At 41.3% G+C, this 109415-nt stretch overlaps 3 protein-coding genes across 8 annotated transcripts in view; all 3 read left to right on the top strand.

Annotated features, from left to right (window-relative positions):
* Positions 1-7380, top strand: part of MMAA (metabolism of cobalamin associated A) — a 36395-nt gene extending 29015 nt beyond the window's left edge. For all 3 annotated transcript variants that reach the window (XM_058436789.1, XM_032147869.2, XM_032147877.2), the window contains 3 exons: positions 2911-2996; positions 5840-5989; positions 7033-7380. In XM_058436789.1, coding sequence (XP_058292772.1) covers positions 2911-2996; positions 5840-5989; positions 7033-7320 — 524 coding nt within the window. In that variant the 3' untranslated portion in view covers positions 7321-7380. The remainder of the gene's footprint in view (positions 1-2910; positions 2997-5839; positions 5990-7032) is intronic.
* A 13742-nt stretch (positions 7381-21122) lies between these two features.
* LOC116480144 (ubiquitin-like protein 5) lies at positions 21123-21528 on the top strand. The gene has a single exon (XM_032172085.2). It carries the CDS (start codon positions 21196-21198, stop codon positions 21415-21417), a length of 222 nt encoding a protein of 73 aa, XP_032027976.1. The 5' UTR covers positions 21123-21195; the 3' UTR covers positions 21418-21528.
* An 11452-nt stretch (positions 21529-32980) lies between these two features.
* Positions 32981-108776, top strand: CUNH4orf51 (chromosome unknown C4orf51 homolog). 4 transcript variants are annotated; one of them, XR_009212611.1, is made up of 5 exons: positions 32991-33356; positions 53670-53743; positions 83017-83090; positions 85564-85730; positions 108669-108776. XR_009212611.1 is itself a non-coding variant. In XM_058435833.1 (4 exons), the coding sequence occupies exons 1-4, from the start codon at positions 33127-33129 to the stop codon at positions 85627-85629; spliced, it is 444 nt and encodes a 147-aa protein (XP_058291816.1). In that variant the 5' UTR covers positions 32991-33126; the 3' UTR covers positions 85630-85748. The 4 variants fall into 4 exon arrangements, 1 of the variants encoding a protein (XP_058291816.1); XR_009212612.1 differs by lacking the exon at positions 108669-108776 and adding an exon at positions 107311-107383; XM_058435833.1 differs by lacking the exon at positions 108669-108776 and having other exon boundaries at positions 85564-85748.
* The last annotated feature ends 639 nt before the right edge of the window (positions 108777-109415 follow it).

The following is a 109415-nucleotide window of genomic DNA, read 5'->3' on the forward strand; positions in this document are numbered from 1 at the left end:
TTTTTTTTTTTTTTTTTTTAAAGACAGAGTCTCGCTCTGTGGTCCAGGCTGGAGTGCAGTGGTGCAATCTTGGCTCACTGCAACCTCCGCCTCCTGGGTTCAAATGATTCTCCTGCCTCAGCCCCCCGAGTAGCTGGGAATACAGGTGCACGCCACCACACCCAGCTAATTTTTGTATTTTTAGTAGAGATGGGGTTTCACCATATTGGCCAGGCTGGTCTCTAATGCCTGACCTTGTGATCCGCCCGCCTCGGCCTGCCAAAGTGTTGGGATTACAGGCATGAGCCACCGCGCCCGGCCTAACATAGGAATGTTTCTAGATGAGGGGAACACAACTTAGTTTATAACAATAGCCATGACAGGGCTTTAGAAGCTCCACCATTAAAAAGTAGATGAATGAAGAGTTAGTTGCCTGAGTGGTAGTAGGAAAATCAAAGGAGAAGAGCACCTGAAAAACCAAATATATTACCTGGAAATTGTATTTAGCTACCTTTCCCAGAAACTCAAAATAACAGTGACTCAAACAAGAAAGAGGTTGTTTTCTATATAAAAGAGACCTAGAGCGGGCGATGTGGCCCCAGCCTATAACCCCAGTACTTTGGGAGTCCAAGGCAGGCAGACTGCTTGAACCCAGGAGTTCCAAACCTCCCTGGGCAAGATGGTAAAACCTCGTCTCTACAGAAAAATAAAAAAATTAGCTGGGCATGGTGGCACGCACCTGTAGTCCGAGCTACTTGGCAGGCTGAGGTGGGAGGATCACCTGAGCCTGGGGAGTTTGAGGCTGCAGTGAGCTGTGATGGCACCACTGCATTCCAGCCGGGGTGACAGAGTGAGACTCTGTCTCAAAAAATAAAAGAACCCTGAGGCCAGGCATGGTGGCTTACACCTGTAGTCCCAGCAGTTCAGGAGGCCAAAGCGGAAGGATTGCTTGAGCCCAGGAGTTTGAGACCAGCCTGGGCAACATAGCAAGACCTTGGTTCTACCAAAAAAAAAAAAAATTAGCCAGGCATTGTGTTACACACCTGCAGTTCCATCTACTCAGGAGGCTGAGGTGAAAGGATGGCTTGAGCCCAGGAGTTCAAGGCTGCAGTGAGCCATGATCATGCCATTGCACTCTAGCCTGGGCAACAGAACAAGACCCAGTCTCTCTTTAAAATAAAAAGGAGCCTGAGGCAGGCAGTCCAGAGCAGATATGGTGCTTTGACAGTGCCCTTGGTGTCACAGGTTTCTTTTGTCTGCCTGCTTACCATTCTTAGCACTCAGTTTCCATCCTCCACTTTGCTCATGGTTAAAAGATGGCTAATGAAGCTCTGACTGACACTTCCATATTCCACATAGATGGAAGAAGGAAAGGGAAATAAGGAAGCAGAGCGGGGTGGCATAAGAGGTATAGCTGGATTAGCCATCTTTAAAAAACTCTTCTGGAAACCCTATCTAATGACTGTTGCTTTGACTCATTCATCATATTTAGCTGAAAGGGGATCTTGTGAATGTGGTCTTTGATCTGATACATTGATATTCCTAATAACATTGGGATAAGAAAATAGGGAAGAATAAATATTAAATAGGCAACTAGAAGTCCATCACACTGAGAAAGGGAGTGGGTTTCCAGAGTTTTGGTGGAAGAAGATTTTTTTTTTTTGAGATGGGGTATCACCATGTTGCCCAGGTGGGAAGCACAGCAGTACAATCACAGCTCACTGCAACCTCGACCTCCCAGGCTCAGGTTCAAGCTGTCCTTCCACCTCAGCTTCCCAAGTAGCTGGGACTACAGGTACACCAACATGCCCAGCGAATTTTTGTATTTTTTATAGAGACAGGGTCTCAGCACATCACCCAGGCTGGAAGGCGGTTTTAAGTGGGGCGAGATGAACATGAAGTAAAGTGGAAGGAGTCAGCATAAATTACCTTTTTCCAGAAACGAGTATTTTTTAAAAAGTGAGAAACATGGTGATAGTTGGAGGAGTTTGTTTTTGTCTTGTTATTTTGTTGTTGTTGTTTTCGTTTTATGTGGTTTTAAGATGAGAAAGATTTGAGCACAATTTATGTATTGTTCTGGGGGGCAAGAGCCTGTAGATAAATGAGAGGTTAAAGATAAAAATCAGCAAGGACCCAGAGGAAGTGGAAGGAATGAGAGATTCCTTTTCAGTCAAATAGTTCTTATTACACTGAGACTGAAGAGGAGGCAGTAAGGCTGAGTTTATATTCGTGTCTTGTTACCTGTGGAGGACGGGAGAGGGAGAAGCCTAGGAAGTTCTTGCCTTTATTTCCTCTGTGAAGTAGGTGCTGTGGTCCTCATCAAGCGGGGAGATTATGGGACAGTGAATGTTCATAATAGCTGCTGTGGGAAATGGAACGGAAGCCAACTGAGGGCGTTTAGGGAGATTGCTTCTGCCAGGCCATAAGGAAGATGTAGCAGAGGCTGCCTGTCGTGGCTCTTGTCCACAGAGTTGAGTGATTTCTCTCACGTGCCTATGGAGGAGAGAACACACATAGTTGGATTGATCCATACATAATTGGGCGTTTGCAGGCAAGTATGAGGACAAGAAGACAAAAAAGATGAAAGTATTTGCAGGCATGATTCAAGATTAGAGTCACAGTGTTCAAGCTGCTCGCTGATGAAAGGGAAGCCAAGAAAGAGCTGTGAGAGTGAGGAGAGGATGGAAGCCTTTAGGTTCTCCATTCAATCCAAGAACGGAGTGGGAGAGCTAGGAAGGATAACTGGTTTGCTTAGAGGGTAAGATATGACATTTAATACATTCTTCAGAAGTGAGATGTTTAAAGGAGTGACCAGGTTGACTGTGTGACCATGAGTATGAGTGAATGACGTAGAATGAAAATGGTCAATGTAGTTGAGAAAGTCTAATAATGGTGAGTATTTTAGGATATAGTTGTGATTTAAAATTTCAGGTGTGGGTCAGTCGGAGTTTGCTGTTGCTGACATGGTTGACATGTTTGTTTTACTACTGCCACCAGCAGGAGGAGATGAGTTGCAGGTAATTTTTATTTTTTTCCCCAAAAATATAAAATGTATATCTCTGAAAATAAAAATTTCCAATGTTGTGTTTTTGTAAACTAAGTTGATAATGGTTTAGAAAATGAAACATCATTCATGTTGGCTAAAGTACCTGAATCAAAGGCAGATTCTCTATATTTTTTCCTAACTTACAGGAATAGAATATATGTCCTTGAGAATGTAAAATTATGCAACATAAATTTTTCCATCTGTAACATGACTGAAATACATGGATCGCTCGAGCCAGAAGAGACCATTGTTGCATAGATGTTGTTAGTACACTTGATTCAAAAGTTCTGGGGAGAGTGGGATCCCACTATCATAGTTTATATGTTGTACAATGGGATTCTTACTCTCCTCCTGCACTGCAGTTCTCGCACAACTACCCAAAGTTAGTGCAGACTTCATAGGGTGAGGGCAGAGTCCTCCACAAGCCGCCTCTCACTTCAGACACTACTAGCTGCAAGCTTCAGGGTTCCCAGGCCACCCATACCTCTGACCAACTGGCTATAAATTTGAGGGTTCCCATTATCCCTTAGGTTTAGTAATTCACTAGAGCAGTGGTCCCCAACCTTTTTGGCACCAGGAACTGGTTTCATGGAAGACAGTTTTCCACAGACTGGGGGTAAGGGGGGATGGTTTCAGGATGAAACTGTTCCACCTCAGATCATCAGGCATCAATTAGATTCTCATAAGGAGTGCACAACCTAGATGCCTAGCATGCGTAGTTCACAATAGAGTTTGCGCTCCTATGAGAATCAAATGTTGTTGCTGATCTAACGGGGCAGAGCTCAGGCAGTAATGCTCGCCCCCCAGCTGCCCACCTGCTTTGAGGCCCAGTTCCTCCGTGGCCTGGAGGTTGGGGACCCTTGCACTAGACTGACTCAGAGAACTCAGGAAAGCACTATATTACAATTGCAGCGTGCTTATAAAGGAGACAAATCAGGACCATCCAAATGAAGAGACACATAAGAAGTCTGGGAGGGCCCAAATGCAAAGCTTCTGTGTCCTCAAGACACATTTCTCTCCTGGCATATTGATGTGTATCACCAACCAGAAGGTTCCCCTGAGCTTTAGTGTCCCAAGTTTTTCTTAGGGTTTCATTATGTAGGCATGATTGGTTGAATAATTGAACTTGATCTCTAGCCCCTGTCCGCTCCCTGGCGGTTGGATTGATATCACATGTCATAAAACCCCAGCCCTCTAATCACATGATAGGTCTTTCTGCCATGGTCAGTCTCCCATCCTGAGTGATCTCATTGCATAAACTCAGGTATAGGCCGGGCGCGGTGGCTCACACATGTAATCCCAGCACTTTGGGAGGCCGAGGTGGGCAGATCACGAGGTCAGGAGATAGAGACCATCCTGGCTAACACGGTGAAACCCCGTCTCTACTAAAAATACAAAAAAAATTAGCCGGGCGTGGTGGCGGGTGCCTGTAGTCCCAGCTACTCGGGAGGCTGAGGCAGGAGAATGGCTTGAACCTGGGAGGCAGAGTTTGCAGTGAGCCAAGATCGCACCACTGCACTCCAGCCTAGGCGACAGAGTGAGACTCTGTCTCAAAAAAAAAAAAAAATTCAGGTATAGCCCCAGGCACCTCCCATGAATAACAGACACTACTGTTACTCAGGAAATTCTGGGAATTTAGAACTTAAAAGATTACCTCCCAGAAACCCAAAGACCAGACAAATTTTTTCCTTTTTTTTTTTTTCAGAGACAAGGTCTCACTCTGTTTCCCAGGCTGGAGTGCAGTGGCATGATCATAGCTCACTGTAACCTTGAACTCCTGGGCTCAAGCTACCCTCCTGCCTCAGCCTCCCAAGTAGCTGGGACTACAGCCATGTGCAACCACTCTCGGCTAATTTTTTAATTTTTTTTTTTTTCTACAGATGAAGTCTTGCTTTGTTGCCCGAGTTGGTCTTGAACTCTTGACCTCAGGCGATCCTTCTGCCTTAGCCTCCTTAAGTGCTGGGATTACTGGTGTGAGCCACCACACTTAGCCCAGACAAACTATTTGTTATACAATGCTTCTGTTTCAATTTTGTAATTCTAAAACATAGTGATTGCAGACTATGGCTGCTTATTTAGAAACGTTAACTATTAATATTTCATAATTGAATGTTTTGTTTAAAAATATTTGAAAAGAAATTTTAATCTTATGTAGAAAAATCTGTATTTACTAAATAAGGTTTGGTTTTTGGATTTCATCCTTTATTTCTAATATTTTTATGTGACATAATTTGAATTAAGAGATTGAGGTTTGTCCACGCAAAGCTGAGAGAAGAAAAATACGAAGTATAAAAATAAATAATAATAAAAAAAGAGATTGACGTATTTTTAGACATCAGGTTATTTTTCTTCAAATGCAAATTGGAAATAAAATGCTATATATGTTTAAGGAGAATTTCAAAGACTTTTTTCTGGAAATGCAGATGTTAAGGATAGGTGTTTTCTTTTTAAGCACCTTAATGATGGATGGTTTTGCATCCTGCAGTGTTAGCTCAGGAGAAGCAGATTCCATCACGAGACAATGTGAACTGTCCTGCCACTCAATTATGTTGTGACTTGATGTATCTACCCTAATTCTGAATGTATTTCAACATGTTAGTCTCTAAATTTGGAAGAGATATTACAGATGACTTCTATAATTCCAACAGCCAATGCTTTTGAGTAATTTCTGTCAAGTAATAGTGATTCTTGGCATCCAGGGCTTAGGAGGATACAGATGAAAAGTTAATGAAATGTATGACTTTCAAAATCTTAGCATTAACTAGTTTTCCCATTTTTATGTTGGTTGTCATTAAATGTTTCTGATCTCTTTAGGGTATCAAAAGGGGTATAATCGAGATGGCAGATCTGGTAGCTGTAACTAAATCTGATGGAGACTTGATTGTGCCAGCTCGAAGGATACAAGCGGAGTATATGAGTGCACTGAAATTACTCCGCAAACGTTCACAAGTCTGGAAACCAAAGGTAAGCTTGCTTACATCTTGCATTCTGTATCTTTCACTCTGAATGGATTGTGTACATTAAAAGACAGGATGTAAGTCCCAAACTAAACATATAATCAATCTTGCTTCTATGTGAAGATGATAGTTTTAAAAATCATGACAAAGCCAGAGTGTGTAGTCATGATTTTAAATATAATCCTTTAACCACTAGATGTCAAAAACTAGATCAGAGATGATAGATGTGATTGTAATACTTGATTTGAGCCATTTGGAAGTGATAGCAAATCCATTCTGAAAGGAACCATCCTTAAGATTATGGAACAGTTAATGATTTGATTATCTATATTGGAATTTGAGTAAGAGAGAAAAGCCTTGTGATGCAATACCTCCATTCCCATTATGTTTGTTGGGTGCCATTTTCAGTAAGGAAAAAAATTTTAATCCTGTAATAAGTGATGCAGTAATATTGACGTGGGCATCTTTATCTGTAGACAGACACTATGTTATTAAAGAATAAGCTGTAATCATTATAATGAGAACAATGATGACTTATCTTACTGTCATATCCCAGTTTTTCCCAATCATGTTGTCTGTATTGAGTCTGGAGCCACCTTATATATACATGCAGATGTCAGATACCCAGCTCTTCCAGTTGCTAAATCAGGCAAATTTGACAGAGGGGATTAGGCTATTTCTCAACCTAGCTTCATTTTCTGGCACTCAGGCCTCAGGGGAACCTACCTGGCATTGCCCTTGTCACAAGTCCTCTATGATGCCCCTGACCATCTGAGCAATTAAAATAAAATAAATTAAATTAAAATAAATCTCTGAGCTTAAAATTTGACCTTGAATCAGTGTTTTATTTCTGCTATGCACTTAGTAATCCTAGATATATTACCTCAGAATATATATTGGTATATTTACTTTGACACAGCAATAAAATCTCATTCTTGTCAATTGCCTATTTCTGTAGACCGTAAGAATTAACTGGCAGGTATCAGCGTCCCCATAAAAATTTTTTCTATCATTTTAAGTAAAATGGTCTGGTTCTTCCCTTTTCAATAGGTAATTCGTATTTCTGCCAGAAGTGGAGAGGGGATCTCTGAAATGTGGGATAAAATGAAAGATTTCCAGGACCTAATGCTTGCCAGTGGGGAGCTGACTGCCAAACGACGGAAGCAACAGAAAGTTTGGATGTGGAATCTCATTCAGGAAAGTGTGTTAGAGCATTTCAGGACCCATCCCACAGTCCGGGAACAGATTCCACTTCTGGAACAAAAGGTTCTCACTGGGGCCCTGTCCCCAGGACTAGCAGCAGACTTCTTGTTAAAAGCTTTTAAAAGCAGAGACTAATAAAATTCATCCTGTATAATAATTTTACATATCATTTCATAAAGTATTTTAATAGAAAAATCACTTGTATGCTTATATTTTCAGTAATTATTGTATGGTGCTCTTGTCTTCTTTGTTTGTGACCCATGCTTGAAAACTTGAAGGAAGTTAGATATGAATGGCAAAAGTTAGGCAGTATTTATAAGGTACCTGTTTTATGTTACTGATTTCTGTTTCCTTCTCTTCTTATACCCTGGCATGGTGGCCTGTAAGGTAGTTTCTTCTTATTAGTCAAGAACAGAGAAAGCTGAGGAGAGTAGAAAATATCTTGCACTTTAAAATGCTTACTTTGATTCCATATTATCTGAATTTCCAGAGAAGATGTAAACAAGAGTGACCATGTTTTTGGAGTCCTTCTTGAAGCCAGAACAACACACAGTGGGTTGCTAAGAGCTGAAAATCATAATTGACATTTAGTGTACCAGATTATTCTAAGAATTTCTGAAATCACCATGTACATGAGTAATGAAACAACTGGAATAATGTGATGATGTGAACACAATTTTAAGGTCCGCTTGTCTGGATTTGCAGGTACCCTTCCCCCAGCCCCCAACATGATAGGTAAGAGAGCAAAAGGGAACTGGGAAAATCAGCTACAAAAAAAATGGGTGACTAATCCCCAATTCTTGGATCCATTATATTTGTAGCTGATTGGAGTAAACCCCTAAAAGACGAAGTGAGGTCAGAATGATTCAAGGATTATTCAGTTTGAAGACTACCAAAGGCTTTTGCTTTTCTTCCTTGGCCATTTCACTTCATTTTAGTATTTTAAAAATCTTTTTTCTTGATGGTGAACAAGTTTTGTCCTATGCTATGGAGGAAGCATAGCACAGTGATTAAGAGCTTGGGCTCTGTAGTTGGACTATGTGGGTTTAAAGTTTAAACCCAGATCAATCATATATTAGCTATATGAGTTAATCTCTTTAAGCTTCCATTTCCTCCCTGGTAAAATGAAATTGGCAAATAACTTCCTAAGGTTAGTGAAGATTAAGTGAAATAACATAGGAGAATTATTTAACTGTCATGATGGTGTATAGGAAATACTCAAAGGCTGCTTACTATCATTATTACATTAAAGTTGTGGGTACCTGAAACTGTACAAACCTGATGTATAATTTCAGTTTTCTCTCATGGTCTTGTTACTACCATCATACTCTTGATATTTTAGGATATTTTAGGATTATCTTTGAAGAACCCTTTCTAGTTAATTCTTTGAATATATTTTATACTTATTTGATGGTAGTTGTAACTATGTACATTTGAATAAAATTTCTAACCATAAAATTTCTCCATTGCACAAAAAGCCTTTATAGAAGTTTCTAACATATTCTGTTCTGAACCCTGTAGAATATTTTATGTAGTATAGCAGCTTGCATTGTTACTTACTGTACTGATTCCTATGTAGAATCAAACCTCTTGAGCATTATTTTAACAAACATCCCTTTACATTTTTTGGAAAGATTTTTAGTACTCCATTGGCATAGCTATTTCATACAAGGATTAGGAGAAACTTTGAAAGGTTACCTACTTGACTTTTCTGATTTTAGAAAGGACTACCATTAAACCACCCTATCAGACAAAAAAAATGGTTTTTAGAAACCTGAGAGAAGGAATTTTGTAATTTCCCTGATTAAGCTGTTACAGGGAATAACAAATCTCCTGCCACATGTGGCACAGTGTAAGTAATGCTGGAGCACACATACTGTATTGTAAAGAAGGTAGGAAAGGTGGGGGGGGGGGGGACTTTTGTTAGCTTTAATTTTAAGGCTAAAAGCATTTCTTCTCAGTTTGAACTACTTTTAAATGTTATAAATGTCATCATAAAAGTCATTAGAAAACTCACTTCTCCTTATGTTGTCATTGTACCACTGGGTATTGTATAGAGACCAATTTCTAAGAGATTTTTCACCTCTGTTTCTGTTATTTGCTATACTGGAGGTAATATAATAATAATGAAATATAGCCTTTTTTTTCAACTCCAAAATCCTATTCCCTCTCCCCATCTGTGACTATATTGTACTGGACTTCTGACTTGGTCAAAAGCATAGGTTTTGACTTAGATACATGTGGGGGCAGATCTCAGCTCTATCACTAACTAGCTATATAATATTTGGCAAGTTTTTTCTCTATGTGCACTAGTTTCTTTTTCTGTAAAATTAAGATAATAGCTATTTTACAGGGTTGGAAGAATTTAGAAATTGTAGAGTGCTTAGCACTCAATAATTGGTAGATGGTGGTGTAAATATTTTACATAGATATTTGTGACAGTTCTTTGTTCTACAAAACAGACTAATATTAATTTCAGATTGGCCAAGCTACTTAATTTCTCTGTGCCTCAGTTTCCTCACTATTAAATGGGGATGACAATAGTGTCCACCCAGAGCAGGACTATTTTAGTATTACATATAATCCTTGGATATAAATGCTGATGAAGTTTGGATATTTGTCCCCACCCAAATCTCATGTTGAAATGTAATCCCCAATCTTGGAGGTGGAGCCTGGTGGGAGGTATATGGATTAGATCAGATCTCTCATGAATGACTTGGTCCATCCTTTGGGTGGTAAGTGAGCTCTTGCTCCGAGTTCACACGAGATCTGGATCTGGTCATGTAAAAGTGTGTGGCATCTCCCCATCCCCCACTCTATCCCTTGCTCCTACTTTCGTCATATGACATGCCTGCTCCCCTTTTACCTTCTGCTATGATTGTAAGCTTCCTGAGGCCTCCCTAGAAGCTGAGCAGATGCCAGCACCATGCTTCCTGTAGTCTATAGAACCATAAGCCAATTAAACATCTTTTCTTTATAAATTTATAAATTACCCAGTCACAGGTATTTATAGAAAGAACAGCCTAATACAAGTGCTAAATACATATCTGACAATAAATGGTAGTTATCTCTTAGAACTGTTATGAGGATTAAACGAGTTACAGTGTCCATCTTAAAAAGATAATTCTGAAAAAAATCTCATAGGTTCACTTTGCCTTGTCAAGAATATGATTACCATTAACTTCTGTAGATAGGTAAAAAATGTGCTGAGCTCCAAAACTGACAGACATTTTGCTAAAACAATATCAAATCTCATTACAATGATGACAGTTATTTCAATAGTTGACATTAGCTATCCCAATACAACCTAACAAGGCATTTTCTCTTCAGAATCACTCGATCATATGGCCATTTCCCTAAGCTTTTATAGCTATTGCCCAGTGTACACTGAAGACAACAGCTAACGAACAACATATGTATGATAATTTATGTAGTTGAACCTCTAACGCAAAAAAAAAAAAAAACAGGAAAAATGAGTGAAAATCATTCAAACATTGTGCTCACTAGGTAGGTAGACTGCCATCATAGAAGTTATAATGCTACTGCTAAAAACTAGTAAACTACCAGTAAACTGTGAAGACAGAAGTAACTCCTGTGATCTATATGTTTGTGCAGATGGTGGAGCTTTGCCGCTCCTAAAGCCTGAGAAATGCAAATGTGGCTTCGTTAATGCAAATGCTGCCTATGCCAGACTTTATGAAAAACTCCTCCTAAAGTTGAATTCTTATCCAAGTGGACATATGTTAAGGTGCCATTGTAATTCAGGTAGAGTGTCAGAGTGGTGGCTGGCACCAGCAGTAGATGTTTTCAACATTAGCATTACTCAGGTAAGACTACAATGATGAACATGTCAAAACTTTCCTTTAAAAGGAACAATCGGCCGGGCGCGGTGGCTCACGCCTGTAATCCCAGCACTTTGGGAGGCCAAGGCGGGCGGATCACGAGGTCAGGAGATCGAGACCATCCTGGCTAACACAGTGAAACCCCATCTCTACTAAAAATACAAAAAATTAGCCGGGCGAGGTGGCAGGCGCCTGTAGTCCCAGCTACGCGGGAGGCTGAGGCAGGAGAATGGCGGAACCCCGGGCGGTGGAGCCTGCAGTGAGCTGAGATCGCGCCACTGCACTCCAGCCTGGGTGAAAGAGCGAGACTCCGTCTCAAAAAATAAAAAAAATAAATAAATAAATAAATAAATAAAAGGAACAATCAGAAAAACTCTTTAACAAATGTTTTTCTTTCCGTAGTATTTTAATTAAAATTTTCTAAATTTTAAAACTTACTAAATTTATGAACGTTTTTATCCCACTTGAGATGAATACTTAGTGATAGTCCCTGTCCCATGAAGCTTCTGTGGATTTGCTTTGTCATTTGTGGTATGTTTGATAACAAAAATATTAGTGGCACAAAAGCAGTTATATTGAATGCTTTTGTTTTAGAGAAAATTTCACTCTGTACTAGAAAATGTAGATGATGTGAGTCAAAGTTCATTAATACTTACCTGAAAATTTGTGTATAAAGGTAATCTTGGGGCAGTTTATTTTGCTTAGCCCCCTCAGCTTCTTGATAGAATGAGGTGAGGGCATATGTAAGTCAGTAAACTATTCTGTTAGTAAGGTCAAAGGTTTAATCTAAATTAATTATGCTTTTAACTAACACAGAAGAAATCATGTGACCTCATTCTCAAAGCTCGTAACATCCACCTGGCCAGTCTTGAGATGTGGATAGAATTCTTTTTTTTCTATTTTCAATTTTCACAATAATTTTTGACACATTGAAGCTGTGCATGTCCATGGGGGCACACTTTGATGTTTCAATACATGTATATGTTATGTAATGATCAAATCGGAGTACTTAGCATATCTATCATCTCATGCATTTATCATTTCTTTGTGGTGAGAACATTTAAAAATCCTATTTTCTAGCTATTTTGTAATATACACTACCTTACTGTTGCGAACCATAGTCACCCTACTGTGCAAGAGAACACCAGAACTTATTCCTCCTGTCTAGTTGTAACTTTGTACCCATTGACCCCCCTTCCCTTCCTTCTGCTCGTCCCTCTCCAGTCTCTGGTAACCACTGTTCTGTTCCCTATGAGACAAAACTTTTTTTATCTTCCATATGAGTGGGATCATGCAGTATTTGTTTTTCTGTGTCTGGCTTACTGTCCTAATGTCCTCCAGGTTCATCCATGTTGTTGCATGGTGTTAATCTTAGCATGACAGTATAGCCATTTATAGGGCTCATACTTAAATGCCAAATCTTGTTATATATGGAACCCAGCTATTTCAAGGATCAATGTTCTCTTATAAAGTCACATTAGCATTTACACCCAGATTTTGCTGACTCAGAATTCCATCGCATGCAAGATCTCAGTCCCCTGAAAAGTCCTCTCCCCAAGTATTTTTGGAAGTCTCAGGGGTTTCCTCACTGATTCACAAACAAGTTCACACTCTTGGGTGCAGCCTACTCGTGCCAGGCTTCTGTTGGGCCTCCACTATTTCTACTGCTGCTGTTCCTGTAGGAGAATGCTGCCTTGCTTAGATGTTCCCAAACTGTGAAACACTTAAGTTGCCAAAATAGTGCTGTGTTTCCAGGGTACAGCTTCTTTGCCTCTCTTCCCATAGGGGCCAGTGCATTGTTCTGAGATAGGAACCAACTACTACCATCTCTTACTGTCCTCAGGTCTCCTGTCTTTTCCCCCAGCACCTAAGTACACACCTCTGCAGAAAGCTTTCCCCACACAAGCCCACTTTTCAAAATGCAAATCAACTCCTGCAAAGGATGCCTGAGTAGTTGGCTGGCCTTCCTTTTCTGGTAGTATCACCTTTGGTTGAATCGTGACCTCCCAGCTTCACATGTAGATATGATCGCTAATTCTGTCAACCCCTCAAAAAAGATATCGCCCCCATTTTACAGAAAACGAAATTGAGCATCAGGGTTACTAGGAAATTAATCAAAGTTCACCATTTCTAAATGTGATGCATTATATACATTAGATTCAAACATTACTATTTTCCAAGTTGCTCAAAGCACTCTATGAACCTCATTCTTTCTATAAGACAGTTCAGTGACAGATGTTATCTTCAATTATAGATACCTCTGTGATACAGAGTAATTAAGGAATCTGTACATAACTCAGATGGTAAGATCCTGCTCAGTGTTTTAACTTTAAGGCCTTTCTTCTGTAACCTAATATCCTTGATTTTGCTTTTGTGGAGAACACACCTCAAGGTATTTTTTTTCCAGTAGAGTTTTTTGCTTATGTTTAAGGATAATATTTTAGACATTCAGACCAAACCAAACAGAAACCCTTAATATCAGCTTCTGTATTCACCCAACTTTTGGCTAGAAATGACAGAAATCTATTAGCTTAGGAAAGAGAGTAATATACTGGATCATCTAATCATACAAGGAGAAGAGTAGGAGTACAGTAAACTTCACAGACACAAATGATGCTGGGGATTCTCCCTGCCTTTTCTCCTCTGTGTATTGACTTCATTCTCCTGGGTTCCTCCACATAGCTGGAAATATGGCAACAGCAGCACTTAGGTCCACAGGAAGGATTTCCCCTATCTCCATCAACCTAATTCTGAAAGTCTCAGGGGAGCATTCTCACTGGTCTGCCTGACAGGTCATAGGTCCATCTCCATGGCCAGGGATGTGGGTTCTATGATTGATTGGAGTTGAGGAAAGATCATTTCCCCAAAATAAGAGGTTTGATAGTCACAGAATCAAATAGGATGCCAGGCAGACAAAAAAGAGATCTATTACAGATACTTTAATCTGTTTTGGAATAAAGTGAGACATAAGTATTATTGATTGGTGTCTTATATTAAAAGATTCAATCTTCATGAAAAGGTTTAATTACCTAATTATTGGTAATACAGTTGACCCTTGAACAATATGAATTTGAATGGTGTGGGTCTATTTACATGCTGATTTTCTTCCACATCTGCCACCCCTGGGACAGCAAGACCAGCCACCCCTCTTTTTCCTCCTTCAGCCTACTCAGCGTGAAGATGACAAGGATGAAGACCTTCATGATGATCCACTACCACTTAATGAGTGATAAATATATTTTCTCTTATGATTTTCTTAACATTTTCTTTCCTCTAACTTTTTTATAACAATACAGTACATAATACACATAACATACAAAATATATGTTAATCAACTGTTGATATCATCAGTAAGGCCTCTGATCAACAGTAAGCTATTAGTAAACTTTTTGCAGAGTCAAAAGTTATACATGGATTTTTGACTGTGTGGGGTTTTGGCACCCCAACCTCCATGTTGTTCAAGGGTCAACTCTATACCCACTGAAACACACACAAGTGAGGTTCATATTGTCAGCTGTCATATAGTTGAACTTTTGTGGCAATAATACCGTTATTTATTAGAAATATCCTTCCCTGATGCAGTTTTACAAGTACAATATTTTTCTTTGATCGCCCCCATAGTAAATTACTATTTCCCCTTCCTAACAGTGAAGATGCATCTGCAAACAAAGGATCAGTAGCTTCAAGAGGACTGGTTAAAGCATGATATCTTTTTTGTATTATTTATTTTATGTCTAGCTGATTAATAGGGGATTTTAGAGTTATTTTAGCCTAACCAGCCCCTTTGAACAGTTGAAGAAGCTATGATGCATGGCAGGCAATAAGTTTTAGACACAGGTCTTTTGATTGTGTGGTTGACCTACTCAAGCCAACTCTAGAGAAAAAATGGTTTATTTTAGAGAATCTCATGAAAATCCAAGGACAGGAATCAAAATTTAGCCTCTAAGAATGGAGGCAATAAGGATTCCATTTTAAACTGACATATAAAGAACTTGAAAATCACCACTTCATCCTTACCACAAGAAAATGCTGGCAAAACTGAAAATCAAGGACTTTTGGACCCATAGGGAAGCACCACACCGAAATCTAGAGACAGGTGCACCCGGACAGTCGCAGCCAAGATCTGCTTATCTAGAGCAGAAACCACTGGAGCCATGAACTATTAGATTGTTTTGAAAAATTAAGTGATTATTTTGAAGAATTGCTGGAGGCTGAGTTTGGACTAGTGCAAAAGTGAGAAACTCCTGGACGTTGCAGTCTTAGGGGAATCCCCACAGTTTCACGGACTGTACTTCCAAGAACAGTGTTGTCACAGTGGAGATTCAACCAAAAAAAAAAAAAAAGTCCTCTCATGGCTCTGGCAGAAGGCGGAAAAGAGAAATCATTATGTAATAAGCCCAGAGCCTTCTCATAGGCCTACTCTCCAGGGGAAAAGACTGTCTGAGCTTTTTCCCAGCTGGGATAATGGCATTCCTTCCACTCCATTCCCAGCTGATGCTTTTTTTTCTCATCTAAAAGAGGGAGGGGAACATAGTCAATAGGAGTCAGGGCTTGGGGCAACTAGATTAAAAACTCAGTAGCCAGTGAATGCACAAGGGAGTGGGAGTAGGGGAAATCTATATCACTGGAAAAACACTTGTGAAGTCACAGCCCAGAAACACAGGACCAATTAAAAGACTGATATTTAATTTTAAGATTATAGGACCCTCCCCCATTAAACCTTGCCATCATACCACCAGGGCTTTAATATTGTAATAGTGGATTACAGTTATAAGAGATGCCAGACACAGACTCTCTCTCTGAGGAGTACTTAAGGAAGCCTCAAGTCAAGAGGAAAGACAAAAACAAGGACATGAGGAATTTGAAGCCTCTAGTACCTGTGCCTACTCCAAATATTAGATACAGCTCAACTCCTAGCCAGACTAATATGCATCCTCACACTAAAAGCCTGTTTATTTCAGTTTCTGTTACCCAATATCATGTATACATTTCAATAAAATTACAAGATATGCCAAGAAGCAAGAAAAGACATAATATGAAGAGACAAAGCAATAATCAGAACAAGACTCAGATATGGCATAGATGTTGGAATTATCAAACAGGGAATTTAAAATAACTGATTAATATACTAAGAGATCTAATGGAAAAATAGACAACATGCAACAACTGATCGGTAATGTAAACAGAGAGATGGAGACTCTATGAAGAAATCAAAAGGAAATGCTAGGAATTTCTGAAACTAGCAAAAATGAAAAAAGCCTTCAATGAGCTCCTCAGTGGACTCGACATGGCCAAGGAAAAAGATCAGTGAGCTTAAAACAAGCCATTAGAAATTCACAGACTCAAATGCAAGATAAAAAAGAATAAAAGCATGGAACAGAACATTCAAAAACTGTTGGAAAATTCCCGAAGATACACAATTATGGAATACTAAAAGGAGAAAAAAGAAGAAATGTTTGAAGTAATGATGCCTGAAAACTATCCAAAATTAATGACAGACACCAAACCACATATCCAGAAAACTCAGTGAACACTAAACAGGATAAATAAACAACAACATCAAACCCACACATAACCATATATTTGAACTGCAGAAAACCAGACAAAAAGAATGCAGGCCATTCTCACGTGAACCAGAAAGTCTCAGTCATGTACTTCTCTCCGTCTTGTTCCTGCACCATTCTAGATTTTAACTCTTTCATAACTGTTTTTTATATGGACTATCAAGGCCTTTCTAGCTTAAATTTTATCTCATTACTTTAGAGCTTTAGTTTACTTTAGCACTTTACAGTTTATTGGTTCCAAATTTTGGATTCCTGACAGAAATCTTCTGGTGGCAACAGGGGTCACTGAGGAATCTATGGGTAGGTTTCCCAGAATCAGGTGCTCACCTCAATCTGTGTTTCAGAAGGTGGGATAATAAAGCATAAATATGGTTCCTGCTTATTTATCAAGAACTGTTTGGAAGGCACTTTTTCTTAGGGTCGATGGGTAAAACAGGCTGTGATGTATACTTCCACCACAGAATAATAGGTAGATCAGTGAGTTCCAGAGGAGTGAACTAACTGATTTAAGCAGCCAGTATGAGTTACAGTCAAACCTACCTATCCTAACTAGCATTTACTCAGTGATCTCACTGTGACATGGCTTAGAAACAATTTGTTAAGAAAAATATTTGGCCTTTTGTTTTTTGAGACAGGGTCTTGCTCTGTTGAAGTACAATGGCACCATCACAGCTCATTGCAGCCTCAACCTCCTGGGCTCAAGCAATCCTCCCACCTCAACCTTCTGAGTAGCTGGGATTACAAGTGCATGCCACCACGCCTGGCTAAATTTTTGTATTTTTAGTAGAGACAGGATTTTGCCATGTTGGCCATGTTGGTCTTGAAATCCTATACTCAAGCAATCTACCTGCCTTGGCCTCCCAAAGTCCTAGTATCACAGGCATGAGCCACCGTGCCTGGCCTTTATTTTCAATTGTGGAAAAAAGACACAACATAGGCTGGGTGCAGTGGCTCACACCTGTAATCTTGGCACTTTGGGAGGCAAAGGTGGGAGAATCACTTGAGGCCACAGTTCAAGACCAGCCTGGGCAACATGGCAAGAGCCCATCTCTACACAAGATAAAGTAAAATTTAGTCCGGGTGTGGTGGCTCACGCCTGTAGTCCCAGCTACTTGGGAGGATGAAGTGGGGAGGATGGCTTGAGCCCAGGAGTTCAATTCTGCAGTGAAATATGATCTCTGGACTACACTGCAACCTGGACAACAAAGCAAGACTGTCTCTAGAAAACGAACACACAAACAACATAAAATTCACCCTTTCAATTTCCAAGTATACAAGACCATCAACCACATGCATATTGCTGTGCAACAGATGCCCAGAACCACCCCCACCCTGCATGACTGAAATGCTATAGCCACTGAACAAACTTCCCACTGTTTCTTCCCCCAGCCCTTGGCAACCACCATTCTATTTTCTATTTCTATGAGTTTGACTATTTTAGCCACCTCATATAAGTGGAATCATGCAGTATTTGTCTTTTCTGACTGGCTTATTTCACTTAGCATAACATCCTCTAGGTTCATCCATGTTGTAACCTATGACAGGATTTCATTTTTTAAGGCTGAATAATATTTCATTGTTTGTCCATACCACATTTTCTTTATCCCTTTATCTGTCAATAAACAGGTTGCTTTCCCCTCTTGACTGTCATGAATGGTGCTACAAATGTGAATAATGCGGGGTGTGCAAATACCTCTTTGAAACCTTATCTTTAACTCTTTTGGATATATACCTAGAAGTGGAATTGCTGGATGTATTACTTGTTCTCACGCTGCTATAAAGATCTGCCCAAGACTGGCTAATTTATAAAGGAAAGAGGTTTAGTTGACTCGCAGTTTCACATGGCTGGGGAGGCCTCAGGAAACTTACAATCGTGGCAGAAGGGAAACCAAACACATCCCTCTTCACATGATGGCAGCAAGGAGAAGTGCCAGGCAAAGAGCGAAAAGCCCCTTATAAAACGGTCAGATCTTGTGAGAACTCACTCACTATCACAAGAACAGCAGCACTGGGTAACCACTCCCATGATTCAATTACCTCCTACCAGGTCCCTCCCACGACATGTGGGGATTATGGGAACTACAATTCAAAATGAGATTTGAGAGGGGACACAGCCAAACCATGTCACTGGATCAATATGGTAGTTCTATTTTTAATTTTTGAGGAACCTCCATACTGTTTTGCATAATGGCTGCATCATTTTACATTCCCAACAGTGTACCAGGGTTCCAATTTCCTCACATCCTCACCAACAGTTTCTGTAACTCCTTTTTTTTTTTTTTTGAGATGGAGTTTTGCTCTTGTTGCCCAGGCTGGAATGCAGTGGCGTGATCGTGGCTCACTGCAACCTCTGCCTCCTGGGTTCAAGTGGTTCTCCTGCCTCAGCCTCCCAAGTAGCTGGGATTATAGACATGCGCCACCACATCCAGCTAATTTTGTATTTTTCATGGAGTTGGGGTTTCTCCATGTTGGTCAGGCTGGTCTCGAATTCCTGACCTCAGGTGATCTACCTGCCTCGGCCTCCCAAAGTGCTGGGATTACAGGCCTGAGCCACCGCACCTAGCCCACTTTCTGTAACTCTTACCGTTACTTTCTGTTTTGGTAGTGGCTATCCTAAAGGGTGTAAGGTGTTGGCTTTGACTTACATTTCCCTGATGATTAGTAATGTTGTGCATGTTTTTATATGCTTAATGCCCATTTGTATATCTTCTTTGGATAAATGTCTATTTAATTCCTTTGCTCATTTATTAATCAAGTTATCTTTTTTTGTTATAAAGTTGTAGAAGTTCTTTATATATTCTGAATATTAACCCCTTATCAGATATATGGTTTGCACATAGACCTTTAAATTACTATTATTATTCCTGCTCTTCCCTTATAAAGTTATCAGTCTATTTAATTCTAGAAATGTCATTGCTTCCTAGAGATTTGCTACACATACTACATCTTTATTTCAAATCAAGAATCTGAGAAATCACACCACCTCTTTTGCAAAACCAGTGGTGTTACTGGTGCCAGAAACTTTCTTCCCACTAGCTCCAGTCACTTGGGGCTCTTAAAATAATAGAGGACACAAAAACCATTTTTTCTCAATGACTCTCAGAACATTTTATTGCCTGTCACATATTATTACTGTTGTTATGGCTTGCTTGTGTCCCTCCTCCCAAAAAATATGTTGAATTCTAATCTCCAGTACCTCAGAGTATGATCTTATTTGGGAATAAGGTTGTTGCAGATGTAATTAGTTAAGATGCAATCATGCTAGAGTAGGGTGGGCCTCTAATCCAATAGGACTGGTGTCCTTGTAAGAAGGCAACACGTGGCAAAGACACACAGGGAAAATGTCATGTGATGATGAAGGCAGAGATTGGAGTGATGCAGCCAGCTGCCAGACAAAGAACACCAAAGGTTGCAGCAAACATCAGAAACTAGGAAGAGGCAAAGGAGGATTCCCCTACAGGTTTCAGAGGGAGCATGGCCCGGCCAGCACCTTGGTTTCAGACTTTCAGCCTCCACAACTGAGAGATAATAAATTTCTGTTGTTTTATGCCATCTAGTTTGTGGTACTTTTTAATGGCAGCCTTTTTGCTTCTGTTTATATTCTACAATTTATACCATGTCTTGGCCTTAAATTCAGTATTGGGCTTTGAATATTCCAAATACTTAAATAGACATTTTTCCAAAGAAGATATACAAATGGCCAGTAAGCATACAAAAAGATGTTCAACATTACTAATCATCAGAAAAATATAAGTCAAAGCCACAGTGAGATATTGAGATATCACCTCACACCCTTTGGGATAGCCACTACCAAAACAGAAAGTAATGGTAACAGTTACAGAAAGTGTTGGTAAGGATGTGAAGAAACTGGAACCCTGGGGAACTAATACAGCTGTCAAACTATCTGAGCCTGCCTCAGAGAGAGGAACGTCTACAAAGATTTTATAACTACCCCTGCCAATCCCCACTGCCCAAATAAGAATATATTCTTTCACCTCCCAATTCTGCTTCCCTGAGCACCTTGGAAACCCATAAAATGAAAGGAACACATGAGATTCCTGGTATTTGTCTTATCCGGGTACTTTGCTTCCTTTTATATCCCACGATTCATACCACATCTTGGCCTTAAATTCAGTATTGGGCTTTGAATATTCCAAATACCTAAAGTTCACAAGTCTGAGAGGTTGAGTTCCATTATAAGAGGGACTCAGAAAATTTTAGAGACGTTCTAAAAAAATTAGTGATGAGCAACAGAAAAGCCATTATGAAATGTTTGGCCACTCAAGCTATTCTGCCTTGAGGAGATAATGTCTGACACTCACCAGAGAGTGGGGAAAGGCATAGTATATAAAGTGTTCTGCTATTATAAAATGCATTTCCGTTCCATTCAACTTTTTATAACACGCATTCACCTTCTCTAGCATCAAACTCTATCGTATGGCATTTACATTACAAATTTTTAGCTCAAAATAATATCTTCATAATTTGCTCAAAAGTTGTACTACGTATTGGTGTCTCAAAACAACAGATACGACCGGGGTTCAGCGCTCGGGTGAGGAGCTGGTGGCGTTGGCAGGTTCCAGGCGATTCGAGGTCCAGCTAGGATGATCGAGGTTGTTTGCAACGACCGTCTGGGGAAGAAGGTCCGCGTTAAATGCAACACGGATGATACCATCGGGGACCTTAAGAAGCTGATTGCAGCCCAAACTGGCACCCGTTGGAACAAGATTGTCCTGAAGAAGTGGTACACGATTTTTAAGGACCACGTGTCTCTGGGGGACTATGAAATCCACGATGGGATGAACCTGGAGCTTTATTATCAATAGATGAGAATCCTCATCTTCCTGCCCCGCTTTGCTCTCCCATCCTCATCCCCCACACTGGGATAGATGCTTGTTTGTAAAAACTCACCTTAATAAACACTTAGATGTTAAAAAAAAAAAAAAAAAAAAAAACAGATACTTCACGACACATAATATACCTACTTTCCAACATCAAGAAAGTATACCCAGTGAAATTTGTATGCTGTTTATGCTGCCTTTTTGCCTTTTTACAGTTTTCTACTCAAATGGCTCTTGATTAGTGAATTAATCCTAAGCAGGGTGGCAGGAGGAAATGCCATGGGTATAGTGTATATTATTCAAATGTATTTGTAGAAAGAAGACCAGGCCAGGCGCTGTGGCTCACGCCTGTAATCCCAGCACTTTGAGAGGCCGAGGTGGGCAGATCACCTGAGGTCAGAAGTTCGAGACCAGCCTGGCCAACATGGTGAAACCCTGTCTCTACTAAAAATACAAAAATTAGCCAGGCATGGTGGCAGGCGTCTGTAATCCAAAGTACTCAGGAGGCTGAGGCAGGAAGGTTGCTTGAACCTGGGAGGCAGAGGTTGCAGTGAGTGGAGATCGTGCCACCTTACTCTGGCTTGAGCAACAGAGTGAGACTCCATCTCAAAAAAAGAGAAAGTAGATCAGCATGGCAGGAAATAATAAATGGTGCTGTTCAGTGGCCCAAGGTAGATGCATAATAAATATTTATTGAATGAATGGATGAATGAACAAATTCTGAGCAAAGTTAATATGTAGACACAGAGACAAAGAGACAAAGCCATAGATTAAACAGTCCCTTCACAGAGTGACAAATCAAAGGGCAGTAATATATTGAATTAATAAAATTTTCCAAATACCCTAAAATGGCATTTGTCAGGATACTCACATTTTTGTAGAAAACATTGCATGTCTTAGCTCAAAGCATCTCTCAGTGTACCTCTGAAAATTCGGAAACAGGTAGGTAAATACCAGTGCACATTATAAATCTGCCACCATGCAGACTAAATATCCAAAGGATATGGAGTGAAGTATTAACCTTGGTCATTCTAGGATTGTCTGTCCCAGGTCCTGGCACATTCTTTCTGTGCATCCTTAAACTTTTGGATCCCAAATTAGCACATAGTGAGAAAAGAGATAAGGAGAGTCAAACTTGGATATGTATTTGACTAAGCCACCAACATAGGCAAATAAGCTCCCTTGGTAAATAGGGAGGAAATGAAGGGTCTCTTTGTTAAACTTCAAGAAGATTTATCCTGTGGTCTCTGTTTACCAACATTCACACAATACCTATTTTAGCAACTTTATTTCATGGCTTTCTCCATCCTCTACCATGAGGTTCCGGGTAGGATTCAACTTATTTAAAGCCATGAGGAGTTCATCTATCTATTATTTGTCTTCAAGCATTAAGAAATTGTAATTCACTAGGATTAATTCCTCTTTAACAGAGAACTTTTTTGGACTTCAGTTAGCAAATATGCCATGGGTCATAGCCTTCTAGAATATTTCCTCTGAGTTTGAATAATTTCTGGGGTTGTGAGGGTTTTGCTTGTTAATATTTAATTGATAATATTTGATGTGTGGTTCTTAAACTCGGTTTCAGAATCTTCAAAGTATTTCAACGATGCATGTAACAAGAGACTGTACACTTCTTTCCCGTAAACAAGTGGGAACACAAGGCAATTTGCATTAAAAATAAATAAATAATGTCATTCTTTGGTCTTTCTCTGCAGGACTTATTAGGTCTATTAGGAGCTTCTTTGAATATGAAATCCAGTCATATATGGGTTGTCAGAGTTGCTTTTGGACTGTTCTAAGAAGAAGGGGAATAGTCAGCAAGTGTGGGACCAGAGAAAGCCAGGGCAGAGATAGGTGGAGGGTGAGAGACAGATGGAGTATTCACTAGGCAAGAGTCCAGACTCTGCAGCCATGTTGCCTGAGTTTCAACCCCAGTTCTACTGCTTCCTAGCAATGTGACTTTGGGTAAACTTTTTATGGATCAGTTTCTTCCTCTGCAAAATGAGGGCAATAATGGTGCCTTTCTCATAGGGTTGCTGTGAGGATTAAACGAATGTTAAAGTCTAAGAAATGGCCAGGCGCGGTGGCTCACGCCTGTAATCCCAGCACTTTGGGAGGCCGAGGCGGGCGGATCACGAGGTCAGGAGATCGAGACCATCCTGGCTAACACGGTGAAACCCCGTCTCTACTAAAAATACAAAAAATTAGCCGGGCGAGGTGGCGGGCGCCTGTTGTCCCAGCTACGCGGGAGGCTGAGGCAGGAGAATGGCGTGAACCCCGGGGGGCGGAGCCTGCAGTGAGCCGAGATCGCGCCACTGCACTCCAGCCTGGGTGACAGAGCGAGACTCCGCCTCAAAAAAAATAAAAAATAAAAATAAAGTCTTAAGAAATGTGCCTGGCAAGTGTAAGTAATTTGCTTCTATATCAATTATTATTATTATAATATACATGAGACTCAGGTTAAACAAGAATACTTTGAAATATCTTTTAAGACATCCTCCTAAATGACTTTTGCTTTTCCTAATAATGTTTTGCATATAAGAGACTGAGATTGGTGTACAAGCAGAATTGTATAGGACTGGCTTACTTTTATAGTACAGGAAAGATGGGTCAGCTCCACTTGTGAGTCAACTTCCCCCACTCCCTCCAGGGGTGACCTGACAAAATCAGCTATTACTATGTGCTGTTTATCCCAGGGTTACCACTAGAAAATCCATGAAGCCTTGACCATTATTATGAATCTTTTTTTTTTTTTTTGAGACAGGGTCTCACTCTGTCACCCAGACTGGAGTGCAGTGGCCTGATCTCAGCTCTCTGCAGCCTCGAGCTCCCAGGCTCAGGTGATCCTCCCACCTCAGTCCCCCGAGTAGCTGGGACTACAGGCATGTGCCACCATGCCCGGCTAATTTTTGTATTTTTTTGTAGAGAGGGGGCTTCGCCATGTTGCCCAGGCTGGTCTCCAACTCCCGGGCTCAAGCCATCCGCCCACCTCAGCCTCCCAAGGTGCTGGGATTACAGGCATGAGCCGTGTTCGGCTTCAATTATTTTTTAGCTTCAATTATTATGAGCCTTTTGGCTTATTCGCCTGAGTGTGTGGGGCACAATTTGTGGACTATTTCATCATAGGTATTTATGAATAGACAGGGTTTCCTTGAAAAAGAACAACCATTCAAGTTTCCTCACATGTATACCTTGGTCTTTTCCTCAGTGGATTGATATTCTTTCCACCCTATTTTCCTATTCTCTGTTCCCCACCCATTACACACACACACACACTCACTCACTAAAGAGCTGTATACCTTATTTTCTCCTACCTCTGATTACTGGACCCAGAACTAAAAGGAAAGAAAGTTTAAGAAGTATCATATTTGATTGAATTGGTTCCAATCTCTGTGCCTTAGAGGTTTTTTTTCTTAAGGCCTAGACTCTAGAAGGAAGTGGAAAAGTAAATGCAAACCCAAGAGATTTCTTGCAAGATGTGAGTGATTGATTATGATATGGCTTCAATATTTGTCCCCTCCAAATCTCATGTTGAAATGTGATCCCCAAAGTTGGAGGTCAGGCATCCTGGGAGGTGTTTGGGTCACAGGGGCAGATCCCTCATGAATGGCTTAGGGCCTGCCCTGCCATAATCAGTTCACAGGCTGTCTGGTTGTTGAAGAGTCTGGGACCTACCCCCGCTTCTTTCTCTTGCTCCTTGTCTCGTCGTGTGACGTGCTTGCTCTCCCTTCCACTTCCATGAGTGAAGCTTCATGAAGCCTCACCAGAAGCAGATGCCAGCACTATGCTTCTTGTGCAGTCTGCAGAACCATGAGCCAATTAAATCTCTTTTCTTTATAAATTACTCAGCCTCAGGTATTCCTTTATAGCAACATAAAATAGCCTAATACAGATTATATGTTGATATATTCAATTTGCTTTAACTTTTGTAAAATAACATAACATTTTGACTCCGATTATAAGTTACATATATTCATTGTAAATTTCTTTTAAAAAATAAAAGAATATATGATGTAAAAATCATGTGTATTTTTCCACTCAGCTAAAATAAGTATTAACATGTATATATAACCTTCTAGACCTTTTCTTCTAAAATACACACACACACACACACACACTTTTTGTTAAGCGAAATTGGGATCACAACATATACACTGTTGACAATCAGTTTCAGTTTTCGAATGGTAAACAGAACCAAAAATAAATTTCAGGAAAGCAATGAAAAAAGATCCTTCCTTTTGGTCTTTTCCTCACTAATTTTATCAATTTCCTTTTCCTGTTCCTTTGCAGTTTCCCCTTCTTTTATTTCCATCAAGTCTTATTATAACTGGTTCCTTGTATCCCGTGTCTTTTAGGCCATCTACTACTCAGTTTTTGATAAGTTACTAAAAATTTCCAAATCACACAATTGGTTGGTAAGTATGAAGAAACTATTCCAAGATCAAGGACTAATAATTAATACTATTGTAATTGCCAGACTCAAACAGTTATTAACTGTAACACATTATGTGTACTCATTAAGGTATGTAGCCACACTCATCCAAATATCAGAACTTAGCACCTTATGGGGAAGAGACGGATTCAGGCTGAGATGGAAATTGCAGCTTCATATGGGGTTTTTTTCTCAAGGGCATTCTGCTTTCTCTGGTCTTTTTTTTTTTTTTTTGAGATGGAGTCTGGCTCTGTCGCCCAGGCTGGAGTGCAGTGCAGTGGCATGATCTCAGCTCACTGCAAGCTCCGCCTCCCGGGTTCACGCCATCTCCTGCCTCAGCCTCCCGAGTAGCTGGGACTATAAGCGACTACCACCACGCCTGGCTAATTTTTGTTGTATTTTTTAGTAGAGACAGGGTTTTACCATGTTAGCCAGGATGGTCTCGATCTCCTGACCTCGTGATCCGCCCACCTCAGCCTCCCAAAGTGCTGGGATTACAGGCGTGAGCCACCACACCTGGCCTTCTCTGGTCTTTATCTGGTATCTTCCTAGGTTTCACCTTGTGATGGTATCAATAAGCTTCTGCCTTCACAGGATATAGCCTGACGTACCTAGTCTGTGGTGATAGAAATTGAATTAGTGGTTACCAGATGTTGTGTTTTGTGCGTGTGTGCACATGCGTGTGTGTGTGTGTGTGTGTTGTTTTGACTGGAAAGGGACACAGAACATTTAGCATGCTGAATGTGGGTCATAGTTACACGGGTAAGGATAAATGTAAAATATATGTGTGTACTTTACTGTTTGACGTTATCTCTAAATTTTTTTTTAACAAAATACGGCTTGATCCACCCTTTTGGCAGGCTATCAGTACTTTCAGCTGGTGATCTAGTCAAGATCTAGTAACTTTCAGAAACTGCAGACCAGCCATTGTGTCAGCTGTAGAGAGACCTCTGGCCTTTCCTGTTCCTGGGTTCTTCTATAGAATAGGAACCCTCAGAGATGCTTGTGACAAAAGGAGTTTTGTGGTCAAATAAGTTTAAGAAATGCTGCACAATCTAGGCCACTTTGCAAGACGCACAATGCAAACAGACATTAAAGGCTCTGAGAAGTCTTAAAACAAAAAAAAACATGTTTATCCCAAATTGTTCTAAACTTACTTACCATGAAACCCTTTTAATTAATGCCTATTGACGTCTCATTAGAATAATCAGCTTATGTTCAGAGAGAAGCCTAGTTAGTGCTAGGTCACCAAAGGCTCCCATGCACCAGGTGAAATGAACACCCCCTGCTGGTTTTATTTGGTATGAGGTCACTCAGTAAGCTCTTATTTTCACAAAATCATGCTCACAACCCAGAGTTTGTTCTCACAGTGCTCTCGATTTTTTTTGTCATACTTAACACACTGATGAATAAACAATACAACTTGCCATAAATCAGTTACAAAAGGGAAGTTTTTAGTGCGGATTTTCCAACCTGGAAGTCAGACCATACAAGTCAGTGTCCATGAGAAGGAAAGTATCTGATAAAATGTCAGAACAAAGAACGAGCATGAGGTCCTCTAGAATTATTATAGGTTAAACACTTATGATAATAAATTCAATTAGTCTGTTCACTTATTCTCTAATTGGAAATCTAATTTATTATTTTATTTTAATTTAATTTAGTTTTATTTTTTGAGACAGAGTATCGCTCTGTCGCCCAGGCTGGAGTGCAGAGGCACAATACTGCAACCTCCGCCTCCCAGGTTCAAGTGATTCTCCTGCCTCAGCCTCCCGAGTAGTTGGGATTACAGGTGCACACCGCCACGCCCGGCTAATTTTTTGTATTTTAGTAGAGACAAGGTTTCACCATGTTGCCCAGGCTGGTCATGAACTCCTGAGCTCAGGTAATCTGCCCGCCTCGGCCTCCCAAAGTGCTAGGATTACAGGCGTGAGCCACTGCGACCAGCCAGTCCAATTTATTTTTAACAGACTTGTTCAACATCGAGTGGACTGCTGAACTAAGTCATAATTCCATCTAAACCCAAGAGTAGATATTTTCCCTTAAGTTTCACTACTTTTGGTTTTTGAGGTTATAATTGTTAAATGATATCATAACTGATTATGGGAAAAGTAAAATATTAGAGAAGACAGGAAAGTGATAACAAAGCACACTGATACTATAATGTATTTTTAAAAGACCTTATTTTATTTCATGTTCATTTATATACTAACACATACTTTGAGAAGAAAATTTTAAAACGTTTTTTACCAATAATCTTTCACAAGTTTGTCTATTTATTTTCCTGTCTCAAAACAATACATATTGCTAGCAGAGTTTTCCTCAAGCAGCCACTACCTGATAATGAATGGGCTAAAAAGACCTGGACAGCCCAGTGTTCCTTTCTCTCCTTCACTCTTTATCTTCATCATCTTTTTTAAAAAAATAGAGATAGGGTCTTACTCTGTTGCCCAGGCTGGACTCGAACTCTTAGGCTCAGGTGATCCTCTCGTCTCAGCCTTTTAAGTAACTGGGACTACAGGTGTGTGCCACCACCCCTGGCTTCTGTCATCTTTTTATCTCATCTGGATTTCTCCAAAAAATCTTCAAATCCGTGATAAAAAGCAGCTAAGTCTGCCAACATCTGCCTGATTCTTTTTCTAGGGCAAAGGTGCTTATGTTCCAAATTTCAACATTTTAAGGAAGAAACCATAAGGAAACATACTAACAAGTATTTGCAAATAATCTCATTCTCAGAGAAACATACCGTATAGTGTGTCAGCCTGACTTGAAAAGACTTTAAATTCAATCCCTGGAGCAGCGTCACTTGTATTCAAAGACCAATTGCAGCAGAAGCATGTAACAATATAAAAATGCAGATCCCTGGGCTTTACCTCAGACCTGCAGTCTCTGAAGGTAGAGCTGAGAGTTCTGCCGGTTTAATGGGCTCTATTGGTGCTGATCAAATCATCTATCAAAATTCTTTTTTTCAGCACTTAATGATAGCTCCACTTGCAGAGTTGCTAATCGGTACTTCTGATTGGTGTGAAGCGGGAAAGGTACATGGCATCTGTGTTTATAAAGAATTCAGAGGGTTACTTGAATGAGCACTGGGGGTTGAGAACTACTGCCCCAACAGTTAATAAAAAAAAGAACAAACGCTGGGCACGGTGGCTGATGCCTGTAATCCCAGCACTTTGGGAGGCCGAAGCAGGCGGATTATGAGGTCAGGAGATCGAGACCATCATGGCTAACACGGTGAAACCCCGTCTCCACTGAAAATACAAAAAATTAGCCGGGCACAGTGGTGGGCGCCTGTAGTCCCAGCTACTCAGGAGGCTGAGGCAGGAGAATGGTGTGAACCCGGGAGGTGGAGCTTGCAGTGAGCCGAGATTGTTCCACTGTACTCTAGCCTGGGCGACAGAGAGAAACTGCCTCAAAAAAAAAAAAAAGAACAAACGTTGAAAGATTTATTTCATTTTGATTTGCCAATGAATTGCTTTTTAATCTGGAGAAATGAGGATTGGCAAACATAATAATCAGATTTACAGTAATTATTAGTGAAGGATAGAGGGATTCAAGTGAATAGAAGATCAAATGCTATGACTTCTCAACATAAAAAAGTTCACGGTGGCATTTCCATGACCTTAATTCTCTCTCTTTCTCTCTCTCTCTTTTTAAAGAGGAAATGTGCTTTTTAAACATTTCAATAGTTTTTGGGGGAGCAGGTGGGTTTTGGTTACGTGGATAAGTTCTTTACTGGTGATTTCTAAGATTTTGGTGCACCCATCACCTGAGCAGTATACACTGTACCCAATGTATCATCTTTTATCCCTCACCTGCCTCCCACCATTGCCCCAGAGTCCCCAAAGTCCATTATATAGTTCTTATGTTTTTGCGTCCTCATAGCTTAGTTCCCACTTATGAGTGAGAACATACGATGTTTGGTTTTCCATTCCTTAGTTACTTCAGTTAGAATAATGGCCTCCAACTCCATCCAGGTTGCTGTAAATGCCATTACTTCACTTTTTTTTATGGCTGGGTACTATTCCATGGTATCTATATACACCACATTTTCTTTATCCACTCATTGGTTGATGGGCATGTAGGCTGCTTCCATATTTTTGCAATTGCAAATTGTGCTTCTATAAACATGCATGTGCATGTGTCGTTTTCATATATAATGACTTCTTTTCCTCTGGGTAGATACCCAATAGTAGGATTTCTGGATCAAATGGTAGTTCTACTTTTAGTTAAGGTATCTCCATACTGTTTTCCATAGTGGTTGTACTACTTTACATTCCCACCAGCAGTATAAAAGTGTTCCCTTTTCACCACATCCATGCCAACATCTATTTTTTTTTTTATTTTTAAGTTATGGCCATTCTTGCAAGAGTAAGGTGATATCTCGTTTTGATTTGCATTTCCCTGATAATTAGTGATGTTGAGCATTTTTTCATGTTTGTTGACCATTTGTGTATCTTCTTTTGAGAACTGTATATTCGTATTCTTAGTCTACTTTTTGCTGGGATTATTTGTTTTTTTCTTGCTGATTTGAGTTCCTTGTCAATTCTGGATATTAGTCCTTTGTCTAGAACAAAGAACTTTGTTGCAAACTTTGCATGGTTTGCAAATATTTTCTCCCACTCTGTGGGTTGTCTGTTTACTCTGCTGATCATATCTTTTGCTGTGCAGCTTTTTAGTTTAATTAGGTCCCATCTTCTTATCTTTGTTTTTGTTGCATTTGCTTTTGAGTTCTTGGTCATGAGGTCTTTGCCTAAGCCAATGTCTAGAAGAGTTTTTCCTGTGTTATCTTCTAGAATTGTTATGGTTTCAGGTCTTAGATTCAAGTCTTTGATCCATCTTGAGTCGATTTTTTATAAGGTGAGAGATGAAGATCCAGTTTCATTCTTCTACATGTGTCTTGCCAATTACCCAGCACCATTTGTTGAATAGGGTGTCCTTTCCTCACTTTATGTTTTTGTTTGCTTTGTTGAAGATCAGTTGGCTGTAAGTATTTGGATTTATTTCTGGGTTCTCTATTCTGTTCCATTGGTCTATGTGGCTATTTTTATACCAGTACCATGCTGTTTTAGTAAGTACAGCCTTGTAGTATAGTTTGAAGATGGGCAATGTGATGATGCTTCCAGATTTGTTCTTTTTGCTTAGTCTTGCTTTGGTTACACACTTTCTTTTTTTATTCCATGTGAATTTTAGGATTGCTTTTTCTAGTTCAGTGAAGAACGATGATGGTATTTTGATGGAAATTGCATTGAATTTATAGATTGTTTTTGTCAATATGGTCATTTTCACAATATTAATTCCACCCATCCATGAGCAAGGTGATGTTTTTCCGTTTGTTTGTGTCATCTATGACTTCTTTCAACAGTGTTTTGTAGTTTCCCTTGTAGAGATCTTTTTTTTTTTTTTTGAGATGGAGTCTTGCTCTGTCACCCAGGCTGGAGTGCAGTGGTGCAATCTCCGCTCACTGCAAGCTCCACCTCCTGGGTTCATGCCATTCTCCTGCCTCAGCCTCCCGAGTAGCTGGGACTACAGGCACCCACTACCACACCTGGCTAATTTTTTTATTTTTTAGTAGAGACAGGGTTTCACCATGTTAGCCAGGATGGTCTCGATCTCCTGACCTCGTGATCCGCCTGCCTTGGCCTCCCAAAGTTCTGGGATTACAGGCGTGAGCCACCATGCCTGGCCTCCTTGTAGAGATCTTTTTTTATTTTTGTTTGAGACAGAGTCTCGCTCTGTCGCCCAGGCTGGAGTGCAGTGGCGCAATCTTAGCATCTCTGCAAGCTCCACCTCTGGATTCATGCCATTCTCCTGCCTCAGCCTCCTGAGTAGCTGAGACCACAGGCGTCCACCACCATGCCTGGCTAATTTTTTGTATTTTTAGTAGAGATGGGTTTTCACCGTGTCAGCCAGGATGGTCTCGATCTACTGACCTCGTGATCCGCCCGCCTCGGCCTCCCAAAGTGCTGGGATTACAGGCGTGAACCAGCGTGCCCAGCCTCCTTGTAGAGATCTTCCATCTCCTTTGTAAGGTGTATTCCTAAGTATTTTATTTATTTATTTATTTTGTAACTCTTATAAAAGGGGTTGAGTTCTTGATTTGATTCTCAACTTGGTCGCTGTTGGTGTATAACAGTGCTGATTTGTGTACATTGATTTTGTATCCTGAAACTTTACTGAATTCATTTATCAGATCTAGAAGCTTTTTGGACGAGTCTTTAGGATTTTCTAGGTATATGGTCATAACGTCGGTGAACAGCAACTGTTTGACTTCCTCTTTACTGATTTGGATGTCCTTTATTTCTTTCTCTTGTCTGATTGCTCTGGCTAGGACTTCCAGTACTATGTTGAATAGAAGTAGTGAAAGTAGACATCCTTGTCTTTTTCCAGTTCTTGGGAGGAATGCTTTCAACTCTTCCCCATTCAGTATAATGTTGGCTGTGGGTTTTACATAGATGGCTTTTAGTATTTTGAGGTATGTCCCTTCTATGCCAATTTTGCCTCAAGTTTTAATCCTAAAGGGATGCTGGATTTTGTCAAATGTTTTTTCCGTGTCCTTGACCTTAATTCTTAACCCTGGCTGCTCTTTAGAATCCTCCAGGATTAAGCTTTAAATAAATAGTGATGCCTGGGCCCTACTCCACATCAACTAAATCAGAATCTCTGTGGTGGGGGCCTGGACTCCTGCTTATTTTAACAGCTTCCAGGGTGACTCTAGTGTGCAGCCAACCAGAGCACCACTACTCTGTGACATATGAGAAGCTGTTGAGTCACCTGCTATTGTTGACATTACAAGCAGTTCATGTTCTCTTCCAGACACTTGGAGGTCTTTAGGAGAAGTGAATGCTTGGCACTGTTCTTTCATCTCGTTTCCACTTCTTGAACCACCATCATTAGGAATTACTGCTTTATTCATGATAGCAGTAAAATACAAATAATTTTGCCACCTGCTTTCTTGCCATAATTATGAAGCAGCATATTTTATATTTCTTACAGCAAAGTCCAGAAAGTTATATAACTTATAAATTTGTTAGTTAAAAATTTACCTCCCTTGGGATGCAAGGGGGTAGCATTTGTGGAATTTTGTGATCTGTTGCTTGGCAACTATATCTAAAACAGTTAAGCTTCTGCACTCTGTGAACTGTTGAGTCACAAAGTTTGGTGAGCCCAATCAATTGCTTCCTGCTACTAGAAGGAAATTAATTCTTCATTATGCAGAGGACTTGACAAGTTGTCATCCAGAGAGGCCATTCGTAGTTATGTCACACTTCTACTTGACTCCACAAATTCTTCTGCCCTTTAGCCCTCTTACTTCTCAAGAGTTTGATCTGATCAGACACAAGGCTGGAGCATCTTGGCAGGATGAAACACGATGGTCAGATTCTTCCGTGACAACATACACAGGCAGTTACCGGAAAAAACAACTGAACAAGTCCATGTGCAGCCAATTTTCTTTTAGAGCAGGACAACATGAGCCTGAGTGTAAACAGTAAGATTTCTTTGTAATTTGCACCTGGATATATCACTATAAATAGACAAGAGTGCTCTTAGAAGAAAGAGGTATTGTAGACCCTGAGAGACTTCATAGACTTTAACCCTCTATATTTCTTTTGTAAATGTCAGCAGGAAGAAGAACTTAAATGTCAGTGACCAGCTGAAATTATGATCCTATTCTCTATTTAGTATTCCTAAAATTACATATAACTACCTAGTCCTGAAAGGATATGGATATGAATATTTGACTAAATTTGGGGTATTTGGGGTTCTCTTTTCAGCAAAAAGGTGCTCCTGAGAATTTCGCTTTGTTTCTTGTTTGGTTTTCTGGCTTTCAGGAGCTTAAAACTTCCTTCAGAGGATGAAGAAATTGATGAAATCCTTCCCTACTCCCTACCTGTGGTTATTGCATTTTCTGAGTGTTTTCTGTAAGCCAGGCCCTGTGATAAGCCCATAATCAAAAAAATTAATTTCAGTTTATAAAGTGACAGAACTATGGAAATAAGTAATCAGCACAAAGTAAGGAGATTTTGTGGGTATCTGGTGAGGGAGGGAGTGTTGAGTGTCTGAAGAGAGCTCAGTAAAATAGGTTTCCTCCAAGCTGGTTTGAAAGGCAGGCGAGGTGGGGAATGGAAAAGCACACTGCATGGAGAAAGAACCATTTAGCCCCAAGCACTATCAAGGAGCTGCAAGGAGCTAAGTACATTTGAGAAAGTATAAGTGGGGATGTGGAAAAATTTCACGACTTGTTATGAAATCTATCCATCTGTATATATTAGTTGGTAAATATTTTATCCAAATTCTTGGAACATATTTTATAATCAGTTGAATTATTAACTTCAACTTCAGATAAGAGCAATAACCCACATAATACCCTGATAAATATTAGTTATATTTCCATCCAGACCTTTCCAAATCATCAAAACAAGCACTTAAAGCTAAAATGTCTCAGAAGTACTTCCCAATTGGGTGCATTATCTGGTTTAGTCCAACAAAGTATAATTTCTGCATTTTTAAAATAGCTCTCAAGTATATTGACACTTAATTAGCTTTGGACATCCCTTTGCTAATTCTGTGATACTTGAGGTTCATCTTGGCCAGGTAGTGGAGTTGTCTTAGTCCATTTTCTGCTTCTATAACACAATACCATAGACTGGGTAAATTATGAATAATAGAAGCTTATTTGCCTCAGGGTTATTGAAGGATGAGAAGTCCAAGAACATGGTGCCAGCATCTGGTGAGGATCATCTTATCGCAGAGGGTGAAAGGTGGAAGAGAGCACTTGAGACAGAGAGAGATACTAGAAACTGAACTTGGTTTATAACAGCCTCCTCTTGAGATAACTAACCTGCTCATATGATTAATCTATTTGTGAAGGTTCCACACTTATGACCTAGTCACCTCTTATTGGTCCTTACCTCCCAAAACTATTGCATTGGGGATTAAATTTCTAACACATGAACTTTTGAGTGACACACTCAAACCATAAGAGGAGTCTTTAAGCACTGCTGAGGTCCTGTCTGAAAATAGTGTTTGAAAGAAAGGTGGTATCCAAACAGATCCATTTACCAGAGTAGGAAAAAAGGTACTATATTTAATAACTCTGAAAAAAATGCAGGAATAGGACATCTGGTGAAAATGTATAGAACTTGGAATTTTTTCCTATTCAGAGAGTGATCATTACGTGAATCATTCCAACCAAGGCGGCCTGTGACATTCCAAACACAAAAGAGCATGAGCTTGTGAGGTTCATCTGTTTTTGGAACCTCAGAAATGTAAATATATTCTTTGCACAACTATTCCTTATTCTATTAGAAGCTAAGAAGCAAGTGTTATAAATGAAGATGAAGCACAACTCGAGCTCATTTTGAAAGTACTGATTATATTCTAAATTTGCTTTGTTTTTAATCTTTTTCATGGCTAATTTTAGCCCCAAGGACAAATGTCTTTTTAAGTTCTGAGCAAAAGCTATTTGATTAAAATTCCGTAAGGCTATAGAGAGACATTTTACATTGCTATAAAATCAGAATGTTCCAAGGAGAATTATTGCGACAAAACATAAAATGACTGATCATTTAAAGTGGGTTAAGTCAGGAAAGTATTAAAATACACAAAACATTTCACATTACACTTTTTATTCATCATATTTATTCACCACATACATTGAATATTCATATTGTGTGAGATAGAAGAAACTTGGTAAAAGTCTTGATCATTTGGTTCTGAACCAGTTTTAACCGCAGATGTGTAAATTTATAAACATAATCAAAAGGATTCTGAATTTGGAGAATGGAGATTAGTGTGATACAGACCTTAAGCTATTATGAAATATTAGTGTCAATCCCAGTTGTCTGCCAAGGTTAAAATAAGGGAAGGGTCACATTTTGGAATTCCTAAGACAGGAATGTGGCTCAAGTATAAATTATTAAGTCTTGATTCTTTCTGTGTTCAAGACAAGGAATGAAATGGCATACAAATTGGGAAGAAATAAAACTGTCTTTGTTCACAGATGACATTATCATCTACACAGAAAATCTGAATCAGCAAAAAAAAAAAAAAAAAAAAAAAAAAAAATCCTGGAACTAATAAGCTATTATAGCAAGATTGCAGAATACAAGGTTAACATACAAAAATCAATTATTTTCCTATGTATGAGCAATAAGCAAGTGGAATTTTAAATAAAAAATGTAATACCATATACATTAGCATCTCCAAAAGTTAAACACTTAGGTATAAATCTAACAAAATATGTACAAGGTCTATATAAGGAAAACTAAAAAATTCCAGTAAAAGAAATAAAAAAAAGAACTAAATAAATGGAGGAATTTTTCCATGTCCATGGATAGGAAGACTGAATATTATCAATTTGTCATCTCTTCCCAAACTCGTCTATAGATTAAATGCAATTCCAATCAAAATCCTAGCAGCTTAATTTCTGAATATCAACAAACTAATTCTAAAGTTTATACGGAGAGGCAAAAGACCAAGAATAACCAACACGATATTGAAGAAGAACAAAGAGTTGGAGGACTGACACTACCCAACTTTAGTGCTCACTATAAAGCCAAAGTAATCAAGATAGTATAGTATTGGTGAGAGAATAGATCAATGAAGTAGAATAGAGAGCCCAGAAATAGGTACACATAAATATAGTCAACTGGTCTTTGACAAAGAAGCAAAGGCAATACAATGGAGCAAATATTGTTCTTTTCAACAAATGCTGCTGGAACAACTAGACATCCACATGCCAAAAAATTAACTAAGACACAGACCTTATACCATTCACAAAAATTAACTCAAAATGGATCATAAACCTAAATGTAAAATGCAAAACTATAAAGCTCCTAGAAGATAACAGGAGAAACCTTAAATGACTTTGGACATGGCAATGGCAATGATATTTTAGATACAACACCAAAGGTATGATCCATCAAAGAAATAATTGATAAGCTGAATTTCATTAAAATTAAAAATATGTGTTCTGAGTAAGACAATGTCAAGAGATTGAGAAGACAAACCGCAGACTGGAAGGAAATATTTGCAAAGGACACATTTGAAAAAGAACTGTTATCCAAAATATACAAAGAACTCTTAAAATTAAATTAACAAACAATCCAATTAAAAAATGGGCCAAAGACTTTAAAAAACACCTCACCAAAGGGATATACAGTTGGCAAATAAGCATGTAAAAAGATGTCCCACTAGCTGGGCATGGTGGCTCACACCTGTAATCCCAGCAGTTTGGGAGGCTGAGGCAGGCAGATCACGAGGTCAGGAGATCGAGACCAACCTGGCTAACATGGTGAAACCCCGTCTCTACTAAAAATACAAAAAATTAGCTGGGCTTGGTGGCAGGTGCCTGTAGTCCCAGCTACTCGGGAGGCTGAGGCAGGAGAATGGCATGAACCCAGGAGGTGGAGCTTGCAGTGAGCCAAGATCATGCCACTGCACTCCAGCCTGGGTGACAGAGCGAGACTGTCTCAAAAAATAAAAATAAAAAAGATGTCCCACTACAACATATGTCATCAGGGAAATGCAAATTAAAATAATGAGATAACATTACACACCTATCAAGAGTGAACCCCTAAGGTAAACTATGGGCTTGGGCTGATAATTGATGTGTCTGTGTAGGTTCATCAGTTGTAACAAATGTACCACTCTGGTGGGGGATGTTGATAGTGGGGAGGCTATGAATTTGTAGGGACAGGAGGCTTATGGGAAATCTCTGTATGTTCATCTTAATTTTGCTGTGACTGAAAAACTGCTCTTAGAAAAAAAGTCTTTAAAAATTGAGGCAGGGGAAGCTGGGGAGTGGAGAGGAGGGCTGGCTTTAAATGGGATGGTCAGAAGGCAGGAAGTACTATTAGGGTTAAGGAGAGACATTTTCTAGCAACCAAATAGGATATAACAATCTTAAATTTGTCTGCATCTAGTAACATAGTCTCTAAGCTTATTAGGTAAAACTGAAAGAGCCAAAAGGAGAAATAAGTAAATACACAAGCATAGTTGAACATTTTAACATACCTCTCTGAGTAACTGATGGAAAAAAGCAAATAATAAAGGCAAACCAATTTGAAGAACTTGATTAAGATACTTGTCCTAATTGACATAGCTATAGTATTGAACCTATCAAGCACAGAATATACATGTGGTTGACCATTGTGTCAAGTTCTACCAAAACACCTATTGGAACTGTATAAAATCTATAAATCAATTTGGTAAGAACTGACATTTTTACAATATCCTTGTATTAGTCCATTTTCACACTGCTATAAAGACCATATTTTAGGCCATCAAAAAGCAACAATTTTCAAATAATTCAAATCATACAGACTATGTTTTCTGACTGTAGCAGGACAAGCCACAGACAAAACTCCTCAGACACCGAGTTAAAGAAGGAAGGGGTTTATTCGGCCAGGGGCATTGGCAAGACTCCTGTCTCAAGAGCCGAGCTCCCCGAGTGAGCAGTTCCTGTCCTTTTTAAGGGCTCACAGCTATAAGGGGGTGTGCATGAGAGGGTCGTGCTCAATTGAGCAAGCAGGGGGTAATGTGACAGAGGGCTGCATGCACCGGTAATTAGATCGGAACAAAACAGGATAGGGATTTTCACAGTGCTTTTCTATACAATGTCTGTAATCTATAGATAACATAACTGATTAGGTAAGGGGTCGATCTTTAACTATCAGGTCCAGGGTGTGGCGCCGGGCCGTCTGCTTGTGGATTTGATTTCTGCCTTTTAGTTTTTACTTTTTCTTTCTTTGGAGGCAGAAATTGGACATAAGACAATATGAGGGGTGGTCTCCTCCCTTATGACAAGTGTTATTAAGCTGGAAATCAATGACAAAAACAAAACTAGAAAATGTCTAAATATATAGAAATTTAACAATACACTCATATAACCCATGAGTAAAAATGAAATCACAACGAAAATTAGAAAACAATCTTTGAATTGAATAATACATAAGTGTGATAAATAAAAGACTTGTGAAAGCCATAGCCAAAAGGTGAAAACAACCCAAATATACATCAATAAAGAAATAAACAAAATGTGGTACATACATACCATGGAATATTATTCGGCTTTAAAAAGGAATGCAATTCTGACACATGCTACAACATGGATGCACCTTGAAAGCTTTATGCTAAGGGAATGAAGTCAGACATAAAAAGACAAATTTTGTATGACATACCTAGGCTAGGCAAATCATACAGACAAAAAGTAGAATACATGTTACCAGAGGCTAGGAAGAGGGGGAAATGGGGAGTTATTGTTTAATGAATATAGAGTTTTTGTTTGGGTTGGCTAAAAAGTTCTAGAGATGGATAGCAGTGATCATTGCACAACATTGTGAATGTTCTTACTTTCACTAAATGTACACTTAAAAATAACTAAAATAATAAATTTTCTCTTGTGTGCATTTTACAATAATCATAGTAATAATGAAAACTTGTGAAGGACAGAACTTGTAGAATGCAGAGAGGGGCCCCCTGTATATCCATCCCTCTGTATATAACTGCGTATACAGAGGGATGTATATTCTGTATATTCACTGCTTGCACAAATTGTCAAAGTCAACTTTTTCAAAACTCTAAAAATTAACCAAAGGTTTGCAACAATCTGAGGAGTGTATACTCAAGGAAAACTAAAAAACCCTGGAAACAACAGTGAGGTTTGCACCTTGTAACTTGATCACTCCCACCCCGTTGATAGTCCTTGAGAGCAATGCTGGTTACTACATTTGTTTGATTATGAAAATGATAAGTTCTTTTTAAAAATAAAAGTTCTCAAGTCACTCTCCTTAGAAATTATCATAATGAAGCACTGATGAATGTATGTTTAATAAGTGCTCCAGATGGATCTTTTTTTTTTTATTATTTTTAGTAGAGACAGGGTTTCACCGTGGTCTCGATCTCCTGACCTTGTGATCCGCCCGCCTCGGCCTCCCAAAGTGCTGGGATTACAAACGTGAGCCACCGCGCCCGGCCAGATGGATCTTATATGATCAGAAAACAATGGGAAATGCTGTTTGGAAGAGGGTGAAAAATCTATTCTAGCCACATGGCAGCCTGACACCAAACTTGATGTCACTTAAGGGGCTTCTGAGGAGTCACTCTTTCAGAAGACATTGGATTTTGTGCAGGGGTTTCCTTCTATCCCCTTTGAAAGAAAAATAAATCTTGGGGCCCCCAAATCACTAAGCTAAAGGGAAAAGTCAAGCTGGTAGCTGCTTAGGGCCACCTTGCCTCCCATTCTATTCAAAGTCACACCTCTGCTCAATGAGATAGATGGGTATCTGATTGCCTCCTTTGGAAAGGCTAATCAGAAACTCAAAAGAATGCAACTCTTCATCTCTTACCTATCTGTGACCTGGAAGCTCCCTCCCCTCTTTGAGTCTTCCTGCCTTTGCTTCAAGTTGTCCTGCCTTTCCAGACCAAACCAATGTACTTCTTACATATATTGATTGATGTCTCACGTTTTCCTAAAATGTATAAAACTAAGCTGTGCCCTGACCACCTTGGGCACATGTCCTCAGGACTTCCTGAGGCTGTGTCATAGGCGCACATCCTTAACCTTGGCAAAATAAACTTTCTAAATTAACTGAGACATATCTCAAATTTTCAGAGTTCACATCTCCTTTTCACTAAAGGACAAAATTTACTTTTCTATGTCAGTCTTGGACTCCTTCAATTAACCTCATTGTTGCTTAGGGGGAACACAAACCCAGAAAAGAGAAAAAGTTGTGATAACTGTGACTGAGCCTTTCAGAATAGTCCAAAATTGTTTGAAAAGCAATGGTTTTCCTTTCTGAATTGGCAGTTATAGAAACAAACCCCGGAGTGAAAAATCAGCAGCATGTCAGGTTATGCTTCTCAAATGAAGTAGCACTGTGCCAGGGCTCATGGAAAGCCACAGGACAAATAGGGAGCACTAGTTTGTTACAGCAGCAATACAAAAGTAACACACGTGGGAGGGAGAGCAGAAACATTTTTAAGTAAAGAAAAAGCATATATGATTTTTATAATAAAGGAAAACATAGCATGATATAAAATTTTAATAAATATTTAAATTAAAAGAGGAAATTAAAAAGTTAGTGCTTACCAGTAACAGTTAAAAATGATGTAAAAAATGCCACATACCAGCCTGGGGAACATAGTGAGACTTCATCTCTGCAAAAATCAAAAAAATAGCCAGGTGGTGGTGACTCACGTCTGTAGTTCCAGCTACTTGGGAGGCTGAGGTGGAAAGATTACTTAAGCCTGGGAGATGGAGGCTGAAGTGACCCATGATTGTACCACTGCACTCCAGCCTGGGTGACAGAGTGAGACCCTACCTCAAAAAAAAAAAAAAAAAAAAGGCACCTACAACATGGCTAAAATAAGTCACATCTCTAGGAAGAAATGTAATCAAAGATGTGCAAGATTTCCACTCAGAAAACTAGAAGACATTAGAGAAAATAGAGGCAATTTAAAAGGAGATACAAACCATGTTCATGAATTGAAAGATGATTGATGTGGTTTGGCTTTGTGTCCCACCCAAATCTCATATCCAATTGTAATTTTCACATGTCAAGGGAAGGTCCTGGTAGGAGGTGATTGGATCATGGGGGCAGTTCCCCCATGCTGCTTTTGTGGTAGTGGAAGTGTTCTCCTGATATCTGATAGTTTAAAACTGGTAGTTTCCCCTGCATGCTGTCTCTCTCCTGCCACCACGTAAGATGTGCCTTGCTTACCCTTTGTCTTCTGCCATGATTGTAAGTTTCCTGAGGTCTCTCCAGCCATGTGGAACTGTGAGTCAATTAAACCTCTTTTGTTTATAAATTACCCAGTCTCAGTATCTTTATAGCAGTGTGAAAATGGACTAATACAAGGATATTGTAAAAATGTCAGTTCTTCCCAAATTGATTTATAGATTTTATACAGTTCCAATAGGTGTTTTTGTAGAACTTGACACAATGATTCTAAAATTTATGTGGAACTACAAAGAGCCAGGCAATAGCTGAGATACTCTCAAAACAAACAAACAAAAACAACAACAACAACAAAAAGGTGAGGGTCTTGTTCTACCAACAACAAACATATTATAAAGCTTCAGTAATTAAGGCAGAGTGCTTTTATGAAACAAGAATAAACAAAGAGCCGGGCGCAGTGGCTCACGCTTGTAATCCCATCACTTTGGGAGGCCGAGGCGGGCGGATCACGAGGTCAGGAGATCGAGACCACGGTGAAACCCCGTCTCTACTAAAAATACAAAAAATTAGCCGGGCGCGGTGGCGGGCGCCTGTAGTCCCAGCTACTCGGAGAGGCTGAGGCAGGAGAATGGCGTGAACCCGGGAGGCGGAGCTTGCAGTGAGCCGAGATTGCGCCACTGCACTCTAGCCTGGGCGACAGAGCAAGACTCTGTCTCAAAAAAAAAAAAAAAAAAAAAAAGAATAAACAAAGAGCAGTGGAGCAGAATCAAGAGCCAGAAACAGACCCATGCGTATACAAGTACTTGATTCATAAAAAAAGACAGCAGAGCAGCAAAGAAAGGCGATGTTTTCAATTCCAAATAAATTAATTCAGATGAATTAAATATCAAAGTGTAAAAGGCAAATCAATGAAACCATTAGATGACAATATGGAGAATATCTTGATGATTTCAAGGTTGGCAAAGATTTCTTAAACAAAACACAGAAAGCACTAACCACAAGGAAAAAGTTAGATAAATTTTGAATTACCTTAAAATTAAGTAGTTCTATTCAACCAAATACAATATTAAGGGCATACAAAAAGGCAAGCGACAGAGAAGAATATATTTTCAACTTAGTGACTGATAAAAGGCTTGCATCTATGAGACATATATGTACCTATATACATATATGTGTATACATATGAATTTGTAAAAACTCTTACAAATTAATACCAAAAAAACACAACCCACTAGAAAAATAGGAGACTTCAAAATTAAATCAATAAACCAAGATATCCAAATAACCGACAAACATACCAAAGGTGCTCAACCACGTTAGCAATCATAAAACGCAAATTAAAACCACAAAGAGCTTATGCTAAACACCCTCCAGAAAAGTTAAAATTTAAAAGACCATTAAGTGTCAACATAGACCAATGGCACAGAATAAAGAACCCAGAAATTAAGCCACACACCTACAGCCAACTGATCTTTGAAAAAGTCAACAAAACTAAAAAAGGAGAAAGGACACACTATTCATTAAATGGTGCTAGGAAAACCGGCTAACCATATGCAGAAGAGGAAAACTGGACCCCTACCTTTCACCATGTAAAAAAAATTAACTCAAGATGGATTAAAGACTTAAATGTAAGACTTCAAACTATAAAAATCCTAGAAGAGGCTGGGTGTGGTGGCTCATGCCTGTAATCCCAGCACTTTGGGAGGCCTAGGTGGGCAAATCATCTGAGGTCAGGAGTTCAAGACCAGCCTTGCTAACATGGTGAAACCCCCTTTCTACTAAAAACACAAAAAAACTGGCTGGGCGTGGTAACAGGCACCTGTAATCCCAGCTACTCGGGAGGCGGAGGCAGGAGAATCACTTGAACCCGGGAGGTAGAGGTTGCAGTAAGCTGAGATCTCACCATTGCACCCCAGCTTGGGAAACAACAGCAAACCTCTGTAAAAAAATAAAATAAATAATATAGGCCGGGCGTGGTGGCTAACGTCTGTAATCCCAGCACTTTGCAAGGCCAAGGCAGGCGGATCACGAGGTCGGGAGATCAAGACTATCCTGGCTAATGTAGTGAAACCTCGTCTCTACTAAAAATACAAAAAATTAGCTGGGCGTGGTGGCAGGCACCTGTAGTCCCAGCTACTCGGGAGGCTGAGGCAGGAGAATGGCATGAACCCGGGAGGCAGAGCTTGCAGTGAGCGAGATCGTGCCACTGCACTCCAGCCTGGGCGACAGAGCGAGACTCCATCTCAAAATAATAATAATAATAATAATAATCCTAGAAGATAACACCTACATAACACTCTTCTGGACATTGCCATAGGCAAAGAATTCATGACTAAGTCATCAAAAGCAAACACAACAAAAACAAAAACTGACAATTGGGACCTCATTAAACCACAGAGCTTCTGCATAGCCAAAGAAACTATCAACAGAGTAAAGAGACAACCCACGGAATGAGAGAAAATATTTTTAATCTATGCATCCAACAAAGGACGACTATCCAGAATCCATAAGGTACTTAAATCAACAAGCAAAACCCAACAAACCCATCAAAAAGGGCAGAAAGGGCCAGGTGTGGTGGCTCACACCTGTAATCCCAGCATTTTAAAAGGCCGAGGCAGGAAGAAAGGATTGCTTGTCCCAGGAATCTGAGACCAGCCTGGGAACATAGGGCGACCCCATCTCCCCACTCCCCCACCTCACAAAAAAAGAATTAGCCAGATGTGGTGGCATGTGTCTGTGGTCCCAGCTACTCAGGAGGCTGAGGTGGGAGTATTCATTGAGCCTGGAAGGTCGAAGCTGTAGCAAGCTATGATCATGCCACTGCACTCCAGCCTGGGTGACAGAGTGAGACTTTGTCTCAAAAAAAAAAAATTGCACAAAGGACATGAATAGACACTTCTCAAGAGAAAACACAAGTGGCCAACAAACATGAAGAAAATGCTCAGCATCACTGATCATCAGAGAAATGCAAACCAAAAGCACAATGAGGTACCATCTCACACCAATCAGAATGGCTACTAATAAAAAGTCAAAAAATAACAGATGTTGATGAAGTTGAACAGAAAAGGGAACATTTATACACTGTTGGTGGGAACGTAAATTAGCTCAGCTCCTGTGGAAAGTAGTTTGGAGATTTCTCAAAGAACTAAATATAGAACTACCATTGACCCAGCAATCCTATTACTGGGTATATATCCCAAGGAAAGTATATCATTTCACCAAAAAGACACATGTGCTCATATGTTCATTGCAGCACTATTCACCATAGCAAAGACATGGAATCAACTTAGGTCCTCATCAATGGTGGATTGGATAAAGAAAATGTGGTATGTATACACCATGGAATACTACACAGCCATGAAAAAGAATGAAATAATGTCCTTTGTAGCAACATGGATGCAGCTGGTAAGTGAAGTAATGCAGAAACAGAAAATCAAACACAGCATGTTATCACTTATAAGTGGGAGCTAAACAGTGGGTACACATGGACATAAAAATGAAACAGTAGACACTGAGGGCAGAAAGGGAAGGGAGCAAGGGTTGAAAAACTACCTATTGGGGGCTCTCTTTTTGGACTCAGCCCACCTGCACCCAGGTGAAATAAACAGCCATTTTGCTCATACAAAGCCTGTTTGGTGGTCTCTTCACATGGATGTACATGAAATTTGGTGCCGTGACTCGGATTGGGGGACCTCCCTTGGGAGATCAATCCCCTGTCCTCCTGCTCTTTGCTCCGTGAGAAAGATCCACCTACGACCTCAGGTCCTCAGACCGACCAGCCCAAGAAACATCTCACCAACTTCAAATCCTGTAAGCGGCCCCTTTTTACTCTCTTCTCCAACTTCCCCCACTATCCCTCAACCTCTTTCTCCTTTCAATCTTGGCACCATGCTTCAATCTCTCTCTTCTCTTAATTTCAATTCCTTTCATTTTCTGGTAGAGACAAAGGAGACACATTTTATCCGTGGACCCAAAACCCCGGTGCCAGTCACGGACTGGGAAGGCAGCCTTCCCTTGGTGTTTAATCATTGCAGGTATGCCTCTCTGATTATTCACCCACGTTTCAAAGGTGTCAGACCACGCAGGGACGCCTGCCTTGGTCCTTCACCCTTAGTGGCAAGTCCCGCTTTTCTGGGGGAGGGGCACGTACCTCAACCCCTTCTCTCCATATCTCTACCCCTTCTCTGATTTTCTGGGGCAGGGGCAAGAACCCCTCAACCCCTTCTCCTTCACCGTTAGCGGCAAGTCCCGCTTTTCTGGGGGAGGAGCAAGTACCCCAACCTCGTATCTCTGCACCCCGATCCCTTATTTCCACACCCCGACTTCTTACATCTCTGTGCCCCAATCCCTTATTTCCATGCCCCAGCCTCTTATATCTCTGTGCCCCAACCCCTTCTCTGCTTTTCTGGAGGGCAAGAACCCCCCACCCCTTCTCCGTGTCTCTACTCTTTTCTCTGGGCTTGCCTCCATCGCTATGGGCAAGCTTCCACCTTCCATTCCTCCTTCTTCTCCCTTAGCCTGTGTTAAGAACTTAAAACTTCTTCAACTCTCACCTGACCTAAAATCTAAGCATCTTATTCTGCAATGCCACTTGACCCCAATACAAACTCGGCAGTAGTTCCAAATAGCCGGAAAATGGCACTTTCAATTTTTCCATCCTACAAGATCTAAATTCTTGTCGTAAAATGGGCAAACGGTCTGAGGTGCCTGATGTCCAGGCATTCTTTTACACAGCAGTCCCTTCCTAGTCTCTGTGACCAATGCAAGTCGTACCAAATCTTCCTTCTTTCCCTCCTGCCTGTCCCCTCAATCCCAACCCCAAGTGTCGATGAGTCTTTCTAATCTTCCTTTTCTGTAGACCCATCTGACCTCTCCCCTCCTCCCCAAGCTGCTCCTCGCCATGCCAAGCTAGGTCTGAATTCTTCCTCAGCCTCCACTCCTCCACCCTATAATCCTTTTATCACCTCCCCTCCTCACACCTGGTCCGGCTTACAGTTTTGATCCGTGACTAGCCCTCCCCCACCTGCCCAGCAATTTACTCTTAAAAAGGTGGCTAGAGCTAAAGGCATAGTCAAGGTTAATGCTCTTTTTTCTTTATCCCAAATCAGATAGCGTTTAGGCTCTTTTTCATCAAATATAAAAATCCAGCCCAGTTCATGACTCTTTTGGCATCAACCCTGAGACACTTTACAGCCCTAGACCCTAAAAGGTCAAAAGGCCGTCTTATTCTCAAAATACATTTTATTACCCAATCTGCTCCTGACATTAAATAAAACTCCAAAAACTAAATTCCGGCCCTCAAACCCCACAACAGGATTTAATTAACCTCACCTTCAAGGTGTGCAATAATAGAAAAAAGTTGCAATTCCTTGCCTCCACTGTGAGACAAACCCCAGCCACATCTCCAGCACACAAGAACTTCCAAACGCCTGAACCGCAGCAGCCAGGCGTTCCTCCAGAACCTCCTCCCCCCAGGAACTTGCTACAAGTGCCAGAAATCTGACCACCAGGCCAAGGAATGCCTGTGGCCCAGGATTCCTCCTAAGCTGTGTCCCATCTGTGCGGGATCCCGCTGGAAATCAAACTGTTCAACTCACCTGGCAGCCACTCCCAGAGCCCCTGGAACTCTGGCCCAAGGCCCTCTGACTGACTCCTTCTTGGCTTAGCAGCTGAAGACTGACGCTGCCCGATCACCTCGGAAGCCCCGTAGACCAACACGGACGCCGAGCTTCGGGTAACTCTCACAGTGGAAGGTAAGTCCGTCCCCTTAGTCAATACGGAGGCTACCCACTCCACATTATCTTCTTTTCAAGGGCCCGTTTCCCTTGCCTCCATAACTGTTGTGGGTATTGACAGCCAGGCTTCTAAACCACTGAAAACTCCCCCACTCTGGTGCCAACTTGGACAACACTCTTTTTTTTTTTGAGATGGAGTCTTGCTCTGTAGCCTAGGCTGGAATGCAGTGGCACAATCTCAGCTCACTGCAAGCTCCGCCTCCGGGGTTCACGCCATTCTCCTTCCTCAGCCCCCCGAGTAGCTAGGACTACAGGCGCCTGCCACCGTGCCCGGCTAATTTTTTGTATTTTTAGTAGAGACAGGGTTTCACCGTGTTAGCCAAGATGGTCTCGATCTCCTGACCTCGTGATCCGCCTGCCTCGGCCTCCCAAAGTGCTGAGATTGCAGGCGTGAGCCACCATGCCCGGCCTGGACAACACTCTTTTATGCACTCTTTTTTAGTTATCCCCACCTGCCCAGTTCCCTTATTAGGCCGAGATATTTTAACCAAATTATCTGCTTCCCTGACTATTCCTGGACTGCAGCTGCATCTCATTGCCGCCCTTCTCCCCAACCCAAAGCCTCCTTCGTGTCTTCCTCTCGTATCCCCCCACCTTAACCCACAAGTATGGGACATCTCTACTGCTTCCCTGGCAACTGATCAGATGCCTGTTACCATCCTATTAAAACCTAATCACCCTCACCTTGCTCAATGCCAATATCCCATCCCACAGCACGCTTTAAAAGGATTAAAGCCTGTTATCACTCGCCTGCTACAGCATGGGCTTCTAAAACCTATAACTCTCCTTACAATTCCCCCATTTTACCTGTCCAAAAACCGGACAAGTCTTACAGATTAGTTCAGGATCTGTGCCTTATCAACCAAATTATTTTGCCTATCCATCCTGTGGTGCCCAACCCGTACACTCTTTTGTCCTGAATACCTTCCTCCACAACTCACTGTTCCGTTCTCGATATTAAAGATGCTTTTTTCACTATTCCCCTGCACCCCTCATCCCAGCCTCTCTTTGCTTTCACTTAGACTGACCCCGACATCCATTAGGCTCAGCAAATTACCAGGGCTGTACTGCTGCAAGGCTTCACAGACAGCTCCCATTACTTCAGTCAAGCCCAAATTTCATCCTCATCTGTTACCTATCTCAGCATAATTCTCATAAAAACACACGTGCTCTCCCTGCTGGTCATGTCCAATTAATCTCCCAAACCTCAATCCGTTACAAAACAACTCCTTTCCTTCCTAGGCATGGTTAGTGCGGTCAGAATTCTTACACAAGAGCCAGGACCGCACCCTGTAGCCTTTCTGTCCAAACAACTTGACCTTACTGTTTTAGCCTAGCCCTCATGTCTGCGTGCAACGGCTGCTGCTGCTTTAATACTTTTAGAGGCCCTAAAACTCACAAGCTATGCTCAACTCACTCTCTACAGCTCTCATAATTTCCAAAATCTATTTTCTTACTCACACCTGATGCATATACTTCCTGCTCCCCGGCTCCTTCAGCTGTACTCACTCTTTGTTAAGTCTCCACAATTACCATTGTTCCTGCCCCAGACTTCAATCTGGCCTCCCACATTATTCCAGATACCACACCTGATCCTCATGAGTGCATCTCTCTGATCCACCTGACATTCACCCGATTTCCCCACATTTCCTTCTTCCCTGGTTCTCACCCTGATCACACTTAGTTTATTGATGGCAGTTCCACCAGGCCTAATCGCCACACACCAGCAAAGGCAGGCTATGCTATAGTACAAGCCACTAGCCCGCCTCTTAGAACCTCTCTTTTCCTTTCCATCGTGGAAATCTATCCTCAAAGAAATATCTTCTCAGTATTCCATCTGCTATTCTACTACTCCTCATGGATTATTCAGGCCCCCTCCCTTCCCTACACATCAAGCTCAAGGATTTGCCCCCACCCAGGACTGGCAAATTAGCTTTACTCAACATGCCCTGAGCCAGATAACCAAAATACCTCTTAGTCTAGGTAGACACTTTCACTGGATAAGTAGAGGCCTTTCCTACAGGGTCTGAGAAGGCCACCGCAGTCATTTCTTCCCTCTGTCAGACATAATTCCTCAGTTTAGCCTTCCCACCTCTATACAGTCTGATAACAGGCCAGCCTTTATTAGTCAAATCAGCCAAGCATTTTTTCAGGCTCTTAGTATTCAGTGACAGACTAAAGGTCTTTTAAAAACACACCTCACCAAGCTCAGTCACCAACTTAAAAAGGACTGGACAATACTTTTACCACTTTCCCTTCTCAGAAGTCAGACCTGTCCTCAGAATGCTACAATGTACAGCCCATTTGAGCTCCGGTATAGACGCTCCTTTGTATTAGGCCCCAGTATCATTCCAGACACCAGACCAACTTAGACTGTGCCCCAAAAAACTTGTCATCCCTACTATTTTCTGTCTAGTCATACTCCTATTTTCCGTTCTCAACTACTCATACATGCCCTGCTCTTGTTTACACTGCCAGTTTACACTGTTTCTCCAAGCCATCACAGCTGATACCTCCTCGTGCTATCCCCAAACTGCCACTCTTAGCTCTTGAAGTAAATAAATAATCTTTGCTGGCAGGACTATGCTGAATCTCCTTAGGCACTCTCTAATCAGAGGTCCTGGGTCCTCCCAATTCTTAGACCTTTTATACCTGTTTTTCTCCTTCTCTTATTCCATTTAGTTTTTCAATTCATACAAAACCATATCCAGGCCATCACCAATAATTCAACACGACAAATGTTTCTTCTAACATCCCCACAATATCACCGCTTACCACAAAATCTTCCTTCAGCTTAATCTCTCCCACTCTAGGTTCCCACGCCGCCCCTAATCCCACTTGAAGCAGCCCTGAGAAACACCCATTCTCTCTTTCCATACTGCCCCCCAAAAAATTTTCGCTGCCCCAACACTTCAACACTCTTTTGTTTTATTTATCTTATTAATACAAGAAGGCAGGAATATCAAGCCTCTGAGCCCAAGCCAAGCCATCGCATCCCCTGTGACTTGCAAGTATAGGCCCAGATGACCTGAAGTAACTGAAGAATCACAAAAGAAGTGAATATGCTCTGCCCCACCTTAACTGATGACATTCCACCACAAAAGAAGTGTAAATGGCCAGTCCTTGCCTTAAGCGATGACATTACCTTGTGAAAGTCCTTTTCCTGGCTCATCCTGGCTCAAAAAGCACCTCCACTGAGCACCTTGCGACCCCCACTCCTGCCGCCAGAGAACAAACCCCCTTTGACTGTAGTTTTCCTTTACCTACCCAAAACCTATAAAATGGCCCCACCCTTATCTCCCTTTGCTGACTCTCTTTTCGGACTCAGCCCACCTGCACCCAGGTGAAATAAACAGCCATGTTGCTCACAGAAAAAAAAAGAAAACAACAACAACAAAAAAAATCTACCTATTGGGTACGAAGTTCACTATTTGGGTGACAGGTTCAATGTAAGCCTAAACTTCAGCATCACACAATATATTCATGTAACATACCTGCACATGTAGCCCTTGAGTCTAAAAAAAACCTACTAAGTGTTGGTAAGAATGCCTAACAATAAGATCTCTCATATACAGCTGATGGGAATGTACGTTGATACCGCTCTTTAGCAAAAGTTTGGTTTTACTGTCTACAGTTGATTCTATGGACAGTAGACTTAGCAATTCTACTCCAACTGAAATGCACTTTCACATGTATGTCAAGAGACATGTACAATAATGTTCTTAGCAGTACTTTTCATAATAGCCAAAAAAAACTAAAAGAAGCAAAATGTAGAATAAGTACTATTCATTGGCAGAAGAGTCAACAGTGGCATAGTCATACAATGGAATACTGTGTAGTAATGAATAAGAAAAAACTATGGTTCCACTCAATAATCTCACAAACATAATGTTGGGCATGTTGAACCAGGTGACATGCTGTATAATTCTGTTTATATAAAATTCAAAAAAACAAGCCCAAACTATGGTGTTTAGTGATAAAATATATTAAGAGAAGCAAAGAAGTGATTCCTGTAGAAGTCAGGGAATTGGCCCAGTGACCACCTGTATCAGACCATCTGCCCCAAATCTACTGAAGAATAATTACTGGGGATTGAGCTAAAAAATCTGCACTTTAAAATTCGTACGCCCAGGTGATTGAACTGATGCTGTCAGTTAGGAGAAGAAAGATGCAGGGTAGGCCACCAGCCCCTGTCTCAGGAATAATTAGGGCTGGTTTGTGTGCTGAATACATGTATAGGAATATTTTAGGGCTCGTTAGGCTGAAATCTATTCTACTCTACTCCTGCCTCACAGAGTTACAGGTTCCTGAAGCATGAGGACCCTCCTCCCTCAATCAGAGGCCCTAAAATAATTGCCACCATGTGTAATTGGTAATCTACCATGTGTAATCTAGAAATTGATGACTTTGTTCATTCCATACAAAATAACCTGCTTTTCCCACCCGGTCCCTGCTTGCTTAGGATGTCGTATTTGGATTCAAGGAAACTGGGATACAGATGTGTTTCAAAGGATACACACTGCATCTGTGAGTCCCCAAGTTATTCCGCTGATATTAAGTTTTTAGTTTTTTCAGAAACCAACATAATTGCTGTAATCTTTCTTATCCCATTCATAGCACTTATCTTATTTTGAAAACAGCTCCCTAGAGAAACACTCATAAATCCCTTTGAAATAATTATGAACTTAATGTTTGAGCTTTTCATGCACAGAAGTTGAAAATATTACCCTTTTATGACAGATTAGAGAACAAACAAATCACTGAAGATGATAAGAAAGTCCAACTGTAGTTTATTTAATGGGATTGTGTGATTATAGTTGGGAGTATGGAAAGGGTGGAAAACAAACAAATGTTTAAGAAACCAAATAAAAAGATGAATGATTTATATTCCTCTGAGTAAATACCCAGTAATGGGATCACTGGGTAGAATGGTAGTTCTGTTTTTAGCTTTTTCAGGAATTGTCACTGCTTTCCACAATACAGTGGACAAGTGTTCTCTTTTCTCTGCAACCTTGCCAGCATCTGTTATTTTTGACTTTTTTAATAATAGCCATTCTGATTGGTGTAAGATGATATCTCATTGTGGTTTTAATTTGTATTTCTCTAATGATCAGTGATAATTAGCTTTTTTTCATATGCTTTTTGGCCACAGGTCTTTGTTTGAAAAGTGTCTGTTTATGTTCCTTGCCCACTTTTTAATGGGATTGTTTGTTTTTTTCTTGCAAATTTGTTTAAGTTCTTTTAGATGCTGGATATTAGACCTTTGTCAGATGCATACTCTGCAAATATTTCATCCTCTTCTATGGTTGTCTGTTTACCTGTCGATAGTTTCCTTTGCTGTGCAGAAGCTCTTAAGTTTAACCAGGTCCCCTTTGTCAACTCTGGCTTTTGTTGTGATTGCTTTTAGCATCTATGTCATAAAATCTTTCTGGAATATAAATCATTTCACCATAAAGACACATGCATGCGAATGTTCACTGGAGCATTATTCACAACAGCAAAGACATAGAATCAACCTAAATGCCAATCAATGACAGGTTGTAAAAAGAAAATGGGGTACATATACATCATGAAATACTATGCAGTCACAAAAAAGAACAAGATCATGTCTTTTGCAGAAGCATGGATGGAGCTGGTGGCCATTATCCTTAGCAAACTAACGCAGGAACAGAAAACTAAATACCGCATGTTCTCATTTATAAGTGAGAGTTAAATGATGAGAACACATGGACACAAAGAAGGGAACAACATGCCTGGGTGCAGTGGCTCACGCCTGTAATCTCAGCATTTTGGGAGATCGGGGTGGGCAAATCACCAGGTGAAGAGATCCAGATCATCCTGGCCAACATGGTGAAACCCTGTTTCTACTAAAAATACAAAAATTAGCTGGGCTTGGTAGTGTGTGCCTGTAGTCCTAGCTACTCAGGAGGCTGAGGCAGGAGAATCACTTGAACCAGGGAAGAAGAGGTTGCAATGAGCCAAGATCACACCACTGCACTCCAGCCTGGTGACAGAGTGAGACTCCCTCTCAAAAAAAGAATGGAACAACAGACACTGGGGTCTACTGGATGGTGGAAGGTGGGAGGAGGGAGAGGAGAACAAAATTGCTACGAGGTATTAGACTTAATACCTGGGTGATGAAGTAATCTGTGCAACAAACCCCCATTACACGAGTTTATCTAAATAACAAACCTTCATATGTACACCGAAACCTAAAATGAAAGTTTAAAAAAAGATGAATGGAAATCCCTGTAAGTCCATAGGCTTCATATGACTTACAAATCCATAAATTTGTAACTTGTTTCTTCTACTTGCTTTCCTTAGGATGTCATTGCCAAACAGTTCTGCCTGTCGTCTTCTCTGCTGGGCTGGTACCCAAAAGACTACAGATGTCAAAGGTAAGTGAAACATGATCAGTTTCTGGGCCCAGCCCTTTTGCCAGGGTTGCTGTGTTTCTTTCAGGTTCTTTTTTTTCTCTCACTTTACTGAGATATGATTGACAAATAAAAATTGTAGGCCCAGCACTGTGGCTCACACCTGTAATCCTGGTACTTTGGGAGGCCAAGGCGGGCGGATCACTTGATGTCACGAGTTCGAGACCAGCCTGGCCAACATGGTGAAACCCATCTCTACTAAAAATACAAAAACAATATTAGCTGGGTGTGGTGGAGCATGCCTGTGACAGAGCAGGATTCGGTCTAAAAAAACAGCACAAAACCAACCAACCAAACAAACAAAAACAGAAGACCTACTCTCTTAGCAATATATATATATATATATATATATTTTTTTTTTTTTTTTTTTTTGAGACAGGGTCTCACTCTGTCACCCAGGCTGGAGTGCAGTGGTCTGATCTCAGCTCACTGCAACCTTTGCCTCCGAGGTTCAAGTGATTCTCGTGCCTCAGCCTCCCAAGTAGCTGGGATTACAGGCTCCTGCCACCATGCCTGACTAATTTTTGTGTTTTTAGTAGAGACTTGATTTCACCATTTTGGCCAGGCTAGTCTCAAACTCCTGACCTTGTGATCTGTCCAACTTGGCCTCCCAGAGTGCTGAGATTACAAGCGTAAGCCACCATGCCAGGCTGTCTTAGCAAATTTTAAGTATACATTTTAATTAACCAGTCACCATACTGTGCATAAGGTCTCCTTACATATTCTCTTATAACTGAAAGTTTGTACTCTTTGACCAAAAATTCCCCATTTATCTTACCTCACACCTCCTGGTAACCACTGTTCTACTATGCTTCTATAACTTTGACTTTTTCGATTACACATATGAGTGAAATCATGTAGTTTTTGTCTTTCTGTGGCTGAGTAATTTCACTTAGCATAAAGTCCTCCAGGTGCATCCGTGTTGTCACATAAACCAAGATGTCCTTCTCTTTAAGGCTGAATAATTTTCCATTGTATGTATATACCACATTTTCTTTATCCATTCTTTATGGATAGGCACATAAGTTGTATCTAGATTTTTTTTTTTTTTTTTTTTTTGAGACGGAGTCTCGCTCTGTCGCCCAGGCTGGAGTGCAGTGGCGCAATCTCGGCTCACTGCAAGCTCCGCCTCCTGGGTTCACGCCATTCTCCTGCCTCAGCCTCTCCAAGTAGCTGGGACTACAGGCGCCTGCCACCACGCCCGGCTAATTTTTTTGTATTTTTAGTAGAGATGGGGTTTCACCGTGGTCTCGATCTCCTGACCTCGTGATCCTCCCCCTTCGGCTTCCCAAAGTGCTGGGATTACAGGCTTGAGCCACCGCGCCCGGCCTAGATTTTTATTTTTGGTTTACAAGTTCATTATATATTTTGGATATTAACTCCTTATCTGAAATATGGTTTGCAAATATTTCCCCTTATTCTGTCAGTTTTCTTTTCATTTCGTTGATAGTTTCTTTCACACGCGTCCGTGTGAAGAGACCACCAAACAGGCTTTGTGTGAGTAACATGGCTGTTTATTTCACCTGGGTGCCGGCGGGCTGAGTCCGAAAAGAGAGTCAGCAAAGCGTGGTGAATTATCATTAGTTCTTATAGGTTTTGGGATAGGCGGTGAAGTTAGGAGCAATGTTTTGGGGGGCAGGGGGTGGATCTCTCAAAGTACATTCGCAGGGGTAGGGAAAATTACAAAGAACCTTCTTAAGGGTGGGGGAGATTACAAAGTACCTTCTTAAGGGTGGGGGAGATTACAAACTACCTTCTTAAGGGTGGGGGAGATTACAAAATACATTGATCAGTTAGGGTGGGGCAGGAACAAATCACAATGGTGGAATGTCATCAGTTAAGGCTGTTTTTACTTCTTTTGTGGATCTTCAGTTACTTCAGGCCATCTGGATGTATACGTGCAAGTCACAGGGGATGCGATGGCTTGGCTTGGGCTCAGGGGCCTGACAGTTTCCTTTCCTGTGTAGAAAGTTTTTGTTTAATATCGTTCCATTTGTTTATTTTTGCTTTAGTAAACTTTGCTATTGATGTTATATCGAAAATTCACTACCAAGACCAATGTCAGAAAGCTTTCTCCCTATGTTGTCTAGGAGTTTCTTGTTTTCAGGTCTTATATTTAATTCTTTAATCTATTTTGAGTTGATTTTTGTGTATAGTGTAAGATAAGAGTATAATTTCTTTCTTTTATGTGTCGATATCCAGTTTTCTCGGCCTAATTATTGACGAGACTACTGTGGGAGCCATAGGCTCTTGGCTCTCTAAAGCTTTGGTAAAAATCACTGACATGAGGCAGATTAATAAAAGAAAAGGCATAAAAATTTATTTAACATGCATCCACGGGAGCCTTCAGAATAAAAGCCCAATTTCCCAGTGAGTTACAGAAACGTATATTATCCTGAGGCCACAGTAAAGAATGCAGACTCAGAGCATGTGCAGAAACAGGTAAATCAGGCTTAGTGGCAAGGCAGGTTTAGAGAGAGAGAAATGAAGAGCCTTGGCTGGCAAAGATGGCTTTTTTATGTTAATGAAGCCTCCCTCAGAGAGAATAGATGGTAAATGTTTCTTTTCAGAGTTTTAAAGGTGTCAGTTCATCTGCCAGTATTGGAGGAAAAAGTTTTAAATAAATAAATAATAAAGGTGTCGGACTCTCAACCTCTCCTGGATCTGGGGGGAGGCATAGAAAGGGGAGGGGGCATGGCTTCATTAATGGAGATTCTCTACAGATGCAAATTTCCCCCACTTAGAATAGCTTCACGGCCGGGCGCGGTGGCTCACGCTTGTAATCCCAGCACTTTGGGAGGCCGAGGCGGGCGGATCACGAGGTCAGGAGATCGAGACCACGGTGAAACCCTGTCTCTACTAGCAATAAAAAAAATTAGCCAGGCGTGGTGGCGGGCGCCTGTAGTCCCAGCTACTCGGAGAGGCTGAGGCAGGAGAATGGCGTGAACCTGGGAGGCGGAGCTTGCAGTGAGCCGAGATCGGGCCACTGCACTCCAACCTGGGTGACAGAGTGAGACTCTGCCTCAAAAAAAAAAAGAATAGCTTCACAAGGCCACTTCTGTCTGCTGGCCAAGTAGCAGCTATTTAAAAATATGTCAAAGAAATATATTTTTGGATAAAATATTTTAATTTCCTTCACTATTCTTTCCCTATTGTGTATTCTTGGTGCTTTTGTTGAAGATTAGTTAACTGTATATGCGTGGGTTTATTTCTGGATTCTCTATTCTTTTTCATTGGCCTGTGTGTCTGTTTTTATGCCAGTGCCATGCTCTTTTGATTGCTACAGTTTTCTAATATAATTTGAAATTAGGACAAATGTTTTTTCTTGCTGCTTCCAAAATTCTCTGTCTTTGATTTTTGAAAGTTTTGTTACTGGTGGCAAATCCATACAGGTCTGCAGGAATCGCAATTCTTGCCTCCTCAGAAGAAAGAATTTGACTGAAGGGCATAAGCAGAAGGAGAGACCAAAGCAAGTTTCAGAGCAGGAGTGAAAGTTTATTGAAAAGCTTTAGAGCAGGAATGAGAGAAAGTAAAGCACACTTGGAAGAGGGTGAAGCAGGTGACTTGAGAGATTACCTTGGAAGAGGCTAAAGCGGGCAACTTGAGAGATCAAGTGTGCAGTTTGACCTTTGGCTTGGGGTTTCATACGTTAGCATACTTCCAAGGCCTTGCATCCCTTCTACCCTGTTTCTTCCCTTGGGTGGGCTGTCTGCACTTGCAGTGGTCTGCTAACACTTGAGAGGAGAGCATGCACAGTGTGTTTACTGGAGTTGTATACATGCTCATTTGAGGCATTCTTCCCTTACCAGTCAAATGTCTCTAGAAAGCCATATACTAGTTAAACTCCACAATTTTGCCTCTTAATGTGCAAGCTTGAGCCCATTCATCAAACTCCTGAGATCTTCTCGGGACGCTGCTGATCACCAGTTTCAGGTGTTTCTATTTATTGGGAGACTGCCTTTCCCTAGCATTGGCTGTGACCAATTATTATTTTAAAGAGACAGTTAGCAATCACCTGACCATAACCTGATGGTTGCCTGACATTTCTGGTGTGTATGTGTGGCAAGGTTGGAGGCTAGGCCGTCTCCTGCCCTGCTTGTGCCTGACTAGCTACCTACTTTAACATTTTCCCCCTCAAGAGTCCAGTACCCCAATTCTTTGGGGAAAATGGATGAAGGTCAGTCTTCTGTAACTGATTCCTGCTGACAGAGAGGGGTGGTAGTGATTGTTCTGCAGGTCTTGGCCTCTTGCTAGCTGTCATGGCAGAGCTGGTTCCATGGGTTGGTGAAAGCAGTATCCAACCAGGTCCAAGAGAAACAGGGACAGGATTTTGCCTCTGTCGTGTCCCAGTGATGAGCAGTCTAGGGGTCCTTTGTAGATGGGTGGCTCTTGAATATTGAGAGGACAGTATCCCTCACTGATGATCATCTGGAGCTTGATGGCCTGAAGGTGAGAGGCAACAAATAGGATTATTAGAATTAGAAGAATGCCAAGCCAAAATAAGGGGGTGATGATAGCTCCAAAAAATTGAGACTGCCAATATCCTCAGGTAGCTGGTGGCTATAGTTATGCCTGCTGAGACTTGGGTGCATGGGGTTGCTAGCTGATTCCAACATGTGCCCAGAATTAGAATATTGATCCAGATTTTTACATTACCCATCCATCTTGTTTCTTCTGAGCTGCAGCCAGAGATCACTGGTTGATTCACAGGAATAAGCAGGGTTAGTCTAAATTGCAGACAAAAACTCAAAAACTGATGAGACTAGAATCTAATAATAGGTGTACCATAGTTTTTGAAACAGAATTTTTTTCTCTCCGGTCCTCAGTTTTATTAAAGACAAATCATGATAGAACTGACTGGTTCACAACATAAGCTTTAGTCTTATTATACTTGGCGTGGTTATTTGCATAAAGCACAGTGAGAATAATTATGTACCATATAGACTCCTTTTAAAATTGGCTTTAATAAAACTGTGTTCCATAAGGAATTTCAGATAAAACTTTTTTAAAGCCTTAGGTTGGCACCATCAAATACTTGTATGACATGGGTAAATTTCTCTCCTCTTGTGATCTCAAGATAACTTGGGGCTTCTAGACCTGTTATAAAGTGATATTCTTTACTCACCACAGGCCAGGAACCCTGTATAGGGACTGTGTAGCCAAGGTATGAGGGCAGTTTTCCGAAGGAGCTTTTTTTGGCTTCACAATTCCATTTTGATTCCTTAAAGAAAAGCATGCCATTCCAGTCAAAGCCTTGGTAAAATAACCAGTTTCTCCAATTGTGTCCTGTTACAAAAGAAAACAGATTCTTTTATTTATTTATTTTTTTTTGAGACAGAGTCTAGCTCTGTCACCCAGGCTGGAGTGCAGTGGCACAATCTCGGCTCACTGCAAGTTCTGCCTCTTGGGTTCATGCCATTCTCCTGCCTCAGCTTCCGCAGTAGCTGGGACTACAAGGGCTTGCCACCATGCCCAGCTAATTTTTTTTTTTTTTTTTTTTTTGAGACAGAGTTTCACTCTTGTCGCCCAGGCTAGAGTGCAGTGGTGGGATCTTGGCTCACTGCAACCTCCACCTCCCGGGTTCAAGCGATTCTCCTGCCTCAGCCTCTCGAGTAGCTGGGATTACAGGTGCCCACTACCACGCCTGGCTAATTTATTTTTGGATTTTTAGTAGAGACGGGGTTTCACCATGTTGGGCAGGCTGGTCTTGAACTCCTGACCTCAGGTGATCCAGCCCACCTTGGCCTCCCAAAGTGCTGGGCCACCAGGCGTGAGCCAATTTTTTGTATTTTTTTAGTAGAGACAGAGTTTAACTGTGTTAGCCAGAATGATCTCTATCTCCTGACCTCATGATCCACTCGCCTCAGCCTCCCAAAGTGTTGGGATTATAGGCATGAGCCACCGCACCCAGCCCATACAAGATACTTTTTTATATAAAATCTCTTCTTTATAACCTTCGTGCCTTTAGAAGCTTTGAATTCAACAAAAATCATTTTCCTTCTATTAGAAAGTTAAGATTTGTACTGCATGTTGCTTTTCAAGTTCTGTAAAGGGCGAACAAATGAGGAGGTTATTTACATACTGTACTGGAGAAGTTATCCCACCCCAAGAGATTGCTCAGTTAGACTTTTGCTAGTGCTTGTCTGAATAAGTGTGGGCTATTTCTATACCACTGGGTAGGACTGTCTAGGATGAAGTTATTGGTTAAAGATTTAGGTAGGTTTCCTAGGAGAAATAGAGCTATTAGAAAGATGAATTCAGAGGTCAAGTAAATATTAAGCAAGCACCCATCTTGGAAAATATATTTTTGCCCTAAAGAGGTGTTGGGTATTTAGACATCACCAGGGACTGGTCCCTTAAGTAATATAAAGGGATGTGAATTTTTTCTTTTGGAGGGAGGGGGTGCCATTTCCCCATTACCTGACAGGATTTGGAGGATAGTTGCTCAGAGAAGGAGATTAGCACAGAGTAGGCAGCTCTTGAACCCAAAAGGGAAATTTATAAGTTTACTTGCCACCTCCAGAGTTGCCCTCAACTTTGTCCTGTTGATGACAGTGTCTGATTTGGAAGCCAGTCAGAGCAGACAGCCCCTTCAGCTCAAGGCCATCAGGAGTTGGGATTCTGTCCCAGGGGTGGCTTGGCCCTCGGAGCAGTCTCATTTCCGGTGGCCGACCTTCTGGCAGAAGAGGCAAGCCATGCACATAGCTTTTATCCCATTGGGGCAGTGCCTTCCAGTGCCCTGGCTTCCTGCACCAATGGTAGTTACCTGGAGAAGTGTCCTTAGGGCAACCTGGAGGGGGCTAGTGGGCTTGCAGAGCAGCCAATAGTTGAGCTCACCTCCTTTCCCTTTGTTTCTCCTTTTCCTTAGCCCTGTCCTCATTTTTCTGCTCTCAGTTATGAAAGACTGAAGAGGCTAATCTGAGGACCTCCTGTACAGTGGCACTAGGTTCCAAGGCTGACTTTTGTAATTTCCTCCCCTTTCATTTTTAAGCCAAATCGTATTACAAAGGAAAACTAGTTTCTTGTTTCAAGGTTTGGGGAGATCTTTCTGTTTTGGGTGATACATCCAAGGGGCATGTCCTGTGGTATCGAGACAAGATTACCTGTCTGTGAAGAGAGAACAGAGGAGAAAAAAGTAAAAACAAGGTGTCCCCTCTTACTTTCTTGTTATCTTATATGGGGCATCCCCTATTCATCCTTAGGGTTCCAGAATGAACCGGTCTTACCATGTACCCTTTACCTTGGTCCCATCTCATCACAATTATGCACTTGAGAATAGAGGAGATACTGGAGTGAGCAGTGGGCTCCTTGTTTATCCTTGGGGTTCCAGAATGAACCAGTCTTACCATATACCCCTAACCTTGCCTTCATCTCTTTTCTAATGGTAATCTGTTAGTCTGGGACCAAGCTTTATCTCTGTCCTGTGGGTCTCTTGTGCCTACGATCTTGGGCTGGCCAATATCCTTGTCTCCATGACCTCATAGTGACTCTCACTTGGAGCATTTTAGCAACAAAACCATTATCTTTCCTCAGATTCCCATTTTCCATGTTTTTTAAGTAGAAAAGAGGCCTGCTTTTCAGCTAACTGCCTCAAGGGGACTGGACTTCCCTTCCTTTGAATATGACCTTGAAGGTCTTGATGCATGTTGAGAAGGGCATGGAAGTGATTAGAGAAATGGAGGCTACAGGAGGAAGTGGGAGGATGTGAGAGGAATACTCATGGGAAGCCTTCATATGCTCACAAAAACAGCAACCCTTGGATTCTAGAGGGAAGCATTTATTTGCCCTCTTGACATAAAGTAGTAACCTCCAGAGAACTTGGGGCTTGGAGTAAGAACTCACAAATGGCAAAGGAAGAACTTTGCCTCCTTCCCGAGGGGTTCTAACTCAAAAAAAGCAAGTATGTGGGGCTTTTAAAGGGCCACAGAGTGAGGCCCTATGCAGGTGGACAAACTGCTTCAAAAGCCACTGAAAAACTTACCCCTAGAGCGTAACAGGAACAAAAAGCATATGGCAAGTCATAAGTTGCTGGCAGAGCCAGGGTTCCAATTAGTGTCTGTCCCCACAATGTGCCAAGAGACAGGGGAAGGGTTGGAAGTCATCCAAGTTGGTAGGGTAAAAACAAGTATAAATCTCAGGGGATACCTGCAAGGAAGCCCATGTCTTTGTTGCCATGCAAATGCATCAAGAGCTGCAGGAACATGAATTACAACGAGTTTGTGTTTAAGAAGTCACGTGGCATGCAAAAGCGAAAACAAAGAGGTGGACTTGCCCCTGAGGCAGACAGTCTGGCAGGTGTGCAAGGCCGTTTCAGAAAACAGGAGAATAGGCAGCATCAGTTTTTTGGGGAAAGAGGTAATTTTAGTTGAAAAAGCAGAAGAAACCCCAAGCATTGCATGGGTTTAGGCTTTAGTCCTACCATTCTCATGAGCTCCCTGTTTAGGAGGGCCATTAGTACCTCAGTTCTACTTGATGTGGGCCCCAAGGTCTTTCTGACCCCTACAAGCCACCTGCCAGGGTGAGCTGAGAGATCAGCCAGGAGGAGCAGAGCCATTTGCAGCTGAGAGGAATCATTCTGGGGGTTGGTTAGTAAGCAAGAGAGTAAAAGGGGAGAAGAAAACCATGTACAGAGGTTGAATGCCTCCAGCTGAAGAAGGCAAGATGTAGAAGTCTCTTACCACTAGGGAACATATCTGAGTCATGTAGCACCAAAGTATGTTAGCAGTGGAACGTAGCTGAGTCACAGCACCAAAGTATGTTAACAGCAGAATGTATTTGAATCATAGCACCAAAGTATGTTACCAGCAGCGAATCCATACAGATCTGCAGCAGTCTCAGCTCTTGCCTTCTCAAAAGAAAGAATTCAACTCAGGGGTATAAGGCAGAAGGAGAAACAGAGGCAAATTTTAGAGCAGTAGTGAAAGTTTGGTAAAAGGCTTTAGAGCAGGAATGAAAAGAGGTAAAGTACCCTTGGAAGAGGGCCAAGCAGGTGCCTTGAGAGATCAGATGTGCAGCTTGACATTTTGACTTGGGGTTTTATATGTTGGCCTGCTTCTGGGGTATTGTGTTCCTTCTCTCCTGATTCTTCCCTTGGGGTGGGCTGTCTGCATGTGCAGTGGCCTGCTAACACTTGGGAGGGGAGCATGCACAGTGTGTGTACTGGATTGTACACATGCTCACTTGAGGCACCCTTCCCTTACCAGTCAAATGTCCCTAGAAGGTCATATACTAGTTAAACTCTGCCATTTTGCCTCTTAATGTGCACATTTGAGCCCACTTACCCATCTCCTGAAATCTTATCAGGAAGCTGCTGATTACCAGTTTCAGGTGTTTTGGTTTGTTGAGAGACTGTCTTTCCCTGGCATTGGTTGTGGCCAATTATTTCTTTAGAGAGACAGTTGAGCCTGTCTCTCTGATGGTTGCCTGACATTCCTGGTGTGTATGTGTGGTAGGGGGTGTGGGGTAGGGGTGGGGAGCCCTCTCCTGTTCTGCTCATGTCTGATTAGCTACCTACTGTGACAGTTTGATTTAATGTGTCATGGCTGAAGAAAGCAAAGATCACTTGATGACCATCCAGAGGCAAAACTTACCTGAAGAATTTAGAAGTAATTAGATTTTCCTATTATCTAAAGCTGGCATGTGGTACCAGTCTTCTTTCCCCCAAATTTATAAGTAACTAGAATTTTTATACATCTCCAGAATGGATGCATATCAAAACTCATTGTGCAACCCTTGCTTACATCAAGGCACCAAAATGTCTACAAATGTAATCATTTACCATAACCTACATGGCTAATATTGTCCAAATTACCCTTAAAGCTTCTGCTTTAAGGTCCATAAATACCCCTAAGGAAAAATCCACCACAATGCACTCAGTCCTCTCTTGTTGAGGTGCCCCACTGCACTCTTCTCCAGTGTTCTAATAAAACTACTTTTCAAACCTATACTGTTGTTGGTAAATTATTCTTACTACCCTGCTACCTGCAAGCTGACCACTTTCCATTGCTGGGGCTCTAACACCTCGCCCAACAATGGAAAATTCACCTTTGGGTTGAATCTGTTTGGGAATTTTTGATCTTCATGTACCTGGCTGTCCATATCTCTCTCCAGATTTGGGGAGTTTTTGTTCTTTAAATAAGTTTTCCACTTCTTTCTCCCTTCTGGTACTTTCTTTCTCTTTTCCTTCTGGTACTACCATAGTCTGTATATGTATATTAGTTCTCTTGATAGTGTTCCACAAATCCCATAGCCTTTCCTCATTTCTTTTCTTTTCTTTTTTTTTTTTTTTTTTTATGGAGGGGCCCTCTTTCTTCCCCCCGGGTGGGTTGAGGGGGGGCGTATTCTCGGCTCACTGCAATCTCTGCCTCCTGGGTTCATGCCCTTCTCCTGCCTCAGCCTCTCCGAGTAGCTGGGACTACAGGCGCCCGCCACCACGCCTGGCTAATTTTTTTTGTATTTTTAGTAGAGACAGGGTTTCACCACAGTCTCGATCTCCTGACCTCGTGATCTGCCCGCCTCGGCCTCCCAAAGTGCTGGGATTACAAGCGTGAGCCACCGCGCCTGGCCTTCCTCATTTCTTTTCATTCATTTTTTTCTTCTTTCTCCTCTGACTGGGTAGTTTCAAATGATCTGCTTTGAGTTCATAGATTCTTTTGCTTGATCAAGTTAGCTGCTGATGCTCTCCATTGCATTTTTTATTTCATTTATTGCATTATTCAGCTCCAGAATTTTTTAAAATAAATTTTATTGTGCTTGCTTAAGGTATGGGAACACTTTGTTTTATTACATTTTGCTCTATTGTACTTCACAAAGTGAAAGTTTGTGGCAACCTTGCATCAAGCAAATCTATTGCTGCCATTTTTCCAACAGCATGTATTCACTTCTTGTCTCTGTGTCACATTTTGATAATTCTCACAGTATTTTAAAATTTTCATTATTATTGTGTCTGTTATGGTAATCTGCAATTAGTGATGTTTGATATTATTATTGTAATTGTTTTGAGACACCACAAACCACACTCATATAAGACAGCAAACTTAATTGATAAACTTTACTGCTTTGCCAACCAGCCATTTCCCCATTTCTCTCCTCTCCTTGGGCCTCCCACTTCCCTAAGACACAACAATATTGAAATTAGGCCAATTAATAACTCTACAATGGCCTCTAATTGTTTGAGTGAAAGGAAGAATCACATATTTCTCACTTTAAATTAAAAGCTAAAATGGTTTAGCTTAGTAAGGAGGGCATATTGCAAGCCAAGACAGATGAAGAGCTCAGCCTCTTACACCAAACATTTAGCCAAGTTGTGAATACAAAGAAAAAGTTCTTGAAGGAAATAAACGGTGCTACTACAGTGAACGCACAAATGATAAGAAAGCAAAACAGCCTTATTGCTAATATGGGGAAAGTTTTAGTTGTCTGAATAAAAGATCAAAGCAGCCACAACAGTTTCTTAAGCCAAAGCCTAATCCAGAGAAAGGCCCTAACTCTCTTCAATTCTAGGAAGAATGAGAGAGGCAAAGAAGGTGTAGAAGAAAAATTTGAAGCTAGCAGTTGTTGTTGGTTCATGTAAAGAAAGAAGCAATCTCCATTACATAAAAAGTGCAAGGTAGGCCGGGCGCGGTGGCTCACGCTTGTAATCCCAGCACTTTGGGAGGCCGAGGCGGGCGGATCACGAGGTCAGGAGATCGAGACCACGGTGAAACCCCGTCTCTACTAAAAATACAAAAAATTAGCCGGGCGTGGTGGCGGGCGCCTGTAGTCCCAGCTACTCGGAGAGGCTGAGGCAGGAGAATGGCATGAACCCGGGAGGCGGAGCTTGCAGTGAGCCGAGATTGCGCCACTGCACTCCAGCCTGGGTGACAGAACGAGACTCCGTCTCAAAAAAAAAAAAAAAAAAAAAAGTGCAAGGTGAAGCAGCAAGTGCTGATGTAGAAGCTGCAACAAGTTATCCAGAAGACATAGCTAAGGTAATTAATGAAGGTGGCTGTATTAAACAATATATTTTCCATGTAGACAAAACAGTCTTCTGTTGGAAGAAGATGCCATCTAGAACTTTCATAGCTAGAGAGAAGAAATCAAAGCCTGGCTTCAAAACTTCAAAGGACAGGCGACTCTCTTGTTAGGGGCTAATGCAGCTGGTGACTTTAAGTTGAAGCCAAAGCTATTTACTATTTTGAAAGTCCTAGGGCCCATAAGAATTATGCTAAATCCAGTCTACCTGTGCTGTATCAATGGGATAACAAAGCCTGAATGACAGCACATCTGTTTATGGCATGACTTCCTGAATATACAAGCCCACTATTGAGACTTACCACTTGGAAAAAAAGGTTCCTTTCAAAATATTACTGCCCACTGACAATGCACCTGGTCACTCAAGAACTCTGATGGAGATGTACAAGGAGTTTAATGTTGGTTCCATGCCTGCTAACACAACATCCATTCTGTAGCCTATGGATTAGGAGGAAATTTCGACTTTCAAGTTTTATTATTTAAGAAATATGTTTCATAAGGCTATGGCCACCATAGATAATGATTCCTTTAAAGAATTTGAGCAAAGTAAATTGAAAATCTTCGGGAAAGGATTCTTCAATCTAGATGCCATTAAGAATATTTTTCATTAATAGAAGGAGGTCAGAATATGAAAATTAACAGGAGTTTGGAAGAAGTTGATTCCATCCCCTGTGGAGGACTCTGAGGGGTTTAAGACTTCAGTGGAGTAAGTATGTGTAAGATGGGATAGAAGTAGCAAGAGAACTAGAATTAGAGGTGGAGCCTAAGGATGTAACTGAATTGCTGCAATCTCATAATACAACTTTAATAGATGAGGAGTCGCTTCTTATGGATGAGCAAAGAAACTGATTCCTTGAAATGGAATCTACTCCTGGTGAAGATGCCATGAACATTGTTTTAATGACACAAAGAATTTACAATATTACATAAACTGAATTGATAACGCAGCAACAGGGTTTGAGATGATTGATTCCAACTTTGAAAGTATTTTTAAATTAAGGTATGTCCATTTTATTTCTTTTTATTTTATTGTTTTTATTTTTGAGATGGAGTCTCACTCTGTTGCCCAGGCTGGAGTGCAGTGGTGCAATCTCAGCTCACTGCAAGCTCCGCCTCCTGGGTTCAAACGATTCTTCTGGCTCAGCCTTCCGAGTAGCTGGGATTATAGGCACCTGCCACCATGCCTGGCCAATTTTTGTATTTTTAGTAGAGACGGAGTTTCACTATGTTGGCTAGGCTGGTCTTGAACTCCTGACCTCACATAATGTGCCCACCTTGGCCTCCCAAAGTGCTGGGATTACAGGTGTGAGCTACTGCACCTGGCTCATTTTATTTTTAGGCATAATGCTATTGCACACCTAATAGACTACAGCATAGGGTAAACATAACTTCTATATGCACTAGGAAACAAAAAGTTCATGTGACCCACTTTATTGTGATGTTTTCTTTATTGAAATGGACTGGAACTGAACCCACACTGTCTCTAAAGTATGCTTGTATACAATATGATGCTATAGAGTACATATATAGTAAACAGGTTACCATAATGAAGCAAATTAAATATCCATCATCTCACATAATTACCCTTTTTTATGGCAAGAGCAGCTAAAATCTACTCATTGATTAATAGCATGAATCCAGGATCTAGTACAGTTTTATTACCTACAATCCTCATGTGTTCATTAGATCTCTAGACTCGTTCTTCCTACATATCTGCCACTTTGTATCTTCTGACCTACATATTCTGTTTGTTTTTTATTTCTGTTTGTTGAACTTCTTATTTGGTTCATGTGCTGTTTTCCTGATTTCATAGTTATCTGTGTTCTCTTTGTGGCTCGCTGTGCTTTTTCATAACAATTATTTTAAATTTGTCAGGAAATTTGTAGAGCTCCATTTTGGGGGGTTGGTAACTGGAAAAATACAGTGTTTCTTGGGTGGTGACATGTTTCCTTGATTTTTCTTGTTGCTCAAAGTGTTGAGTTACTGTCTTTGCCTTTGGAGATATAGTCACATCCTCCAGTCTTCACTGACTGGCTTCAGGGGAGAAACACATTCACCAGTCAGCTCAGCTGGGTATTTGATGGCTCTCTCAGGGCTTTTCTATGGATGCGCCCATTCCACCCCTCCTGCTCCCTCTTTGGAGGGAATTCTTAAGATTGTATGGCTTCTGTCAATCCTGCAGAGCCAGACCAGATGCTGAGAGGCTCTTGTTTGTCTTCCCTAGAGCAGTGCCCTAAAATGCTCACATTTGTGTGCTTTCTCCCAGTCTCATGGAGTTGGGTGGACTGTCTGCACATGCCATCTGCAGAGGCTTGCACTTGGTGTCTCCAGGGACACATATGGAGAACAGGCTACAGGGGAAGGAGTAGTGATGCATGTGGGGCATTGGGTGTACCCATGGGCCAGCTGGGGTGGTCTGCAGGTGAGGCATCCCAAGCAGCTCATGAGTGGGTTTCTGATGGACTGCCCGAAGCAGTAATTGGGACCCATGGCCCTTTGTTGAGTTCCGAGCCCTGGTGGCTGTGAGTCTTTGCCTCTCTTCCCTGTTTGCAGCCTCCCTCACCACTCAGCTGTGATAATCACCTCAGTATTTTCTGTGGGGTGAGAAAGAAGTGGGCCTCTTGGGCAGTGTCTCGCACAGCTGGAGGAGCCAGGCGCTCACTCACTATTCTCTCACTTCCTGTGGGAAGAATTGTGGGCTGACGAGCTCTCTCTTGACACCAAGTTGTGCTACCTTGCAGGAGAGGTGTCACAGGTAAAGGGAAACTGTTCTTCTTACCCTCTTCAATTCATCTATTCTTGGAGTTTTTACCCCACTAATGGCTGGAATTTCTCCACTGGCCACCCAGACTCCCACTATAGTACTGTCATCCATGGGTGGTTGTCAAAATCAATCTGTCCAGGGGGAAATGATGGTAGAAAACTTCTATTCTGCCATTTTACTGACATCACTCTCCTCTACTTGTAGATTCTTGACGGTAGCCCCAATGGCTTCCATTTGCCTACTAAAGGGATGGTGGTCTTTAGCAGGAAAATGACCATGTTACACGCTGGAACAGTTGCTCTTAAAAGTGACAGGCTGGGCGCGGTGGCTCACGCTTGTAATCCCAGCACTTTGGGAGGCCGAGGCAGGCGGATCACGAGGTCAGGAGATCGAGACCATGGTGAAACCCCGTCTCTACTAAAAATACAAAAAAAATTAGCCGGGCGTGGTGGCGGGCGCCTGTAGTCCCAGCTACTCGGAGAGGCTGAGGCAGGAGAATGGCGTGAACCCGGGAGGCGGAGGTTGCAGTTAGCCGAGATCGCGCCACTGCACTCCAGCCTGGGTGACAGAGCGAGACTCCGTCTCAAAAAAAAAAAAAGTGACGATTCTTCCAAAGCAAACATTTTTCTCTTTCATATTAGTCCCAAAATGTAACTTCCACCAGAGCTTGGAGCTTTAGGTGATATAATCTGAGCTTTACTGAGTACACCAAGGAACTAAGAAGATAAACCAAAACTATCAACTATCAACTGTAAACTATATTTACTAATCTATAGCCACCTCCACCCTGTTTCAGTTAAATTAGGTTAACACTAGTTGTTATAGATAACCCCCCCAAATTATCTATTATCTATTATCAAAATTATCTATTAATTAGGGGGTTGATAGATAAACTTCCAAATTCCAGTTGCTTAACACAATAAATTTTTTTTTTCTTTATCCAAAGGCAAAGTTGGCTGTTCTGCAAGTAGACCTTTCTCATGGTGACCTGGGACACAGACTTCCTTCCTCTTGGGCTTCCACCAATACCCAAAGCCCTAGAGCCCTTTGTCTCCATCTGGCAGGTGGGGGTGAAGGGGAGGGGAGACACACGTGCTCTTTCTCCACTTCAGCCTGGAAGTGACTTGCATCACTTATGCTCACATTCCAATGTGATGCCAGAGAGCTCAGAAATGGATTCCTTGGCTGGGAAGCCACTTCCTAGCAACAACTGCACACTATGGAAGGGAACAGCTAGCCATTCTGCCACACACTGATTTTGAGAAGAGAACACAATAGATTATTTTCCATATAATTTCCATCTCTCAGGGTTGCATCTTTGAAGGTTTAACAAGACTAATGATTGTAATATCAAATTAGGATTTGTAGCAATTTATAAAATATTCAGGTAATGCCCATTTGTGGTGGGATGTGTCTATGTGTGTGGTGGGGGCTGCGCATGGTGGAAAAAATCCTGCAGCCTTATTGGGTTTTCTTAAATAATGGAGATAAAGGTTTTTGATGGTTGCCTTGGATGATCACTATTCTGTTAGTTTTCCTGGTAAAATTTGACTTCATGAGCATAGTACATCTGAGGAGGGTTTTATGTGTTCCTCTGTGGTTTGTTGAGGCAAGAGGAGAGGACAGCTGACCATGTGTGCTATTGTTAAAATCAGGAGACTTTCTTTCTTCCCTTTGCAGTAAAGAACATAAAATTGAAACACACTACGTAGCTTGAAGACAAGTCTGAGCCTGTGTTTGGGAAATTAAACAGCCTGAACACGTCATTCATAGTAAGTTAAAGTGACAGCACATCTGATCTGAGTAGCACAAAGTACAATTCTATTACATACATATTGTTTTTTGTGCCTTTCAGAATTCTGATTAACTTTGCTAATCACCTGTGGCCTGCTGGACCTGCTAAGCAGTCCTGAAGTTAGGTGGGTGGGGGCATTTGAGGGGTGGAAACATGAGTAGTGAAAACAATAATCTACTACTCTACAGCAGGTATTACTTTGCATTCCTATCTCCTCTCCAGTTATTATAGTAAAGCACTGGGAGAATGAAAGGTAGAAATGGCATCAGTGAATATACTCATAATGACTGCTTATCAATTTACCCATATTGCCTTTTTCATTCTTTGCAAGTGGTCATTTTCATATAACTGATGCTGCCTCTCTTCATTAAGAGGTAACAGTACATCAAAGCAGAACTATTTAATTTACCCAAATGATAATTTCTCCTTGTGCTTCTTTTCCATTTCCATGTCAAATTTTGGATTATCAACATTAATTTTGCTTGAAGCCAAGGATCAAATTGTCAGTGCAAGCCAATTATATAAATTTGCTTGTCACTAGTGGAGTTTGGTCGACTAGTTGTACCTTTGTAACATCCATTCATAAATAGAAAAATTGCATGGGCTGTTCTTAAGTGTGATTCATGATCATCACAGGAGAAAAGTTCTCAAATTCCTTTTCACATCTGCCTTTCAAAGAGTTCAGTTCTATTTCTGCCTACATTAAAGTGCTTTTCCTTTTGCATTAATATTAATTTTCTTTCCAAGGGTTTGATTTGGTTGCAGCTTTTCTGACCTGATTCCCTTCTATATCATATGCTCAGCTCTTATATTCAAAGTAGAACAAAGCAATAGCTAATAAAAATCCAGTATTATAAAGCTGCAATACAACAAAATTTTAATTCAACTTTCTCTCCATTGTACTATGCTAATACAGATTGTAATATGTTTTGTTTTATTAAACTTCTGTCTAGCAGAAGCAGCTTTATGAAGAGCATGTAGAATGCAAACCATGATACAGCTGGGCCAACACTCACTGGCTTTTCCTTTCCTTTCTCTGTCCTAAGCTCCGTATCTGTGCCTCACACCTGTACTGCTCTAGGGAGAGCTCAGCTGAACCTTGCAAAAGAGTGCACTTGTCTCTTTTATTCTTGCTGTTCCAGGAGATGTAACATGCACTAGGAGGAGGTGTTATGTGGTTAAGACCACAGTAAAGTCCAGATATGAAAATGTGTAAGATATCCTTGGGATATTTCCTAAACACTGACAGCAAACTTCAAGTCTCCGAATCAGCTACCTGGAAATGCTTTTATGGGATAAGACATTTAACAAGGACGGCAGTGCCTAGGAGAATATTGACAAGAACCAAATAATATTCTATGAGGGCAAAATGCGTGTGAGTTGCAACGTAATTTCAAGAGTATTTGTGTCCATTTTTAACATCCTTTCTCACCAAATCTTTCAATCCCACTTTTATTCTTCTGTAAAGCCTTTCCATGCCTTGAAAAACTTCAAAAAGCAGTAAGAACTCACTGGACCACCCCATAAGTCATGTCTTGCCAACCCAATCTATTCTCCACAGAGGGACATCTTAATGCATAAACAAAATAATCTCACTTCTGTTTCCTATTGCACTTACAACAAAATCCTAATTTTCTACCATGGCCTGGAAGGTCTTGCACGAATGTGACCTTGCCTATCTTTCCAGTCTCATTTCACACCTTCTCCCACCTTTGCTCATCCTGTTCCACTTATATTGTATTCTTTTAGCAACTTGAAACTGCTAAGCTATTTCCCACGTCAGGACCTTTAGATGTGCTGAATCTTTGCTGGAACACAATTATCCCAGTTCTGCTGAGCTGTATCCTTCAGGTCCTTCAATTCTGAACTTAAATGTCACCTCTTCAGAGAGGCCTTTCCTGGCTACCATGTTTAAAATAAGTTTTTCACATTCTCACCCTCTTCATCTCTATCTTGATGCCTGCTTTGCTTTCTGTGTATTATGGTATTTGTTTACTTGCTTATTATCTCTTTCTCCTACTAGAACATAACCTTTATGAGGGAGGAACTTGTCTGTCTTGTCTTTGTATTCCCAGCACTTGGCACAGGGCATCACACAAAGCAGATTGTCATTGTTTGTTGAACGATGGTTTTTACGGTCCTTCCATGGTTGGCTTTTTCCTTTATAGGGGCAGATCTTTGTTTATAATTTGCCTTCCAAAAGGAAACTTATACATGACTTTTAAAAATTAAAACGTAGTGTATAGAAGCAACATTTGAAAAACTGTGTTTCCAATGACAGCCTTTAGAATCCTATGTAGAAGGCCCTAGAATTGCAATACTTTAAAAATGAAGTGAATGACTAGTGCATGGCACTGTTGGCACACAAAAATGATTTTAGTTATATTCACTTCTCCATCCCCTATCCAGGTTCCATGATGCGCTAAAGGAGAGACGGCCAGGCAAACCCCAAATCTGAAACTTATGCATAAGGAATATAAATAAGGGATGGCAAATGTGATTTAGGGGGAGAGGAAAAGAGGAGAGAGGGCAGGTGACTGGCTGGTGGCTGTGGGAGGAGTTGGAGCCTGAGGCTGGGGAAGGACCTCCCATTTCTTAGCAATATGAGTATCTCCTGACTTCCAAGCTTGGTTGGTTTTGTTTTGATCATGCCTCAGAGGTGTGCTCCCTTGTTCTGTGGTTGGGTCATTTCCAAAGCTTATTGATCTTGGAGGTTGGGGCCCCAGAATGAAGGTGGAAACAGGTGGGTTAGGGCATGCCTCAATAGAGGGAGGCTTTTTCCATGGGTCTTCTGGTCTGTCTAAGAAAGGGACTCTACGCTGGCTCTGGGATGCGAACATAAAGGAGCAATGGGCACCTCGCCCAGCTTTCCTGGGAGAGACTCACAGCTCCCCAGCCAAGGCTTCCTCACACCCAGGCCAGCTTTTCCCAGCAGAGGAAACTTCCGTCTCCAAGGCCTCCTCTTGTTCTGAAGTCCAGAAATGGGGCCAACAGGAAGACTCTCACTTCTCACTTCTCCTCAGCTATACAGGGAGATACCCAGGAGTGAAACCCACCCACCTACACTCCCCCAAAGGAGCCCTAGGTCTTACTGTGATTAAGACTCTCCTTCTGTGAGTGACTCCACACAATATTCCACCCGTCAGCTGAGCTGTTGCTAGCTGAGGTGCTGCACTTTTTACCCCACCACATATTCCCCGGGAGTGTTCTTCTTGCTCTCCCTCCACCCATCTCCCCACACTGATTGCCTAGCAGAGACTGATGTTTAGAACTTCCTTCCTGGTACAAGGCCTTACAGGTCATTCTGCTGACGGGAGAAAAGGACTCCGAAGGGCTTTGGTGTGATTGTCTTCATTGTTTTGCCCTAGGGTCACCCTTATTTGCCTTCCTTTTTCAACAAACGAAAGATGCCCCTGTGGGACAGTGGAGGGGTCAGGGGTCAGATAGGCAGGCTGCTCCCTCCCCTAATCACTGCCCTTGCCCTCCTTCCCCATTCCTCTATGGACCTTGATAGCCACAGCTGCCCAAGGTTTGCAACAAAGGGAACTAGGTGACCGAAAACAAGCCTCACTCACCACGGTGTGAGCTGTCATGGCAGAGGGACCTTTTAACTTCATGACTTAGACTGTTTTTTGGCTAATTTGTATGCCTTGCTGTGAGAAGTGAATACATTTCATTTAAACAACAGGAATAAAAAAAGATGGCCAGGTGTGGTGGCTCACACCTGTAATCCCAGCACTTTGGGAGGCCGAGATGGGTGGATCACAAGGTCAGGAGTTCGAGACCAGCCTGGCCAATATGGTGAAACCCTGTCTCTACTAAAAATACAAAAATTAGCCAGGTGTGGTGGCGGGTACCTGTAGTTCCAACTACTCAGAAGGCTGAGGCCGGAGAATTGCTTGAACCTGGGAGGTGGAGGTTGCAGTGAGCTGAGATCACACCACTGTACTCCAGCCTGGGTGACAGAGCGAGACTCTGTCTCAAAAAAAAAAAAAAAAAAAAAGATCACACTGGCCACCAATATGTCTAGGTAGAGCGATAAACACTTTGCCTGGAATTGAGGGCCTCACCACACTAAACATGACAGCTATGCTGTGTGACTGCCAGCACACCCCATTGAAACCCAGGATGGGCCTCTGGACTCAGAAAATATCAATGTCCCTTCCAGGTGGTGGGAATTTTGTTTTGTTTTGCTCTCTCTATTTTAAATTAGAAAACAGACTAAGAAATAGTTAAATGTGTTTGCCGGAAAATATTCAAGTGTAAGGCAACAGTTTCCAAATTCCCTGCAGAGACTGGGCACAAGGGAACATTGGCAGCCAAGCCTGTTATTAAGAAGGTCACAAGATGCCATCTGTTACTGCTTGCACTTTACTGTTCAAGCATAACATCAACTAGGAGGTGGCTGCAATTGATTTTGCATGTGAACTTAAAAGATACAGCTATGGTGGACACCATAGTGATTTTAGTAGACTTATATGAACAAACCATGTGTCTGCCCATGAGATAGGCGGGAGTTACGTGGGGAGAAAATAGGGAAAAGGTGAAGCATTATTTTTAGTTCTGTCCTTGGTTATAGCTCAAATGTAATTTGGGATGCTCTTTGGTGATTTTCCTTTTTTTTTTTTTTGTGCTTGGTTTTAGCCGTTTACAAAATATAATAGAACTGCCTTCTTTATAATTACCAAGTTAAGGCAGATAAATGGGGGAGGGCACAAATAAAAAGACAGATAAATGAACTGCCTTATTCTTTTGTTCCCAAAGAATAAAAGAATGAAAAATTCTTTTAAAGAATTTCTAAAATCCACAAGAAAGTTAAAATGGCACAATCAATACCCACCTGCCCTCTCCTAGATTCATCAATTGTTAATATTTTGCCACATTTCCTAACATTTGCTTTATATAAATCTCTCTATACTGATACCTATATATACTTATTTGCTGGAATGTTGAGAGTAAAATTAAAATATCATAACAGTATATCCTAAATACTTCTGCGTGTGTCTCCTAAGGATAAGAATGTTCTCTTACATTACCACAACATTGTTATCATGCTCAAAAAAAGTCTGACATTTCTTAAAGTCAGCTGACCAGAAAAAAAAGAAATTTAACATTGCTAGAATAATTTTTATCTAATACATAGACCATTGAATGACTTATTCTTAAAAATCTGTCAGGCCGGGCGCGGTGGCTCAAGCCTGTAATCCCAGCACTTTGGGAGGCCGAGGCGGGCGGATCACGAGGTCAGGAGATCGAGACCATCCTGGCTAGCACGGTGAAACCCCGTCTCTACTAAAAATACAAAAAATTAGCCGGGCGTGTTGGCAGGCGCCTGTGGTCCCAGCTACTCGGGAGGCTGAGGCAGGAGAATGGCGTGAACCCAGGAGGTGGAGGTTGCGGTGAGCCGAGATCACGCCACTGCACTCCAGCCTGGGGGACAGAGAAAGACTCCGTCTCAAAAAAAAAAAGAAAAAAAAAAAAATCTGTCAGGAAAGAGGTTTGCTCTCTAATCTATCCCAATGGTTAACACATCTCTCTTTAAGACAATGATACATTATATTTTTGAGACACTTTGAAAAATCTGATGGAAGCTCTGGGACCTATCTTCAGAAAAATATCCATAAAGACTGTACCAGTCCGTGGCCTGTTAGGAAGTGGGCCGTACAGCAGGGGGTGTACAGCGGGGAGCAAGCAAAGCTTCATCTGCATTTATGGCCACTCCCCATGGTTGGCATTACTGCCTGAGCTCCGCCTCCTGTCAGGTCAGTGGTAGCATGAGATTCTCATAGGAGTGCAAACCCTTTTGTGAACTGAGCATGCAAAGGATCTGAGCTGCATGCTCCTTATGAGAATCTAATGCCTGATGATCTGTCACTGTCTCCCATCACCCCCAGATGACACCATCTAATTACAGGAAAACAAGCTAGGGCCCCCACTGATTCTACATTATGGTGAGTTGTATAATTATTTTATTATCTATTTCAATGTAAGAATAATAGAAATAAAGTGCTCAAGAAATATAATGCGCTTGAATCATCCTGAAACCATCACCCCTGCCCCTGCCCACCCACCTTCCATGTTTCCATGTTTCCATTGTCTTCCCTGACACTGGTTCCTGGTGCCAAAAAGGTTAGGGACTGCTGCATAAAGACACTTATACTGGCCAACAATGCATACATCTTGGCTGCTTCTAGGTTGTAGTGTTCACATTTAATCTAAATTCTCTTCCTTTGTGTACATACAACTTAAGGCCGCAGTACTCAGAAAGGATGGAGAATGGTTTGTCTTCACCTTCCAACATTATGTTTTGTGTTCATGAACCTTCATTTCAAACGACAGGCAGGTGGGAGATCAAAGTATCCCCAACATATTAAAGGAAAAAAGAAACAGATAAGGCTGACAGTTGTACTATGACAGACACCCAGTAGGTGGACTAAATGATTAGAAGACCTGGAGGTATACTTCCAAACTTGAGCTTCTCTGCTTCTGCCAGCCTACACTTGCTTTCTTGATAATTTGCTTTTAAAAACTAAATACCTGTAACCTGGAATTACAGGAAATACAGGTATTTCCATCAGGGTTGGCACATTTAAGGACCTAATACCTAAAGATAGAATTTGTTGGTAATTACAAAGATATTTAGTTTTATCAACAAATTGCCCAATTCAGTTACAGTTCTAAGACTGGGAAGTGGGAGCAGGAAGGTAGATACATACTAGCAAATTAGGGTAACATTAAATGTCCTTAAAAGGCCAGCTGAAGCTGCCAAGGTCAAACTTTACCATGGGCTCTATTTTGTGAACTGTGACCTCGCAAAGAAAAGTCATTAGCTAACCGTACTCCAACATATGTGAGCTTAACACTGGTGAAGAGGAACACTGGTTCCTCTCCATATACCGCTAAAGAAAATGAGAGACATTTCTAGTTCAGTGAGAAAAATGACCAAGCTGGCTGAAAGATAAACACAAATGTAAAAATACCTAATGCTATGGTCTAGCACAAATTCTAATGTCTGTTTTTTTTCCCCCATAATGCACCAAATGCCCTCAAAATTACTTTCTATAAAACTTTAATATTATAGAATCATATCACTTACTAATTAATGATTAGTATAATTCTTGAAAGAAAGGGTAACAAAAAGCTAGTTAAGCCTCTGGGAGGCCTGTGGGATTTATAAAAGTCTTACAGAGCTTTGAAAGGCTAAGAATTCACAGAGCATGGAACAATCAGCACTAATTGTGAAGGATAAACTTCTTATCCGTCTGCTTTCACTGTGGCTATGAAAAAGTGGGTTTTTCTTGAATTTAGCTAAGTAATTGTTAAGCTCTTTGACTCTTGTTTAAGATACCTTGTTTTTAAAAAAAAGTTTATCAGCATAAAATAGCACACAAAGCAATGAACATTTGCCACAGGCTAGTTCTTTCTCTTGACTTATTTCTAATGACCAGGTCCCATCATATTACATCAAGCAAGACACCCTTTCAGCATTTTCCCCTGATTTTTAATAAAATCACACAAGATAACTCAGTATAATTCGTCATTAAAAAATCAATCTGGGCACCATGGCTCATGCCTGTAATCCCAGCACTTCGGGAGGCTGAAGTAGGAGGATTCCTTGAGCTCGGGAGTTTGAGACCAGCCTGGGTAATAGAGTGAGAACTCATCTCTATGAAAAATGTTTAAAAATTAACTGAGTGTGGTGGCACGTGCCTGTAGTCCCAGCTACTTGAGAGGCTGAGGCAGGAGGATCACTTGAGCCTGGAAGTTGGAGGTTGCAGTGAGCCATGATCATGCACTGCACTCCAGCCTGGGTGGCAGAGCAAGACTGTTTCAAAAAAAAAAAAAAAGGAAAAAGAAAAAAAAGAAAGAAAAGAGCAAGTGAAAAAGCACAATGACATCGTATGTTCTCACTCGTAAGTGGGAGCTAAGCTATGAGGATTGCAAAGGTATAAGAATAATACAATAGACTTTGTGGACTCGGGGGAAAGGGTGGGAGGGGGATGAGGAATAAAAGACTACACTTGGGTACAGTGTACACTGCTTGGGTGATGGGTGCACCAAAATCTCAGAAATCACCACTAAAGAACTTACTCATGTAACCAAACACCTCCTGTTCCCAAAAAACCTATTGAAATAAAAAAATTAGAAAAGTTTAAATAAATTAATTAAAAGAAAAAACCATAATGAGTTACTATTTCACATCCATTAGAATGGCTATAATCACAAAGACAATAACAAATGTTGGAGACGATGTGGAGAAATAGGTACCTTCATTCATTGCTGGTGGGAATATAAAAGAATACAGCTGCTCTGGAAAACACCTTGGCAGTTTCTTTAAAAGTTAAACAAAAATTAATAGCAGAACCCAGCGATGCTACATATAGGTTTTTACCCACTAGAAATGAAAACACGTGTCTACACAGACTTGCATGTGAATGCTCATCGCAGCATTATCCACAGCAGCCAAAATTGGAAACCCTAAAGTCTGTTACCTGGTGAATGAGTAACAAAATCTAGTATATTCGTACAATGGAATACTATTCAGCAATTTAAAAAAAAAGAACAACATACTAAAACAGCTACAACATGGATGAACCTCAAAACATTGTATTAAGTTAAAGAAGTCAGACATACAAGATCACATAGTGTATGATTCCATTTATATGAAATGTCCAGTAAAGGCAAATCTATAGAGAAAGTAGATGAGTGGTTTTCCAGTGCTGGCGGTAAGAAATGGGATTAACTATAAATGAGCAAAAGGAATCTTATTGGGATGATGAAAATACTCTAAAACTAGATTATGGTGATGATTGCATAACCTGATAAGTTTACTTAATTCACTGAACTGTGTACTTAAATTTTATCAATTTCAAGGTTTATAAGTTATATATCAATAAAATTGTTTAGAAAAATACACCTGAGCTTCTCAAGACCTTAATAAAAATTTACAGCCTTGGAATTTCAGCAGTCTTTCCTCTCTCTAATTCTAAGAGTGTAAGTTGTGTATCATAGGAGAACATTTCAGACACAAAAATGTTTACCTGTCCCAAAAGCTCCAGAAGAATTACTATGAATTTAACTTCTACAGTTTTGTCTTACCTGTTTGATGCTTACTTTTAAAAAGATATTATTCTTCATTGACACATAATAATTGTATATATTTCTGGAGAACAGTATGGTATTTTAACACATGTATACAATGTGTAATGAGTGAGTCAGGGTAACTGGCATATCCATCACCTCAAACATTTATGATTTATTTGTGTTGGGAACATTCAAAATCCTTTCTTGTAGCTATTCGAAAATATGCAATTTTCCAGAGATATTTCAAATAAAAAAAGAAAATACACAATAAATTATTGGGCTTTTTTTTGAGACAGGGTCTTGCTCTGTTGCCCAGCCTACAGTGCAATGTGCAATCATGGCTCACTGCTTCCTCCACTTTCCAGGCTCAGGCAATCCTCCTGCCTTAGCCTCCCTGGTAGCTGGAACCCCAGGTGCCACCATCACATCCAGCTCATTTTTAAAAATTATTATTTGTAGAGACGGGGGTCTCCCTATGTTGCCAATGCTGGTCTCGAACTCCTGGCCTCAAGTGATTCTCCTGCCTTGACCTGCCAAAGTGCTGGGATTACAGCCATGAGCCACTGTGTCTGGCCATAAATTACTGTTAACTGTACTGCCTCTACAGTGTTACAGAACAATAAAACTTATTCCTCTTATGTAGCTGTAATTTTTGGTCAGATGCTAAAGGGAAACAATTGATGTGTGTACAATTTGTGGTAATAGCCTAATTGGAAGTGTAAGGAATTTTATTCTAACACTGCATTTAATCCTGATTGTCCTTCTTCATGTGCATGCAGGACTATTCCCTGATATAACCAGGCCCTTTAAAAAGTCATTTGATGTCAAGCATGGAGTGGTAAGCCCAACATTTCTCAGCGATCACTTACCTGTAGAGAGCTTAAATTACTGTACATTGCATATTATTCATTAAAAAAACAAAAGGGGTTAAAATTTTAAAAAACAATATTCACCATTTATTCCTGACTGCTTATTTTGTGTGTGGCTTTCTATTAGGTGATAGGAACACAACAATAACCAAGGTTACAAATTGTGAACAACTGATGATACTGTATTTTTATTATCATCACCAACTTTTCCTCTTTTCCTTGCAGAGGAAAAATTGTATATAATATACTGGCAGTTAAAACTAACTTTTCTGACTGTAAACATTCAAATAATACAGAGTAACAAAGTAAAGATTATCTGAAATCCTTTCCCTTCCCCCAGGGACAACCACCATTTTCATTTCAGTGAACATCCTTATAAATGTCTCTCTATATTTATCTATACATAAGGATACATGCATACACACAGTATATTGATGAGATCATACTGGACACTGTCCTCTGTAACCTGCTTTTATCCCTCAATATTTTCATGGACATCTTTCAATGTTAAGCAACATAATTATTTGTTATCATTTTTAATGGATACATAATATTTTATTAACTGACTCCATTACAATTTTAAAATATGCCATGGGCCTGGCACGGTGGCTCATGCCTGTAATCCCAGCACTTTGGGAGGCCAAGACAGGTGGATCACCTGAGGTCAGGAGTTTGAGACCAGCCTGACCAACATAGTGAAACCCCATCTCTACTAAAAAAAAAAAATACAAAATTAGCCGGGCATGATGGTGCGTGCCTGTAATCCCAGAGGCTTGGGAGGCTGAGGCAGGAGAGTTGCTTGAACCCGGGAGGTGGATGTTGCAGTGAGCTGAGATCGTCCCACTGCACTGCAGCCTGGGCAACAAGAGTGAAACTCCACCTACAAAAAAAAAAAAATATACACACACACACACACACAAACACACACACACACACACACACACGCCATATAAGGAGGCATTTAAGGTTTTCTAATTTATAACTACTGTAACCAATGCTGTGATCAATTTGAATATACATTTTTGTAGGTGTAAAATCATCTCTTCAGGGTATGTTCCCATAAGAATTCTTGGGTCAAAAGTACACTTATTTTACAAATGGCCAAACTGCCTTCCCGAAAATTGGCCTCGTGCCCCAGTAGTGTGTGAGAGTGCCTGTTTTCCTATATCCTCTCTAACACTAGCTTTAAAATATAATCTTGATGTTTTCCAACTTGATAGATGAAGATAGTTCAATTTTCTTTTAATTTGATTTCTTTGATTATTAGTGAAGTCAAGCATCTTCTATGTTTATTCATCATTCATAGTTCTTTCATGAATTGTAATTGATTCTCATTATTTGTGGTTATATTTTGTAAAATCACCATGAATATTGAATTAAGGAATACTGAACCATTGTTCCTAAAGGAAATATAAAGTTAGATTCCTGGGAGCCTCCAGTCATAACATCTTTGTCGACTGATCAATATATAATTTTGTTTTTATGTATGTTTCTGTTTAAAGACACTTAATTTAATATATGAACTCATGGCTAACAGCACTATAACTAATGCCAGAATGGAGCTTAATTAATTTACAAATAAATTTTAGCAAGCAGGTGAATTTGCAAATACAGATTCATGAATAATTATATTTGAATGATAATGATAGTATATTTCCTTTGTCCATTTTCCTACTAGGGTGTTTAGCTTTTTCTTATTGATTCGTATATGGTATTTTCGTATTAGGATTTTACTCTTTTGTCTATATTTTACTATTATTGTTTGTTATAACAGTGGGGGCTTTTTTTTTTTTTTTTTGAGACAGGGTCTTGCTATGTTGCCCAGGCAGGCCTTGAACTCCTGGGCTTAAACAATCTCCTGCCTCAGCCTCCCGAGTGGCTGAGACTACACTGCACTCACAGTGGTGGCTTTTGACAGCAGTATCAGTGCTTTCTGAATGCAGGGGTGGGGAGGAACAACGTTGGGAAAATGAATTTTATTAGATTTCTATTATTATGAAAGTGGTTGGTATTTATTTCTATCTTTCCTTTTTATAGGCACATCAAATTTGGGATTTTGGTGATTGTTTTCCAACACCTCAAGTCCCATCTAGTATATTTATATCCTTTTCTGGTTTTTTTAATCTTGGTCATGTGTTTTTGAGACGGAGTCTCGCACTCTCGCCCAGGCTGAAGTGCAGTGGCGCATTCTCGGCTCACTGCAAGCTCCGCCTCTCAGGTTCACGCCATTCTCCTGCCTCAGCCTCCCGAGTAGCTGGGACTACAGGAACTCGCCACCACACCCGGCTAATTTTTTGTATTCTTAATAGAGACAGGGTTTCACCATGTTAGCCAGCATGGTCTCGATCTTCTGACCTTGTGATCCTCCCGCCTCGGCCTCCCAAAGTGTTGGGATTACAGGCGTGAGCCACCGCGCCCGGCCCTTTCATGTGATATTTTCATACCTTTTGCATTTCTGCTTCCTTCCTCCTGGCACCCACATTGTTACATCATTTTATCTCTCCTAACAATACAAAAGGTAGGATGCAGAAATAACAGGAGGGAGAAATGCAAGAGGCATTTGCCACTCATGCTGGTGGCAGAGGCGGGGGCTGTGTATGCGAAGGTTTGCACCTATTGATTTAAAACAAGGTTTGGGAATGTCAGGAAATTTCATTCATGGTAGACTCTGTTTATCACAAACACTCACACATTGGCTATCTCTTCACCCTAGGTATGAGACCTAAAAAGCCAGCACAGGAGGCCCTGATAAACTACAGTCGACGAGGGAAAGGTGTCCTAAAGCATGTAAGAATCTTTTTACTTGGCATGCAACAGTGGATCTGTGGGGGACAGTCAGGAAGCGGGGTTCTGAGTGTCTCTACATGGCAGCAGGGGTGGTGGCCTGTGAATATTTAGAGTTGGTATAAAAGTATTCCCTAAGTTACAATCAGGCAAAAAGTGGAGCTGTTCTGATAAGATAAAGTCTTTCTTAAAGCATCATGAATAGTTTCTTGGGTGGATCTCTCCGCAGCTGTTTTGGAAACAAGGCCCTAAGAGGTTTACAGCAGTTGGAATTTCTATTGTACTGTCCAAATTTTCATCGGTGAGTTGCTGGGTTCTGCCTGTCGTGGAAAAGGGAGTTCTCAGATAGTCCTGCCCTGCCGCATATCCACCCTGGTTGCCCAGTGGCCGGAGTTTCCCTCCTCATGTGCCCATCCTGCCACCCAGCGTCTGTGGTCCCTGCTTCCCCGATATGACCCTCCAGACCAGGGATCCTCTCCTTCTTGATTAGACTTTCTCAAACCCCAGGGCTTTTAAACAGATTGTTAAAATGGGGTTCTTTTTACGTCTTAAAGTTCTGGCAGACACTCTTAGAGAGTAAGTTGAAAGAAAATATAAAAACTGGTTTTTGCATAGAAGTTACAACTATTTTTGCTATTCTATTACTTTATTAAGATTTCTGTTTAACTTAAAAAAAAACTCAGACTCATCCTAAGTAATTGTGTTTATTATACCATGGGTTTGATATGCTCGTTATGTGTGTTAAAAAAAAAAAAAACCCTGACCATTAAAATAAAAAATGTTATACAAATACTACCTAACAGTATCACAGGAACCACCAGTTATACATACATTTCACTTTCACTTGGAAATGCTGGTCTTTGGACATTAACTAGCAGATATGATACATTTCGCTAATGGGAGAGGGTTGGATGAACCACGCTGGTTCCCAGGCAACTAGTCTATTTTAATGATGGTCTTCCAGAAATGGTGCAGTTTTTCTCAACTTTTCTACTTAGGACCTGATAATGTTCCCAGGGAGCCTTTCAAACATGGGAAGCCAGTGCGGTGGCAGACTGTGGAGCGAGTTGTTTGGGGGCATTTGTAGCTGTGTGGTCCCCTGAAAGTTATATTGTGTGGTCAACCAGGGACACCCCTTCACTGTAGGGTTGATGCCTGCTTCTAGGAAGGGTAGATGATTTCCTGAAAGTACATTTACTGAAAGCTGGCCTCTTGGGAGTTGCTTGGGAGAATCATTAACTATTGTTAAATAAATAAATCCCTCTTGCCTACATGGAGTTGTACTGGTGCCAAGCAATTCCATTGCCAATCAGTGTCTGCAGCTGTTCTGGGGAACAGCTGCTTCTCTCTGTAAGGTGCTTCCCCAACCCCTCCCAGAAAGGGAATTCTCTGTACTCAAAGTAGCCGCTTTTGAGTCAACCATTCCCAACAAATAAATGACATTAATCCTGCTCTTGTTTTTGTGGTGCAATAACAGACTAAAAGTACATGCACGTGCACACACACATACCACACAATTAATATGGGGCACATATTTGGAAAACCTTGGACCTAGACTCCTGACCAAAAAAATAAATCATGACTTTTTATTTATGAGACAAGGCAAATATTTTTTTTTTTTTTTTTGAGACAGAGTTTCACCCTTGTTGCCCAGGCTGGAATGCAATGGCGTGATCTTGGCTCACTGCAACCTCCGCCTCCTGGGTTCAAGCAATTCTCCTGCCTCAACCTCCCGAGTAACTGGGATTACAGGTGTGTGCCACCACACCCAACTAATTTTTGTATTTTTAGTAGAGACAGGGTTTCACTGTGTTGGCCAGGCTGGTCTCGAACTCCTGACCTCAGGTGATCCGCCCACCTCGGCCTCCCAAACTGCTGGGATTACAGGCGTGAGCCACCATGCCCGGCCAAGACAAGGCAAATCTTAATATTTTTAAATATATATAGTTTGGAGGAGAACAAGCACTGAGATATATAAATGCCCAATTTCCTGCATCAAAGCAATAAGTAGAGATTGAATGAAATTTTCAACGATCATTAACATTATTCTTAGTTTCGAAAGTATTTGCTTGCTGGGTAGTGCTTTTGGTAATCATTCTCTAAATATTTATATTCCTGTGTCCTATCTTGAAGAAGTTCCTGATGGAAACTGGAAAGTAGAGCATTCACATCCAGGAATGTGGGGACTAAAGGAATTAGGGAAACCTGGAAAGAATCTTACCAGAGAAGCAGTGGGGGCCAGTTAGGGATTGCAAAAGTTCCTGCCCTTTTTCTCTCCCACTTTATTAATCTGGCCTTCATAACAGACACAATACATTAAACAGGAAGGTTAAGAGAGATGGAAGAAAATGCAGGATCAATCCCATCCTGCTCATGAATGATGTCTGGTTTGGAAGAGACCATTTAATTCCCAATTCTGTGGAAAAGTGACCTTTGCGGATGAGCGAGTGTTGACAACCAGGCCATTTTTCTCCAGCTTCATGGACGGTGCGATTCTGAAAGCAAGGTTGGCTCATCTGAGGATTCAGAAGCTGATCGATAATCCGATTATGGCTGGGGAAGACCCTCATCGCCATTTAACTGAGTTGGAAAATGAAGCCACAATGCTGGAGGCGTGGAGTTTGCTTAAGAAACAACTTTGAGGTATGGGGCCCTCCCAACAACCCCCGCCCAGGAACGTCTGGACCCTGGCAGGCTGGCTTTCTGGGACAATTCCATGGGCTTCATTTCTCAATTTTTTCCCTTTTTAATTGGTGCAGAGAGACAAAAGTTTTTATAATCTTTATTAAATTTTCCTTTTTAAATAAATACTTGGGACCACATTTCTCTGCTAGAACCACAGAAGTGGTGATGCGGCCCCGACGGTCGGGGGCTCCGGCGTCACAGAGCCTGTCCCTTGTATCTGGGAGCCCCGGGGAAGGCGCAGGGGCGTGAGAAAGGCTCTTTGTATTCAGAGCGGTCACCCAGCAGAGCCGGAGCCTTCCACCGCCAGGTTTTCCTCCGCGCAAGGCGCCGCCGGGAAGCGAATTGGCTCCGACCGTCGAGGGGCGGGGGCGTCCTGAGACGCGGCGGGCGCGCGAGCTCAGGGGCGGGGTCGTGGCCCTCCCGTCCCGGCTCCCTCGGTAGGCTGCCCGCGCCCCCAAAGCCGCGCCCACGGCCCGCCCACCCGCCGCCTGCCCCTCCCTTCCCCGGTCCGCCTCTTCCCGCTCCTCCCGGCCCGCCCGAGCGGCCGCCGCCTCCTCCCTCCACGTCCCACCTCCTCTCCCCGACGGTCCTCCTCCCCTAGAGTCCACAGGCCGCCTACGACCCTCCTCCTCCTTTCGCGACCCTCCTGCTGCTGATTCCCCACCACCACCGCCGGCCTCGTCGCCCCCGCGGCGCGCGCAGGAGGGAGGGACCGGGAGCGGCAAGGGGCTGCGCAGTGACCCGGGACGCGGGAAGGAGCCCGCTGCCGTCTAGGCCCGCGAAGGGCCAGGCAGCCGCCGACTTCTGAGGAAAAGCAGAACGGTGTTTGGTTTACTTAAGTAGCCGCCTCCTACCCACTCTTCCTCCCCAGTCCCGCTCTCTGCTCCCCACCCCCTTCCATTTACTCCTAGTTACCAAGACCGTCCTTCTCAGGATTTCTGTTGAATAGAAAATACAACACCAATTGAATTCTATTCTATACAATTGAATAGAAAATTGAAAGTCGCAGCACCACCCCTGCCTCCCGCCCCACAAACTCCTAGTGATTATTTTTGTCTCTTAGCCCTAGGTTGGGTTAAATACATTCCCCGGGAGCCATCTGGTCTGATTCCCGGCAACCTTCGTATGGTTTCCATTAAGCTCTCCAAAAGCATGCATTGAAAAGGCGGCGCTGTAGCCACTTAGGAGCTTCCGGAGTTTTGCCCTGGCCAGCCCCGGTAGACATCCCAGGCAGGAGAGAAAGGCCTCTGTTTAGGTTCCGAGTCTAGTACCTCATGATCCTGGTTTTAATCTCTAATTTCTTGGCTTTTCCTAATCCGAGAAAATACAGTTCTCCAAGGTAATGCTTATCATTAATTCATCATTTGTTTTTTACTATACGCAGAGGATAGCTGATTAGAATTCTGTTTTAATTCCGAAAATGAAGGCTAACAGCTTTACAGATGGGTTGCAACAGTAACCTGGCCACAGAAGTTCAATTTGACCAGCAACACTGGTATGGTGGGGTCTACACCTTCTCGCCTGTCTGTCCACCATTCCTTAACCCCCAAAAGGCAAAGAACAAATGTTTGCTTGTGGAAACATACTCCCTCACGTGGGTTAGGGCTTGTGTCCAAGAAAAAGGGAACCGGCAGGTTCATAGACTCGGAGTCTTGTAACTAGAATGTTCCTTAGGATTCATCCGAGATGTATGTCCATTGATTGAGGACACTCAGAAAGTGGAGGGGCTTCGGGAAGGTCACATGGCTGATGAGTACAGTACTGCGGCCTAATTTGGGGATGGGAGGCTGGGAAGAGACCTGGGCATCAAGAGCTTCATCATATACAGCAAGGAAGATTGTGGTCAAACCAATTCATTAGTGGCACATCCTGGCTCTCCCCAGTCCCTCAGCCGCAGCCCCATCTCTGTCCTGCTCTGTGCCTCCCTGTTTGCGGAGTTAGAGCCCTTTGCTTTTCTTCCTATTTCCCCACTCCCGCCCTGACCGTGTGATTTTTATTTGGGTTTTAAAAATGAAACCAGGTGCTGCATAAAACAAAAGCAAAGTAATAACAAGGAAAGACTATCCAACGCCTGAGGAATGTGCTGAGTTTTATGACTCAGGCTGTCCTGGCAAAGAGCTTGGACTGACAGCGAGAGGTGGGTGGCACGGAGCACAGACCATACATGGCAGCCCTGGCGTCCCCAGATAGGCATAGTCAAGGCAGCCTGTGACTCATTTCACAAAACCAGAGACTCTTGTTCTTTGTGGAGCAAGACTTCCTGGAGTCTAGAGCAAGATGATCGTCAACGTTTCTCCTTAGAGCCAGTTCAGTCTGATAAAAAGCAGGGGCCACCCCGGAGTTTGGAGGGGAAGAGAGCCCAGGCACAAGGCCATCCCTGGGAAAGAAACAGGCTTGATGGACTTGGGCGAGGGCTTTGGTGCAGTGAGGAGATGAATAACATGGAACTTGCAACGTGAAGTGAAAATTAGCATGTATTGTAGTGGAGACAATGGCTTGAGAGTTCCAGGTCGGGGACTGCCACAGTGCCTTGGAGAAGGGGACTGTTGGAGTGCTCCTAAGCCTGGAGGAGGTGTTTGCTCCTCCTGAGTGCAGAAAGATTGTCAGATGCCAGTAGGGTTTCTGAGGTGCCATTCCTCATGCAATCAGGAAGAGTAACTACGGGCAAAAGTAGTAGACTTTGCATAAACACCCAGAGAGCCACCCAGGCACACATCCTCACATTCTGAGAATTCTTTTCAAATGAGCATAGTAATGGGATGAGGTGTACATTTTTTCTGTTACTAAGAGACAGACTAGGAGAGTGAGAATGCAAAGGAGAATGTCTCTCCTAGCAGAGGTGGTGGGAGGGGTTGGAATTTGGGTGACAAGGATCTGTTTGTGCCGCCTTCAATACACAGGCCTGAGTGGAATGGGACTGATAGGGCTTCTTCTGGTTTCTGCTTCTGGTTTCTTCTTCCCAGAGAAGGCTGTCACTTTTTGAATGAGAATGAACTTTGACTGGCATAAATGAGGTCTTCGTGCAGCAGCCCCATGGAACAGGGACTTGTTTTTCCTTACCTTCTTTCTCTTTTTATTTTCCTTTCCATGGAATACTCATTGAAAAGCTATGGTGACTATTCCATAATTGCAGGCAAAGCTCTGCTTAACCTGTTCCTTAAAGTCTACTTACCTGGAAAAATAAAGTCTTTTAAGGACGATGACTTCATAAATATTTATAGTGGGAACAGGCGTCACTCTGGTTCTGCGAGAGAATGGGCTCATTCAATTTTATTTATGTGACACTTGGGTGAGTGACATCCGTCATCTGGGTCAGCCCTACACTCTGTTCCACTGAAGCATGTTTATGGAGTGATTATGCCTGCAAATATTTGCTATATTTAGGCCCTCTCCTCCCCTAACCCCCTCTTAGACTTCTTAAGTCCCCAAACCAGCAAAAAGCCAAGCTATGGTCTGGAAGGTTTGAACCCTAATGACAAGGCACAGGGGTTTGAACATGTGCTGTAGAAGGATTTGACGAATTGGGAGGCAATTAGAGTGGGAACGCTGTTATAGCATTCCTATATTCAGGAGGTTTTGCTGGTCCTGTATCTAGCAGGTGAGGGCTCTCAGCTAGGCATGAGGAGTTTTGACAGGTGACGAGCACAGCCCTGAGTGACGAATGCAGAAGGATGCTTTTGAAACTCTTTCCTTCCCAGGGAGCTCTCTCTGGACAGGATTTCACAGGCCCTCAGATCTGTCACCACGCACCCCAGGGCTCTAGAGGCAGGACCTGATAGGGACTCTGTGACCTCAGCTGGGTCAAGGTCTGGGTGTAACCTGAGGCCTCCTCTCAGCCACACCTGGTCCGTGGCTGGGCGCAACAGCTGCCCTCCATCAGCTGCGGAGGAGGGAGGGCCTTCTCTGGCTTCCTGGCTTTCGAGTGCACATGCCCTGACCTAGGCATTTCAGGCTGGACTTAGACATGCTTCAGGACTCAATATTTGCTTTCCGATCGGCTTGGCCATCTATTGTTTATCCTGGGAAGGGCCAGGTCTTGGCACAGGAGCCTGAAGCGTTGCCAGTGTCCTATTTTTAGAGACAGGAAAATGTCTGCTTTTTGGCAGCTGCTCTTTTTCTGGCACACATCAGGGATGGTGTAAAAAAGTTCAAGTGAGAGATTCCAAGCCCTAAATTCATGGCCTATGACACAGGCAATAGCACCATGAGCCTCTCAATAGGCGCCTTTGGGGAACCTAGGATCTGTCATTAGAAGGCCTCCTGGGCAGAATAGTGGCCTCCCTGTCACACCCTGGCAGCGAGAGTCCTCTCTAGTCCATAAACCTCAGAGCCTGAACGTCTTGTGAGTCCCTTTTGAATGCATCAGCCGATCTGAACTATTATAGTTCTTACCTCCATTCATCTCCTATCTACCAGTCCATAATCTGGTTCAACTTGGTAGGCAGAGTTAAAAAAAAAAAAAGTCTGCTAAATTTCATGTTCATCAACCCTTCTTAGACCCAATGACATTGTCATCATAATGATTGTAGAAGCCAGCCAGTGTACACGGCAAGAAATATCTTACTAGATTCAGGGATCACATTTCCAAGTTTTATTGGAATTAATATTTGTCCTAACATAGCCCTCTTAAAACATATTTTTGTAGGTCCTGTGATTCTAGCTACTGACAATTTATAGGAAAGCATTTTGCAAACTATAGTGACATATCATGCAAAGGTAAAATGGAATATAAATAAAGAATTATCGTTATCTTTTCTCCCCAACCTTTGAAAAATGATTACTTTCTAATTACAAAAATAAAACATGAATACATTCTTCTTTACTGCTTATAGCCCATCATTACCTTTTGGATTCATTTTTCTTCCTGCTGGAGCACATCTTTGGTAGATTTTCTTTTGCTTTTCCTCCCTTCTCCATCAGAGTGGGTAATACATTTTTCTAAGTGCTTGTATGTCTGAGAAGGTATTTTGCTGTCTCTCTCTACATGTTAGCTTGGCTTGTTATAGAACTCTAAGTTCAAATTGATTTTTCCTGTGCATTTCTAAGCTATTCCACTATTTTCTTGAGACTGCTTTGGTTGATGAGTAGTACCCTTTTGATCTGACTCTCACTCCTTTGTAGGTAATCCTCTGTATCCTCTTGTACCTTTTAGGATTGCCTTTTTCACCTCAATGCTCTGGAGTTTTGTTTTGATATCACTATGTATGAATTTATTTTTAAAGTTTATCCTGCTTGATAATGATAGGCTCTTTCAATCTGAGTGTTCAGGTTCTAAGATATGGGGCGGAAACCAGACGGGTTAAATTCATCTATATAGTGAAATGCTGAGGAAGAAAGGAAAGAAATTGTGTGGCTTGAGTGTTGGGAGGAATTTTAAGGGGTTATAGAGAGAGTGAGAGAGTAAGGCTTGGAGAGATTCATTGTTAGTTGGTTCCTACTGGAGCACATCCTTGATAGAGAAAAATGTGTAAAGAAGATTTTTAAGCTCTTTGGGTGCATATTAAAAATATACTCCCAGCAGGGCACAGTGGCTCACACCTGTAATCCCAGCACTTTGGTAGGCCTAGGCAGGTGGATCACCTGAGGTCAGGAGTTCAAGACCAGCCTGACCAATATGGCGAAACCCCTTCTCTACTAAAAACACAAAAATTACCCAGGCGTGGTGGCAGGCACCTGTAATCCCAGCTATTTGGGAGGCTGAGGCAGGAGGATTGCTTGAACCTGGGAGGTGGAGGTTGCAGTGAGCCGAGATCGTGCCACTGCACTCCAGCCTGGGTGACAGAGCGAGACTCTATCTCGAAACAAACAAACAAACAAACAACAACAACAACAACAAAAATATATATATACACACACACACACACACACACACTCCCTTCTTTGGTGTTTTATGAAGAAACTAAGACTTAAATTGGTGTTAATTATATTTTTTTTCTGTGGGACTGTTGTATCTGTGATTTGATACTAAACCACAAGACTGAACCATAAGACTACTTTAAATTAATATGAATTACATAATCAATTATTATTATTATTATTTTGAGATAGGGTCTTGCTCTGTCACTCAGGCTGGAGTGCAGTGATATGATCTCAGCTCACTGCAACCTTTGTCTCCTGGGCTTAAGTGACCCTCCTACCTGAGCCTCCCAAGTAGCTGGAACCACAGGTGTGCACCACAACGCCTGACTAATTTTTTGTATTTTTGGTAGAGATGGGGTTTTACCATGTTGCCCAGGCTGGTCTCAAACTTTTGGGCTCAAGCAATCTGTCCGCTTTGGCCTCCCAAAGTCCTGGGATTACTGGCATGAGCCACTGCACCTGGCCAGCAATTATTATTTTTTTAATGATTAGGAAAATACCTTTCTTTCATTCTGTCCTTGTGCCTTCCCTTCCCTCACACTGTCTAGGCTACAGTTTCTTTTTAAATAATGAAAGATTCTTTTACAGAATGAGATGGAGTTAGATGCTCTAAAGTCTTGCTGTTTCTCTGTAACTCTCTTTCTCTTAGTCACTTGTCATCTACCTACCTAAACACTTTCTTTTATGGCTAATAGCTTATAAGAAGCATACACAAATACTTTGTCCACTCATTTAGTAATCTAATTTCTCATCAGATGAGTTGTCATGTATAGATTCGGTCAGAAAAGATTGTACAGTGACCAAAAGTATAGCAATTTAGGACTCTTAGCTTAAGATCCAGAATGCGAAGCTCTGCTTACCTCCCCAGAAGTTTACTACTCCAGACTGAGGAATTCATCCCATAGATTGTCTTGGTCCACCCATAGAAGTTAATGTGTGGCACAGAGGGGCAAGATTTGGGAAAGGCTCAAACACAAACTGATATTCAACCAACAATAGCATCTCTGAACAAATGAAGGCAGGAGATACAAACAATCATATTATGACTTTTCACTCTCTTCTTGAAACATAATCATTGAATTGGCTTTTATTTTATCATGTGCATGTATTACCTTTCAGAAAGCACTAAAAACAGTTGTTAAACTTTTAAAAGTATAAGGACAATAGAATAATTATTGAGAGTCCAAATTCTCCCGGGAGATTTGAATTACTTGAGAGCTTTTTCCTCTACTTCTGATATCCACACTAAAGTGTTTGATATGATGAGACAGTAAACATATGCAGCCTGTATAATCTGAATTACTCTCCTGACTAAAAGGTAGAGATTGAGTCGCTGCGGCCCAAAACCCCTGACAACTATTGAGCTCCTAGTTGTTAGATGCTGCTATACTCTCACTAGATTTTGAGATATGCATAGTGTCTGCCTGAGTAAGTGGGGATGCAGTGTGACCTAGAGGAGGGAGATCTGGGAAAGGCTCAACGTGGGACTGATATTCAACCAGCAATAGCATCTCTGAGCAAATGAAGGCAGAAGATGCAAACAAACGTTAATTCAGAGTCCGCTGACATTGGAAGCCAGCCAGGTGAAAACCATTCACGTGGATCTTCAAGGGAGTCGGGCGTTTCTTCGAGTTGCCATCAGCATTTCTTCTTTTCTGGAATGTAAAGTTTCCTTCACTTTGTATGTAACTAGGGCTCTATCTGTATCCAGAGAGGGTGAAATGCTTTCCAAATTATAGCTATCTCTCCCTTTCTGAAAAAAAAAAAAAAAAAGTGACAATGTGAGGTTTTCAAAACTGCATTTTACAAAAAAAGAACTATGCATTTACTTTATAATTTCAAATGCTATATTTTCCATTTTTGGTTAATCTGTAATTAATTGTGGCTCCTAACTCATTGGGTTTCCTACAGTCCCCTTCATCTTTCCTCCGACCTTTATGTTAAACAGTTAATGCTCTACACATTATATAAACACCCTTCTGAAATTCAGTGCTCAAGGAAAAACCCATTTTTAAAGAGAGGGATTCTGAATAATAACCACCCCTTGTTTTGAAAACACAGATTTTCATAAAACAGCATTTGTAAAAGCAGGTCCACCTCTAGAGAACATGTGACAAGTATCTAGCAGATGTCATTACCGCAGAGTACTCCCCTCAAAACCCTTAAATTTTCACTTCTTCTGGATTGGCCGCTTTAGTGGAAGAGCCCGCAATGGCGACACATGCTCTGCCTCTCAAAGTGTGGTCTGCAAGGCTCTGCCAGATGGTCTCCTTCAGAGTAAATGCTTTCAATATGATAATGTTTATATCTGTGATTCTGGCATGAACTAATAATTTTCTCATGATAGTTAATAAAAAACAGATTATTTCATTTCTAGCTCATAAAACCCAGTACCTTTCCTCCCATTCTATCTGATGAGGGTGATTTTTTTTTCCCATTGGTGAGGCGGCAGTGAGCGTGGGGAGGATTATGGAGCTGCAGCTGTCTCCACGGCTGAAGCGGTGTCCAGCCTAGAATTTGAGATCCCCTCCTCCTCACAAAGGTCAGGCTTGCAATGCATCAGAAAAGGATAGTTTGTCAGGGTAACAGAGACCAGGGCTCCAACATAAACAATCTCTTTGAAACTTCAAGGTTTACCTTTTAGCTATAATATTCTGGAATTTGGTGGCTGAGTCTGGGGCTCTCTGGCCATATCCATCATGTTTTCTTAGAGGCTGATCATATTCCCTTCTAATCCTTCATTTTTCCAGACTGGAATACTTATTTTATAACTCTTGCCACAGCAGAGGGGTGAGGGGTAGGGTGACTTTTCATCCTTTGACCTTTTTTTATTTTAAAACTTTTTTGGACTCTTTGTATTTAGGAGAAGAGGTACTAAATTTTATCTGTGTAGCCCTCTTTTCCTGTGGATGTTTGGCTAACAGAAACTGGTCCTGGCGGGCAGCAATAGTAGGGATGGTATGAAGATGGAGGGCCTACACTTCAGAGGATGACTTGATAAAAAAAGATATGGAAAATTAGTTTGGAGTGTGGCTGGAGATTATAATGCCACTAGTTTACTCTTCTTCAAAGGAATGTGAAGTAGGGAGTGGGAAAAGGTTAGATTTCCCTGAGAGAGAAGGAAAGATTTGGGATCTTCTGGCGAGAGCTAAGATGCATTAACTTTCTTTTTTTATTTTCTTTTTTCTTTCTTTCTTTTTTTTTTTTTTAAAACAAAGTCTCACTCTGTCGCCCAGGCTGGCGTGCAGTGGCTCGATCTCAGCTCCCTGCAACCTCTGCCTCCCAGGCTCAAGTGATTCTCCTGCCTAGCCTCCTGAGTAGCTGGGATTACAGGTGCCTGCCACCATGCCCAACTAATTTTTGTTGTTGTTGTTAGTAGAGACTGGGTTTCACCATGTTGGCCAGGGTGGTCTCAAACTCCTGACTTCAAGTGATCTGCCTGCCTCGGCCTCCCAAAGTGCTGAGATTACAGACATGAGCCACCACGCCTGGCTGCATTAACTTTATTTCTTTCAGTACTAAACTCAATACAAGGGTAGACTTTTCTCTTTGTTGCCAGCATCTCACCATCTACTCATTCTTTAACCTACTGGAATTTAGCTTCCACTCCTAACCTGTCATTGAATCTGCATCCTTAAAGATCACCAGTGGCCATCAAATTGATACAGGCTATGAGATTCAGCCTCACTCTACTCATCTTTCTGTACGATTTCACATAAAAGTCTTTCTACCATTGGGTTCTCTAGCAATGTTGTGCTTGTCTCTGACTTCTCTATTTCTTCTCATTCTCGTGTGTTGACAACCCCTCCTCTTTCTTCTCCTCCGTTAAAGTCTCTCTATTAAAGCCATCTCCTAAGGTTCTGTCATTGGTGCCTTTGTTGTTGCTGTTGTTGCTGCTGCTGTTGCTTCCATGGTGTTACCACCCTCTCCACTGTCTTCAAATGTCATCTTTGTTCCAACAAGTCTCATCATGAACTTTCTTCTGAGCTTTGGAATACATTTTCAGTCTTCTACACAAGAGCATTTTCTTTTTCTTTTTCTTTTTCTTTTCTTTTTTTTTTTTTTTTTTTTTGAGACAGAGTCTTGCTCTGTTGCCCAGGCTGGAGTGCAGTGGTGCAATCTTGGCTCACTGCAACCTCCACCTCCTGGGTTCAAGCAATTCTCCTGCCTCAGCCTCCTGAGTAGCTGAGATTACAGGCGCCCGCCACCACGCCCAGCTAATTTTTTTGTATTTTTAGTAGAGATGGGGTTTCACCATGTTGGTTAGGCTGGTCTCGAACCCCTGACCTCGTGATCCACCCGCCTCGGCCTCCCAAAGTGCTGGAATTATAGGCGTGAGCCACCGTGCCCGGCCAGAGCATTTTCTTCTAGACAGGAAACTATTGTGATCCACCTGGTGAGGATGCTAAGAACCTGCACAAGGATATTAAGAGTGGAAAAGACAGGAGAGAGTCATAAAAATATTTGGCAAATAAAATAAACAGAGCTCTTTGATGGATTAACTATCCAAAGAGCAAGAGGAAGAAAAAGAAGTAGGAGAGCTAGAAGGGGACAAAGCTGACCCCAAGTTTTATAGGTTAGGTAAGTTGGAGGATAGGTGTGCCCTTACTGGAGTAATAAATACATGGTAAGGGTTAGATTTAAGGGAGAAGATGATGACTTCAGTTTAGGACATTCGGAACATACCTCATCTCTGTCTTTTTTGCCTTTTGAGTCTTCCTTTCTGTCTTAGTCTGTTTTGTGTTGCTGTAACAAAATACCCAAGACTATATCATTTATAATAAACAGAAATTTGTTTGGCTCATGATTCTAAAGGTGGGAAAGTCTAAGATCAAGGGGCCAGCATCTTGTGAAGGCTTTCTTGCTGCATCATCCCATGGCAGAAGGTGGGAGGGCAAGAGAACACATGACAGAGAGAAGGGGAATCAGGCTCAACTCATCTTTTTATGAAGATCTTGCTCCTGAGATAACAAAGCCATGCCTGTGATAATGGCATTAATCCATTTCTGAGGGCAAACACCACATGAGCTAATCACCTCTTCAAGGTACTGTCTCTCAATACAGCTACATCAGGGATTAAGTTTTCAACACATGAACTTTGGGAGATTCAAACCATAGAACTTTCTTAGTGCTGCTAGAATTATCTTCCTAAAGTGCAGATCTAATTCATGCCATTCGCCTCAAAATTTTTTGTTAGCTCTTACTAACTACAGAGTAGTTTAGGCATTCAGTCTCCTTGACAGGGATTTGAAGCCCTACACAAGCTGTCTTTGTTTGGTTTCATTGTAATCTTCTAGCACAACAGAATCCACCAAGCAATTTCTCACCTTCTTGCCTTTGCTCAAGCTGTTCTCTCAATCTGGAATGCCCTCCCCAATTTTTCTGTGTATGGAAATCCCACTCATTCTTTAGATTGCAGCTTGCATGCTACATCCTCCATAAAGCCTCCTCCCACCACAGTTAGAATCTGTCATTCTTTATTCAATATTTTCACAGCAATTTATGTGTATTTTTCCTTGTATTATCATGCATATGCTCAGACGCGCATTTCTTCTATTGGTTGGTAAACTCCTTAAAGCTGGGAAATGTATCTTATTTATTTCCATTCCTTATCAGCTGCCAACACATGATTTTCCATATATTTGTTGCTCATTAATAAATGAAAAGGAGAGGGAGACATTGATCTTGGTTAGCGTGGAAGGGGAATCTTGCGGGGAGAAATGGTTGGTAACGTAGGCTGGGACTTGCTTTAGAATATGTTCAACTGGGATGGAAACTTTGGGCTCTGAAGAAAAGGGATAGGGAATAATGATGAGGGTGGCAATGGATTATGGGTAATGTGAAGGGCTTATATTTAAACACAGGATCCTGTGATACAAAATCATTCGTGTACACATTTAGCTTCTTATCCACAGGCAGATAACCAAATTGTAAAGTCCTTCAGCAGGAAATTATTACTCTGCCCATTTAATTGTAACCTCAGCTCTTGAATATTTCACTACTGCTGCTACTATGTGTATTGTCTGATGCCATAAAGAGATGGGACCTTGGCTGGGCGCTGTGGCTCACGCCTGTAATCCCAGCACTTTGGGAGGCCAAGGCGGGTGGATCACGAGGTCAGGAGATTGAGACCATCCTGGCTAACACGGTGAAACCCCGTCTCTACTAAATATACAAAAAATTAGCCAGGTGTAGTGGCGGGCACCTGTATTCCCAGCTACTCGGGAGGCTGAGGCAGGAGAATGGTGTGAACCCAGTGGGCGGAGCTTGCAGTGAGCTGAGATCGTGTCACTGTACTCCAGCCTGGGCAACAGAGAGAAACTCTGTCTCAAAAAAACAAAAATAAAAAACAAAAAAAAAAACAGAGATGCGACCTTGACTAATAGTATGGTGATGATCTATGGTGATGATCTATTGCTATGCCCATTTATTTAATTGTAGAAAAGGTGGGCAAGGAGGTATTCATTCTGATTAATAAGATTTCTTTGACCCTTAGTTTTTCTTTTCATACATTTTCATCAATCTGTTTTTATATTAAATAGAACAAAGAAAAAATGAAAAATATTGTCTTTAAAAAATTATTTATTTTGATGGGTACATAGTAGGTATATATATTTACGGGCTAGATGAGATAATTTGATGCAGCATGCAATGCATAACAATCACATCAGCGTAAATGGGGTATCCATCACCAAAGCATGTATCCTTTGTGTTACAAACAATCTAATTATTCTCTTTTAGTTATTATAAAATGTACAGTTAGATTATCATTGACTATAAGACACACTGTTTTGGTATCAAATATTAGGTCTTATTCATTCATTCTTTTTTTTTTTTGCACCCAGTAGCCATTCCCACTTCCCCCTAACCCCCTATAACCCTTCCCAGACTCTAGTAATCATTCTTCTACTCTCCATCTCCATGAGTTCAATTGTTTTAACTTTTAGATCCCACAAATATGTAAGAACATGTCAAATTTGTCTTTCTATGCCCAGCTTATTTCACTTAACAATCTCCGGTTCCATCTATGCTGTTGCAAATGATTGGATCTCATTCTTCTTTATAGTGGAATAGTACTCCATTGTGTATATTTACCACATTTTCTTTATCCTTTCATCTGTTGATGGACACTTAGGTTGCTTCCAAATCTTGGCTAATGTGAACAGTGGTGCAAGAAACATGGAAGTGCTGATACCTCTTCAATATACTGATTTCTTTTCCTTTGGGTATATACCTAGCAGTGAAATTGCTGGATCATATGGTGGCTCTATTTTTAGTTTTTTGAGGACCCTCCAAACTGTTCTCCATAGTGGTCGTACTAATTTACATTCCCACCAACAGTGTACTAGGGTTCCCTTTTCTCTACATCCTCACCAGCATTTGTTATTGCCTGTCTTTTGGATAGAAGCCATTTTAACTTGGGGGAGATGATATCTCATTGTAGTTTTGATTTGCATTTCTCTGATGATCAATGATCACCTTTTCGTAAACCTGTAAACCTGTTTGCCATTTGTATGTCTTCTTTTGAGAAGTATGTATTCAAATCTTTTGCCCATTTTAAAATCAGATTATTAGAAATTTTTTTCTATAGAGTTGTTTGAACTCTTTGTATATTCTGATTACTAATCCCTTGTCAGATGGGTAGTTTGCAAATGTTTTCTCCCATTCTGTGGGTTATCTCTTCACTTTGTTTGTTTCCTTTGGTGTGGAGAAGCTTTTAACTTGATGTGATCCCATTTGCCCACATTTATTTTAGTTGCCTGTGCTTGTGGGGTATAACTCAAGAAATCTTTGCCAGCTCCAGTGTCTTGGAGAGTTTTCCCAATGTTTTATTTTAGTTTCATATTTTGAGATCTTAGGTATTAGTCTTTAATCCATTTTTATTTGATTTTTGTATATAGTGAGAAATAAGGGTCTAGTTTTATTCTTCTGCATATAGATATCTAGTTTTCCCAGTGCCATTTATTGAAGAGACCATCTTTCCCCCCAAGGCATGTTCTTGGCACCTTTGTCAAAATGAGCTCACTGTAGATACCTGGACTTGTTTCTGGGTTCTCTATTTTGTTCCATTGGTCTATACGTCTGTTTTTATGCCAGTACCATGCTGTTTTGGTTACTACAGCTCTGTAGTGTAATTTGAAGTCACACAATGTAATTCCTCTAGTTTTGTTCTTTTTGTTCAGGATAGCTTTGGCTATTCTGGGTCTTTTGTGGTTCTATATACATTTTAGGATTTTTTTTTCTATTTCTTTGAAGAATGCTGTTGGTGTTTTGGTAAGGATTGTATTGAATCTGTACATTGCTGTGGGTAGTATGGACATTTTAACAATATTGATTCTTGCAATCCACAAACATGGTATATCTTTCTTTTTTGTGTCCTCTTCAATTTCTTGCATCAAGATTTTATAATTTTCATTGTAGAGATCTTTCACTTCTTTGATTAATTTCTAGGTATCTTATTTTATTTGTAGCTATTGTAAATGGGATCCCTTTTTAAATTTCTTTTTCAGACTGCTGTTGGCATATAGAAATGCTACTGATTTTTGTACATTGATTTTGTATTCTGCAGCTTTACTGAATTTATCAGTTCTAATCGTTTTTTGGTGGAGTCTAGGTTTTTTAAAATATAAGGTCCTATCATCTGCAAACAAGGATAATTTAACTTCTTTCTTTCCAATTTGGATGCCCTTTCTTTCTCTTGTCTGATTGCTCTAGCAATGGCTTCCAGTACTATGTTGAATAACAGTGGTGAAATTAGGCATGTTTGTTGTGTTCCATATCTTAGAGGAAAAGCTTTCAGTTTTTCCCCATTCAGTATGATACTAGCTGTGGATCTGTCATATATGGCTCTAATTATGTTGAGGGATATTCCTTCTGTGCCCAGTTTTTTGAGGTTATTTTTTTTTATCACGAAGTGATGTTGAATTTTAACAATGCCTTTTCCGCATTAATCAAAATGATCATATGGTTTTTGTCTTCTATTCTGTTGATACGATATATTACATTGATTGATTTGCATATGTTGAACCACGTTTACATTCCTGAGATAAATCCCACTTGGTAATGATGAATAATCCTTTTAATGTGTCATTAAATTCAGTTTGCTAGTATTTCGTTGAAGATTTTTTCATCAATATCAGTGACATTGATCTTTAGTCTCCTTCCCTCCCCCCTTCCTTCCCTCCCTCCCTTCCTCCCTTCCTTCCTCCCTCCCTTCCTTCCTTCCTTCCTTCCTTCCTCTCTCTCTTTCTCTTTTTCTTTTCCTTTCTTCCTTCCTCTCTCTTTTTCTCTTCCTTCCTTCCTTGCCACCCTCCCTCCCTCCTTCTTTCTTGTTTTTCTTTCTTTCATGCCTTTGTCTGGTTTTGGTGTCAGGGTAATACTGACCTCTTAGAATGAATTTGGAAGTATCCCCTTCTCTCTGTTTCAGAATAGTTTGAGTAGGATTGGTATTACTTCTTAAATGTTTGGTAGAATTCAGCAGTGAAGCCATCATGTCTCAGGCTTTTCTTTGCTGTGGGACTTTTTATTACCACTTTGATCTCATTACATGTTACTAGTCAAATAACATTCAAGTTATTGGTTCAAGTAATTGGGTTTCTACATGGTTCAATCTTGATAGATTGTATGTGTCTAGAACTTTATCCATTTCTTCTGTATTTTCCAATTTACAGGTGTCTAGTTGCTCATAATAGCAACTAATGATCCTTTGAATTTCTGCAGTATTAGTAGTAATGTTTCCTTTTTCATCTCTGCTTTTATTTATTTGGATCACCTCTCTTTTTTTCTTAGCTAGTCTGGTTAAAGGTTTGTCAAATTTGTTTAGCTTTTCAAAAAACGAACTTTTAATTTCATTGATCTTTTGTATTGTTTTCTTCATTTCAATTTCATGTGTTTCTGCTCTAATCATTATTATTTCTTTTCTTCTTCAAATTTTGGGTTTAGTTTTCTCTTGCTTTTGTAGTTCTTTAATATACATCATTTGGTTATTTACTTGAAGTTTTTCTTCTTTTTTGATGCAGGCACTTATAGTTATAAACTTCCCTGCTTTTGCTGTATCCCATAGGTTTTTGTATGATGTGTTCCAATTATCATTTGTTTCAAGACATTTTTCAACATTCTTCTTAATTTCTTCATTGACCCACCGATCATTCAGAAGCATATTGTTTGATTTCTATGTATTTGTATAGTTTCCAAAATTCTTCTTGTTATTGATTTCTAGTTTTATTCCAATGTGGTTAGAGGAGATGTTTGATTTTATTTAAATTTATATGTGTTTGTTTCGTGAGCTAACATATGGTCTATCCTTTAGAATGATTCATGTACTGAGGAGAAGAATGTGTTTTCTAAAGCCATTGGATATAATGTTCTGTAAATATTGATTAGGTCCATTTGGTCAGTAGTGCAGATTAAGTTCAATGTTTAGTTGTTAATTTTCTGTCTGGAAGATATGTCCAATGCTGAAGGTGGGATGTTGAAGTCTCCAGCTATTATTGTATTGGGGTTGATGTCTCTCTTTAGCTCTAATAATATTTGCATTATATACCTGGATGCTTCAATGCGTGTGTGTGTGTGTGTGTGTGTGTGTGTGTGTGTGTATTTCAAATTGTTACATCTTCTTGCTGAATTGACCCCTTTATCATTATATAGTGACCCTCTTTGTCTCTTCTTATAATTTTTGAAAACTATTTTGTCTGATATAATTATAACTACTCCTGCTCTTTTTTGGTTTTCATTAACATGAAATATCTTTTTCCACCCTTTATTTTCAGTCTGTGTCTTTATAGGTGAAGTGTATTTCTTGTAGGCAACAGATCACTGGGTCTTGTTTTTTCATTTGTTTGTTTTAAAATCTATTCAGCTGCTCTATGTCTTTTAATCAGAAAGCTTAGTCCATTTACATTCAGTGTTATTATAGATAAGTGAGGATTTATTCCTGCCATTTTGTTGTTTGTTTTCTGGTTGTTTTGTGGTCTTCCTTCTTTTTTTTCATTCCTGTCTTCGTTTTAGTGAAGGTGATTTTTCACTGGTGATATGATTTAGTTTCTTGCTTTTTATTTCTTGTGTATCTGTTGTGCGTTTTTTGGTTTGAAGTTACCATGAGATTTGTAAATACTATCTTATCATCCATTTTTTTATTTTTATTTTTTTGAGACAGAGTCTCATTCTGTTGCCCGGGCTGGAGTGCAGTGGTGCAATCTCGCTCACTGCAACCTCCAACTCCTGGGTTCACACCATTCTCCTACCTCAGCCTCCTGAGTAGCTGGGACTACAGGTGTCCACCACCAAGCCCAGCTAATTTTTTGTTATTTTTTAGTAGAGACGGGGTTTCACTGTGTTAGCCAGGATGGTCTCAATCTCCTGACCTCATGATCTGCCTTTCTCGGCCTCCCAAAGTGCTGGGATTACAGGCGTCAGCCACCGTGCCCATCCATCACCCATTATTTTAAACTGGTAACAACTTAACACTGTTAGCCTAAAAATCAAACAAGCAAACAGAAAACTAATAAAGACTCTACACACCTTAACTTCATCTCTCACTTTTTAACTTTTTGTTGTTTCTGTTTATCTTCTATATTATCTATGTCTTGAAAAGTTGTTGTAGTTATTATTTTTAATTGGTTCATCTTTTAGTCTATTTAATATGAGAATAGTTTACACATCAGTTACAGAGTTATAATATGCTGTTTTTCTTCTGTGTATTTACATTACCAGTGAGTTTTGTACCTTCAGATGATTTTTTTATTACTCATTAACATCCTTTTTTTCCTGATTAAAGAACTCCCTTTAGCATTTCTTGTAGGACAGTTCCATTGTTGAAGAAGTCCCTCAGATTTTTTTCTGGGAAAAATCTTTATTTCTCTTTCATGTTTGAAGGATATTTTCACCAGATACACTATTCTAGGGTAAAAGATTTGTTTTTTTTTTTCCTTTAGTTCTTTAAATATGTCACGCCACTCTCTTGGGCTGTAAGGTTACCACTGAAAAGCCTGCTGCCAAACATATTGGAGCTCCATTATATGTTACTTGTTTCTTTTTTCTTGCTGCTTTTAGGATCCATTCTTTATCCTTGACCTTTGGGAGTTTGATTATTAAATGCTTTGAGGTAGTCTTCTTTGGATTAAATTCACTTGGTGTTCTATAACCTTCTTGTACTCGAATGTTGGTATCTTTCTCTAGGTTTGGGAAGTTCTGTGTTATTTTCCCTTTGAATAAACTTTCTACCCCTATCTATTTCTCTACTTCTTCTTTAAGGCCAATAACTCTTAGATTTGCCCTTTTGAGCCTTTTTTCTAGATCTTGTAGGAATGTTTAATTCTTTTTTATTTTGTCTCCTCTGATTATGTATTTTCAAATACCCTGTCTTCAAGGTCAACAATTCCTTCTGCTTGATCAATTCTGCTGATAAGAGATTCTGTTGCATTCTTTAGTATGTCAATCACATTTTTCAGCTCCAGAATTTCTGCTTGATTCTTTTTATTTCCATCTCTTTGCTAAATTTGTCTGACAGAATTCTGATTTCCTTCTCTGTGTTATCTTGAATTTCTCTGAGTTTCCTCAAAACAGCTATTTTGAATTCTTTGCCTTCAAGATCACTTATCTTTGTTTCTCCAGGATTGATCTTGGTGCCTTACTTAGTTCATTTGGTGCGGTCATGTTTTCCTGGATGATCTTGATGCTTGTGGATATTCAACAATGTCTAGGCATTGAAGAGTTAGGTATTTATTTTAGTCTTCGTAGTCTGGGCTTGTTTGTACCTATCCTTCTTGGAAAGGCTTTCCAGTTCTTCAAAGGGACTTGAGTGTTGTGATCTAATTTGTATCTGCATTAGGGGATACCTCAAGCCCAATAATGCTATGGTTCTTGCAGGTGGTAGAGGTACTGCCTTGGTGATCTTGGATAAGATCCAGAAGAATTCTCTGGATTACCAGGTAAATACTCTTGTCTTTTTCCCTTACTTTCTCCCAAACACAGTCTCTGTACGTGTTCTGAGCTGCCTGGAACTGGGGATAGAGTGACATAAGCAACCCGTCGCACTACCACTGGGACTACACTGGGTCAGACCTGAAGCCAGCACAGCACTGGGTCTTGCCAAAGGCGTACTGTAACTACTGCCTGGCTCTACTTATGTACTTATGTTTGCTCAGGGCCCTAGGGCTGTACAATCATCAAGTGAAGCTAGCCAGGCTTATGTCCTTCCTTTCAGGTCAGTGAGTTCCCCCAGTACCCAGGCAGGCCCAGAAATGCTCTTCAGGAGTCAGGGCCTGGAGTCAAAAACTTTAGAAATCTGCCTCATGCTCTGTTCTACTGTGGCTAAGCTGGTGCTCAAGCCACAAGACAAAGTCCTTCCCACTTTTCCTTTCCCTTTGCACAGGCAGGGGTGCCTCTCCCCATAGCCACCACCACCACCACGTGCCTACAATGTGGTGGGTACTGCCAGGTGACTGCTGATGTTCCCTTGAGGCCCAATGGCTCTTCAGTCAGCTTGTGGTGAATGCTGCCTGGCCTGGGACACACCTGTCAGGGCAGTGGGCTCCCCTTTGGCCCAGGGCAGGTCCAGAAATGCTGTCCATGAGCCAATATCTGGAATCAGGAACCTCAAGAGCCTGCTTGGTGCTCTACCCCACTGTGGCCATGCTGGTACCTAAGGTTCAAGACAAAGTCCCCTTTATTTTTCCCTCTGCTTATCTCAAGCAGAAGGAATCTCTCCCGGTTGGCACCACAGCTCAGAATGTTCTGGGTCTTATCTGAAGCCAACATATCTCAGTCTCACCCAAAGTTCTTGATGTACTATCTGGGTATCGCTGCTGGTTATGCAGGACCCAAGGGATCTTTAGTCAGCAGGTGATGAATGTTGCCAGGAGTGGCTCCTTCTCTTCAAGGCAGCAATTTCTTTCTGGCCCAGGATATGTCTAGAAACGTCCGTGAGCTAGGGCCTGGAATCGGCGCCTTATGACTCTGCCCAGTGCCCTGTGCTACTGTGGCTGAACTGTTATCCAAGTTACAAGACAAAGCCCTCGTTTCTCTTCCCTTTTCTCTGCTCAAGTGGAAGGAAGGGGTCCGTTTTGGAGCTGTAAGCTGTACTGCCTGGAGTTGGTGGAGGGGTGGCATGGGCACTCCCTTAGCTGCCCTGGCTGGTGTCTCAGTAGGTTGTATACCCTCTAAGTTCACTGGTTTCAAGTCCAGCACAGCACTAAGACCTGCCATTCTTGTGGCCTAAGCTGCCTTTTGAGTTTATTTAGGATTTCAGAGCACTTTAGCCCACGATGGTGGGTCTTGCCTGAACTCAAGTTCCGACCACTTGGATAGGCAATTCCCCTCTGGCTAGGGCTGTTCTAAATGCTGCCAGTATGAGTGGGCATCTGTTGAGTTCAGCCTAGTTTTGTTTTCCACTGTAACAAGGCAGCACTGAAGTCAGTGCAGGGTCCCACAATCGCTGTGCTCTCCCTCCCACAAGTACACAGATCTTGTGTGCCATGTGGTCACTGCTGGGGGGCTGGGGGAGGGATGGTCTTGGCAATTTAAGACTGTCTTTTCTACCCTCTTCAGTGCCTTTTTCAGTAATATGAAGTTAAAACCAGGTGCTTGCTCACCTGATTTTTGGTCCTTATGAAGATTTTGTGTGTGTGTGTGTCTGTGTGTGTGTGTGTAGATAGTTGTTAAATTTGGTGTTTCTGGTGGGGGAAAAAGAGGACGATTGGTGAATGCTTCTATTCGACCAGCTTGCTCCACCCTTGAAAAATATTGTCTTTTAATATGAATCCTAGAATAACAAAATTGATGACCTTCCTTCTGGGTGGTCCCACACATACATATTTATTATGTTTGTATCTTTTTTATGTATGTACCTATGCATTCTTTACATATACATTCTATGTATCCACGTGGCCATCCTATCCATCAGTCCATCTTTATCCCAGTCTGCCACTAATAATACAACTGCTAGTTGTGTGTCAAAGACGGGAAGAAACAGAGAAAACCCCTATACTGAATATTTTAATTTTCAATTATCTGTTATGAGTGCAGCTACTCCTTGTCCAGCCCTATGTTCCTGGGGGCGTTATATGCACAGAGAAGATGCCAGACAAATGTAATCTTTTTATTCCTAGTTGGAGTATGGCTCACAACCCCTTTCATGGTGAGTTTGGACCTAGGAGAGCCACTGGGATGCCTTTTGCTTGGGCTTGAGGCTGCCTGCAGAGGCCTGGGTGGTAACTTGTCCCTATCAGCCCTGTTTTGGCTCTCACGTGGCTTTCCTAGGTCAAGGAGGCTCTGGTGGAAGGCAGTGCACAACCCTCTCCAGTGGTTTCTCCCCAAAAAGTCCTAGAAGAGCTACATCCCATCAGAGAAATAACATACCCCCAATATGGGAGGACTCTAAAGAGACCCTGCTACATGAATGAGAAGGCTTTGCCTGCCTCTTAATGTGCCAACTCCTCCGTTTCTTAGCATCGTGACACAACACTGTCCTTGGCTCTGCCCAAGACCATCAGTCCTTCTCAGGAGTAGGGGGCCAGGAGTGGAGGGGAAGTGCATTGAGCTAACCCAGCAGGGTGGGTGGGTAACCAACATTGACCTAGAGGCTAAAGACCTGGCAACATTCACACCAAATATGATCATCGTATTGGATACCGCTTGTTCCCCACCTCACAGACTCACCTTATTCTACCTTTTGTTGTAGCAACCAGCTCGGGTCAGACGTCATTGACAGGACCTCCTCTCGGCTTCACCAAGTGGCTCTTGCTGCCTGCCCAGGGCTTCTTTGCCACCTCAATATTTAGTGTATTCTTTCATTATGCTAAAACTAAATAAAATGTTTCATTATACCTGCTCTAAGAAACCATTTACTCTTCTACAGAAAACATATGAAAAGTGGTTGTCAGAGCTCAGTGGTCACAGTGGCACTGGTGACTTTGAGGAGGCTGGAAGCAATTGGGATGGGAAATGGAGGGAGCAAAGTTGAAGAGATGAAAGTGGGCAGGGCAAAGCCTCTCCATCCATCTGACAAACCCCTAACTCATCAAACCAGATCAAACAGTTCAGTAAAATACGTTTAAGCCACCCTCAAGATGACTGCAGGCAATCCAAGCACGGAGAGTTAGCTTTAACCAGACAAGGAAAACTTTAAGCCGGGCATGGTGGCTCGTGCCTGTAATCCCAGCACTTTGGGAGGCCGAGGCAGGAGTATCACTTGAGGTCAGGAGTTCAAGACTGGCCTGGCCAACATGGTGCAACTATGTCTCTACTAAAAAATATAAAAATTATATGAATATGGTGGCATGCATCTGTAATCCCAGCTACTCGGGAGGCTGAGGCAGGAGAATTGTTTGAACCTGGGAGGTGGAGGTTGCAGTGAGCCGAGATCATGCCACTGTACTCCAGCCTGGGCCACAGAATTGAGACTCTGTTTCAAAAAAAAAAAAAAAAAAAAAAGAAGAGAAAAACTTTAGATCTCCCAACCTGTGAAGTGAGCAGAAAAATCTTTTTAGTCATTCTTTTCCCTTCACTGAGCCTGCTGTGACTTGAAAATATTGAGGTGCCATTTTTGCTGTAATTGCCTTACAAGGATTCTGCCTTGCAACCATCTCTCTTTCAAAAGGCTGACTTTTTCTTGTTTACAACAAACTGTAGAATCATAGTTGATTATATGTTATATTAGAGTGGGAAGGGGCCTTAGAGATCATTTAGTTCAGCGGCTCTTTTCATAAGATGCTTAATGGTATGTCATAATAACACCCCTAGTTTGTGTCTGAGCCAGGTTTGTAACTCAGGTAGCCTGACTCCAAGTAATCCAAATTTTCTCACTATACAGGGTAAAAAACCATCTATAAGGAATTATGTAGGGGGAAATGATTTTGAAGTCTGAATTGAAGCAGATTCTGTGCTCCTGGTTTATAATTCTACTGAAAACCAAGAACTAATGAATTAATACTTAGCTATATGAGAAAGGAATTCCAGGGGGATATGGCAATTGGTTTTTCTCTTCCCCTTTGCACCTCCTATCAGTGTGAGCAGGATCTGAATTTTCCTGTTTTACAGATTCAACTACAAAGAAAGAATTATGAACAGAAGCTCTACTACTTCATAAAGAAGAAGAGGCCTTGATTAATAAATAACCCTTCAGATGTTGCACAGGGAAAAACGGGGTGCCCCAATTTCTGGGAGTTACTGCACTTCACTTACCCTGGGGCCTGTTTTACAGGCATTTGCCTGCTTAGTTAATTGTAGTTATTCCCAAAATAAACCCCATTTTGTGTGGGACTCTTCTATTCTGAGGGAATGATGTAAGCAAGAATATTGGCTGGAGTATCTTGAATATCTGTGATAGATGGCTCCTTAGAATGAATCTTAAATCTCCAAGGGACTCCTTTTATCTTGTGATTTTGCTCACAGGTTCTAAGCTGCTGCTGGGAAGGGTTCCAGTTCTATATTCTCTGTCTTCTGGAAGCACCGATGAAATCACTCAGCTGCTACCCGCTTCCATCTCTCACTAAGCACCTCTTGGCTCTCCTTCGTCCCCACAGACTGAAAGCATGGAGGTGACTAATGAGATGTGTCTTCCCCTTCAAATTGTTCACAAGCCCCACATGACCTTTGGCAGGCAGGGGTTCTACTGTGATGTTTCTGACTGTGGATGAGGGGACATATGTGCTCACGACGGTTTGCTATTTCTCCTTGCTCTCCTGTGACCAGTGCGGCAGCTCTGTTAAATGTCAGGCATAGTTCATTGGTGGCCCCCAAACAATCCATCAGCAGTGGACACATTATAGAAAACATGGCTTTGAG

This window comes from Hylobates moloch, unplaced genomic scaffold (genome assembly GCF_009828535.3).
Source record: "Hylobates moloch isolate HMO894 unplaced genomic scaffold, HMol_V3 SCAFFOLD_3, whole genome shotgun sequence".
NCBI classification, from domain to species: domain Eukaryota; kingdom Metazoa; phylum Chordata; class Mammalia; order Primates; family Hylobatidae; genus Hylobates; species Hylobates moloch.

Bases quoted from the DNA above. Each gene is read 5' to 3' on its own strand.
- LOC116480144 (XM_032172085.2), top strand. From the start codon at position 21,196: ATGATCGAGGTTGTTTGCAACGACCGTCTGGGGAAGAAGGTCCGCGTT.
- CUNH4orf51 (XM_058435833.1), top strand. From the start codon at position 33,127: ATGTCACACTTCTACTTGACTCCACAAATTCTTCTGCCCTTTAGCCCT. The intron at 33,357-53,669 runs GTAAGATTTCTT...TGCTTTCCTTAG, and splicing joins CATGAGCCTGAGTGTAAACA to GATGTCATTGCCAAACAGTT. The intron at 83,091-85,563 runs GTAAGAATCTTT...ATTTTTCTCCAG, and splicing joins GGAAAGGTGTCCTAAAGCAT to CTTCATGGACGGTGCGATTC.